Below are 144,179 nucleotides of genomic sequence, written 5' to 3'. Positions count from 1 at the left end.
TCCTACCATAGGGACAGTCTCACCTTTTTAAAGTTGTAAAGTTTTAAATGTTTAGTCTCCAGGCAGATGTGCTCAGCAGGTCCTTCCTCGTCACAGTTGTGTCATGTGAGCTCTTTTGGCCAACTTTCAGATGGTGGTGCCCTAGTTTTCTGCTGCATTATCTTTCCTCGGCGCTCCTCCCCCGTCTAGCCTGTATTGCTCTTTAACTGTGCTTTGCTGTGAGCTGCATTAACACAGTAGTATATATACAGTGTGAGGTGTACAGCAGGTTTTCCACCATGTGGAATTTACAGCATCTGGGCTTTAATGATCCATCTGATAATAAGAAGTGATAGCTCACAGTGCGTTCTTGATACATGACAGAAAAAGGAATTATATGTTGTGCTATGACAGGTTCATTGCATTATAATTCAATCAGCGAGACGGTAACACTTTACAATAAGGGTCACTAAGTTAAGGGTTAGTTAATTCTTAATAAGGGTTAGTTAATACTTAATAAGCATTAACTAACCCTTAATTAACAGTTAACTAATGTGTAATTTACTAATGGTGTTCATGTTAACTAAGGTATTAATTTATACATTATTTAATAGTTTATAAAGATGACTATTAAATAATGTATAAATTTATACCTTAGTTAACATGAACACCATTAGTAAATGATTACCAGACACATTAGTTAACTGTTAATTAAGGGTTAGTTAATGCTTATTAAGCATTAACTAACCCTTAACTTAGTGACCCTTATTGTAAAGTGTTACCAGCGAGACTATGGGAAAAACAGTATCTTCTACACCCCAGCCTATTATTTCTCAGTGGAATCAGGAAAATATTGGCGGGCTATCGGTCCAACTAGATTGTGATAGTTGTGGGGTTCTGTGGATCAGATCAGGTTTTGACGGAGGGAATACTTTCTCAATCTCTCTGTCCATTTCTCTCTCTCACACACATCATTGATGGTTCAAAGTCACATGACGACCCTCTTGCTATAAATAAGTTAATTGGCATGAGTACAGCAACAAAGCAGAAGCATAGAGTCATTACAAATAAGCTGGACAATTAGGGACACAGGATTGCCAGCCACTGTATAGAAGGGCTCAGATGCTTTGTATGAAATTCTGTCAGCATTGTACAAATACAACAAAACAAGTTATGTGGTGCAGTTGAGCCATCTAATTGTGTTCTCCAGTCTTACAATCCCTTGGACATTACAACTGCTTCATGAGTTGGCCGACGACTCAAACACCACCCACTGATACACATTAGTCACAAATCATGTTGTTATGACTCGAGGTGCTGCTGAGTGTTTGGCATGTGAAGGCTATTTGTGATGAATATAATCTTTCATACAGCTTCATCTCTGATCCACTTGACGTCAGCGAGTTGATTGGGAAAAGATTGTTGTTATGACTAAGATATTAACATGAACAAATTTGAAAATCAATTTGGTAATATAATTTTGGGAGCAATGTAAACCCGCCTAAGATCAGTTTACTAACCTTGTTATTGGTGAAATGAGTTTGCTGATTATTTTGAGCGAGAGATCATTATGGTATAAATTCATAACATGTATCATATTGTGTCTGCTGATGTAAGTTACATAACAAATAGGTTCTTTTCAAGGAAACAAACCAGATCAAAAATATTACTATTGTGAAATGATTGTTGTTGTTGTTGTTGTTGTTGTTGTTGTTGTTGTTGTTGTTGTTGGGATGTTGGAACAACCCCAAGTCTCTGCCTGCCCCAGGATCTCTGGCTATTGTCCATATGGGGATAAATAGTCAGGATCTAGACAGATGCCAGGCCCAGTCTATCTATTTTGGGGATGGTGTTTAAAACAAAGAGTCGTACAGTAATATCACAACCACTGATAAACTTTGGACTGACTTCTCCCCTTCTCTAATATGGTGGAGTTGAGTTACAGCTCATTAATTACTTGAAGATATTCAGTCAGAGACCTTTCACTGAACATGGTTAGAAAGATAAGACCAATAATATATCCTATCCAAATACTAAGCACAAGGCTTCATGCAGCTTGGTGTCTGTGAGCACAGTGATGTCGGCCTAACAAATTTACAGGAAATAATTTGTTTCGACTGAGTTACTACAGACTGAGCTACTAAAGAAAATAGTGCAAGTCCTTCTTAAATAATGAAATGCTCATCTGGTATACTAATAAACACCATAATTAATGTGATTTTCATTTAACTGAAAATGGCATATTATACTTAAAATATCAATTGCAGCCAGATTATTTGTGAATCTATGCTGGAACAATTTTTTTTTTTACATTGTATATCTAATCATGAAGTATAAACTTCAATTGTGTGTACATGATCTATGCTTATCTGTTATGGTATTCAGAAAGTTGTTCAATGTGTTTGCTAGATGTATGCAAGTGTGTGTTTGTATGTATGTGTGTGTGTGTGTGTGTGTGTGGGGGGGGGGGGGGTGTCAACATCTGCTGCTGAGTGGTAGCTTAAATAATTGCAAGGTGTGAAAGCTGAAATGAGTTTCTGGCTGATGATAGTTTGACACATTAAGAATAATATGCCCAGAAATAAAAAGGCTCTTTATTTTCTGAGTCTTAAGAAGAAGAAAAAGAAAAAAAAAAGAAAGTGCTATCTAGTTACTGACAACTTAGAGAGGATATTTTCTCCTGCCGCATTTCTTTTTTTGATAAAACTGACAGCGTCAGTACTCCTGCCTGCACAGTGATGGCAGAGGAGTGTGTGAACGACACTCAAATCCAGATTAGTCTGAGTTTGCACCATGAACACTTTTCATTCATCCTACTATTGATATGTGGAGCCGAGGTATTGCTTGTTGGTGTTTCTTTGTGAGGGTTAATCGCAAAGTAAGTGGAAAAGAATACAGAACAGAAATTGAGTGTGTGTGTGTGTGTGTGTGTACATGCTGGTCTGTGCTGTTTTTGAACTAAGCTGCTGGAGATGGCATTTTAGCATGCACGGCAGAGCAGTTTGCCTGTCTATGCATTTCTTCATCTTTTTTTTTCCCTTTCTCCCTGCATCCTTCGCTCTGGTCCTGTCATGCCTCACTGCCCTGTCTCTCTCACTACACCCTCCCAATGTGTGTGTATGCGTGCCTTGGTGCATGCTCAGCTTGTAAATGTGTGTGTGTGTGTGTGTGTGTGCTGTGAAAAGTGGAGGTAAGCTCGACTGGGCTGTGGTTGTGCTGGCTAGATAACCCCGCTCCTGATAAGACCAGCAGGACGGTGACAGAACCGCCCACAGCAGTACTCCTAGGGCATTTTCAAAGATTTTTTTCTCCTCTGTGCTTGCTTGTCTTGTCAGATCAAATGAGTGATTCATCCCTTGTTTTCGACTCTTTTCAGATAAAGTACTCCCCACACCTCCCCCCTCGTCCCTGTCTCCAGTGGCGACAACGGGGAACAGAGAGGAAGGCGGCCCCCGAGGCAAAAGCTCCAGTGTTGTGGCAGGCGGTCTGCTGCAATCGGTGCTGGCCCAAAAGGACCGACTCCTCTCTCAGACAGGGGAGATCCTCCCCTCCGCTCTGCCCCAGAATCTGCTGCCTCTTCTGGGCAGAGGACTGAGCGTGGGCTCGCTCCCTGGGAGTCATTCCCTGGAGCATCAAGGTGGGGGGTTACTGAGGAGGATAAAACCCCCAGTGCCAGCTTCAGTCTCAGGCAGTGTTCCCCCTGAGCCTGTACCTACCGACACCCACTCCCAGACCCCCAGCCCCGGGCCCCGGCCCATGACACACAGCCCCGAGCATGGAGGTGACATCACCACCGTCGCCACAACGCTGGAGATGGAAACAGAGACAGACACACCTTCAACAGGTACGGGTGGTAATCACTTTAAACAATATCCACACTGTACCTCTTTTGTTTCTAGGCACAATCATGCCCTTGCTCCATCACATTTCACTGAGATCTTTAGAATAGAATTTGATTATTTATTTCAAATGAATGCTAGCAACCAGGAGTACTTGCTGTGTGCCTTATAGTTTATGTGCTGTGCTATGATCCCTATAAAAGACATCATTAATTATACACAGCAGGGATTTAGAATGATTTCTTAGTCAGGCAGACATTAAAGGGATTATTTGGACCTTAGCAAATACACCCCTCTGCTCTTTCCTCAGCTGTGCCAGGGTGCATGGTGAATTTCTCTGACCCGGAAGGATACATCGACTCCTCCGACGACCCGCCACTGCCCGATGGCACGTTCTTACACTGCACCTACACAGTGACTGTGTATACCGGCTATGGAGTGGAGCTGCAGGTATACGCTTCACAAAGACACACACAACTGTCACTAACTCGCTGTTAACTAACTCGCTTGTAAGTGTGCATCAGCTGCAGTAAGATGGTGCTGAGTCTGTGTCTGTTGCTGTGTTGTAACTATGGAAATGCCCTGATCTCGGGACTAACTCTGCCTCCTAGTGGCGGCTTCTGGTGTGGCAGCTATTATGCTGCTATCCTCCACATGCTGTGCTGTCGCTGCTGCTACTGCTGCTGCTGCTCTCTCTCCCTCTCTCTCTCTCTCTCTCTCTCTCTCTCTCTCTCTCTCTGCTCTTTCTCTCTGTCTTTGCTCTTTCTCTCTGTCTTTGCTCACTGCTCTCTATCTCTCTGTGTCTCTCCCTCTCTCTCTCTGCCTTTGCTCACTGCTCTCTCTCTCTCTCTCTCTCTCTCTGTTCTTTCTCTCTGTCTTTGCTCACTGCTCTCTATCTCTCTCTGTCTCTCCCTCTCTCTCTCTGCCTTTGCTCACTGCTCTCTCTCTCTCTCTCTCTCTCTCTCTCTCTCTCTCTGCTCTTTCTCTCTGTCTTTGCTCACTGCTCTCTGTCTCTCTCTCTCTCTCTCTCCCTCTCCCTCTCTCTCTCTGCTCTTTCTCTCTGTCTTTGCTCACTGCTCTCTGTCTCTCTTGCTCTCTCTTTCTCTGTCTCTGTTGTCGCTCTCTCTCTCTGTCTTCATTCTCTCTTCCCTCTGCTCTTTCTCTCTGTGTTCCTCCCTGCTCTCTCTCTCTCCTCTCTCTCTCTCTCCTCTCTCTGTCTTCGCTCTCTCTCCTCCCTCTCTGCTCTTTCTCTCTGTGTTGCTCCCTGCTCTCTCCCTCTCTCTCTCTCTTCGCTCTCTCTCTCTTCCATCTCTCTCTCTCTCTCTCTCTCTCTCTCTCTCTCTCTCTCTCTCAATTCAATTTCAATTCAATTCACCTGCCAGTTTTATTGGTATGACACAGGGATTCCATACATTACCAAAGCTGAAGGTGTCAAAATGAATTCCGTTTCCCTTAATATCTGACAACAATCAACACATTTTGGAGCTAAAATTGCACACTGACTCTTCTGGCCACATAAATCATTCCGTCCAGGAATTTGAAATATTGTAATCACAATAATTAATACAAATTCAACCAACAAACTATGACTACCATGGTCTTATACTACAAATGACAACTCATCAGTGGAGGTTTTTAGAGGGGGGGGAAATGGAGGACTCAGATGACAGAGTTGCAGCTGAATATGGGAGATTTATTCACCCCCATTTAACCTTCATTATTATAGTTTCCATTTATAATGAGCCTTTGTTTCCATAGCCTACTGTTAGTCACACAAACTCAAAGTCGATCTCATAAATGGGCACTTTTGGAATGAAACTATGCAGTTTTATGGTCATGAAACATTCAAATGGACTGATTTTATTCGGTGCTTACTGTGCTCATGTTGACTTGAAGCTATAGGCCTTTTTATTAAGACTGGAATCCAAGCACAGTGTTTTGTGTAACTTGGAGCCTGTGTTTTTCTGTCCAGAAAATAAAAAAGACGAGCACTTAAAGGCATACTGAGCAGAATTTCCCCCCTTGAAATGCCACAAACTCATCCAAAAATGATCCTACTCAGTCATTACTTATGGCCCATTGGTAGTGTGTGACAGTGTGTTTTCTTATTTTTGAATGTTCGGGACGTTTCTGGGTGTCAACCTTTTGGCAGCAGGTGTGTCCTGCAACCAAAACCACTGCTGAATCTTTTTATATCTAAAAGCCATGCTGGCTGGTGGTCCCGAACTCTAAAACAGAGCAACTGGTCAGAACTAGTGTGTGTGGTGACCTGGCAGCTAGCTACCGTTAGCGTAGCTTCGTTGTAGTAGAAAAGCTGATAGCTAAGCTAACCGGCACCTAACTGTCCAACAGAAAACAGGCCAACTCCGCATCACTCTTCATCCCCATCCTCTCCTTCAATATTCTCCAACGGGTGAAAGCCAACAGATTCACTCTCGTTTTGGAACGAGCCTTGTTTGCTTGGCGTTTTGCCTCGCTCTACTTTTTTACTGGTTTTTACCGTTCTGGCAACCGCAGGGAGGAGGGGTCAACTTTGAAAGTTGTGTTTACAAGCCACAAGCAGCAAAATCCTACTCAGTTTGCTGTTAAGTATTATTATATCAAGTAATTATAAAAACCCCATTTTGGTATCTCTTGAGTGCAACTTTAGTACCATTTTCCTTGACTTGACAATCCCACAGTCATACTGAAAAAACAGCCAAAACCCATGCATCATAATAAATAAATAAATAAATAAAAATGAAGCACTTTTGATCACAATAATCACAAAAAACTGCATAATCCTGGAGGGACTGATCAATAGGGAACTTTCTGAAGACTGGGGAGAGGTTATATTTTACTTATTTCTTCATTATCTCTCTCTATGGCCAGGTGAAGAGTGTGAACCTGTCCGAGGGAGAGCAGCTGTCCATCAGAGGTGTAGATGAGGGCGGGACCCTGTTGGTCCTGGCCAACCAGACGCTGCTGGTCGAAGGCCAGGTGATCCGCAGTCCCACCAACACTCTGTCTGTGTACTACCGCTCTGCTCCGGAGGGAACCATGGGCATCTTCCAGCTCCACTATCAGAGTGAGTCCACACACACACATACATACACGTACACACATACGCACACATGTGTACACACACACTCGGATATTCATATACGTACATATAAACAAGCTGTACAAATTTGGTACATTTGAATTCTTCATTAGGGCCTAAGGGGCTGTTTGTACTCTGTATACATGGTAATTGCATAATCAGAAATCTTCTCATCTAATCACTTAGCATGGTGATTGGATCTGTCGTGTGAATTAGCTGATTAGAGCTCTGATTAATTGGTTCTCATCTCATTAGGAGGCTGAGGATATGGGAGTTTGTATAGTGTGTGTACTTTTCTATGTGCGTGTGTGTGTGTTCATGTGCTCATGCAGGTGTGAGTGTGCATCCATGTGTGAGTGCCTTCAATGTGACACTTAGTTGGATCGATTTTCTGTGCCGTGTGTGCGTGTGTGTGTGTGTGTGTGTGTGTGTGTGTGTGTGTGCGTGTGTGTGTGTGGCTGTACCTGGCCATAGTGGATGTGACAGGGACTGGAAAGGAGGAAGTAGACCCACCTGGCCCATTAATCTCACCCATCTAGTCCCTTTACATCACCACTGGGGAGGAAGATAGAATAGAATAGAATAGAATAGAATAGAATAGAATAGAATAGAATAGAATAGAATAACCTGTTTTTTATAGATTTGTTTTCATGGCATGTCTTTTATACTATTATTTTTACAGTTATTTTTACCCTCCATTCCTATCCTTTTAAGCTGTGATGCCTTTTAATTGATTTTATGCTTTGATACCTATTTGCAGCCATAATGTATACACACATAACATATACACACCCAGCCTGATTTTTCTGTGTGTGTAGTTTTCAGACTGAGCTGCGCCCTGCCCAGGAGGCCTCACTTTGGGGAGGTGTCGGTGCTGGACCTGCTGCCTGGAGGCACGGCCCGCTTCCACTGCCACATGGGCTACCACCTGCAGGGGGAGCCGCTGCTCACCTGCCGCAACGCCTCCCTGCCGGTGTGGGACGGCAAGGAGCCCAGCTGCAGGGGTGAGCATCATCATGTATATCGTGCCTAGTGTCTTTCATTTTTGACATATGTGATTGATTTTCGATTAAAGTTAAATATATAAGTTGATGACAGTGACTGACTGACGTCCTGGTCCTCCACTCCGCAGCTCTTTGTGGGGGTTCAGTGAAGAATGCCACAGTAGGGAGGGTGCTGTCCCCCTCTCCCCACCACGGGCCTAATGCCACCCTGGACCGCTCCTGCTCCTGGTCCCTGGAGGCGCCCAAGGGCCAGAGGCTGCACCTCCACCTGGAGAGATTGGCCTTGGGACCCACTGACAGGTAAGCGTGTCCGTGTTTGTGCGGTGTCCGGTCCTGGGCCATGGAAGAGTCTGCAGGTTTTCATTCGAACCGAACACTATAGCACTCTTCCCGTCCCTGCAGGCTGGTGCTGTGGAGCGGTCTGGACATCGGCTCTGTGGTGCTGTTCGACTCGGGGCGGGGCGGACAGATACCGTTTGAGGGAGTGATCAGCGAGGGTCCAGCTGTGAGGGTCCAGTTCATCACCGATCAGCCCAACCACAACATGGGCTTCAACATCCGCTACGAAGGTACAAAGGCTGGATATCATCGCGTTCAAAAGTAAAATATGTGTTTCTGGCAATGGCAGATGGTGGAAGGAGTGAAAGGCCGATGGAGGAATCCCTGACAACGTGTTCATCCTAAGTAAAAGTAAAGTAAAAACCAAAGCCAAAGTAAAAACCTTTGTGCAAACAACCAAAGATCAACCAAAGAGGATTCCATTCATGTTGACCATGGTCTCGTTTGTTTACAGTAATTATACAGAGGTATCGCAATGAATTTGACAATGAAATATTGAGAAGACATGGTTTACTATTAGTTCGATGTGATTTGAGTCCTCTGTCCTCATTCCCTCCTGCAGCTTTTGAACGTGGCCACTGCTACGAGCCGTACCTCCAGAACGGAAACTTCAGCACCTCGGACCCGTCCTATGGAGTCGGAGCTGTGGTCCAGTTCAGCTGCGACCCGGGCCACTCTCTGGAGCAAGGCCCCCCTGTTATTGAGTGCATTAACGCCAGGGATCCATACTGGAATGACACAGAGCCACTATGCAAAGGTACGATCATACGCTGAGGGCAGAAAGCAGAAGCAAAGCTATTTTCTAGAACGCTACCCCAGATATAAGGCCTGTGGGAAAAATTGTACAACTTAATCCTCCCCATGTCTGTCTTTCACTCATCCCTCTTTCCTTCTTCCTCTCTCTCTCTCCTCTCTCTCTTCTTCTCTCTCCTCTTTCTTTCTCCCTCCAGCACAGTGTGGAGGCGACCTGGCTGGTCCAGGAGGGGTGATTCTGTCTCCAAACTGGCCGGAGTGGTACGGAGAGGGAGAGGACTGCAGCTGGAGGATACATGTAGGGGAGGACAAACGGGTGCTGCTCGACGTGCAGCTGTGAGAAAAACACACACACACACACACACACACACACGCACACACACACACACACAAACAAACATATTCTCTTGGCTTTCCCATTGATGTAATTAGATGTCAGAAATTCTTAAAATTAGCTAGATGAAGGGAATTGGTTGAGGACTTTTTATGGACATTTTATTCATTAAGTGCTTTTCACCCTCTGTTTCAGCTTCAGAGCTTTAAAAGACACAGTTTGTAAGTATTTAGGAAAGTGTCACCTCTTATTTATTGGGCATGTTGTCTCTCATATTGTCAGTAGCTGCCCTCTGATATTCTTCAAGATAGACAACATAGCTACACACAAATTACATGACTACAATTAGCCACATCCCTCTAGGAGAGAGATTTATTAGCTTCATGCTGCATTTTGTCTGCTGTCCAATCTAAACAGCAGGTTTTGAATGCGCTGTAGCAATGTGTTATGATGAGCTTTTAACAAAGGAGCTTAATGGAAAGAGATTAGTGCCAGCAGAGATTGTATTTGAATTGCATGAATGCTCATACCGAAGCGTTGAATTTTCAAACAAATACTTTTTTGAATAAATCATTTTACTTGAATGTTACTTGCAAGGCACAATTAGAAATTGAATGCAAAGGCTGGAAACGAAATGTGATTATTATTGAACTGAACTTTTAACTATATTTTCAAATTCAGTTTTCTCGTTTCAAATTTGATTTTCTCAATTCAGATTAAAGCTGTCAACACATGATCACTGGTAAAACTGCTTGGCGCGAGCTGACCCGTTGTTTTTTCTATGGAGAGCGCAGTGATGCGGAACCAAATTCCAAAATCCAAATTATTTGAACTTGCACCGCTGACCTTTCAAAACGCGTCCAATCAGATTACAGCTTTGCGTGATGTACAAAGAGCTGAAACATGGAGGAGAAGTCAATACTGTGTGTGTCCGAGTTTCAAGAGTTGTGCAATCCAACATTAAAATGTTACCACAACCTCAGGGAAAAATACATTTTTGCTTTTTGATTTTAGTAATAGCAGAGACGATTTGTATGTCCCACCTTCTTGATATGAACACTTCCATGATGACATATTGGCAAGCCTTCCTGCGTCCTACTTAGCGGTGCATGCAGCTCATTCTTATCATGTTTTGACAGTCTGAGCTCTCTGAGACGCACATCTGGGGAAAAGCAAACAAGCAAAGATTTAATCCAACAACATCAGAGAATGTACTGGTACTCCTACTACTTGTTTTCACCAGCTTGAAATCTTTCTTCTCTTCTTGTTTCTGTACTTCCAACTAGCTACATCTGGAATTGGCCACAGTGGCTAGTGAAAACTAGTAGTAGTAGTACCAGTTCACTCTCTGACACTGTTGGATTCAATCTTTGATCGTTTGCTTTTCTTTAGACCCTGGATGTGTGTCTCAGAGAGATCAGCCTGAATTGAGAATGCTGAATTTTAATTGAGAAAACTGCATTTGAAATTATAGTTAAAAGTTCTATTCAGTAATAATCACATTCACCTTCAAGCCTCTGCCTTCAATTTCTAATTATGCCTTAAAAATTCAATTTTGGATTCATTTATTTAAAAAAATTCAATCGTTTAAGATGAGCATGACAAATTCCAATTCATGCAATTCAAATACAATATCTGCTGGCACTAATCTCTTTTCCCACTTAAGTAACATAAATATTTCATATTACAGTTAGAGATATTTCAATGTTCAAAATCTTTCAAACTGCATCTTTAAGAAGCCTCTGTGGTGGGATGATAGAATGTCTCCAGGGCAATAAAAACATGTTGGTGTTTACAGACTGTTAAACACCAGGCCTGTAGATGCATACAGCATTTAGCGTCTCAGGTCATCCCGTCTCCCACACAGTCGGCTGTCAACAGGACCGCGCGCTGAGTCATCACAATCTGTCCTGAACTAACACCACTGGCTGTACTCTTCTTCTCTCTCTCTCTCTCTCTCTCTCTGTCTCTATCTCTTTGTCTTTCTCCCTCTCTTCTTCTGTCCTCAGACTGAACATCAGTGACAGTGATATGCTGACTATTATTGACGGTGACGAGGTGACCACGCGCATCCTTGGACAGTACGTCGGAGGGAGCGGCCCCTTCAAGCTCTCCTCCACAACCCCTGACCTGACAGTCACCTTCCACTCCGACCCCGCGGGCCTCGTCTTCGGCAAGGGAGAGGGCTTCATCATCAACTACATGGGTGAGAGCTGAAGGCAGAGGATTGGGATTAGGATTGAGTTTAATTATGACTTATAATTATAAATCAAAGTATGACTCTAGGGATACTCTAGTTTGGTCTGGAGACGTGCGTAAACAGAGAAACATGGGGAGAAAACCCGAAACTGTGAATGAAATAGATGTGGAAAGGTTAATTTTCGTACAATTTTCCCATTTGTTATTGTTTTGCTTTCCTCCTCGAGCTACCCACTCCATTTTTCATCTTCCCATTTCTTCTCTCCTCTCATCTCTCTCCCTTGCCTTGTCTTTCCCGTTCCTTTTATTTCCTTTCCCTTTGCCCTTATTCAATCACATCGTATTTGTTTCACCATCTCACAAGGGCCCTTGTCTACACACGCACACACTCGCAGTTTCCCAAACAACCACACACACACACACACACTCTACACAGTAATTTGCAATGCTTTCCAGATCCAACACCTGACACCAATTTATAATAGCATTGAAATATACACTGTCCAATTCACTACTCACCCTCTCAACACGCGCGCACACACACACACGCACACACACACACACACACACACACACACACACACTCATGCATGTATCCCCAGGGGTTAAATCAGGTAGATGCAGCATGAATACACACTCTCTTTGATTATGTGTGTATGTGCAGGAGTGTGTGTGTGTGTGCAAGCACAGCACATGTGTGTTTGTGCTCAGAATAAATTACCCACCCCACACATTCAGTCCCCATTCAGTCTGCATGGAGGAAGAGAACCAAGTCAATAGAGAATGAATCATTGATTCAGGAACAAATCCCTGTGGGCCTATTACCAAGTACAGTGTATTGCGATACTGTATGTTCCATGATCAATCATCACAGTACAGAACATCACCAATACACGTGTGTATGCATGCACACACACACACACACATTAGTCCCTTTCTCCAAGTCCCAGTAGGAGACTGTGTATTCATATTTCTGCCTACGCTGTAATGGATTTTTTTTCTGTCTTTGTGCTGGGTCATTTTTATTTACGTAATGTCTGGCATTCTCTTTAAGACACTGGTGGACACAGGAGGTTGACTAAGGCATTTGTTTTGTTCTTTCTCTGAGACATGAGAATCCACCGTGCAACAACATGTGTTTGGAAATGTATGACCATAAAAGTAGGAAAAGCAAATGCATTAACCTTTTGTCAGGGCACAGACAAAATCAGACTGATCTTACTATAAGCTGACTTACTTACTTAATGTTACTGATATGAATTTGCTTGACAGTGATTTTGTTACATTCAAACAAAATCAATCTGTGCACTTGTTCCATGGCAAAACAGTTGAGATCCACTGGGATAAAGAGCATCAAATAAACAAAATTAAATTAAAAGAAAATGCATTACGACACAGTTATCTGTTAAATAATTCCACTAACGTCACTTACATACCACAGCTAATAACGTTACCTAACGTTAAAGTTTATAGGGCAACAGAAGACATGGATGTATGTAAATTAACGGCAGAGAGTGGAGCTCAGTGTGGAGCAATGCTCGGCTAGCGTGACGCGTTTATCGGTTAAATTACCTATTCCACCAACGTCACATACCACAGGTAATAAAGGTTACCTACCGTTACAGTTTGCAGGACAAAAGAAGATGTGGATGTCTGTAAATTGACGGCGAAGAGTGTGGCTCTGTGTGGGATCCAATATGGCATTATCAATGTATGGGACTCAATGTGGCATTTAGCCCATAGGCGAGAGGCCATCTGTTAGTCAAAGACGCCCTCTAGAGGCCATCTCACTAAGTGTTATCTGACTGCCTGACTGCCTGACTGCCTGACTGCCTGACTGCCTGACTGACTGACTGCATGACCTGAATTTGCCTTGTGATGTATTCCATGGGGAAAAAAAAACATTCATGTGGCAGATTCACATATGGGCCGAACTGTGAGAAGCGAATAACAGATTGTAATGATTTTCTCGAAGGGTGGAGGGGTTAAAATTGGCCAACTTTACCACAATTTCAATGGCAAACTGTCCTTGTCAGGTTATCTAACAGGATATACACTGTAGAGGTGATATTTGAAGACTGTTCAACACAGATGAAATCTGTCACTCTCTATCACATGAACAAGTATTCAGACAACCAATCCATCAATCTTCCATGCTGAGATGGATTCCTCCTTGTAGATGGCTCTTAAAAGTACTCTGTCAAAATCAAATGTTTGGTTATTTGTCTTGTTGCTTGCTGCTGAACGCTCTTCTTCCCAGGTAATTGTTGTGAAAGAGAAAATGCCTTCAGTCTCCTTGTAGGCTACATGAAGCTCTGTAGACCTGCACATCTGTCTGGGCCTCTAGCAGTGGCACCACCGTAATGGAGCCATTAATCAAACTCCTTTGATTTCTCCTCTCTGTGCAAACAGAAGTGTCCCGTAATGACTCTTGCCCAGACCTGCCTGAGATCCAGAATGGCTGGAAGACAACATCCCACGCTGCGCTGGTGCGAGGGGCGCGCATCACCTACCAGTGTGATCCTGGTTATGATCTGGTGGGACGAGAGACCCTGACCTGTCAGTTAGACCTGTCCTGGAGCACACAACCCCCCTTTTGTGAAAAGAGTGAGTTCCAGTCTACACACATACATTGACTTTGTGTTTGTGTGTTTGTGCTTTCCTCTCACATATTTCCCCTCTGTGTCGTCTGGTTTCAGTAATGTACTGTTCAGATCCCGGCCATGTGGAGCACTCCACCAGGTCTCTGTCAGACCCAAAGCTCCTGGTGGGGACGACCATCCAGTACAGCTGCAACCCTGGCTTCATCTTGCAGGGCGGCGCCACTCTCACCTGCTACGGCCGCGAGCCAGGGACTCCTGTGTGGACGTCCCGACTCCCTCACTGTGTCTGTGAGTAGAATCATATTTGTCAAATGGGCGGATCGGGAATGAACATTTTGTCTATCGATTTGTACGAGAACAAGGTTTAAAGCCTCTTACATACAACAACTGGAGTGGTGTATGAGCAACAAAGCATGATACGTCAACTGCTTTTACATAACAAGAAATGGCTGCAGTTATTAACAACAACATCGTGGGCTGAAAGCGTCCTATGGTTTAGTCGTTAATTTTCCAGCCCCTATGATTTCAGAAACCTGCCATGAGGATAGACAATTTCACACAGCAGTAAACTGGAGATGAGAAGCTCTTGTCAGTGTCAATTCCCGTTGCGGTGCAATCTGACATGAGTGGGTTTGTGTGATTTCTCGCAAAGAGGACTTAACAGGGCCTGGCACCCTCTTTCTTCTGCTGACACCGATCCCAGTGTCTGTGCATGCGAGAGACGATGCTGCCTCCCCTGCATTCTCGTCTCGGGACGGTGGATGTATGTGTGCACGTGCGTGCGTGCGTGCGTACATGCGTGCGCTTTCGGGGTTATTAATGTTTATGTGAAGTGTTTGATATGTAAATGAGATGCTAATACACCGTACCAATCAGCCCTCAGCCACCTGGAGGAGGGGGCGGAGATTATCCATGAGTCATGTCACCTCAGCCCGAGCCTGTCAAATCTGTCAGGCGTGCTCTGACGCAAAACCCTCTTATTCACTTGGGAGAAACTCAACTGGATCCTTCCATCCTTTCCTTTTTCTTCCCTCCTGTCTAGCCGAGGAGTCGGTTTCCTGCGAGAACCCCGGTCTCCCTGACAACGGCTACCAGATCCTGTCCAAGCGGCTTTACCTGCCTGGCGAGTCGCTCACCTTCGTCTGTTACCAAGGTTATGAGCTCATTGGAGAGGTTGCAATTAAATGCATCCTCGGGAACCCGTCCTTTTGGAGCGGGCCGCTCCCACTCTGCAGGGGTGAGATTTTTGCAACATTTGGTGCTTAAACTGTACGTGTGGAATGGAACACTCCCCGTTTCTGCACAGCCTTGGATTTATGCATGTAGACAGTGTTATTCAAGGTATATTTTGCTCCATGCTTCTTGATACAGATCGAACGTGCCCAATGCATGCAATTCCAGGCAGCCATGTTTGGGTATTAATAGAAACTCCGCAGGAAGTGTGATGTAAATTTTCATATGCACTGACTGACAGAATGATGTCTTGCAGCCAACCATGACTGCTTTGGCAACCATGCTTTGGAAGGTGAGTCTGTGTATGTTGGTATGAGTCCTCTGCTCTGGTGCTGTGGGGTTAAAGGCCACACCATGTGTCTTCTAGTCTCACCAAACCCCAACAAACCATCACACAGGCTAGGAATAAAAAAAAAAAGCACTTCACCTCTCTCTGTCTGCTCTGCCTGCATCAGCATACATCTGCCTGTTAGACTGTTCCCACTGTGGATATTTGTCCATTCATGTGTGTTTTGACTCATTTGTTTTCATGTAGCATCCTTCAAACTTAGCTAAGCCACCCACTGTGTCCTTTACCAGCTTTTTCTTTGTGTTCCCTTGATAATATTCTGACTTTAATTAGCCTTGCTTCCATTTATGTATCGTCAGTTGCAGAGGCCACTGCAGGCTCAAGGCTGGATGGAGGGAACATTGCTCTGGCCATCTTCATCCTGGTCCTTTTGCTGTCTGTGCTGCTGGGAGGGGCTTATGTCTACGTCACACGGTAAGCCCTCAATACTCATGATAACTAAACTGCAACATTTTGCTTGAGCAGCGTAAAGGCCTTTATCACCAGGGGACATCGTCATCATCCACCCATCGTGGTTCACCTTAAAAAATATTTAGGTTTAAATAAACGTTTATACAGATATGTTACATGTTCAGAAAGAAAGAATACACCTCTTAGGATAGTACCCATATGACTTCAATACACCAAGATAACAGCACATCAAGTGCCACAGAAGCATCCATTGATTAAAGTCCCGCTCTTTTTAGCTGTACTCATCTTTATTATAGAGGAAAAAAATACGAGGCCATCTTATACAAATACAAATTCTAATTACCTCTGCAAATTGGGTCACTGTGAATTGTCTGTTTTTTTTTTGTTTGTTTGTTTTCTGCACCCCCTCATCCTGCCCCCTAGGTGCCGATATCACTCGAACTTAAGGCTGCCTCTTATCTACCCCCACCCTTACCGACAGATCACTGTGGAGACCGAATTTGACAACCCACTCTATGAGACAGGAGGGGTGAGTGTCCGGTACCTGTGCTGCACTGAAAGAACAGCTGCCTATTGTACAGATCCTTAAAGTAATAATCTGGGAAAATTGATATAACACAATAGTGATCCAACCTATATCCAGTTCATGAAAGCTTTTACATTTGCTGTTCTAAACACGCAGTGTCTGGTAGGTCTTTACCAGGAAAAATCCTCTGGCACATAGGAAGTGATGCGCTTTACGTTTCCAGCAGCTGAACAGCAGTTTGTTTGGAATAAATAGAAGAAGAACTGGGTAGAAGAAAATAACTACATCAACAGAAAATCCAAGGAAAAATGCGTCAAACTTCAATTTATAGAAATCACAGTTCATTATACAGTATATCAAAATTCATTATATAATAAATATCATAGTTCAATGTATATTTATCAAAGATCAATAAATATTTTCGGGGTTAGGGCTTTCATTGTAATTATGACAGTCATCAGTACTGATATCTTTTAAATCTCTCTCTCTCCCTCTCTCTCTCTCTCTCTCTCTCTCCCCCTCTCCCTCTCCCTCTCTCTCTCTCTCTCTCCCCCTCTCCCTCTCCCTCTCTCTCTCTCTCTCCCCCTCTCCCTCTCCCTCTCCCTGTTTCTCTCTGTCTCTCCCTCTCCCTCTCTCTCTCCCTCTCTCTCCCTCTCCCTCTCCCTCTCCCTCTCCCTCTTTCTCTTTCTCTCTCTCTCCCTCTCTCTCTCTCTCTCTCTCTCTCTCTCCCTCTCCCTCTCCCTCTCTCTCTCTCTCTCTCTCTCTCTCTCTCTCTCTCAGCAGGACACTCGTGAATATGAGGTATCGATATGAGAAGTCTCACGCCAAGACATCTTTGAACTGAGACCGACCCCCCCTGACCGCCCGTCCCAACTCTTCATCCTCTCCTCCCTCCCGCTCCTCCCAGGAGGAGGTGATGTAAATACAAACAGATGATGTCCAGCCCCCTTCTGCCACGCGAGCGCTGATGGGAAACAGGAGAGGAGATGCGGAGCGGAGAGGAAGGGAGGAGAGAAGAGAATATAGGCGGAGAGGTCGGCGATGAGTAGATCAGATGTCGCCGTGGCTGGAGGGATAGCGCAGATAAGACGGGAGGATAGAGGGGAAGACAGACGAAGAGAGGACATGTTGCTAGGGGTGAGGAAAGAAGAGAAGCGGACTGGGACAGACAGAAAGGAGGGGAGGAGGGGAGGAGGGGAAGGAGTTGGACTGGGGGACAGGGCATAGGATGAGCGATGTGGGATGGGGGGGGAATTGATGCACTTGTTACTTTTTTGTCAAATCTCTCACTTGCCAGCCATTTAGTGAAAAAACAATATTGGGAAGAAAGAAAGTTGAGGACAAGAGAGGAAGCGAGAGAAGGGAAAGGATGCTGAGGTCATTGTTTTGGGGATAAATTGGCAGGTAGAGAGGTGGATATTGTTTTCTTTTTTTTTTTACATCCACACTCTTGTACCAGCCGGAGTCACCCTCTCATGTCACTAAACGGTAATTACAGGGAGAACATAGGGGGTCAATGGTTTACTTCATTCTTTTCCTTGTCAGTCAGACACAGGGATGTGAGCTGTCCCATGTCCCCCCTCCCCCTCCTGCCTGCAGATCATTTTCAAGGCTTTGTACTCCAGCCGGTCCAGTTCTGGTTTTAGCCGTAGTCCAGTGGTATTCAAATCCATGACTTAGGGGTCAGTGCACTGCTGTTTTCTTATTTCTCATGTGTAGTTAGATTGATGGCCGTCACAGAGACACAGGTCCGGAGCAGGAGAAATGAAAACGAGCGCCGGTGCAGTCCCGGAGGTTGCGATATTTGAATAGCGTAGCTGTAGTAACTGACCTACCTTCAAGTGCAAGCTCAATCAACCCACCAGATGATGTATTTATTTTGAGGTATATGTGATGTTTTATGCAGATTGATAAATGTACATTTTCATTATGAGAAGAGAAGAAAAATGTTACAAATTTCCCTAAATAAATGGCAAAACTTGAATAAAAAGTATAAAAGAATCTTTCTAAATATGTGTGTGTGCTGGTTACTTCTTTTGCAACGTATTTTCTTGTTATGGGTCACATGCAGAGTGATGCTGATGATGCATGTGCCTTCAATTTTTCAACTTTTTTTTTTTTATTCTTTCATTCATTCCTCCTGTCCTAATTATCCTTCCAACATTCAAATGTAATTATATAAGTTATAAGTTAAATTTGCATGTATTTACATTAGATTAAATTCTAATCATATAATTACATTTTGCAATTATATTAATGCTTTACTGAAATAGAAAATTAATAGTTTTGTCCAAATTGTTCATAAAAATAACCATAACAAAATATAAAGTCAAATCATTCACACCTTATTTTAGCCGAAATTTCAGTGTTTCACCAAATTTAGACAAATATTGCTGAGTGAGCACTCCTCACAACACTTCAATTGTCCTCTTTAACATGATTGTGTTTTAAAACTCTCTTGTCCTTTAGACCATCACCATAAGTCACTATCACTCTAAATATACATGATTCTCATAATAAACAATACAGTAATGGTGGTTCGCTTATAGATGGCACCAGAGTCCAGTTTGTATAGTTTCAAAGGAAAAGTAAATCATCATCTTGCTGCCAATATTATGTGAAAATACATATAATGAACAGAGAACTCTCTTGATGTGCGTGACTTAACTTTCATCCAAGCATCTATTTTTGGTTAGCGTTCAACTTGGCAAGCAGCCTTTTTGGACAGTATGCTGTTGTCGTCCAAATATGCCCTGATGGGATGGGTGGGAGGCAAATCCGGCCCCGCAGCGTTTCCCTACCCTCAACCCATTTTGATGTCCTAATGATTCCCTCCATTGCCATCCTGAATGCTAATAAGCAGATTATGCACCCCGCCACCATAGCAATTTCCAGAGGCTTTCCTGCTGCAGTTAAATCCACTGGTGATAAGCATTTAACCAGATGCTGGATGATATTTGACACTGAAGAAATTCAATGCTACCCCACAGCTACTGAACCAAAGGCATTTCCAGGTCCAGAAATACACTACATTTATGTCTACATTTTAGACATTTAGTACTACTCTTATCCGGAGTGACTCACAATAAGGAGCTTAAAATCCATATCCTACATCATCAACATTACAAGCAACCAACAGAAAGTTTGAAAACCACGCCACCTATAGATGTCACAAATATGTCCCAAGGATATTAATATATAATAGAGGCTAAAGAAATATGAGCCAGGCAGGAAAGTCGTTTGCTTGTAATAGGCCTGTATGCACTCATGGTGCCTTACAGCACCATGAGTGCATACATTTTTACCACAGGTAAAAGGGAATTATATTGCTAGTATGTGTTTTGTATTTTAAACACATACTAGCAAGTAATGTGATTGCAACACCTAAGCTAGCAGCAGTATGCAGAAATCAAGAACTGTGCTTGTGTACTGATAATTGAAGATAATTGATATTGATTGATAATTGACTCAACTATTTTCACCAGTTGGACATCAGAGCACTATAAATGTATTTCATCCCATCTCATCATCATACTGAAAATAAAATCTGAGTACAATTAATGTATATTGTTATTATGATTCTGAGTAGCAGCTTGTAGACATTACTTAGTGTTGATTGTGGTGCAACAGTATACTTTAAAGCTTACTTTGTAAATACAAGTCAGGACTTCGACTGCCTGGTTTGATCCACAGATCTGCCTATGTGGAACAACTGAACTGTCTGACTCGATCCATGTTATGGGAGAGTGGTGTCACACACACACACACACACACACACATTCATACGCTAAGAATACACCCTGTCAAAACTTGAATGTATTCAAAAAACACACTTCAACAAAGAGCCAGACGGGTAGTAGTCAGTAAAACAACTGAAAACAAAGACTTTTTACATACACACATTTTGCATTATACATATTTCAAGTTTAATACAACTTTACACCTTACAGTGAATAATTCATTACAACATATCATCCTTTGGCCTTAGGGTCCTTCCTTTACTCTCCCCAAGCTCCTACAAACCTATTACAAACCCCATGCATGGGTTGCTGCATTACCAATATATTTGCTGGCTGCAAAGATATGAAGGTACATCAGTCATGTAAAATAAGTTTCATCTTGTATTTAGGAATTTGTGTCGTATATCTAAGTGTATAAGTATCTGTAAACCTGTGTTTTTAACCTGAACCCAAAGAGGAGATACACAAATCTGCAGAAGTGTTTTGAACATGTTTTGAAAATCACAAACAAACACTGAAGTGGGAGTTACTGTGCCAAACAAAACAGCCGTACTTCTACCAACAGTGGGGATGAAATATAGAACCTCCTTGGGGAAGAGGGGTGGAGGACAAAGACAACTTAAACTCTTCCTGGACCGCGGTATTCCTCTGGGAGTGGAGGCATCAAGGAGATGACTGGGGAACGAGCCTGGTCAGCAGGGTGAGACACACTAGGTGATGTGTTGCTCTTCTGTTTCGTTTTGTTCTGTGTTCTGTTCTGTTCTGTTCTGTTCTGTTCTGTTCTGTTCTGTTCTCTACTCTGTTCTGTTCTTTCCTGTTCTACTCTGTTCTGTTCTACTCTGTTCTGTTCAGTTGTACTGATCTGTTCTTCTCTGTTTTATTTTGTTTTGGTTTTTTTCTGCTCTACTGGGTTTACTGTTCTGCTCTACTCTGTTTTGTTCTGTCCTACTGTTCTGTTCTTCTGTTTTTTTTGTTCTGTTCTACTGTTCAGCTCTATTCTGTTGTGTTGCATTCTGCTCGGCTCAGCTCTTCTGTCCTTTTCTGTTCTGTTGACTGGTTGGCAAGTCTGCTCCTTCACCTGAAAGCTCTGCCACACTTCTCTGTTGCAACCGGCTATTTGAAAGGAAGACAGGAGCAGATTTTAATAGCTGATATGGCAAGTACTGTCCATCAACTCAGTTCTTAGAAGAAACAGGCGCTCTCCATGGTTCTGAATCTGCTAGGAGCGCCCACTCAACTATTACACATACTTACACATACTGCAAGCATTTGACACAATATTTTTCCATGTGCAATTTTGCACTTCAATACATTTTTTTTATAACATAATCATTACTTTTCAAATCTGCGATTGCAACATCACGTAATGTTGAATCTGCACTTAGTGGTCTTAGTGCAAATTGAAGCAGGAAGACAATCCCTTTCACTTTCTCACTCTCTCTCTTTGCACACAGGTCTCTGGCTCACAATTATTCTCATCCAATGAACTCTCCTGGTTATCAGCTCAGCCTTTCTGTCAGCCAATGATCTTGCTTGGTGGATGATACTTAAACTTGCCTACCTGTCTCCTTGCTTTCAGTGTGTGTGCACCGCGTCGCCCCTCCACCACCTCACCACCACCAGTGTCAAGTCCCAGTCCAGGAGGATCTTTGGAATTGCATTTATTTACAGGATTTTAATCCCCATAAATTATTTCCTATGACAGTGTCAACACCAAAGCTCATGTCTTATATTGTAATAAACAGTCTTTTGTGCATCACTTCTGTCTTCCCTGATTGAACAGATTTTTGACACTCTTCTTGCAAATCAATTTGTAAACTAAATATGTCTGGAAGTAGCCTCAAATTAAAGGTGACAATCAGCAGATTAATCGTATAGTCTTAGCAGTAAAAATATTAGATTGTCACTGTCCAGATGTCCATTTACTTAAATATTTATTTTTCTTCAGTGGAGTAGCTATATTGAATTTACTTTCAGATTGCTTTGAAGAACAGATTAGAGCCCTGGCAGAAGAACCTGCTATATGGCCAATATTTTGTTTTGTCCCCATGTGAAATGAAAACAAATTCAGAAATTACTTTAAGGCAAGAATCAATGACAGCAACACAGCTCAACATGTTTCATACTATACTGGTTCCCAAAATGGTATTCCATGGTTTGAACACAGGGTGGCAGTAATGCACACTGACCTCTTTACCAGACCAGACCAGTGTTTTAGACTGTTTGAAGATGGCCTCTATATTTTCTTGTCTGGAGCAAAATTTGTGTGTGTGTGTGTGTGTGTGTGTGTGTGTGTGTGCGTATTTGTATGGGTATGTGTGAATGCGCACACACTGTAACGTAGAAATTAGAATTGTGGGTTTGCATACCGTGCTGTGAAGAAATGAACACAATGTATTGTGTGTGAATTGATTAAGCACTGTTGTAAATGATTGTGTTAACCAAGGATAAGTGAACAGCTTGTATTGCCTGAAGCAAAGAGTGTGCCAGAGGGTTTGGGTGCAGAGGACATAGGAGGGTAGGGTGCAGAGGACATAGGAGGGCAGGGTGCAGAGGACATAGGAGGGCAGGGTGCAGAGGACTGTAATGGTGAAATGCCCATGTGTTCTTGGGAGGTTAAGCTGTCAGTCAAGTTCTGAGGGTTAAATTTGACCTTTGACCTCGCACTGGTAGAATTCTTGACTGCATATCCGCATATCTCTGCACAAGACACACGTGACACTTTTCCTTCTCCGTGTGCTGATCATATAGTGATGATGTGAACAGATGATAATGCACTGACATTTCTCTGTACATATGCTAGAGCAGCTGGTAATGCACATAATCATTCATATCCTTCGTACATTATTATCTACGCCTGTTAAGTGAATATACACTAGTCAGCAAGTCACAACACTTATATGTATGGCCTTCTGTAGACTCGTTAATGTGAATACAATGTTTCATTCTTTTACGGTTTTAAATCTATTTTTCTATTGCTTTTTTCTATTGCTTATATTCTATTTGTCTTTTCCCTCGCTGAATTGTATTCCTTTTAGTACTGCAACAATGCAGTTTCCCCACGGGAGTCAGAAAAGTCATTTCATATCATATTTCATGTTATCATTGTTTTATTTCACTCTTTTGTTAAATACTCCATTCTGATTGGCCAATGAAGGCCATAAAAGTTTCACATAACAGACTGCTGTTGCACATCTAATCATATCACTCTGCCCTCTCTCCATATTGTTGATTTCCAATCAAAGTAACTAGCAGCACCTTGTGGCACAAACACGTTACTGCAGACAAACACGAGGCTAAGTGAGGTTACAAAGTTGCCAATGTCACTTTTCATTTGTTCAGAGAGCTCAAAAGTTTTGAATGGTTGTAGGCTGCAAGGTTTAGTGAATAACACACAACAAGACATTACAGTTAATGAATAATAATAATCGAATAAATGGATAAGTCATTTTAGGTCTTCCATATTTGAAGAGACGGAGAGGAAAATCAGGACACTCTTCACTGCTATAACTGAATATATGAAATGGTGTCTGTGTGCATATGCATGTGTGCATGTGTGTGTGTGTGTGTGTGTGTGTGTGTGTGTGTGTGTGTGTGTGTTTATTTTAGAGCAGATGGTTGATCTCTTCTGTAGTGGTGTCAATAGATGACTCTAAAGGCAAACACTAGGGCTGATATTGACAATAAAATTGAATAGTGATTATATGACTATATGAATATTGCAATTGCGGCCTCTTCGATTTGGAAATTGCAGAAGCTCATATTGCGATTTCAATTTTTTTTTTTTATTAATTGTTCAGCTCAAACAGACACAGTGTCAAACATACTACCATTTGATTACAATTAGGGTTGATGAATCACATCCCACACTGCAATATCTCTCCATATCTTTCTTTTCTGCTCATTTAAATATCAAAACCACACCAACAATTGATAGTTTAGTTATGCAGTGGAACTTACAATTCTCTACAGAAAAAAAATATATATATATCTAATTAGCCAGTACATAATTTTAGACATAGGCCTAATTTTATTGAGGAAAGGTAGGGAAAGGGTTTGTGGGAATTTGATGGTGATTGGGAGGTGTCAGGGGTGAGCACAGGTGAAATGTACTCAGGTTCTTCGCCCGAAGAACTGGAGGAATTTGTTGGAGTCCTTGTTGGAAGTGGACTCCATGTTCTTCTCCTTCTTCTTCTTCTACTTCTCCTTTTGGGTTGGGGTCAAGGCATCGATGACTCTTTTCAGCCAGCTGCGCTTCTTGGACCCTTTCTCCTTAACCCCACGGATCTCACGCTCCAGATCAGCAATCTTGTCCATCATGCTGGCCTCTGTCTTGGTCCACTCCAGCTCCTTCTCCTCCAGGGCCTGCTGGCTCTTGTTTATATCCCTGACAAGACAGGTCCGCTCCTCCTGCCACTGGAGGAGGTGGCTCTCCAGCTGCTGCTCAGCCAGCTTCAGAGAGTCTGTGATCCTGGTTTTTTCATCACATCGCTCCCTCTGCTGAGCCATTTGGGAGGCCAGGCGCTTCTCCAGCACCTTCTGGGCCTCCTCTTTCTCCTTTTGGAGAGTCTCCTTCAACTCCTCTGTTGTGAAGAGAGCCTCCTTCTCAATAATGTTCAACTCCATGAGTTGCAGCTGCAGGCCAGAGATGCTAGTCTCATTCTTCTGTGCAGCCTGGATGTTAAGACACTTCTCTTGGTGGAGCATTTCTTTTAGCTCCTCAATTCCACAGAGAAGAGCCTCCTTTTCCTTGGCCTGGTCCCGAGTCTGGTCTTTGGCCTGAGTCTGGGCCTTGGGCTGGTCCTGAGTCTGGTCTTTGGCCTGAGTCTGGACCTTGCCCTGGGGCTGAGCCTGAGTCTGGGCCTGGTACTTGGCCTTGGGCTGAGTCTGGGCCTGGTTCTTGGCCCGGGGCTGAGCCTGGGCCTTGGCCTGAGTCTGGGCCTGAGACTGGGCCTTGGCCTGGTCTCGAGCCTGGGTCTGGGGCTTCATGATGGCTGGGGCCTTGGCTTTAGCCAGGGGCTGAGCTTGGGCCTGGGGTCTGGGCCTGGGCCTGGGCCTTGGCCCGAGTCTGGGTCTTGGCCTGGTCCTGAGTCTGGTCCTTGGCCTGAGTCTGGGTCTTGGGCTGGTCCTGGGTCTGGTCCTGGGTCTGATTCTCAGCCTGGGGCTTCACGTTGGCCGGGGCCTTGGCTGCGGCCAACAGGGGCCAATCCTTGATCTGTTGAGCGGACTGTCTCAAATCAGCAGTCAGCCGTCCCTGTAGCCTTTAATTGCAATACAATTTGGTTTCTGATATGCTACTGCATATACTGTAAATGGTAAGTAAGTTAGTTTTATTTTCATAGCACCTTTCAAAACAAGAAGTTACAAAGTGCTTAATTGAAAAAAGAATAAGAAAAGGAAAAAGAAAAAATGATAGTGATAAGATTGTAGTTGTAAATAAGGTTTTAGAGTTATGTATCATAATAGTAGCCTATAGATATGGTAGCCAGAGTGAGTTGTGATACACTGTTCTCAGGTTTTGGTATAATTGTTTGTCGATACAATCTGGTTTCTGATCTGCTGAGCGGACTGTCTCAAGCCAGAAGAGTCAGCCGTCCCTGTAGCCTGTTGATATAGTTCGGTTTCTGATCTACTGAGAGGGCTGTTCCAGTGCAGCACAGTACCTGTACAGCACTCACTAGCTTATCTGCGCCCAGGTGAAACGATGAATTAATGCTGCCTTCATATGCGGTCGGATATATCTGATATGGATATGTAATCATGAGTTAAGCGTAGACAACCGATCCAACAAAGTGGGAAAGTGGGAATTTTCTATGATTTTACCGTAGTTGGCGAGACTTGACATATAGAGGGGCAGAGAGCATAAAGCTTAGTAACTGACGGTGAAAGTGACATACCGGTATGTATTACTATGTTATTGTTTGGCATCTACGGAAGTAATTAATATTGTTGTATTTTTCTATTTTCACTCACTGTTTAACTCATCACACATTTTTGTGCACACCTATAAGTTTAAACTTTGGGCTAAAAAAATAATTAAAACAACAATTACATGCCTAGTGCACATTTTCTCACTGTGCCACTTGACAACTGCCAACAAAACACATTTTTCGTAGCCTATGGGGTATGTTTTTGTAACAAGTTGTATTTATTTTTTAAACTCAGAGGTAGGAGCTTACAACGACCACTTGAGGGCAGCATTAGATTCATTATAGGGTCTAATAGTGACTGATTTAGAACTGGGACGCCAGGTGATGCAATTCACTACCTGGTAGGATAAAAAAACAAGCAGTACTCTACTTGCTCTGTCTCATCATTGCTGCATCGTTGTGTCCTGTCAGGAGAAGGAGAATGCAGAGCTGAAGAGGAGGAGGGAGCTCAACACTGAGGTGCTGAGGAAGGAGAAGGCCGATCAGAGTGCCGAGGAGTGGGTCCAGAAGATTGAGGAGCACCTACCCAAGCTGGAGGTAAGACTTGGACCACTCACATCTATAGCAACAGGAATAGAATGCATTTTAAATGTCATTTCTCATTATACTGTACATGTTAAATCACAATAGTTGTATAAGGGTTTAGATATTTTAAATGCTAAATATTTCAGCTCTTGTTCCTCATTAGATAAGGAAGGAAATGCAGACAGTGAACTTATGTGCGTTCACGTATTGATGTGTTTCAGGAGCTGGCCACACTCAGCTGCATCCTTCAGAGGAAGCTTCAGTTGACTGCTTCAAGTTATTCAGCCATGACACGGGGTCAGAAAACCAAGATGAACTACTGGACTGTGGCAACAACAGGACTAACACAGATAGACAATCACAGTCACACTTCACACCTATGGGTGATTCAGAGTCTCTCATGAGGCTTAATTTTAATCAAGACTGATTATCAGAAATCCATACTGTGCTTATTATAGACATAAGAATTGGACAGATAATTATTTCAATACATCTGGCCTGATAACTACATTTCACCATACTCTTTATTGAAAACAAAACATGGATTTGACTCACCTCATTAGTTCTCTAGGCAGCTTATATTGACAGATTTTCATTGTGCATATGAGACAAGAACTAATCTTTATAATTCTGTTGCTTTAACAAGGGAACTGGAATAAAAACCATTATCATACAAACAGTATCAGTAGTCCTCAGTGGCTTTCAAGTAGCCTATACCGCTGCAAACACACAGAGACAGTTGCTTATAGAGGCAAATTTGAAAAAATAAAAATAAAAAACATACACCCTCATTATCAATATTTACCGTGGACTAAAACAATTTAGTGGAACATGTTAAATGGCCTTCATTTATTAACATGAAAAACTGCATGTGTGCTCGGTGAGCCTACCCTGGATAAATAAAGTTTAAATTTACAAAAAAAACAGCAAGCAGGGTAATCATAGATTACCTAGAGGATAAGGGTTTGAAATCTGGAATGTCCTTGGCAAGCATGGCTGCACATTGAGTTGATTCTGGGTCGAGCTTTTCACTCACAGCTTGCTTGCCTCTTGATGTTTAAGTGATTTTACAGGATTTTCTGTCTCAATACTCTCTAAATAGGTAATGCTACTTGTTTTCCTTTAGCACAGGCTAGATAGTAAATTAACAAATTACTTTCTGTTACTGTGTCTGCTTATTGTGGCAGTACTGAAAGTGAAAAATACAGTTGTGGTTTACCAAAGCACATAGCCTGCTCTTACAAAAAATTAAATCATGCCCCATACCTTGTGAGAAGTCCATTTTAGGATGGTGGCCCACATCAAAACTCCCATAGGGCTCCTTACTACACCCAGGTTTCAAAATGTTAGGCCTATTTCTTATTAATTTGAGATATTTTCCTGTAATTCACAGCCAATAGAAAAAACACTGTTCTATAACACAGAGCCTTATTTTTGAGTGGAACTCAAACTCTGATGACTTTCATAGCCATCTATTAATGTTCATATTGTTCATGTGTTTAATATTACAAGCAAAGTTACTTTTTGAAATGTAAAACACAGAAAACACAAAACATCTGGCTCCTATTAAAAGTATGTTTAAGGGTTTGCTTTTTAGACTACATTTTCAAAATGACACACCTACTGTTTGACTAGGTGGGAGCCAGCAGAGAAGATGCTAAATGCACTCAGACGACACACACACACACACACACACTCTCTCTCTCTCTCTCTCTCTCTCTCTCTCTCTCTCTCTCTCTCTCTCTCTCTCCTCCCACCACACTTTTACTTCCCTGTGATTTATTTTTCTTCATTGGGCTACAGCTATTTTAATATATTCCCCTTTAGTTTTCATATCTAGAAGGTATTTGAAAGTGGATGCTGATTCTGCTAAAGGATGCTAGCCTTGGCCATGGTCCATGGAGGGCCATGAGTCTGCAGGTTTTCCTTCCACCCAAATACTACAGCAGTTGATTTCATTGATTAGTGCCTCCTCTCTGGTTGAAATTGTGATAATCAGTCCAATCAGCTGCTGTAGTATTTGGCTAGCAGATTTATTGGCCTTTTATTTTGTGATGCCTTCTTGTTTTACTTGCTTTGATTTATTTTATAAACTTGATGTTTGATTTTATTTGTACACTAGTTTGTATGATGATGATGATAATGATAATCATCACGCACCACCTACCAACTATTATTTGATGTATACCTATTGAGTCTGTTTTTAATTGTGCTATCAGTAGATGGTGAGTCCTATATCAGGTCCTTCACAGGTTCATTGCACACACATTAGCCCAACTCAGCTGATAGATGACTTTATGCTTTTTGCCCAAGCAAGGTTTCACATCATTTTCACATCTACATCCGCGTCGGCCGGGAACCCTCACTTGTCCTCCCTAAAGTAATTTGTGCAAAGTAATACATATTAATCAGTTGTCTTGAATATATGCAATATTTTTCATATATGGTTTTGTTTATGGGCTGTTTGTTGATATCCGCATTTTATAGTTCCATAGGATGTAGCAGCGGAATGATATGGGCGTTGTTGGGTAGTTATAAAACCCACTGCTCTTTGTTTGTGAAAACAGACTCACTTTTTCCTGAAGACAGGATATCGACGCAATTGTAGTTACAAACCGGCGGAGAAAATTTGTGTGTAAGTACAGCTTTTGAAAGAGCAGTCATCAGAAGACACGATTTCATTTCTATTTATGATTAATCAATCTTAATATTGCTGTTTGTAATGTACGAACGTAGCTGTTAGGTCCTTTGTTTTGGTAACAACGGCAGCATCGATAACGTTAGCTAACGTCAGTTAGCTAGCTAGCGTCTGCCTACATTTGGATTTCAAAGGCTAAACCAGTTAACTTGGTAAAGGAAAACTAAAAAGCCAACGCTAACTAGCTAAACTGGACATAGTTGTAGTTATTTCCAACGTAGCGAACGATAACCCAGATAGTCAACGCTAAGGTAACGTTACCATTAGACAGGCAAACCCAACATTTCTTGCGCAGTTGGTTAGGTTAACGACGTTAGCTTCGTTGGCAATTGGCCAACACGAATGTGAAACGTACGCCTAATGTTGAAAAACTAGACAGCTAACGGTTTGTACACTAACTCTGTCAGTAATAGTTGGATTAACATTCCCCCCGGCTCCAACAAGGTTTGTTGTATTTAATGTGATGTTACGCTTGGTTAAAGATTAGTCGGCGATGATGATCAAATTAAACCGTAACTATCAAGCGATGTCGGTGCTAACGTTACTTAGCTAAATTAGATAACTGGGCGATAGTTAGTACAATAACCTACCTAGCTTACTTCAAAACGTTATAGGAATACGGAATGTGAAGCCCGCTAGGTTAAATGATTGAGACTGACATAATGGAGATTGTTTGTCCAGCTAAACCAGCAGTTTTGGACGTCAGCAAACCACTGCCCTTTCTAGGAGGAGCTCTATGTTGTCACGAACCTTGGCATAATGATAAGTTGCCAAAAATATATGTGCTAGCTTATATTACCGTTGACTGCCACTACTAGAGTGTGAGGTATATGCAATTTCAATATAGTAAGACAATTCTGGTTATTTGAGTTTCAAAAAGGAGCGTTTTATGTTTCCACCCCATTCATTTTGGTTTCATCCCACAGCGTCACTATGCAGATCTTTGTAAAGACCCTGACTGGCAAGACCATTACTTTGGAGGTTGAGCCGAGTGACACTATTGAAAATGTCAAGGCCAAGATCCAGGACAAGGAAGGCATCCCCCCTGACCAGCAGCGTCTGATCTTCGCCGGTAAGCAGCTGGAAGATGGCCGCACCCTCTCCGACTACAACATCCAGAAGGAGTCCACCCTTCACCTTGTGCTCCGTCTGAGGGGAGGCATGCAGATCTTCGTGAAGACCCTGACTGGCAAGACCATCACCCTCGAGGTCGAGCCAAGTGACACTATTGAAAATGTCAAGGCCAAGATCCAGGACAAGGAAGGCATCCCTCCTGACCAGCAGCGTCTGATCTTCGCCGGTAAGCAGCTGGAAGATGGCCGCACCCTCTCCGACTACAACATCCAGAAGGAGTCCACACTCCATCTTGTGCTCCGTCTGAGGGGAGGCATGCAGATCTTCGTGAAGACTCTGACTGGCAAGACCATCACTCTGGAGGTTGAGCCAAGTGACACCATTGAGAACGTCAAGGCCAAGATCCAGGACAAGGAAGGCATCCCTCCCGACCAGCAGCGTCTGATCTTCGCCGGTAAGCAGCTTGAAGATGGCCGCACCCTCTCCGACTACAACATCCAGAAGGAGTCCACCCTCCACCTGGTTCTGCGTCTCCGCGGTGGAAACTAGGCAGCTTCTGCCTTCTGCTCATAACCATGTCTCATTTTCCCACAGCGTTCTCTTCCAACTTTTAATTCCCTCCTCCCTTACCCTGCTTTCACTCATTCCTTTAAGTTTCAATAAAAGTTGAGCATTCCTGATGATGATTTTGTCTCTCTTTCATTGGGTTTTAGTCATTTCACTTTACCCAAAACTTTATCTGACATTTAATATAATTTTGGATAACTAGTGTCATGGTAGTGCATTCTGTATCTGAGGAGGTTCACCAACTACAGCATGAGGTTTGGTTAGATCCTAAAGTTGTAAAATCTATTGAGAAAAACATGATGACTTTCAAAGCAGACCTATGAAAATATTGCAGTTAAATAGTTATAACCTATAAAAGGGCTTTTTGCTGTCACCCAGTTAATGTTGATCAGTAACAAGGTTGTGGATCAGTCAATCCCAGTTTTCAATAGTTGGTTCCATGGCATTTGTGACATGATGGGTACAAATGTTTGTGCTCTTAAAATTTTGTATTTTTCTCAACAGTCAATCTCTTTGATGTACAATATAGGAAAGACCCACATATGATTTTTAGTCCAAAGATTTTCTTCTGCTGTTCCATGTCAAATTGGTTTAATCACTTACTAGTAAACGGCACAACGGGATGGCTTATGTTTCGCCTTGTTGTAAAATTGTGGGTGCCTCAGATCAATGTGACACTTTTATGTTCAACCACAAGTTGTCACTATAGACCAGCTTTGCTGTTCTCTGCCCCGGACCTGCTACATGGATGTGAATGAAATGCAGCTGCTACAACTAATAACCATAGTTGTTTAGCACCTTTCTTAACACATTTAGAAGGAACAAAATCAAACATTTACAATAAGCTATAAAGAGTCTTTCACTGATGCCCTCAGTAAGGTCACTCAGCAGAGCAGAAAAAGTTCTAGATTTGCAACAGTAATGCTCAGAACAATACAAATAGCTTAAACATTTGATCTTGTAATGACACTTAGCCTTACTTTAAATATAATCAATTTGTGATTATCTTGGCGTTGTATTTAACAGACAGACCACACAGCTGTTGAGTATGCTCAAGTGAGGAAAAAAGAATAATTCAAATGGATTTTCAATGCTATTTTATTAAATTTCAGAGGTTCACACCCATGTTTAATGTACATAAACCATGATGTAAATCACCTCTACCATTCTTTAGATGTTCACACACATGCAAGATGCACAAGAAATAAGCAAAGATATCCAATAAATGTAATAAACAAATCATGATCAGCAATACTGATGCCTTGTCCTAAAACATGTACACAGTAGGTTAATGCATTTAGTAACATGTTTTGGTTGTTTCTTTGTAACTATCATTATTATTACTACAAGAGGCTTGGGTTTCTCAAAGCACCTCAGTACCCAGAGCTAAGATACTTTTAGGTAACTATGCCCAGGTTAAGTGGGGAACTGTATAGTATATTAACAATTCATGTGATTAAATGCCAATTTTCAAAAAATCAAATATAAGAGACCACTCTTATTTGTATGCTATTCAGGCTGTGGTTCAGGCTCTCAAATATTTAATTAAACTGACATATGGAGATACCAAGAGCAGAGTAAGAGTAATAACCATTATGCTTCTACACTATGCACCTGCCGCATGTCTGTGTGTGTGTGTGCTCTAAGTTCACAGTAGTAAATCTCTCCTGTCTGCCTACAGAATAGTCTCACCACATGCGTTACCAAACCGAGCACGTGCTCTTTTCCGATGGAAGTCTCTGTGTATCTCAGGTGGCAGGACACATGGGGGGTAAAGGCTATGTTGCTTGGAGTAGAAACCAGACTCGTCACAGTCTGACTCCACCTGGATGATGACCTGGGGCACGGGCTGGCGCGGCGGCAGGTGTGATGCGGACTCCCCAGGGGCAAGGCTCATCTGGGAGTGGGCAGGTGAGGGGGGGCAGGAGATCTTCAGGTGCAGAGTGATGCTGAGGAACAGTGGTGGAACCGCCCAGGTTACACTTTCTCTCCATCACACATACACACACACATACACACACACACACAAGCTCAAACATATGCAGGGGAGCAGAGTGACACGGTGGGAGGAGTGAAGCTTTGAGATGCCTTCTTCCATAAGAGCCATTCATTCATTTTGAGACATTAGTATAATTATTGTAAACAATGAGACCATCACCAAGAAGATTGTCAGCCTCTACCAGCCTCTACACTGCATTTTACATTGTGTGCCACGGGAAAGGTTTCACTGAAAGTTTCTGGTAATGGTAGATGGAATGAAAAGAGTGAAAAGCTGATAATGACTTCCAACATGTTTATCCATAAGTAAAATGAAAGAGAAAACAAATATAAAGGGAGCAACTCCAAGGGAGGGAGTAATAGCAAATAGCAACAATCTCCTTGCAGTATGGGAAATGCGGTCTTCATTTTGAGAAACACTAGCACAACAATACCAGTGGCATGAGATAGAGGCTACCAGTCGTCTCCACCATGGTCTCATTTGTTTACAGTAATTATACCAGTTCATTAGACAATAATATATGTCTAAAATGTAATGTGTATCACATTTAATAATATATATTTTTTTAAATCCCTTCATACATCCTTTCATAATACTTTCTGAATAAATTCAATCACCTTAATTATATCATGACTGAAATTATACGACAAATTTTGTTATTACAAATAAATTATTTAGCCACTTTATTATTCCAAATAGAGATACAAAGGTTATTTGTAAGTCAAACGCTATACTCCTGAATGTAATTTCTGAATACTTTATAAACTGGGTGGGCTTATTTGTGGGGCTGACTGTATATACAGTATATGCATCTTACTGTCACACATCTCAACCACTCTCTGAAAAGGAATGCAGGAGAATGTGCTGGTTGCTGTAAGCAGGAAAGTGGGATCACACTTTATAACAGGGAGACAACAGCCATGCAGGATCACAACGACATGCCACCTCATGACACACGCAAGAAAACGGACAAATGCTATGTGATATCGGAGTGTTCTCCAATAAGTGGTTTCACACTTTAGCGTTAAGAGGAATCTGTGATTATAAACACTTGAGAAGACAGAACCAGAGCCAGTTGAAAGGAAACTTGGTATTTTGAAAAGAAACAACCAAAATCCTATCATGGTAAACAACCTAGGACATTATATTTGGTAGAATGATGGGCAGAAGTTGAGACTGAAAACACAGAAAACAGTGAAATGAACCGAACAACATGAAAGCAAAGACACTGCCCTCAGTGACCAGTGACCAATAAACTAAGCTGATCAGATTTGGAGGGAAGAGAAGACCTCGATTGCTTGTCTATAAAGCGTTAAATGGCTTAGCTCCAAAATACATTTCTGACCTGCTCCTAGGATATGAGCCACCCAGACCTCTGAGGTCATCTGGGACCGGTCTGTTAGTTGTTCCCAGGGTGAAAACTAAATCAGGTGAAGCTGCTTTTAGTAATTATGCTCCCAATTACTGGAATAAACTTCCAGAAGCACGGAGATGTGCTCCCACTGTCAGCTCTTTTAAAAGTCGGCTCAAAACATTCCTTTTCTCTGTGGCCTTCTGCTAAATCATCTGTATGTAGATGTAACAGGTGTTATCTTTATTTATTTCTTTTATTTCTTTTATTTATGTTTTACCTATTTTATACAAAATTATTCATCAATTGGCGTCACGAACAGGATCCCAACAGGAGTCTAGAGGAACTCTGGTGAGTAGTTTCTCTGCTCTGACGGGATCCTCAAACCTGTATTGAGAATTGAAGGATTTCTTGAAGTTTATAATTGTAATTGTTTAGATGATCTGTGTATTGTTCTACAGGAACATTTACAAGTCCTATAGGGGCTGTGGGGCCTGCCTACAGGGTGGGGTAAGACCACTGGAAAGACTCTAGGCTCCTTCGAAGAATCCTTCAAGATCTCATCTAAATTGATTTCCTTTTGAGAAGAAAAATTGAGGGAGTCACTCTCAGAGAAGTTACACTGGCTGACCAGAGGTGTCACCAGTGTGAGAGTGACTGCTCAATATCCTTCTTTCTTTCGTTTTTAATGTCATTTTATGTATTTTTTCTGTTTTATGTGAAGCACATTGTATTTGCCTTGTGTATGAAATGTGCTATATAAATAAAGTTTGCCTTGCCTTGCCTTGCCTCGCCATGTTTACCATAGCTCCCTGAAGAGAAACAGCTATAGGACTTTCAAAGGCAAAAAGTCACAAGAATCTTTAAACAGACATCAGAATAGGGTTTAGTCTCTCTCTTCTAATTGTGGTGCTGACAATGCCAGAGATGACAATTTACATTTCAGAAAATTTCCAGTAATGCCTCAGAGTGAAAACAATCACACAACTAAAAGGTGAATAAAAAGCACAGAAGAAATTAGAGATAGTCAAACAAGCAAAACCAGAAATCTGCATTTCTTTCAGGTGCACACTAAGGGTGGAGTCTTAAAATCCAAACTAAGTTCTGAGTTATTGCTTCTCTGACACACAGTCCATATCAATGGCAGATCAGAGTGGCCATCAGGATGGTCATACAAACACAGAACATGAAACATTTTCGACTAGAGAGAAGTGTGCAATTATAATATTCTGTCTAGATATGCCATAATCTACAAAGATTAAAATACATAAACAGTAGGTGACTACAAGAGGTGGTACTGGATGAAAGGACAGACCTAACTATTACATAGCAGCTGTGTTGAAAAGTATATGTACAACTTATGGAATATTCAAATGACAACTGGCACTAAATTATCCTCAGCTATATGCATACAATGTAAAAACAATGTCAGCAAATCAAATAATCTACAAATATCTAAAACCATGTCCAACATAAATGTAAATGTGTGATGATCCAGCAGCTGAAAACTTGTGCAAAATGAGTTAAGTATTTCAGAAAGGCATTCGGTCTCTCCCTGCCCCTCGCTGTGTTTTTGCGCTGTAACTGTGTGTGTTTAGCTGGAGGTGTCGCCTGGTAGCGGTAGTGTTTTCCCAGGGAGTGTGTGCATCAGGTGGGTGCATCAGATCGCTGTAGGGCACGTGCAGTTTTAGCACACAGTACCTGCGGTCTAGCTCGTCATCGTCGGACGTGACTGTCGAGTACGGGTTCATCTCCTGTAAGAAAACACACGCATACAGATACACACATAGAAACACATACATAAAAACAAACAAGCGTACATAGGCATATAAAGACAAGCACAAATCGACGCAAACGCAAACACAGACACAGAAAAGATAATAAAACCTTCAGATACACAGAAGCATCATCAAAAATATATTCTCCATCTGTTGCACCATCATGACAGAGGCCAGTCAAGATTACAGGTTGCTTCACTTTTACATTTAACTGGTAGCCATCTTTGATATGGTTATGCTGTAACAGTGGCTACATTTACATCCACATGAAAAATGCGATTATAATGCGAGTCAGGCAGAGCCCACGTAAAAACCGTAGAAATGTGATTATGCTCTTAGGGAAGTGTAGACTGTACAAGACTAGACCAAGATGATGGGTGGCAGCAGTCAACACATTTCGAGGCGTACACACCATAATGGTGACACTAGATAAATGTGTCAGAAAAACTTCAGACGACTGGATTTGTCAGAACAACTGAACAAGTTTGCGTCCATTGGAAGCAGTGAAGGCATACTACACAGCTAAAAAGCAAAACTCTACCAGTGGCACTAATCCACACCTTGACCTCCTTCATGAAGGTTTAGGACAATGAGTCCTTCCTAAAACCAGCAGATACAGGCTGGACATGGGGTTTGAATTGGAGCCCAAGGCACCTGATGATGATGATGATGATGATGATGATGATGATGATGATGATGATGATGATGATGAGCATGGTAACCTAAGCTATCTATGGTACAGCTAGCGTTTAGCAAATAAACCTGGAGTGGGACAATTGCCTTACTCGCAGTATTGCCAATACTCTAATTGTTGTGCGCATGTAAAAGTAGCCAGTGAAATATGCAGATAGTCAATCCATGGTCATGATCCTCTACCAAAAGCTCTATCAACTGTCACACTCAGTAAACGGTATAAAAGAACAGGGTGGCTTGAACTGACACAATGCACCACATAGAGCAGTAGGGGAACGGGTTGTTATACTCACAGTCAGAGGTTTGGGTTTGGGTGGGGGGGTTAACAGAGGTGGGGTCTGGTTCTGAGACTGGCTTTACGGCCTCCATGGGAATCTTCACTGGAGGAGGGAGGGAACTGTTGGGCTGAGTGACAAAGAAAGGAACCAGTCGGCATGCAGGATGAACGCTTCAGTGTGAAGTTGCCTCTGGCTGCTTTGGGATCGGATTCTAACACTGTCCTCAAATCAGCGCCTATAGGAGCAACTTCACTTTTTGTCCTTTAGGTGAGGACTGAAGCGAGGACATAATCCGGCACACAGATGTGGTTGAACACGCATGCGACATCTAACGGAGTGAACATGGCTTTCTACAGTGTAGGAACACATATTGAAAGGAGGATGGACAGACAGATAGACAAAAAGACTGTAGTAAGCGTTATACAGTGCCTTTTCAGCAACACTGTGGGACAGAGAGGAGAAACGTATTAGTCAGCGATAACAAACCCAGGAATGACACACCCAGAACAGATGGAGTGACACACATATGCCGACACAGTTAATAGCAAGATCAGAAATCCACACACACTGTGTCTGTGTGTGTGTGTGTGTGTGTGTGTGTGTGTGTGTGTGTGCGGCAACGCATGTTTCATGTCACGCGCGTCTACTTTTTCCTCCCACCTCCTCGTCGCTCTCTGGCTCCGCCGCCTTCTTCTCTTTCTTCTTCTTCTTCTCGTCCTCCTTCTTCTTCTTGTCTTTATCTGGCAGGATGTCGTCCAGCCAGGCCAAGTCGTGTTGCGAGAACATCAGATCCAGTATCTTCCGCACCACCATCAGACCCAGAATCTACACATAGTGAACAGATAGAAATGTATCATCCGTCGCAGGTGTGAGAGATGTGAGAGATACAAGAAATCATATATCGCTGCCTGATATGTTGATAAATACCTCAGTCAGAGGGACGGTGTCCAAGATACACACTAACACTCACACATACACACACTCACTGACCATGACTGGAAAGACGATGGCCAGGAAGGTGGACTTGAGGATCCAGAGGACGGCCAGGCAGACGATCTGGACGAGGGTGAAGAGGTGGACGCGTCTCAGAGGAACGTGACGCAGGAAGGAGAAGTCTGGCTGGTGTTTGGCTGGCATCAGGTACAGTTTGATACGCTCCCAGAACTGGAATAGAAAGACACACACACACACACACACACGTAAACCAGAGTTGGGTAGTGATGCATGTCTCAGTAACAGGTTGCAGCAATAGTATTACTTTTTCCAGTAATGAGTAGTGTAATGAATTATTCTTTTATTTTCAGCAATGATATTACCATTACTTTTGTTATCACCCCCTATAAATATCGAATTAAGATGAATTATTCAAAACCAATGATTATCCCCATCTCCTAGTTTCTTTTTCTCATGAACATTTGTCTCCTCCTTTCAGTTCATGCAGACAAACACTGACAGCTAGATGGAAAAATGACAAATTTACTTTCTGCAGGTGGAAGCACTCCTACTATTTTGATTTTATAGTAGTACTGGATGACAAGAACACTGGATACCAAAACGATTTGGTTTCCCCGATTATTCAAAGGAGATGGAATTGAGTTACTAAGATGTTTGAAGGTAAGAGAGGACAATTTGACCAAAAAAAGCAATGTCAAGAGTAGTGCAACAAATTACAGCTATCAATTATTTAACAATTTTTGACACACACATGAATAACAACTCATCTACCTGGATGCCACTCAGTGAGGCCACTCCCATGTAGAGGAACACTCCATAGAGGACAGGCATGGGGATGTACTGAATAAAACAATACAGCAGTTAAAATACATCACTGCAACTTCACACTTTGCAGCAGAAGTGTAAAGTGAAAGTAACTGATCAAGTGAAACATCCCACTGTCTTCCCTGTCCAGTAACTAACCTGAAGGATAGGTGCCAAGAAGACGGAGACTCCAGTCAGAACAAACACCAGAATGCCCGTCAATCTCTGCTCCCTAGTTATGAAGAACAATATATCATTAATGCAAAACACATTCACACAAACACACGCGTGCGCACACACACACGCTGTCTCAGGATAGTCTTACCGGACGCCTAGGAACTGGGGCTGCTCTCCGGGGGCGCTGGACTCGCTCTCCATCTTCAGAGAGTCGATGTGGGCGATGGAGATGACAGTGGCTGCTACGTACCAGGGCAGGCCCATGAAGGAACACACTGCCATCAGTATCCCCACCCAGAACAGGTCCAGGTGGTAGCCACAGCCTTTCTGCAGTCGGGTAGGGAGGTAAGGAGACATTGGAGAGAAAATGAATGCAAATCTAGCCACGACTGTCAAAATCTCATTATGGCTGAACCATGTTGAAGCACCATTTCAGTCGTGTTTCTTAACAATTCTTTGATATGTGACCAAATGCAAAATTTTTGTAGATTATTCATCTTTGCCTTCATATATGGCAGTGGTTCTCAACGTGGGGTTCGGGGACCACCAGGGGTCCTTGAGGGGGTTCCAGGGGGTCCCCAGCTAATTGATGAATTGTTAAACTTCACCATTATTTAATTTACAATAAGTGAACACAATTAGAGAATGTAGAAGAATGACTGTTTTGATCATAGTTTCACTGTTATCTCTCTACCTACAATACAGACAGTCATGGAATTCTGGACAAAATCATATCTAACAATAAAAATATTCTCAGATTTGGGTCAGAGAGACAAAATCTCATCAAACTGGGGTCTGCGGCCCTAATGTGGACTAGATTAGGGTCCTTGATATGAAAAAGGTTGAGAACCACTGAGCTATTGAATCAAAAAGTGGATGTTGATCAAACTTTTTCTGAATGCAAATGGGTCTCCTGTAAAGTTAAATGAGCTTGCGTTCATGACATTCATCATTCGTCATATATGGCAGTGGTTCTCAACGTGGGGTCCGGAGACCACCAGGGGTCCTTGAGGGGGTTCCAGGGGGTCCCCAGCAAACTGATGAATTGTTAAACTTCAGCATTATTTAATTTACAAGAAGTTAACACATTAGAGAATGTAGAAGAATGACTGTTTTGATCATAGTGTTACTGTTATCTCTCTACCTACAATACAGATAGTCATGGGATTCTGGACAAAATCATATCTGACAATAAAAATATTGTCAGATTTGGGTCCGAGAGACAAAATCTCATCAAATGGGGGTCTGTGGCTCTAATGTGGACTAAATTAGGGTCCTTGATATGAAAAAGGTTGAGAATCACTGATATATGGTATAGAGCAAAGGATTTTGTGTGTGACTGTTTATCATGTATGGTTTGTGTAAATTCATATCCACAACAGTGTTGGAAAGAGGCCGTGTCTGCAGACCTTAAGTTTATTTTCCTTGCGGTTGACGATGACAGCGCTAATCTGCTGGTCCATGAAGATGAGGATGGTGACGAGGAGAGCCGGGACGAAGCTGGCCAGACACATCCACCACGGGTTCTTACCGAACGGCATCATCAGCCAGCCGCGGTCTAGACGCGTGGGCTGCATCACACACACACACACACGATGATAAGTCTACATGTTTGCAGACAAATACACATCCACACAAAGTAGTACACATGCTTACCATCTACATTGGCAGTAATGCAGATAATGCATATAAAAACATGCACCTGGTATAAACACACACACAAAACACACACATTCACATGCAGAAGGGCAATAATCATATGCTATATCAGAATCTAAGATCACACATGCATCTTGCACTTGAAAAGAAATGCACACATACGCCAACACATAATTTAGTAAAAATCAAATACCTTGAACTCTGTTGGAACGATTAGTTTGGGAGTGTCTAACCCCATCAATATATCCAGACCCACAAAGGACATGATTGACATGAAGATGGCAAAATCACTGATTAGCTTCCTCAGCTAATTGGCCCACCGACAAACAATAGACAAAGACAGATGAACAATTACAAACAAGTGTAGTGTGACAGGGAGGGAGAGAGACATACATCCAAATACACAGTTACAGACAGAGGTTGAGATAAACAGAGACAAGAGAAAGGTGAATACACGAGGAAATGAAGACAGGAGAAAAGACAAGTAAAGATATACTCCGTAAAATAATCAATGCAATGTTAAAGCTATGTTAGAGTAAATGATTATGTGGAAATGAGTGTAGAAAATACGTTCTTGTGGAAAGAGATGCCTCCATGCACGGTAAATAACGGGAAGGAGGAAAGAGGTATTGAGGGAGGAGTGGACCTTGATCTCAGTAGGCACGTGCAGTTTGGGGGTGTCCAGCTCCAGCAGGCAGTCCAACCCACAGAAGACCAGGATAGAAATGATGATGGCAAAATCAGCAATCAGGGTGCGGAACTGGAGCGCATACAGGGAGAGACGGAGAGGAGACGGAGGAGAGAGTGTGGGAGAGGATGTTCAAGAGAAGGGAGAACGTTGGAGAAATGGGAGGATGAGATCAGGAGGGCGGTTGGGGCTTTTCTGCCTAAAGCTGTCTTACTTTGGTTGGGAAGTAGCGGCTGGACTTGAACTTCTTGAGAGAGACGGTCATGGAGTAGGTGCCGAAGAAGAGGATGAAGGACATGAGGGCCAGATCAGGAACATACTTACAGGAGTTCCCCAGCAGGGCGCCACCGTACTTCACACACTCTTTCTTACTCAGCTGACTCCAGTCCAGGTCTGTCAAGTTAAACTACATACAGACAGAACAGGTGGAGAAAGACGAGAGAGGGAGAAGAGAGGGGAAAGGTGTGGGGGATTGAGATTTGAAGACATGGGGCGGGGAGGTTGAGAGGCAGGAGCCAGAGAAGAGGTGGGGGAGAAGTAGCACAAACGAGAGAGAAGAAGACAAGCGATAACAAAAGAAGAGAGAATACAGAATAGCATAGAAATGGGAGCCACAGTGCTTTACAATGGTCTACAAACCCAAAACTGTTACTGAGAACTCCTAATTTCAGCAGGTCACTCTTCAACCTTTCTTTAGTGGGATCACAACATAGACAAAACTCATGAGTTGCAACTCAGTTCAATCATTTACCGTCCCGCTGATGAATAGCTATGACTCATGTAAGTTATATGTAGTGTAAAGACATTCATGATGAGCGTCTCTGTCTGCAGTCACTTACCAACAGAGTCATGTTATCATCCCCTAGTGGAGCTGAAACATTCAAGCCCAGCGCAGATGCTAGAAAGCAAAAACAAGTGGAGAATAGAGGAAAAATAAATGATTGATGGTTAACATGACAAGCAAAACCCAATGCAGTGTTGCATATGAATTAACCAGAAGTAGAGAGTGAACAAGTAAAAGATTCTGGAAAATTCATAAGCAGCAGGCCATTACAGAATGACCATAATGGTCATAACTGCAAATTCTCAGTTCTCAATATATTGCTGACCAGCGTTGTGTGGTAAGGTGTAACTCAGCAAAGTATTACAGTAATGTATTACTTTTCCCAGGAACAAGTAATTCCAATTATCAATTTCAGTAAAAAATATTACAATTTCCATTAAAAAATAAGCTGTTTCTTGTGTTATTACCCTCTGTAAATATCAAAATGAAGTTGAATTATCCAAAGCTATTACTATTAGCTCATTTACTTAATCGACACTGTCATACACTAAGATAGTTTAGATGAGAAACTGCAGTAAAGTTGACTTTCCCTGGGCGGAAGTATTCCCACTACTTTGATTTTATCAAACAAAAGACACCAGTCTACCAGGCTAGATACTCACTTGGTCAGACAGCATCCAGAGGGAAAGAGGCAGAAACAGACAGGACACACACATCATCACAGAGTAAAGACCAAATATTTGGTACCACAGACTCACACATGTAATCCAGAAAAAATATTGAATTGAATTATCTCTTTCAAGCCAGTTATTCCATGGCCATTTACGATTTTCTTTTAGGTGAGGAACCATTTCCATCCACTAATAAGACGCCCTTGAACATTTAATTAAAACAATGTCTTTGAATCACTCAGAGAACAAAAAAAAGGAAAGAAAACAAAAGAAAGTTTGAAGACTGACCTTGGTCCGGAGCGATGCATTCACACTTGTAGGCCGTGATGTAATCAGGCTTGAAGCCACGGTTGATTGGGTAGTACTTGAAGGTTCCAACCTGCGGAAACCAGGTTTAGGATAGCTTTGACTTAGGATAGTCATTGTTCAGTTGGCAATGTTAAGCTGTCTGTCTATTTTTTTGTGGTCATGTACTATTTGAATCAGTTTGTATGTGCGTGTGTTTGTGTGAGAGTCTGTATGTGAGAGAGAGAGAGTCTTTGTGTTCATCCACATCACATGACAGTATACCCACCATCTTCTTCAGGGCATCAGAGATGAATATAAAGGAGATGAGGCTGGAGAAGCCCTCCTCGGTGAAGCGGGTCATGTACTTGATGATGTAGCTGGCGTCTGTGACCACCAGCAGCAGACACTGCAGACACGAGTGCAGCCCAATCCACAGACGCAGCTCCATGTAGTCTAAATCGTTGTTCCTGCAAAGGACAGAGCAGTAGAAAAACAGGGTGTGTTGAAGTTGTAAAATGTAAAACGGTCATGCTATGCACTCGTGTGCATCTTACTTGCTGAATTCGTAAAGCAGCTTTTCAAAGACGAGAATGGGTCCGGTAGAGCTGAGAATGATGAGCGGTTGGCCACCAAACAGACAGAAGACAGTCCCTGCTAAAGCGGTGCCTAGGAAGCTCTCCATCACACCCTGAGAGAGAGAAGAGGAGGGGATGGACAGAGAGATATTAACGACCCTGTGATGACTGCATTGGTTCCTGCATTATCATTCTTTCAGCATTGTTTATCCTGAGACCGGTGGAGTTCTGGTGTTACCTGGTAATTGTCAGTAGCGTCCCCTAACAGTCCGCCGAAGGTAATGGCGTTGGTGATGCAGCCTAGGTAGATGAAGAGCACGGCAGAGATGGACTGGATATGGAAGCCGTCGTAGATATCACTACAAAACCAGGGGATCTTCCTTTTGATGTCCAGCCATAATCCGCCACAGAACCTATCAAAGCAAGTTGAGCACATTTGTGAGATGAGCGAGCCTGGAGATAGTGGGACCCTAGACATATGGTTCATCAAACACTATAGTCTCACGCCAAGTTCCCCCCCATACCTCCCAGTGAATGCCAGCTCCTCTCCCAGCTCGTGGGGAGCTGGAAACTCCTCATCCTCTCCTCCGCCCGCCCCCCCGGCCGAGCCATTCATCTGCCCCAGCTCATTCAGGTTCAGCACCGACTTCCTGCGGGAGAGATGAAAAGGGAGTAAGGGGTCAGAGGTCAGAGATGGGACAGGATTTACTCAAAGGTATACTCGCCGAGAGAAAGTCCAGTGGCATACTGTACGTCGGTCAAGCGTACCTCATTTCCGCCGACGGAACTTTCTTGGGAGGTTCGATGCGTATTTTGGGGTCCCATTCCCCTGGAGGGAGGACGATGACCTCATCCAGGAACTCGTCAACACCTGCGATCAGGTCCTCGCGAACCCTTGCTTTATATGCTACGTCACTGAACAACTAAAAGGGTATGAATGAATAAATAGATAAACAAACAAATTAAATACTAATAATACTATCAAACAAAGACATGATGTATAAATGGATGAATAAATAGATCATGTTTGTGTGTGTGTGTGTGTGTGTGTGTGTGCATGTACATTTAGAGAGTGGGGTGGTAAGGTGTAAATAACTTACATCATCCACCATGAGCGTAGCGATCGCTCTGCCAATCTCATTGTAGGACTTGGTTTTACCATGGGGACCCAGCAAGATAAAGAGAAACCTGTCGAGACACCAGATTAACAGGTTAACAGATGCAAGCACACACACACACACACACACACACACACAAGAGAGAGAGAGAGAGAGAGAGCGGAGACACCCACCTGGTTGGGACAGGGACCTCGGTGAGGCCTCCCAGAGTCGTGGCTTGAGCCAAACGTACGAAGGAAACGAACGGTTTGTCCAGAAAATCCACCTCACCGATTAAGACGTTGGACGCCTCGGCGTCACGGGGAATCTTCTTCATGAACTTGTTCTTCAGCTGGCAGGGAAGATGGAAGTAGAGAGGGACAGAGGGAGGGAGAGTGTCAGTAGAAATCACAACTGTGGCTGACCTTGTGAGTTGTGATGGGAGACGTGAGTACAAAAAACGACATAACATGGGATTTTAGACAACAACTACAACAACAAAATGTTTAAACCACAACAACTCTGGACTTTTAATATGGACTTTTAACTGTGATATGAACAATCAATGATCTATAGATAATCAATGACATGATGCTCTCGCTCACACACACACACACACACACACACACACACACACAACCCAATTATCGCTGCTTGATTCCTCTGTGTACACCCACATGTAAGCAAACACATATACACACATTCACTAAATCCAACTGAAAGCTTAGAGTAAACAATTTGCATGTAAAATCTTAATCTTAATCTTAATAAAAACACACAACACCATGCTGAAGCTCTTTTGGTCCCCCCCCCCTAACCAAGAAGCACGTGGGAGTGGAGTGGCTGGTGCTTAATTTAAAATCTCTCCATAATCTGTTAATGCTGCTTTCAGAGTCAATTCCCCAACTGGTCCACATTCACTCTCCTCTAACTTACTCGTCCTAAAACAACCATAAACAACACATTTGAATCTCATGTACTGTAAACAAATTTGGGAATAAACTGCACTCTCTGTTCCATGCATTTTAGTTCTTACTAAGGTTTCTACTCTTCATTTAGACATTAGATTTAATTTTCATCTGGGACACCAAAATGGCGCAAGGTGGCTAACAGGTGTCTGTTAATTAGCAAATAAAGTCTTCTTCATTTAAAAATTGAAGTCTTTATTTACATGAAAGCTTCATTGAGAGATGTGACAGAGCAAAAGTCAGACTTACACTATAAGAAATTGACCACATTTTTCTCATGAAGCTGCCCAAGACATATGAGTCAGCAATTTACACCCAGTGGATGTTGAGAAGTTAAGCAGTTAAGACAGCATGTTTGAGTGAGGCGCAGAAATGAATTAGCATTTGCATATTGGCACACATCAAAAGGAAAAGCAAGTGACTCATATTGGAGCTGTAATATTCTGTATTCTCTTATTGTTTGAGGACGGCAGAAATTCAAACAATTAAGCTGAGGCAAACAACAGAAGCTTAGAAATCTGCACACAAGCGCACGACGATGAATGCATGCACATACACACATGCACGTACATTCGTGCAGGCGCACGCACGCACACACAATTTAGTAAATTCCCACCTCAGCTAGTAGGCCTCATGGATTAGAGGGATTAAGTGGTTCTGAAGCCTCTGTATAACCTCACATTAAACAAGGCTCGACTTCTTCTCGCACAGCACAGACACCCAGACACAGTAAGACACAAAAAACAACAGTACACATAGGCACACACAAGTTCACACACACACATACACACACACACACACACACACACACACACACTTCTGAAGGGACAACTTACGCCACCTGCTGATTACATGGAAAACTATACTTATACAGCACCCTCCTGTTTTGTGCTGTAAACAAATATCTATTGGCGCGGTAAAGCACAGAGATATCCAGCAGATTTCCTGCCAAATCTGACCCAGCGGCACACAATGTAAAATTCAGTGTAGAAGCCTATCAGTCTTCTCAGCGATGGTCTCATTTGTTTACGGAAATTACACTCATATTTCAAAATTAATGAGGTAATGATTTATTAAAATGCTGCACATAACACCTGTAATGTTATCACTTTGGAGATTGTCCTTATTGTTACATTTCATGCTTGAGTAGAGAGGCTGTTGAGACCGCAGTGGTTATTGATTAACGGTTTGTTAAATGGTTTGTGCTTTATAATGTTGCTAGGTGTATTCGCATGCAACATATTTTAGTCATGTTGAAACTGAATGGACTTGCTATATTAAAATGACAGCTTTCCCCAAACTTTTATTGTTAGGACAACGCGTTAATCGTCTGTCACTTGAAATGTGGATGAATGTGTTGCCAACGGGGCAACATGATGATTTTCCTCCCGATTTTAAAAAGACAAAGCTTGTTGACCAATGTTTTTTTTGTCAAGAATTACTATGATGAGAAGAAATTCTGTGCCATGACAATATTAGAAATGACTTCATTTCATTCTATTATTAACAAAGATATGATGAAACAAAAAACATTAGGAGAGACAATAATCATTAGTACTCGTGAAAAATAAGTTACTGTTTTGTTAAAAGAAAGCTAATGTGCACTCACAGTTATGCATTACTGTATAGATGTGAATGTTTGCGGCTCCCAGATCAACAGATAAATTGGGAAATGTCTAAATGTTTCAAAAGTAATTTGCACTAATGCCAATGATGTTAATTTGTCTAATCTAATTTTCTTTTTTTTTCTAAACAGTTATATACCTGCTTCAGTAGATGGAAATTGGATCAATATCACATAACAAAAATCCATCATAACTCTCCTTTGTTTGTAGGGAATTACATGAAAAGAAGTGCACCTTTGTGAACCCTGTATCATGGGTATGGGTAGAGGTGCATGTCTATCATGAGTATGTGCACACATCCATGCACACACACACACACACACACACACACACACACATAAAACCAACTCATGCATACACACAAATCAAATAATGAACTTGAGAGTTACCTGGTCTGTGCTCGGTGTGTCTGAAATATCATTCATGCTTCGGCTCTGGGCATTATCTGTAAATAAAACATAGATTTATTTTGATATCTTGAAACGCACAGTCTAATTTCACTGTTTGAGTTGTGTTTCACAGAATTTTACTCAATAAGTGAGTACAAATTGTGTCCAATTAAGGGTTTGTAAGAGTAAGAGTGTGGGTTCAGAGCGTGTGCGCAAAAAGTACACCGTGACCATTTGTTTCCGTGGAGGATTACATTATAATTAGTCATTTCCCTTTTTTTCCCCAAAGCAGATTTGGGGACAAACAAAATCGGAATGGAGGGAGAGAACAAGAACATACCACACAGGGACCAAAAATCCTCTCATACTGTAATCCCCTTCACTTACATTCACAAAAAACACTGAAGGCACACACAAAAGGACCAAATCTCTAAAATAAACATACCGGTACTTTATGTCCAACACATCATACTCACAGTGAGCATATACACACAAAGCCATGGCAAGTATTGAAATCATGCACAGTCAGTAGATGTTAGCTGGGATTAAAATGTAGAATAAATAGAATAAAGCAGATAAGTAAAGAGCAAGGGAGGCTTGTGTTTAATTGTTGGCAAATAGATGCATGTATGTTATGACTGTGGGCATGCATTGTGTGCGTGTATGTGTGTGTGTGTGTGTGTGTGTGTGTGTGTGTGTGTGTGTGTGTGTGTGCGGACTCACGCAGGCGGCCAAGGCTGCTTGACTGCCGAGAGCGTAGGTCTTCTGTGGAGCGGTGGATCCCGGAGGCTGAACTAGTGCTACGACTCAGATTAACCTGAGGACTACGGTCTGACGGGGCGGGAGGAGGGGAGGAAAAGGTGTAAAGAGGAGAGGAGGAGAGGTGAAGAGAGGTGAAGAGGACGGGTGATCACCACGGCAGAAAACAAAGGAATCGTTAGGATGGAGTAAAAAGGATAGATGAATTTGGCAAAATGAGGAAAAATCAGAAAGCAGAGTGATGGATTTGTGGTGATTGTTCGCATAGTGGTGAAAATTCATTGACAGACAGAATTAAAATGCGAAAGACCAACTATGTGACAGTGTTCAGATAATCTCAACACACACACATGCACACACACACTTACTGGAAGCGGTGTTGGAGGATTTCCCCATGTCTGCCAGGGAGCGGTGGATCGGTTTCTTGGTCTGGTGGCGATGTTTCCTGAGCAGCACAAAGCTGATCTTCTCCTTCACCTCCGGACCAATGAGACCGTCTGCGATCTGGCGATCCACAATCTCATCTGGGGGTCAGAGGTTATGGGCCGAGTGAATTCGAACAAAGAGGTATTTGATTTATTCGAGAGGCTTGATTTTGGTGTGTAGCTGCTGGACTCACCCACTATCTGTGGCAGGGAGTAGCCCTCCAGGTCCAGCAGAATGCTTCCCGTCTGCAGGCAGGTCCTGAGCTCAAACAGGCTGTGCAGGGTCAGCGTGGAGACGTGAGGCTTGCTCCATCTCTCTCCTCCCTCCTCCACTTTCTCCTCAAACTTCACCCACCTGCAGAGAGACAAAATTGAGCAGGCTTGACCGAGGAATTCAGTTATGAGGCGGTGCTCTTTGACTTTAGGGCGAGAGAGGGGTTGATTGATTTTTTCCAAGTTCATTTTAGCGACCTGAATGATCTCGAGGACCCGTGCGGGCCTACCGCCCAGCAGGATGCTGTTCGTTTAATGAAAACTAAGTCTGCAGGTCTATAGTCGGGTCACCCAGCACCCGTAACATCTCAGATGTGACCCTCAACCCCTAAATCCCATCTAAAGTGACCCCAAATCCTAAACTAATGAAGGCTCAGACACACTTATGCCAGTGCATATGTGCCTCCGTGTGTGTACCTCCATATGCATGTGTGTGTGTGTGTGTACCTTGCAGACTCTTTCCACTCCAGTTCATCCCCCTCATGTTGTAGTGTGTCCATCTCGGTGAATATGGTGGGTGTCGGGGTGCTGTCATCTTCCCCCAGGATGTGGCGCAACCTTTCCGCTGCGGGGGACACTAAGGGAACGGAGACAGAGTCAGCTTCAGTTTATATTAAGATCTCTATTAAAGTGACCCTGAGTGAAAATCTCTATCAGTTTATATTAAGATTTCTATTAAAACCAGCTGTCTAGTCTAGATTTAATCCATGTATAACCAGGCGGACATGGTCATAGTCCAAGATAAAATCCACAAAACAATCATAGCATTATGTGAAAAACAGTGTGGGCATTTTAGATTCAGAAATCTCTTTTAATCGGCCAGGCTTTGGAGACAGCCATCTCTAATTTACATGATCCCCTTTATAACCCTGCTTTAACTAGGAAACAAGAGTCAGGTCCTCTAATGACTCTCTGATAATGGTGTGTGTCTCTATCAGCCTGCACCTTTTTCTAATTTTACTCTGACCAGATCAATCTCCATTAACAATGTCCAAGCCTGGAGGCGTTATTCACTTATATCACACCACTGGGTGTGTGTGTGTGTGTGTGTGTGTCTGTGTCTGTGTCTGTGTGTGTGTATGCATGTATCAGCATATGTGTGACTTGTCTCCCGGTGCCTTTAGTTTCCTACAGTTTGTATAGCTCCTTATGATCCAGACGCTAAAGTCCATCCATCTCTCTCTGTGTAAGTAAACATCAATATCACATGAACTCATGGCTCTGAAAGGTTCCAGTGGACAAAACATCAATGTGGAACGGAAGTGCCACAAGCAATATGTGATGTTCACAATCTCAATCTACACTTCCACGTAGAAAGGGCAATTATGCAATGCATGTTGACTATATAATTAGAATACAATACAATGTTCCACATAGTCTTAGATGTCCTATGCTAGAACAATGTGGTACAGTGTACTTTACAAAGCATCAGGAGGGAGCAGCAAGTAGAGGCACTTGACACACATCAGCAAAAGTGACTGGTCCCATTCATGATCTCAGTACTGTCACATTTGCGGTCTGTTCATTTTCATAGTTGTATCTGATCTCTGACAAGGCATGGTAAACCCACAGAGGGAGGTCACGGCATTTTATGTATGCAATGTTTCAGATCATTTATGGACCAATGGGTAAAGCACAAACACAAACTGACATCCAATGCTTTAACTGACATCCATGTGGTCTTCCACCACATGGGAGACTAAAGAGTGATAACGAAAGAAGGAAATCATTATCAAGTTCCCTTTAAAAAGCCCTTTAAAATATATCACTCCATACCGCATGTGGATAAAAAAAAAATCTATCTCTAAAACAATATCTGAAAATATTGTGACCATCAAATACCCAAAACTAATCATACAAGAATTAAATTATATATGTAAAAGAGCTAGGGTTCCCAAACTTTTCATGTCAATGTCCCCCATATAGACAACAGAACCCCATTTAATAGAGGTTTTGTCCCAGGGACCCATCTGAGAAGATTTCTACTCATTACCTTGTGCTAATTTAAATTAAGTTGAAGTGAATGCAATGATATTGAATTTATACTAATTCACATTTTGCTGGGGACCCCTGGACCCCAGTTTGGCAACCACTGGACTAGAATACAGTCTCCATTCTCCTCTTCCAGACTTATGCAATCTTTACCTATGTGAGAGCCAGGTAGGGTCCAGCGGGAGGCCATATTAGAGGCAAGAGAGGACCCAGAGTCCTGCATGCTCACTGGATCCTCCAACCAGAGACAGCAAAACCCAAAGATACAGGGAGAGAGATCCTCAGGTCCGCTTTGGGCCTCTGGTTTCCCGTCCTCTTGCTGAGGTCGAGAGTCCTTAGCTCACCACTCCTCGCTCTCCACCGCGAGTGGGGAGAAGTGACACACTCATTGGTTCTCACATACGTCCTTCTCTGCCTCTCTCGTTGATGTTGTCTTCTTTGAGTATTGCTTCGCAGTCAACTTTCAGTTAGCCATGTACGGTTCGGTGTGTTGTCAGTCAAAATGATCAGACCGACACCATTCAATCAGTCGGAAAAAAAAAAGGTCTTCTCTAAGCTGTGGCAGAAATCCACTGAAATCTCCAGGGCAGCAAAGAGCCAGAGGCTTTAAGAGGGTTGACACACACCACAGGCCCCTCTAGTACTCTCCTCCCACAGGCTTGTGCACACACACAAATACACACACACACACACACACATGAAAGACATACACACACACAAGGAAAGCAAGAACGTCCTCACTAATATGGCCATTACTTTCTCACTAATTTCTGCTCAGATCATCCCTACATTCCTGCATCTCTGCATCTGACTCCGTCTCCTCTGTATCGGCCTCATATTTAATAGTATGTATGGTATGAATTTGGGGCAGTAGGCTGGAACAAGCAAAAACACAAGGCATACCACACACAAAACACTCACAGTCACCCCAAATAACACACACACGCACACAGACTCACACAAACACACACGGCTTGGAGTTCCTTAGCTATAATCAGCTTACAGGCTTCAGACTGCATGGCCCCATGGGAACAGGGGCCATGCTACAAAATATTCATCAGACACATGCATGCACCAGCGACTTCTCCCTAATCACACAATGTTCCACTACTAATACATCAATCAATTCTTTGGCCTAATAGCATAGGTCAGGTCTGGTCATATGCCTTCACTGGTGTGTGCACATTTACTGCTGCTGTAAAAATGCTGCAATTCCAATTACTTTTGGTGTATTTCATTTTTGACTTGAACTGAAAATTAATTTGGTCCTTAAAGGTCCCATATTTTACACTTCCCAGTGTTTTATTTTATGTCTTGAGGTCCATTCAAAGCTGTGTGTGTGGTGTCATGTACCAAAAACACTCTCAATCCATTTTTACACGTTCATTTTCCAGCATCTCTCTGAGCCTTACCAAGAACAGGCTGTTTCTGTTGCTGTGTCTTTAAGGCTCATTAATATTAACGACCCCTCTGTTCTGATTGGCTAACCGTTTCAAGAGTGAAACGTGAGACACCGCGGCCCGGCAACTACAGGTAGGGAAAACTCTGCGGTAATAAACAATGACAACCGCTCAACCGCTTTGAAAAAAACACTTTGTTAGTCTTAGGGCTGACCCAAATGATTCGAAGCTTCGAAGCTTCTACCGTTGCCATGGTAATCGACGTCCAAATCAGTATTCGAATGCTGCGTTTTTTGGGGTTTTTTTTGTTTTGTTTTGTTTTTTTTATTCATTGGACGAAAAGTTACATTTCCATCCTGTACATCTCTGTACACGCGTACGGAAACGCACTGTATCCGGACATGTCTGGCGACGTGCCAGGAGATATTCGGGCCGCCACACGTCCGTAATTCCCCGAGAACGCACAACTTTTGTGTACCAGAGATTTCTGTCACTGTACACGCCTCGTTAAATATCAGCTCACTCCTGTATACTGTCGCAAATTACCAGATATCACTGTACACTCACCGGGAATCTCCGTGCACCTGCACACATGGTCCAAATACGTCCAGAAAAGTCAGTTTTCCACCTTAACACACGTCCAAACACGTCCGGAAAAGGCCGATTATCTCCGCCCACATCAATGTGTATTTGCCAGAAAAGTCAGTGGAACACAGGGCTTTCCTATGCTGCCCCCCCCCCCCCCCGGTCGAAGCTTCGAATGTTCGCGGGTAATTCTCACTGATGCTTCGAAGCCCCAAACATGGTATTCGGGACAGCCCTAGTTAGTCTATTATTTCTTACAAAAATGATAATGAGTGAACCTTTGTGACGCCACAAAGTTACGGAAGTCCAAACGGCTCGTTTAGAGGTTTTCTAATATGGATTGTGTGGATTTAGTTGGCGACCGTGCGTTTTGATACTTCCACAATGTTTAGATAGCACATCCAACTCCTTTATAATCAAAGAGGCAAGGGGAATCCTGTTTTGGACCTTTAAAGCTGCACTAGACAAACTTAAGAGAACTGCCTCCCAAAACAGCAGCAGGCGAATGCTCGGTCAAGAGACTCACCAACGATGGCTGATCTCTTCACCATCTGCACCCCCACCAGCCACTCAGAGGAAGAAGAAGAAGAAGTGTGTAGTTTACTGACATCACATTCCAAGATTCCTGGGTAATGAAGTCCTTCAAACTTTCAAAAATTCACACAGTTTTCTCTCACTGCCACTTGGGGCCGCCAAAGTGTGAGGTGTTATCTTTTGGAGACATGGTATTTTCACTCAATGTGTGTGTGTGTGTGTCTGTGTGTGTGTGTGTGTGTGTGTGTGTGTGTGTGTGTGTGTGTGTGTGTGTGTGTATCTTGGCACTAACCTGTGGGGTCAGAGTGCTCGTGATGCTCTGCACTTCCCTCCTCATCCTCATAGTGCTCGTCTCTGTCATGGTAATAGCCCCGGTGCGAGTGCTCACGGTGTGTGTGGTGATCATAGTGCGTGCGTCGTCTGTCACGGTCAGTGTCACTACTGTTGGAATGATGTCTGCGCCGTTTCCGTCTATGGGAAACTGGAACGCCAATGTAGACTGGTTGGGGCTCTGAGAGAGAGAGAGAGCAAATCCTTCATTAACAAGGTAGTGCAGCACACACACACAAACCCATGCACACACACACATACAAACACACAAACACATGCAGATGTTTATTGTTACGTGCCGGCTATTTATTTTTTATCATTCATATTTATTTGTATTAAGATGCTTTAGCAAAACTGTTCATCTACATTTGTACCAATAAAGCAGTTTGAATTGAATTGAACTGAAATTAAAGCTGCAATAAGCGATTTTCCTGACCACTAGAGGGCGACAGAAACCGCAACACATTTGTAAATAACACACAGCAAAGCAGCTGCACTACGGAGGCCTACAAAGGACAAATGAAAGGATAAATGCTAATAGCTAAGCTAACCGTACCTGCTGAGAAGTGTCACCGGTTAACAGTCTCGCTTTGGCAGATTTTTCTCCTGCTGAAGGTTACATGTCCCACAATGACAAGTGAAGAGGCAGGTAGCAAGTTTACTAGTTTAACAAGTTTACTCGCTCGCTTCATCGATTCTGCCATTATGAAATTTTTTTTCAGGAATGGGAGAGGGAGAGCGCCGCTTTTAAACAGCGAGGGAGGAGACAAGCTAGTTTTAAAAAACACTGAATGGAGCGGGAGGAGCGTAGATATTGATTTATATCATTATGTCTCAATGAAATCTCCACATAGCACACATTAGTTTCAGGATTGGTTATAAGGTCTGATATCACTTATTGCAGGTTTAAATGAAATTGAATTGAAAGAGAGACTTTGAGATAGATACAGATAGATAGATAGATAGATAGATAGATAGATAGATAGATAGATAGTAACTATTATCAATCCAAGTCAACCATCAATCCAAGATTGTATCCATTCGAGATCCATCAAGAACAGAATAGCTTGTCACTTTCAGACTATAGAGAAATATAGAGAATGTTTTCCTCCATGTTTCTGTAGATCCTCCATGCAACAGCGCAGGGTTGTTTTTTCTCACCGTCATCATCGTCATAGCGCCGGTGACCCCTACTTCTACCTCGCTGCCAGTCATGATGGTCCATCCTGCAACAGAGATGGGGAGACATGGAGGCAGAGGGTTACTAAGAACATGTGGGTGCTGCTGAGAGGGAGAGAGAGAGAGAGAGAGAGAGGATCACAACTCACAGACACCTTTATCTGAAGCTAAACCATCACACTCCCATCGAATGTGAGTTATCTTTTCCTAGATATGTCTTTGGTCGGGGAATCCTCCCGGTCTTCCAGTGACTCTTGCTTTGCCATGTGAGCCACATGGCAACACATGTGCCACTGCAACCTCAACAGATCAATGGGTGGTAAGAGGAAAACTCAATGGAAAACCCCCAGCAGCCCTGCAGGCTGCAGCACAGGCCACAGAGAGAAAGGGAGACAGCTATGGATACACATGAAGGAATTCCCCAAATATAATGATAACAACAATAACAATAATAATAACTGTAGCACTTGTGTAAATTGCTTTACAAAAAAGAATAAAATCAAGGATTAGTACAATATTAAAACAGAAACAAATTGGGAAACATTTAAAAGAGAAGTGGTTACAAACAAAAACATAATAAAATACTAAAACATAAACATAAATAAAAGTATAAACAATACAAGCTTTGCACACTTTTTTTTTTTTTATTGAAGATTCCCTGCTGTTGGATTTTACACTAATAATAATTTTGTAAAAATAGCGTTCACTTTTTTTCATATGTTTGATATCGTATTTTGGAAAGAAATGTTTCATATATTCCCTTAAATAAGTAAAAGACAAAAATGGGAGCTGTTGCATCAATTTGAAAATCACCTTTTTCATACCATGTATAAACAGTATTAAATTCATACACACCAACCTAGAGGACATGTCACTGCAACCTTATTGTATAGCATTTTCTACAACAAACAATAACACAGAAACAATAAACAAGAACAGGACAGTAGGATCATTTGTCTGCAGCAAGCTTAGACAAAAAATTTATATTATGTATATAATGTATGACCTATCCATTAGCAATTTTTCTAGGTCTGAGCGATCACATTATAAACTTTGGTTGTGTGCCTTTTTCCAGATTTCCCCCATGGAGGAATTAAGTATGTATGAATGTCATGTTGTAGCCTAACTGCCGTAATACACACTTGCTCATGTATAAGATTACAATGCAAGTTGTCTATACAGTATGTATCTTTCCCTGCACCAATGCCACCAAGGCAAATTCTTGTGAATGTTATTGTAGTTGGTGAACTGAGCATGTGTGTTCTCTGTGCGCTCAAGTGGACGTTTGTTTCTCTCTCTAACACTCTGATTTGGGGGAGTTTTCTAGGCTGATCAATAGATGTCATTTCTGATCGCCGGCTAGTCCCTGAACCCTGATCACTGAGTGTGAAGGGCAGCCGCATGCACACGGTCATGCACACACACATCTGTTCCCACTAATGAGAAGCAGTCTTAGAGTATAGGGTTATACTGAGCACATTTATAACCAGCTAATAGTAATAAGAAAATAAGGTTCAGGATGGAAACTCAATCCGTTCTGTCATCTTTATTGACCAACTGGGCACCCTTCAGTAGTCCTTTACAATGTTTTTACAGCATGGTTGAAGCACCAGCACCTCACTACAACAGACATTTATAACCTATAGCCTCAATAGTCTACTTTAATATCTCCCATTCATCCAAGTAAAACTTTCCAATTCACAATACGATTAATAATGACCTGAAAACGGAAACAAGGCATAACTATAAAACCAGTTCAATAAGATAATACAATACATACTGACAACAAATATGGCAAACAAACTTTTAGGTGTCTGCACTCTATAAACTGCCCATCTTGATTGCAGACCGTCTCTACAACATACAACTGAGACTATTGGTCTTTTGCAGACGGACAGAAATGTAGAAAAACGCAAATATGTAAATCAGAGTTTCCCTAGACGTTTTTTCAGCCGGGACACCAGGAGCCCCTGAGATGAAACAATATTTTCCCCAGCCTCTGCAAACTATACTTGCAAACTTTGACTTCTAAAATTAAGTGTGATTTTCCAGCACAATATGTCCCCACCCAAACACATAAAAACATATACTACTCTTAATAATAACCTACTTTGTTGCACTGTTTTGTCTTTTTGTGGCTGCACTGGTATTGCTTCATGTTTAATTAATGTTTGGATATAGATTACTATGAAGAACATTATTTACCGACAATATTTTCTGCATGTATTCCTTTGCCATATTGCTCATTTAGTTTTCACATGTAATTTGATGGAAGAGCGTTTACCCAGCAACATTTTCTACATTATTTGGCTCAGGAGTGATAGGAGAAACACTTGGAAATGTTCATGGTTTTACATGAAACATTACAGATATCAGAACCCTCTAAATAAGTGAGAACATTCATTCTGCTCAATCAATCCCTACAGCTTTTCTAAACATGATTAAAAATGTGTCTAGCAACCTCTAATGAAGCTCATTTTACATTCCAATGGATTCAGCGCCTCAAATGAATGGAATACTAAACGTGAGGGAAAATACACGTTCAATCTCATTCTCATTTGTGAGAATATATTTAACCAAACAACCAGATCAAATCTGACAAGTGCAATTATTCAGACTGTGTAGTAGTAACAATAATAAAAAAAAATATTTGAGATAAAAACATCATACCAAATCAAGATCAATACATACTTTCAAATATCAAACAAAAGCAGAGGGCCCATGTCAAACTCATATTGTAATTAATAGTGATGTAAACTTTTATCTCTTACCTGATGTGAGAGATGAGCTTGAGCTGAACAAAATAAAGTATGAAGAAGTATTTTTATAGAGTAGAATACTGCAACGAACCACAAACAGCTCTGAATGACACAGATCTCAATATTGTTAATACTGTTCGGTATATAATATATAGTGAATAATGCAACTAAATAACCACAAACAGCTCTCAATGACCATGTGAGATGATCTGAATGAAGCTGATGGACCATGGAAAGATAGTATTGAATTTTGAGTGTGTGTATGTGTTTGAGGGGGGGGGGGGGGGGGGGGCGGGGGGGGGAGAGAGAGGTTGGATCAATACAGTAACAGTGCGCGGCGTGTGATCAGTTCATTCTGTTGGGTATCAGTCATGTTTCCCATGTCCCTAACTTCGCTCTGTGATAGATATAGATAGATAGATAGATAGATAGATAGATAGATAGATAGATAGATAGATAGATAGATGACATTGTACACACTGACCATACTGACATATTGCACGGCATAATGCTTTGTCCCAGAAAATATGTATAGGTCTATACCACCAATTTCATCTCCATATTTCTATATGAATATTTAGCAAATAAATTACATAGAAAAACAGGATGCCTGCATGATTGATGAGGCTTAGAAAGCACTAGTTAGCACAACTTGGACTCCATAACTGACCACACTGTGCAGCCATAACAAAGATGCATGAGCCAAGCATCGAGAAGACCACTCATTTGATTCTTTTCCTTCCGTCTCACCTGCGGCAGCATTAGTCACCACTAGATGGCTCTGGAAATCTAGTTTCTGTTGGCAGAGGAGTAGATGGTAAATGACTGAGGGTGCTCCCTGTTGTGTGGATCCCAGAGTGATCAGCTGTTGTTAGTAATCCACAACAGAAGGAATCAGATGTATGAATCACGATGTGAGTCATGATGTGGTAACTTACCATGAAAAATGTCCCCAACTTGCTACGGCAGGGCTGCCTTACCTAGGTGAAAGATTAGGTGTTAAAGTTAGGAGTGATTTTGAGTTAAGAGCAGCTGTGTAAAAATATCTACAAAATATACATATACACATACAGTGGATATAAAAAGTATTTGTCCCTGTTGAGCTTTTTCATATTTTGTTGGTTTACAACGTGGGATCACACTGGGTTTAATTCAGCTTTTGTCACTGACCAGATAGACATCACACAGAAAATCACTTTTATATAGATAGATAATGTGATTATGATTGGATGACCAATAAATAGAGGTAGATAGATAGACACACTCATAAAAATGGATCACATAAGCCAATAGGCTACATGACCGTTGACCAGCCTTGGCCCAGTACTCCAGGTTCAAGGTTCAGTCCCATCTCAGCTGATTTCCCCAGACACTGCAACATGCCCAAGCATCCTCTATTTCAGGATAATACATGAGAGGTCCTGACACAGTGAAAAGCACTTAAACTTTTAACTCTCAGGGGTTGGAGGTCAAGTTTGGAACCCCGGAGAGCGTATGGCACCTGGGGCGCAATATTGGAGCCAGATGCTGAGTGCAAAGAGTGAGGATAAGGAGTAAGATACATATCTCTTTTTTATGGTGAGACATGATGTATTTAGGCTGAATGAATATGTGTGTTCTACGATGAGACCAACCAATGTTATGAATCAGAAAGCCTGATTCAAGCCTGCCTTTCTTTTGTTTTAACTGATGGTTAATTAAAGGTAAACGGCTCATGGCCAGACTACGATGAAGAGAATTAGAAAGCCTCCCTAGGGTGTCAAAATAAAAGGTCTGCTAATAAATAGCTCATCAGCCAGCCTTCTCCCACTTCTAAACCAATTGATAACATACATGCTGATATTATTGATTATATCATACATGGGCCAGAAGACAAATATAGATCTAGGGATTCTAAATCAAAGATGTAGCTGGGCAATATGCGTTCTAAAGAGCACCGTTTATTAGACAGCTCTTCCTCACTTTCTTCTCTCCAAGGTATAGATGCATCCCCTCTGTGTCTGTCGTCATCTCCCTCTCATCTCAGCTCCTTCACATGTATTAACTCCTGACATCAGCTCTTGCTGCATCGCTTAATTAATCACCCCATCTGCATATCTCTTCATATCTCTTATCAGTTAGATGAGGCACTATCATTTGTTTAGAAGACTCCGCTATAGGATAATCTAGTGTGACCATGTGAATCACACACACATACATAGGCACACACACATACAGTTTTTCATATCTGATGTTATGTGGAGATATGGTGAGAATAGAGACCTTAGGGCGAAGTAAACAGATTATACGCAGTTCTCTCCTCTTTCTGTTCCTGCTGTTGCATATGGTCCTGACACACATATACACACACAAACACACACATGCATATGCAAACACACACACACACACACACACACACACACACACACACACACACACACACACACACAATGAATATGTACCAATTGAAAAAAGTACAATAGTGTAAACAGGGAATAAAAGCTATTTTTCTTGCCTTCATTGTGTGACAGAATTATTCCTATTTAAGTTAGAAATTGATGTTTTATATATTGCCATAGCCAACTCACAGAGGATGTTGAACCATACTGCACCCACCCTGTGTTGAGCGTCAACAGTGCAGTAAATGAACCATGAAGAAATTCCTGCAGCACACTCTAATTTCAAGAGAACAAAACAATAACCTCACTGGGTCTTCTTTCCCCTTATCCATATCTCAAATATGGTACAGACATAAATACAGGGTCAGTGATTATGGTGTGTGACTGAGAGAGGCTGTTTGTGCTGCTGGTGCCAATGCAGGTCTGTGTGCAAAAATTCTAAATTTTGATTTAGTGACCAAAAAAAAAGCACAAAAATAAAGGAGTAAGTTAATCAAATTACTCCCTCCATTTGATTTACTAAGCCAGAAAGCACTTATCTTGCATGCTTGCTATTTAACACAAAAAAGAGAAAAAAAGAGAAAAACCTCATCATATTTATCTTTTTCTCAACAGAGAAAAGGCCAAATCTCTTAACATGTTCCACACAGATATTTCAGTAACTATGTTGCCCATTTTTCATTAAAGTAGACCAACAGTACAGCACAGTCATCCTGATGGTGAAGCCACATCTGCAAGTGATGCATTTGCATAGCATCACCATCACCCTGTCTATTCTGTCGCATGTGGGCGTTTCCGTAGTGAACTAACCAGCAGCAAACAAGTTTGGCTGTGCTTTCTTCAACTCATCAAGTTTGTTTATGCAACACGGAGTTTCACTCACAGAACTTGAATGGAACAGTCCTTCCACTGTTGTATATACTATGGTATTAATTTGGCTAGTACACCATAAAGAAGTCTGTCGCACTTGCTTGAGAACTATGCAGATGTCTCTGTTGCACAAGTGCTTAGCAAACTGCCAAAACTCAGCTGAAAGTTGACGTTGGCGACAAGGTTAACGTAGCATTATCAAAGATTGTGCTTTTCTTGCTAGCTCTTCTACTCAACATCTGCATATTAGCAAACTTAGCTGGTAAGCATCATCAAACAGGTAACTTTAACATAATCTAAATGGACATCGTCTGGAACTGAGATTACCTCAACTATAACCACTACTAACTGCACAGATGTCAAAACTTTTCTACTTAAAAAGACAGCAGCAACTTGTAAAAGACCACCACCTAGTAGTGCCATGACAACTTAATTCAGCTACAAGTAGCCTCCGCCAGTTTTCCACTGCTTTGGTCCTTGCTGCAAAACCTCTCACCTCAGCGACTAAGTCGGTTTATACGGAAGCTAGACCAACGGTACACATAAACATGGCCGCCAGTCCGACCATCCTGGAACGTTGATTTGAATGGGAACGGCCGTTCTATCCATCAAGTTCTGTGGTTTCACTCCTTTTCAATTATTTTTTTGGGCCATTTTTGCCTTTATTTGAATGTTGACAGTACAGATTGACCGGCAAGATTGGGTGAGAGAGAGGGGGATGACATTCAACAAAGGTCCCAGGCTGGTTTCGAACCCAGGATGTTGCGGTTACATGGTATGCACCTTAGACCACTGAGTCACCAGGACGCCCCCAGTCCTTTTCATTTCACTGTAATGTAGCCTTTTAGCTGATTTTTATGCAACTGTTTACATTTATCCCAGCACACGATTGTTTATGGAAATGTCATTGTGAAATAATGTTCGGCCTTTGCTAATGTTAACATCATTGGCTCTGTACCTGGGCTTGGTATTTTGACAGGACAGAAAGGACAGAACAGAGGACAGACAGGACAGAAACTTCTAATTTTCTCCTCAACCATGACGATTCAGATACTATCCATCTAGCCTAGTTCCGCTGACTGGCTGTGCTGCTTCTATCCCCCAAATTTGATTAGCTGCGAATATCGCGCTCATTTGCATTTTATGGACTTCAGCTTAACGTTTTCACCACCTCGCAAGCTCAGTTCGCATCTCGAACCAATGTGCAGTGGGCAGCGACTGAACGCTTCGCACAGAAAATAAATGGAGGTTAATTGGTCGTTTAGTGAATCGCTTGCAGGTGTGGCTTCACCGTTTGCCAACCATGAATTAGAGTGTATTCACATGTGTTGCCTAAAGTGTGTATGTATTGTATAACCGTATTTACTGTTCTGTATACAACACACTTTCATCTATTACCTTGTATAAATGTATAAACGGCTTTTTCCCCGCGGTGCAGCCGAGGGCATCAAGAGGCGTATTCAGGTCAGGCAGAGAGGTCAGACAGGTCAGTCAGTCAGTCATCAACACTTTGTGAGATGGCCTACTGAGGGCGTCCAAGGCTATGAGATGGCCTCTCGCCTATACGCTAAATGCCACACTGACTCCCACACACTGAGCCCACTCTCTGCCATTAATTTCCAAACATCCACGTCTTCTGCTGCCCTACAAACTTTACCGGTAGGTAACGTTGTTACCTTGTGGTATTTAAATAACGTTTGTGAAATTAGGTAATTTAACTCTCTATCTGAGTGTTGAGCAGATTTACACGTCTCCAATTAAAAGGTGTTACCGTTTACAAATACCGTTACTAATACATGCGAGTTTGGAGCAAATTGTAGAAGTTTCCTTTTCACAACGGGAGGCTCTGTCGGATAACAGTGCAACTGGTCTACTGGTCTGTGTGCCAAATAACAGACATGATGTGATGTGTATAGGTGCAGCGTTAGAGATCGATTTAGATCTTTTCTATACACTGACCAACTTTTGATTTTGTGGCAGCCGTGGTGGTGGTGGATATATGGGAAATACTGCGGAATATGATGCTCAGCTAGCGATGCTTCAATGCATTGAATTGAATTGAATTGAAGAGACGCTGTGGGTCTGTACAGGATCTGTGCTTGTTTGCATTAGAAGTGGTTCCCCTCTCCTTATGGTTCTAATATTTTGGCCCCTTGAGAACTCTTTACGTTAATGTACTCACTATGTAGTATCATTCATCTTACAGATTGAGCAGTAAGCCATCTTCATCATTGATGCGCAGGCCTCCAAAACAGTAGAGCTGCAACTAACGATTATTTTGGTAATCGATTAAACTGTCGACTATTTTTTTGATTAATCGATTAATCTAATGATTATTTTCTTAGTAACATTAGTCATAACAAAATAAAAACTGAATTAAGCAGCTAAAAATTCAATGCTTTTTTGAGCTCTCACGTCTTTGAGGAGCAGGTGGAGGAAACTTACTGTCAAGACTTCAGCTGAGGAGAAAACCATCTTTACACCTGTTAGTAGGAAGACAGGAAGAAAAAAATAGTATACTTCATTGCATTAAGTTTGTAAAGTATCACAACTGTATGTTAGAATAATATTGCCTTAGGTGTTGATAATACAGAAATGTATTGATGAATTTTATTCAGTAATTTCATGCCTGCAAAAGCCATGGAGTCTCTGTGTACAAGTAGAGGTGAGAGACCACATGAATTTACTACTTTAACTGTGGGCTTGTACATTTTAACACTTTAACATTGTGTAATTGTTATTTGAGCGCCTTTCTTTAATTCAAAATTATAAAAGAGTTACTTTAGTTCTCGTTTTTTTCAATAAAAGCAGATATGGCACACAGCACATTCGATATAAATGTAGTTTTTAATTGAATTTGGCCAAAGAATATTCAACAAAATAGCTATAAGCCTAATACAAGTGACCACAAGGCAATGACAAAAACGTCTTTCACGTGCAAAGGTGAAAGACTTCAGCACCAGACAGTCCACACACACACACACACACACGTCATCGGGTACACGCGCGGCACGAGCACGCAGCCAGGGATCGGATTGGGAACAGAATTGCTGGTTATTAACTTTTACATATTTCTTTATTTAAAAATAAAAAAATACTAAAATGCTTGAGGGGCTTAACTGGGGCTACGCAGATTTGTGACATGGCTATAGCACCCCCTAGCCCCGGTGTAGCGCCGTGCCTGGGTGAGAGAGAGAGACAGAGATCATCTTCTTTTATTGAGACTTATTTCATATTGGACTAACACTACTCAATTCACACAACACCCTGAAACTTTGTGGAAAGGTTGGTCATGGGGCAAGGAAGAACTGATTAACTTTTCACACTGATTGGCCAAAGGGGGCGTGGTGGCGGGCGTGGCTTCTCATAAAAAGTCATATAACTTTGGATTCACATAACACCATCAGACTTTGTGGCCAATCAGCAGACAGAAGAAGAGGCAGACCCTCCATTATTGGCCCAATCAAACAACATGGGGGCACTGGAGAGCTCATTTCCAGTTTAGACATAACCGCCCTGACAATTTTCCCAAAACATGGTCCAGTGGTAGAAGGGCAGCACTAATGGAAACTGAACAGATGTAGAGCTGATTGGTCATGTGGTGTTGTGATAATCAGCTAAAATGCTTAAAAGTGGCTAGAATGTGAACAGGCAGATCTCATGTCCCAAATCAGGTCCAGTCGTGAAAGTGTGTGCAGCTCCTGATGTGAAACAAGTTGGTAATGTTGCATGGAAGAAATTATTAACTTTTGGTGAAAATCTGACATGGGGAACTGGCACATACTGAGAATTGCATAACGTTGGCATGGTACACGCTCTACTGAGTGCCATCTAGTTTCATTTCTTTTATCTTTGATTTTATTGTCAGTCTTGTCGATATTTCTTCATTTCTATTACATTTCTTCCATATTTCTGTTGTTCTTTTTGTTGTGAAGCACTTTGTATCCCTGGTTTTGAAAGGGGCTATATAAGTAAAGATTGACATACTAAGTTAGTGAGAAGGGGAGATCCTTTATTTAACATTTTTGTCTCTGAAGGTTTGGAAAACTCTCTGCCCCTCTGCACCGGAGTCTTCTTGCCTGGAAAACAAAAGTCCACAGCTTCTGGGTAAGACATGAAGTTATCCATCCAGGTAGCTCATGGAACATCAGCTTGTCAGGCACTGAGAGAGATAAAGTTTCTCATTGGAAAGATTATGTTGTTAAACTGCAAGCATCAGATAATTTTAGATACCAAATGATACAAATGGATATATACTGCATCATCAGAGTGTGTAAACACACTGTTTTCAGTCAGTCTCTGCCTAGTACACAATTTTGACAGATGCTAAAGTTTAAGCCCATAGAGAACAGCATAATGATTTTCTGCGCCTATAGAAGCCAATGCAAAAAATTAAAAATATTGAACTTAATAGAGGATTAATGCCATTCACTATATAGAAGGCATACCATGTTTGCAGTTCAAAAAATGTGATTTAGTGCTGATTTGCACTTAAAAATGTTGATTAGGCCACAGAATCTGTTTTAGAAGAATTCTGTATATGATTTTTTAAACCTGCCTGCTGCTTCAACCATTCTTCGTGAATACATAATTTTTGTCATCTACCTTAGGTCCATAGGGAAGGAAATTAAACAACAAAAACAAGCATACTAACAATGCATGAGCAACAGTAAAGCAGTTATTTATTTTTTACTAAAACCCCACATGACATTATACTACCATACATAGGAATTAATATAGTCATAGACCAATCTAAAGAGTATTTACTGTGATACAAAGCTGCCCTCAAATTTGTCTACAAAAAATTAGTCGCATATTAACATTTGCACATTTATACAGCTGTTATTAGACATTCTCATACGTGCTCTTGGACATAATGATTATTTATTCAATAAGTTGATGGTGCTGAATTGATCGTGGAGAATACAAAATAAATTCATGTTGAGCTCCAATGATATTTGCATTGTTGTATGGAATGTGGAGCCAAAAACTGGGAAAATAAAAAGCTATGCCTGTAAACTGCTGTGTCTAGAACATTTAGAGTGATGGTGTTCAGCTGTGTCTATGTGTGTTTTAGTTAAAAAAAAAAAAATGATTCTGTCTGTTTATTTATGTTTTTGTATCCATTAAATATCTCATAACAAATAGATAACCTATTGATGGCACTTTGGTGTGAGCTGCTTGATTGTATTGTTTAAATTAATTAACATACAAATTGTGGTGGCTAATAATATTTCTGAGTCATCTTCTTCCCATCTTTGACTTCTCACTTAATGATTTGAGTGTATTTTCAAACCAGGTGTTCAGGCACTGACATTATGGAAAACTGAGGAATCCTACCTGTCATCCTCTGGTGAATTCTGCCTCTGTTTTTTGTCACATCTTTTCCTCCTCACTTGTTCAGACTTGAGGTTTCAGTACCTGTGTTCTCGATGTGGACACAGCAGCTGTGTGGGTAGCAGGTGGCAAATGAAACTGAATTCCTATCTCCCTGCTGTCGATTCTAATATCTCCAATCTGGTGCGGGAGAGAGAGAGAGATGGAGTTATCGAGCTAGTGAGAGAAAGAGAGACTATTAATGTGTAGTGTCACTGGGTTGCACATATCTATTTTTCCATCTACCCCCAACTTTGCTTTCCTTTGGCAAGCTCCATCCTCTAATGACTTCTCACTCTGTTTGGGAGAAATCTGGGAGAGACCAGAGACAAGATCAATACTTGATCTCACTGATCTCTTAAGCGGAACAAAACCCTTTCACCGTTTCACCCTTTAGTTTTTGAATTATGTGCGCTAAGGCCATGACTGATACATCTACTTGTCTAGATTGGAGCATTTGTTGCAGTATGAGATCCATGAACACAAGACAACGAGCCACTTTCCAAACTAATTGACTATCTGAAAACCCAAATCGATCTGGTGGAACATTTGTGTGCAGGATATAAATGCTTTTTTTTATTATTTTTTTTTACATAAACGTCCATCACATTGTATAAGCTAACGTCACCAGAATGATTCAGTCCTGCTGATATTGTAATAGGGCTCCAAATGTATAGGCTGCATCTCAGGGTCATACCAAGTGATTTCCAATAGACAGTAGGTGATTGCCAGACCAATCATCTGGGGTGTGTGTGTGTGTGGGGGGGGGGGGGACCACAAGCAGAATGTGAATGGGTGACTGGACAGCTGCGACTTCACGTTTCGGTGGTGTCCTGAAGAGCGCAGCAGGTCTTTAAACGCACCGGAGTCTCTATTGACGCTGGAGCCGTGGAGAGCAAAGAGCGCGCAAAGACAACTTCCATTATCAAGACATTTTCAACCGCGCTTTTTCCATTTGGCACGATCCTGCTCCTTTTTTAGGACGGATTTCATTCCATTGCATCTGAAGTAATAGGACACTAAAGCTATTTTTAACGTCCAACTCCCCAAACAGGCTGCAGAAGATGGACCCTCTCTTCAACACCACAGATTTCCGTGCCTCTAACGGGACAAACGGTTCCACCAATTGCACTGACGACTTCAACCAGTTTATCCAGCCAGTGTGGCAGATCACACTGTGGGCAATTGCCTATTGCAGCATCGTTGCAGTGTCCGTGGTCGGTAACGTCGTGGTCATCTGGATTATTCTGGCACATAAGCGCATGAGGACCGTCACCAATTACTTTCTGGTAAATGTAAATTTCCTCTTAAATCTCATATGAGAAAGAGAGAAAAGGCAGATAGAACAGGGCTAGTGAGTCAACCAGAGGTGGGAGTTTGTAAATTAATAATTATAGCTTGCATCTGCAAATATCCACTATTACTGAAATTCTGGGTTATTTGATTACTTTCAGTTACTTCTGGATGAGCTTGTCTTGCCTCTGAAATTCACAGAATTTAACTGACAATTTATTCAATTTTACAGACTGCAGTTTAAAAGTTTGGTTCCAACATTTGGACATTTGGACACCTAATCTTACCAAATGACATTAAAACTAATTTTGTTACTTTTTAATGTTAGCAGGTAACACAAGAGGGTGGGTGACTAAATGATAAGACTTTTATATACATTTTCCCCTATCTTTTATTGAAAAATGAGCTTCAGGTAATGGTTTTCCCTCCCAAGATGGATATAGCGTTTTGGAATGAAAACATATAATTTAAAGTGTTTATATTAGGCTATCATCTGGAAAAATCTACTCTATCAAGACATGTAAAATGCCCTTTTCCATTCAAAAATATTTCTGATCTATGTACAATTCAAGGTTCAAGGGTCAGCTTTATTGGTCCCAGATGGGCAACTGGTTTTGCAGCATAGCTCAATTAAGACAAAAATAGACATCAAAATACAAAAATACTAAACCACTAAAAATGCTTTGCAATGACCCAGTGGATAGCCTACAACCAAGTTTAAGAAGCATCAACATAAGCATCAAAAATAAATATCATCAGCCATCAGACAGCATCACTGTCACCATTGTCAACCCATCATCTCTTCATCCCTAAAGCTGGATTCCCATGATCTTGCTGCTAATGTCATGACTATTTTGGCAAGAGAATCTTTTGATTTGACGCCAAGATGACCAAACCAGCAGATAAACGTTATAACGTTATAACCCAAAAACATTATAAGACACAATGTAAAACAAGGTCATCAAAGTCCTGTCCACCTGAAACCTTTTTTTTTACAGATTAGATCTTTATTGCTTTCAAAATTCAACTTATTATCTATCATACTTGTAGTTATCCATAATCTCCACGGCCTGCACCTTGGATGATGGCTCTTTGAGGGGCAGGTGGATGATATCTGAAATCAATAGGACCGTGACACATTTCATTCACGTATAGAAGACTGACAATGACCAAATCATAAGCAGACTAAAATGATATGTTTATCATGCTGGCTGTAGCAGTCACCAGCATACAAAATGTAAAGGAGTGGAGAGAGACCATGACGCCTGAGGGGAGCCAGTAGTTGAAGTCGGCTCACCTGGCAGGTGCCCATTAATCCTCTGGGTGCTGTTGGTGAGGAAGACAAGGATCCAGCCAAGTACACAAGAAACAATGCCAGAGTTTTTACAAAGCTTGTTAACCAGCAGATGGGGCTGAATTGTGTTGAAGGCGGATGAAAGATCAACAAACAATAGTCTGGCATGGTGTTTACTTGTGTCTGGCAAAATATTGGCAAAAATGTTCTTCAAAGACTCCAAAGTATCTAAAAAATATATCTGAATATCAATATAAAGAGGATGTGAATGAAATATGATAATTTGATTCACATAATTGCCTCAACTATTAGCCTGAGTTACAATTTACTAATCTTGTCTGCTAACATGAAACACAACATTTAACTTTGGAGGACACTGATGACATCACAAAACATGGCATCTCTGAAATGTATATTACATTCAACAAGTAACACAAATATAGTTTCACTGCAAAATCACAGAGCTGTTTTCATATGAGCTGCATGAGAAGTTGATCAAAGGAATGCGAGATACAATTAATTTGTTCCGCTTCTTAATCCCCTTTTCTTGTTTCTTTCATATGAAAGTGGCGGATTTATTACTTCCCCCTCCATAATAAGTGCATTTATTCAGCTGAGATTGACAGAGCGACTGACATTTACAGTGGAATATTAGTGAGAAACATACATCAGTGTAGGATTATCTTTTATAAAGACAGCGGGAGAGTATTTTATTTACCCTTCTATAAATGTACACACGTGAATTTACTACCTCAGAAAATTATTAATGCATTAAATATATCCAATAAAAATGCTAGGCCAACAGCATCCTTATGTTAGGGTAGGCCTTTTAAGTCAGGATGAGTAAAAAAAAATGACTGATCCTCATTATCAAAGGAAAGTATTCCTGTTATTGTGTGACTTCATTTCAGTTATGAGATCGCATAATATTGCAGTTGTGAGATCGAAGAAAACAACACTACAGGGAGGGGGCAGCCTTGTTGTAAGGATGTCTGGGTGCAGCTCATGGGAACTTGTTTGTGTGCATTTTTGTAAGACCAAAGAGACCAGTTCATTCTGTCACCGCTGCATTGTATTCCAGGTGAACCTGGCCTTTGCCGAGGCCTCCATGTCAGCGTTCAACACAGCCATCAACTTCGCCTACGCTGTTCATAACGAGTGGTACTTTGGTCTGGTCTACTGCCGCTTCCACAACTTCTTCCCCATTGCAGCCGTATTTGCCAGCATCTACTCCATGACTGCCATTGCACTGGACAGGTGAGTAGTGTGTGTGTGTGTGTGTGTGTGTACATATATCTCAAATCCCACACAGCCCAGAAGTCTTCACAGCTGACTTCAGTCCAGCACAGGATTACTCTCAAAATGAGAGTGCAGATTACAGCACCTTTAGGCTATACAGTATATGCACTATAGCAGATCCCTTATACTGTTAGTGCAATATAGTGGAACCTTTATTTAATATGGAGCGTTTTTTCAAAGGTCTCACTTGCATGGCTCTATGCACGGTGTATGAACAGGAAAAAAATAATAAAATCAGTTGAACTGAAATTGTATATTCAGAGCCCAGAAGTATTGAGAGACCATAAGACATCACCATAGTGCTTCTGCCAACAGGACTGTGGCACAGGATGTTTTTGGCTACTAAATTATCCTACAGATGCTAGAGCAGAGGTGATAGCGCTATGTTTTGATAATTATGTAGTGTAAAGACTACATTATCATAATCATAATTTAAAATAAAAAGACAATGAACGGCGATCAAATTAATACATTCCTTTGGAGGGGGGCAGGGGGAGAGGAGGGTATTGATAGCTGACAGTGAAGAGACAGGAATGATTGGGAGAGAGAGGGGATGGCGTTCGAGTTCAAAGAGGTAGAAGGGGAGAGAAAGAGAGAAAGAGGGAAAGAGAGTGGGGGCCGGGATAAGGAGATGTGAACAGGCGAAAACACTCAAGAGGAGAGAAGATATGAGAGACGCTGCTGTCTTCATTTCCACCATGTTCTCTGCTATATTAGAAAGCTATATCAACACGTCTCCTGTGTGTGATTGTATTCACGCCGGTGCACACACACACACACACACACACACATGCACAAACACACACAAGCAGTCACTGGCGGTACACACTCCAAATGCACTCCAAATGTACGCCTATTTCTAACTGCCATGTTAAAGTTAAAGAGGCTGAACACAGTAACTGTGAATTAACTGAATAGACATTTTCCCAGCTGTGTCCCTGACATTTCCTCTGTGTGTGTGTGTGTGTGTGTGTGTGCCAGGTACATGGCCATTATCCATCCCCTGCAGCAAAGGCTTTCTTCAACAGAGACTCGAGCGGTGATCGGTGTGATCTGGCTGCTGGCTCTGCTGCTGGCCTTCCCTCAGTACTACTACTCCTCCACCGCTCTGCTGCCGGGCCGCACCGTCTGCTACATTGACTGGCCCGAGTACACCGCCGTCGACTTCAAGAAGATGTGAGTATGGTACCTGAGAAGAAGAAACAAGAACACTATTCTATTCGGTTCTATTAACCGGAATAACCAGAATACAAAGATCTCATCAAGTAGTTCACTGACAATACTTTTTACATTATTCTCTACTTAATTTGTCCAGTATGGAGAACAGTTATGGTTGTCTGATTATTAGTATTAGTGTGAGGTTTTGACATGAGAATTTGGCCATTTTCCCTTTTGGCCGGGCTTGCCATTTCTTAGTTCATCTCGAATCCCTATTAGACTTGTCATTTCAATGCAGTTTCTGAGATCTGATGAAAAATGTATGCTATGAGTCCACATTGCTGTGTGCCCACATTTGGCTTGAAAATATTCATTATGCATCTCATGTGGCTGTATTTACTGAATCCCTGATAACCGTAGAGGGGAAAAAAACTCGCAATTTTCTCCAGAGGTTTTCATGTTGAGGTCCTTGCTTTTCAAAAATGACACTTTTGAGCGTTATTTTTCCACACTATGAATAATTATGATCATAACACAAGTATGCCCACTTTCAAATCAGGCCATGGAGATCCAGTGCCAATGTGAGCAAAATCCAGTTCTGTATGTCAAGACATCTCAGTTAATATGCCCTGGTATAATCAGATTACAAGAACTCTCATTCTTTAATGTTTTATCTCAAAAGGTAATAGAAGGAAATGGTCCAGACGTGTAAATGGGAGTAGTAAAAAGACTAAAACAAAGAAATGTTGTGATAATTGGCAGGCTCTTGACAAAATTGACTGACTGCCATATATTCATGAGTTTGGAATGATAAAGCTCTATCTGACTTTGATGCTCAAAGATTTGAGCATCAAAGCTTTGACCTCACTAACCACTGGGACAGCCTAGTCGTAAGTGAGGTCTTCCCCCAGGTTGGATTCCCTGTGAGGCTGAACAAGATACTACACCTGTACCTGCTGCAGTCTGGCTGAGGATTTGCCCTGAACAATCCCTCGGGGGATGAATAAAGGATAACTACGGAACATCTAGCTAAAATTACTCCTGTTGCTCATCAAGTGATGGGCTTTATCCCTTATGTCTGATTGATTCCAGCAGGAAATATGCATATCTCTCCGGGTAAAAAAAAAGAAAAAGGGCATCTGATAAATTCACTTCTAAGATTAATGCTTTATTATCTTGCCTCTCTGCCTCCTTAACACACCTTCTCAACCTCAAATTGATTTCATGCATCTTTAAGCGAGTAATCCTGATCCTCGAGGCTGGGCTCCTTGCAGCGACACAGATGAAGAATCACCACTGTGTGTGTGTGTGTGTGTGTGTGTGTGTGTGTGTGTGTGTGCTTGTTTGAGCATACACCAAAAATACTGCTGATTCAAACTGTGTGTGTTAGGTCGTTTTGTTGGGTTATAATGTACTGCTGCCAGATTGTTTCATTTCCCTTGAAATCATTTCTGCTGGGTTGTTTTATGGTTGAACCCAATGCAGGCAGGAGAGACTCAGCAAGACCACACTAACCAATGTTATGAACTATTCACCAACAGTTCTGCAACTGGATATCAATCATATAAATGAGCCTGCCAGTGGCTCTCTGGAAGATTAATAATTAATGCCAGTAATTCCAGTGCAAAACATTGACATTTCTCCTTTCCTTCCTTGCTCGCTATGTCTCACTTTTAATCTCTACCCCACACCGCCTTGCTGCAGATACTACGTTTGCGTGACACTGCTGATCTACTTCCTGCCCCTTTGCATCATGGGATGCGCGTACATGGCGGTGGGCGTTACCCTCTGGGCAAGCGAGATCCCTGGAGATTCCTCTGACCATTACAGAGAGCAGCTTATTGCTAAACGCAAGGTGATGTGTGCATGCTCACAGAAACACACGCACACACACACACACACACACCACTACCAATTTTGTCTTCCCCCCATAGGCTACTAAGTATAGTAATGCACTATCACAAAACACTATCATTTAATTTAATGGCTTTTTAATCCCCGCATGAAAAACAAAAACAAAATGTTATTATAAAACCACTGTGCCTCCTCCTCTCCCTTCCCTCCGTGTATTCCCTGTGCCAGGTGGTGAAGATGATGATTGTGGTGGTGTGTACGTTCGCTGTGTGCTGGCTGCCCTACCACGTCTACTTCTTGCTGCACCAGTTCTTCCCCGACTTGTTCGAGCAGCGCTACATCCAGCAGGTCTACCTGGCCGTCATGTGGCTGGCCATGAGCTCCACCATGTACAACCCCATCATCTACTGCTGCCTCAACAGCAGGTAGGGGATATATGGCTGTGGGCCCGCCTGTCAGTCTACCTTCGTGCTGATCTGTCAAAACACTGGCTGGCGTGCATGTTTATCTGTTGCTCTATCATCTGTGTATCTACTCATGTGTAATCTGTATTTGTGTCTGTGATGCCTTTAATCCATCCTCCTCTGACATATCCATCCTCCTCTCTGCAGATTCAGAGCCGGTTTCCAGCAGGTGTTTTGCTGCTGCGCTTGTGCTCCCGCCGGCCCGACTGAGGGACTAGAGCTCAAGTCACCCCGCTACCTCCAAACCCAGGTGTGGGCAGTGTGTGAGCGTGTGTGAGAGAGAGTACGTCTTCTCTTGCCTTATGAATTTAACCTCTCTTCATCTGTCCCAGGCGAGTATGTACCGAGCCAGTCGGATGGAGACCAGCGTCTCCACCGTCGTCCATCCCGCAGGAGTGGAGCAGGACAGGGCAAAGCTACCCGCCTGCCCCCCTCTCAGCCCGCCTCCCTCGGACCTCGCATCCAATGGCTCAATAGCAAAGACGATCACCAAGAGCCCTGACAGTCACTCATGCTAGAGCATCAAGAATGATGTGATTGTAAAACACTCACAAAGTGGAGCACTAGCCCACTTAGAGCACTGGCTGAAAACCTGGCATTGGCCCGCTCTGACTGTACTACAGAAGCAGTGCATGCACAGCCTTGCTGCGATGGCTACCTATCTAGACTGTATTGGTCAAGTGCATTATTCAGCCGTGTTATTTTGTTTTAACAAGTGCATTAATATCCAGTGAATGCCTATAGTGCTCTGATTTGCCCAAACAATACAGGGTGCACTTCAGTGGAGAGGACACGCCTGGCCTTGGCTTGAACATAACAGGCCAGACGGAAGCAAACCCAGCAGTAGAGACCTCATACTGGTTCTCTTCATCATTCAGCAGAACATATGCGCTGCGTCACCACTTGACCCCCAGCATTCCCGAGCCGGTTTTGGAAAACTTGACCCACCGCTTCCCTTGGCAACGGTGCCACTTCATGTTAAGGTTGTGACGGTGTGTTTGTGTTGTGTGGACATGGGGGGACAGGTTGCAGTGTGTTTGTGTGTGTGTGTGTGTGTGTGTGTGTGCGTGTGTTGAGCTAGCACCTGTTGCGCAGGATTAGACCCTTGTTTTGACAATGTGTAGAGCAGGGTTCAGTCTGTAGGGCCAGGCCACAGGCCAACTAAATATAGAGGAGGAGACAGGGAGGGAGAGAGAAACTGGGAGTCAAATATAGAGGGATTGATAAAGCGGTGGAGGAGAGAAGCGGATGAGACAACAGTCAAGGGAAGCTTTGCCCCTGCCAGCTCCCCTTCTTGGGTGCTGGGGCTGCTCGATGCATCTCTCCATACAAGCTGTGGATGGAAGAAGGGTGTGTGTCATTGGCCAGGAGAGATGCTATTTCAGACTCGCAGACAACAGCTGCACGGAACTAGGCAAAGAATGTCCACATACAGGAACTGTACTTTGCGAGTTTACTGGTCTGTTTTATCTGTTTAGCTGCTCTATTTCCCCACTGTGTGAGTGAAGTATAGAGAGTGTGTGTGGACCAAATATTACGTTGTCATGTGGTGACACACTGGAAGGACGTCTTGTCACTCAGCAGTTCTGTATATTTTCAGGAACTATTCTAGAAATGACTCAACTGTTACTGTGATGTGAATCTCCACCAGCACAATGCATCAGCTTACGTCTGAACTACACAGCATGCGTAACATTTGCGTATCCAAACTTATTTTTAGCAATTGTAGCATATCTAGGCATATGTAGGTCATATTGGTTTATGTATGCTTACTGACATGGTGATAAATGACTGCCACTAGCAGCACTTACTCCTGGTACAAAGGGAATGTGGTACACCTAACACATGTGTGCGCACACACACACACACACACACACACACACACACACACACACACACACAGAGAGAGAGAGAGAAAAATGACATTCTGGTCACTTGTGAGGGGAATTGGACTGGATAAGATAGGAAATACATATCACACACACACACACACACACACATACACATACACACTCGAGTGTCCCTTGTTTACGCTAATGAGGACTGTAACCCCAAGAATGACAGTTTAACATGCATGTGCACACATTATCATATGTTTGAGAAACAATGAATGTAAATTACCTCCAGTCGTCATGCCAGTTTCAAACTATTATCTATTTAAATGTCAGCGTTTACATACAAAAACAATACTGTTAGTGTTGCTGTTGTTGATGACTTCTTATATGTATCGCATTGTAAGATGCTGCTTTATTTAATGCGTCAAAATGGTCTGTATGATAGTTTTACTGTGCTCAGATGATCATTTTTTGTGTTATCATTGAACTGTATTTCAGTGTTAAATATTGTAATAAATATAATTGTTGATCATTGTGCATAACAACTTGAGGATAACAGTATATAGCCGACATGATTGGAATATCAGAAGCTGGACTCTTTTTTTATGGGCCTGTTTTATAGAGGTTAGTCCACTAACTTATTTCTTAAAGAACTCCACTGTAAACTGAGTAGGTTTACTTCATGCATCCTGTGATGGCACAGTAAGCAGGAATGAACTGCCAAATGAAACACCCAATAAATGTAGATCAGCAAAGGCTATTGTTTCTGTTTACTCCAACTCAGACTGCGTGAAAAAAGGTAGATCACAATTCAATGTTGGGTTGCTAAGACAAAATCTGAATTTTTAGGAATTTAAACCACTCAATCACCACATTACAAAAAGTATAACTAGACATTTTTTTGTGTATTCTTCTCAGATACACGTACTTATTTGGCTGAACAGACAAAGAAAAGAGCGCCACCTACAGAAACTCAACAGAAAATCCAAGGAAAACGACAGTACTGGACACACTGTTTGATTGACAGGTGATCTCTGGGAAGTGCAGTGCAGGAACACCACAGAAATGAGCGCTGAGCACCAAAGATGGAGACTAAATTAAAAAAAAAAAGATCTTGCAGATTACCTCATGGTCTCTCAGGACGGACTCATACTGACAAGCCCGGTTTAGTTTGGACTGATACTTTATAGCAAAGGGTTCAACTTCAGACTTTGGTTGAACTTTGGCGTGACAGCTGGTGTCAGATATCAGCAGAACTGTCTTTGTGTTTTCATTTCATTTTTCCCCATAAACGATCTCCTGAGCCCAGACAAACTGTCAGGCTGATCCACTGTCATCTACACAGAACGCACCAGCGATTCAATCCAATCTGTTGACTCTGATGCACAAGGGTCGTTTCTGTGGTTCATTTAACAAGGTAGCGCCCTTGATTGAGCAATACATATTATTTATTTGTGTCACTACAGACAAAGAATGGAATGAAGCCGCTGTCCAACAGGCTGCCCAAGCCATCTGGGTCTTTGAATTAAGCCAGCCAGCTCTCTCTCTCACACACACACACACACACACACACACACACCCCACAATGACCTGGCTCCTGACTGATTACGAACAAGCTAAAGCTGATAGTTTCCCTTCAATCCTGTTGCTATTTATCAAAGGCTCCACCAGCCTTTTTGTCTGTAGTTAGAACATGACACCTCTCCTCTCCTGACAGCCTCGTTTCTGACTGTACTGCTGCCAGTGAGAGGGAAGAGGATAGAGGGAGGGGTGGAGACAGGACAGGGAGACATGGAGAGGGTGAATGTCTTCACGGAGAAAATGAAACAATCAAGAACAGTACTCTGACAAAATGGAGGAAAGGAGTCAGAAAAATGTGTGAAATGGGTGAAAAAGAGGTAAAGGCCAGTATATATTGCTAGAGTCAGCTTCATTTATTTTTCACAAGCACAGTTAAGTGAGATGCCGACACTCATAAAAAAATATTTATACTTATTTATAACTCAATTCCTTTAATAATTCATTGTATACCCTGTATTTTATCCCATGAATGATCAAACCCATATGTGTGCACAGCATAAAAACAAGCCCACTACAAACTTATAGATATTGTCCTAATGCCATTTGGCTTGAATTATGATATTGTGCACATAAAAGATGATGATGCATCAATATAGTTTGTGTATGCAAACATTTCTGTTCTGGGTTGTTTATCACGGGACTAAAGGGGAAACTCAGCTACATTTTTTGTCTTTGTCTTTAATGAGAGATTTCTGTATGCCAGTTTATGTATCCACCTTATCCTCCATCTATCACATATCCATTACCAAACACCTCTTCACTGACACAAAAGCACATGTGTATTCACTTCTATCCCCACCTAGCTTTCAAATTCCAAACTGCAGTGACTAACAGGACAGGCACATTTGAATACTGACACACACACAAATCACACCACATGGTAAACCTGTTGGAGAAATGAGGGGAAACAAATATGAAAGATGAAGCTCAGGTAATGGGACATATCAGAGTGGAATCAGAAAGTCTATTATTACACACACTTGTATTTTTAGATTGTCATTAAACCAAAAATCTGTGTGGACCCCAAACATTACTGTCTCCCTCTGGAGGAGTGGAGGGCTTAATTCAACAAAACATTCCCACTTGACCCCAGTGACGTACCTGCTGCTCTCACCCAACTCCTAACATCAAGCTAACACTGATCACCTGAGAAGCTATAAGCTGAAGGACATTTGACCCGCAGTATTTCCACTATATGTAGGCGATTCAAACCTGGTGAACATGCCTTTTCTCTCTTTAAGAACTTAAGCATTTACAGCCACGTGAATGTTTTCATCCTTTCCCTTCCTCCTGCAGATAAAAAGTTTGGCATCTCTCACAAACCTGTGAGAGATGCCAAACCGCATTGAGAAGCAGCTGTTAGGGCTAACTAACTTGTAAATTCAGTTTTAAACCTGGGCCAACATCTATTTCTCTTGTCTAATTTACACTCTGTTAAATGTGTGATTACTTCTGGTCTGATTTTGGGTCATATTTTTGAACTTGTGGAAGAAGATGAACATTTCAATTACTGAAGGCCAATGATAGATATTTTGTATAAACTGAGAGACAATCTAGAAAGACTAATACTGGTTAAGTGCTTTCTTATCTTGTATGGAAACATAGTTTTTCTTAGTTTCTGCAAGGAAAATGGAAATGCAAAGTATCTTGTTAAACAAAGAAACAGCTTAGATAGGGTCCTATTATTTCAAAGTTGTTCAATTTCATATTGCATTTCATTTTATTCCTGTATTTTTTAGATTGGATTACATATTAATCTCAGTGAGAGGTCAGAAATGCAAGTATATTGCATTTTCTCAGTATATGGGTATATACACGCATTGTACAAAACTCCCCAGAAATGAGTTTTTAATAGAATTAGTTTTTAATTTCACAACCAACATCACTTCACAAACCATTACCAACATACAGCATGGAATTATTTGAACAAGCTGAAAGTCGTGGTGTGTGTATCTTTACTATCCTCTATTTACACTGACTGTTTTTGTCCCTCATTAACTTATGGGAAAATTCATGCTATATAGGCTATTATTTACACCAATATCTGCTGACATTAGTCATGACTACAGGATGACATGTACAGTATAAACTGGGAGGCTGCCAGAATGATTTTAATGGTTCTGTCACAATAATCACAATTGTACTAATAACTGGGGTTGTACCCATAGGAAACACACCCTTAGTGTTGTCGTTCAGCAACACTGTCTGCTCATCAATGTCCCTTGAGCAACGTTTACAGTGATAATCCTCCTGCTAGAAAAGGACACAAAATAAATCCTCTATTACTCTGTCTGACCTCTGGAGAAAGGGCCTTCCTCTACAGCCCATGGCAGATGAATCCTTATGTTCCCAGCCTACTGAGGACAACGTAACAATGAATTCAAAGAAAAACTGAAGGTCATCCTACAGAAATGTTCTTTCACTGTTACTATTGATTGCAGAAGCTAGAACAATCCTGATTAGCTGTTCAAACTGAAATAAAAGCTTTGAAGAAACACATTTCAGGACATAGCGATGATTCCAAGAAAACGACTCTTGAAGGAACAAAAGGGATTAGTGTCTTGGACAGTATGTTCAAAAGAATTATGATTTATGTGCTGCCACGTTGCCTGATGTCCCAATTGTGGAGGAGGCGAGAGAAGCCACTCCTTAAGTTTTTTCGGTGGAGGATGCACCGGTGTTTCCTCCCCAGGAAGCCTTTGCAAATTTACGGTGGGGGTGAAGGTTTGGGGGGTGGAGGGTGTCGGGGGGTAGGGTGAGGGGGGGGGGGGGTTGACCTCAATGTGACCACACCCAGAATATGACGTCATTGAAAAAACCTGACATATACATACATAACAGGATACATAACAGGATGGCAGGCAATTACCATTTCTTTCCAAGTGTGGGGTAATTATCCCTATATAGCAGACATTTTTGGTGATGGAGCAGCAAATAAACTGTCCCAAACTGGCCTCCACTCTCTCTCGCTCCCTCCCTCCTCCGCTCCGCTCCATCCCTCCACTCGTCTCGTCCAGGTTACTTCCTGGCAGGAGAGGAGGAGGGAGGAGGAGGGGAAAAGCTGTGGGATGCGACCAGGCTATCTCCACAGCCTCAGCAACTCCTATGAAGTCAAAATCCACTTCTTGTCCCGAACAAATATGGTACCAAGAAACCCATAGCCTTTATCAGACAGAGAAGGCTTCCTCAGAATCCCCATGTAAAAATCAATAAAACTGAAATAACAAAAACTCTACTTTGCTTTGTGCCTATAACAACACCTCATAGCTGTTTTAAAATCACTATAAAACACGGCCTTGCTTGACTTTGTCTTAAAAACCAGACAGGGGACGTGAGGGGAAATATGGGCCTATGACATAATCTTATCACCAACTTGACAAGACAGATTTTTACCAGACTTTGACTTGGAAGAACTGAAAGACGTTATGACTAAAGATAAAGGCTGTATTACAGATAAAGAGTTCAAATTCCTCTTCATTAAAATCCAAGCATTACCTCATTCTATATGCTTCCCAATGCGCACAAGTCTGAAAACGGCAGGCAGACCAGTTAGAAGTGGAAACGACAGCTTAACAGAACCTATGTGTAAATGTTTGGATTACTTTGTTAGGCCATTTTGTTTTTTCTCCCTGTCAGATACAGATACAGATACAGATGTACTTTATTAATCCCCATGGGGGGGGGATTTGGGTGTCACTCAGTAGCATTACATAAAACCATATAAAATTAACAAAACAATAACAAATACACACAGTTCAACACAGCAGGAAAATGAAGATAATACATATATAAGCATATATAAAAGTCACTATCATTATCATCCAAACAGGCTACTACCTTATCCTCAGACCAAGACTCCTGCCCTCACTATTCTGTACATCGTATCTGATAAATCCATAAATATACTGTATATAAAGGGGATACATTCATCCATAAATATATACAAGCATACATGAAATTCACAATCATTATCATCCACTGGTGGCATCTGGGAATGTGAATGATATGTGATAAGTAATGATGTGTGAAACTGGCATGGATCATTTCCTCAGAACTCATTGAAATGCCTCATTCACATTGTACAGTGCGTCTGACTGAATGGATCAACAAAGTGCCATGGGATCCTGCTACAGTTCACCCTATGCTGGAGGTCAATAGGAGAAGTGTTGGAGCCATGCAAAACAAGCGTTTGGGTCATATAATCTGTGGGGAGTGCTTCTCTTAATACTTGAACAACATCAATCCTCACATTAAACTAATCCTAGAGCGCTGTAAGGACAGTATACACTTGTCGGATTTGGACAGCAGTGGGTTTTATCCCACCTCTCTTTTTAGAAAGCCTACTGTCAGTAATATTATCCTGTATGTAGATAGTTTCCAGTCATACCGAGTCAAAGAGGCAGTTATGGTGAGTTCCAAAAGATCCAGAGAATAATGTGACTGACCAGAAAAGTGTCTTCAGTCTGACAGCAGTCAAGGTGGACAACCTTCTGAACAGAGTCTATAACAGGAAGGTGATAAAGGAAGCATGCCCAAAGGCTAATCAACTGGATAGAGTTAATGAGTTGTTGCCATCCAGTGCTTATCACCAGAATCTATTGTAAAAGGACTGAGTCACCCTGGACTATGTGAAGTCCTCCCTGAGCCACCAGGTACTGCAATGATGCCCTATATGATAAAGTGATCCATCGCTAATTTGCTAGTGATTCTCATAAGACCTGGCTGGATCACACACCTAAAGGCTCATTCCACCACACTCACAATTTTTGCCTGTTACATGGCATCTTTCACTACCCCGCCCATCCATTCTCACTTTGTACCATTTTCATATTTCAACAGCCAGTTTTTGTCCGTCTGGTCACGGCTGGAACTTGAATCCTGCCACAAAATCGGCATTATCCCCCAGACAAATAAAGAGATCAGGCATTCATCAGTAGAAGTTTAACCAAAGGCACATTTATTAACTCCAAGTTTCCCATAATACAGTCTCTTAACTATAATGAGGTGGTCTTGGACACCGAAGGGCATCATTCACATCCGTTTCATGAAATACATTCAGACCCTTACAGAAGACAGTAGTATACAAGTAGGAGTGTGAGGAGCTAATGTAATGCTTCACTTGATTGATAGACTGTTTCATAGCGTGAGCCGCTCGACGCTAACAACAAATCCAATTTCAAATAGACTCCTACTAACTCAATAATCCTTAGTGCACATTTTTATATAACCGTAGTATTCATTTATATTGTACAATGTACAATTAATGCTTGAAGTACGAGGACCTGGAGGTTAGTTAGGATAAAAGGCAAGACAATGCTTCCCCTTAATGAAGGCACATTGGTAGTAATATACACCTAGCAGTCATTGTACAGAGATGAGGCATTTCTGCCTCTGGGTTCCCTTGCTTTTGATATAGAAACATTTGTTTAAAAATCACAGTAAAAATAGCCACCTTAGTAACTGTCTACAGTTTTTGTGCTCTAGTGTTTATGCGATAAAACAAACAATAACATGGTTTCGGATCAACATGGATGACCGTATAACACTGTTCTCTGCACTGCAGCACAGCTGGCTTCCTTTTCACTGTGTAGGCTAGACATAATTCATTTCCTTGCTAGAGAGTCACTGTCTTGGAAGAATTATAACATATAGATATATAGACATAGAGAGCCAGACTAGGCTACAGCAGAAGTGGAAACAACATGGAGAAAAATGAACACGCGCCCACAGTTCTCACTGTTACATGTAACTTGAGACGTACAAAGAGTGGTTTTCTTTGACAGAGCTTCACTGGCTCTGTGTGGAGACCAGCAGTCTCAACCCCGACAGCCTCGGCACAAATCTATTTAACAGATCACAGCGTTCAGTGAGGTGAACACTAGGCGTCGGCTGCGGGTTTCATAAACTATACACAGTACAGTAAATATGGCAAAACTTGACTTGGGCTTCGCAAGTCTCATTAAAAATATATTGAACAGAGCACCATGTGACAAAGTGTTGAGATGAAGATAGTTCAGTGGTATAAGCTGTTGATGAAGTCCTTTTGTAAGGAGCCGTTACACCAGTGGTGTGTGTGTGTGTGTGTGTGTGTGTGTGTGTGTGTGTGTGTGTGTGTGCGTGTGTGTGCGTGTGTGTGTGTGTCAGTCCATGTCGTCTTGTAGCAGAGGTGTTTTCTCATCTGGTGAAGTGCTCACATTGCCGTCTGATGTGGAACCGCCCTCACATCTGTTTATCTGTAGCAGGACCAGAGGAAAAGACAGCATTAGACCATATTCACAATATGAAGGACATTTTGGGGAGTATGGTTAAAAATATTCAGTATCAAGGCAGCAGTTGAGTGATATATAAAATCCATTTAATATTGTCTGTACACCCCATAATCCCTAATCTAACAGAATCATACATGAAGCACACAATACCATCCAGCATCCACCTTCACATGTAGAAAACAAACAAATTCCATATCATAGATAGATAGATAGATAGATAGATAGATAGAGAGTCTATTTCACATGAGATTTCCGTTCTCACAGGTCAACTAAGAACAATGACAGAAGTCGCCATTGTATATGCAAAACACAACCCAGCAGTTACCGGCCTATTCTTTGTCATTTCCAACTGCTGAAGAGAGAGCAACTCGTGGGATGAGGCAAAAGTGCAGCAGCAGCTCAGTGTGACCACAGTAAAAATTCTATAATGGCTCCATCTGTATGTCACCGTACACAGTCTGGGATAAATGAGTCGCTATCCAGAGCGTTATTTCCCCTGTTGGCTCCTTCTGATCACAACCCACCTTAAAAATGAAATTTGCCAATAGGAAGGTCCACTGTAAGTGAATGGGTAGTTAGATGATACAAACAAGTCTATCATGGGGGAAGACTGTACAAATTAAGTGAAAAGCACCAAACATTTATTTATCCCCTTGAGCTGAAAGAACTAAATTTTGATTACTCGTTTGCATATTCAGACATACATATATATATATATATATATATATATATATATATATATATATATATATATATATATATATATATATATATATATATATATATATATATATGTATATATATTTTGACTGCAAGCACAGGATCTTTTCTTTCTTTCAATCAGTGTGTGCTGCAGTGGATTATGTGCATTCTGCATGTCATGGTATGACCCTGAAACTGCTATTTTGCATGCAATATCTAAACACCCAGAGAACCTATGGCTTGTATGATGTGAGACATTACCTTGAAAAAAATATCATATTCTTAATAAATCCACATAAATCCACCCACTACCGCAAGACCTCTTCCTAAACCCAACTGGAAGCCATTTATTTTATCTCTGCAATTATTACTATTATTTTTATTTTTACTATTATACATACAGTGTATATCGGCCTATCAAATAGAAAAACAACAGGGTATATTACTAGTTTTGTGCCACACACAGCTCATGGCTGCCTGTGGAGCCTAAACCAGAACACAGAGTGATAATCAAAAGCTACAATGTATTATCATCTCTCAAAATCTATCACATTTCCCCTGCTAAAATCTGTTAGGACCCATGAGATGCAGAGTAATCCTCGCAATTAAGCAGATATCTATCTAATCTGACGTTTATCTTATGCATTTTGTTTTAAAGTTAATAAAACTTGCATTAAGAAAGTTATTTTAGGCATCAATTTCCATTATTCTGAATTCAGTTCAAGAGGTTAAACACGGATGAACAAAACAATGAACAAACTCTGTGCGTGTGTGTGTGTGTGTGTTTTTGTGTGCGCACCCACCTGAATTACTCATGATAAATTTCTCCTGTGTGTCATGGGTGTGCGAGTCTTTTACCGGCTCTTTATCGGATGCCTAAAAGATGACCAAATTATCTTTACACTTCATCCAAATCAGAAAATACATGGCAAATTAACAGGTGGTCTGATTCGATTGGCTGTCACTTAACCGACTGTGAAATCAGCCATAAGAAGTGCAGTATGAGGTTAGATTTTAGATTGTGGATGTGCATAGACATTGTGGATGCATATTCATGCAGTGTCTGCATTCTGGTGGTAATGGTTATGGTCATGCAGTTAATACAGGGTACATGTGATTGGTGAAGGATTCCTTAACACATTCAAATACAATCAAATGTGGCAGCATTAGTCTTGTTTGACTGGTTAACATGCAACTGAACTTAATATACTGGGAACCAAGAGCGTCAACACCTATGAATCTGTACTAGATTCATCTGTGATTACTATTGAGATTCATCTACTCCAGCATGGGATAAGGAAGAGCAATATTCTCAAATCAACTGGGCGATTCTGACCCAAAAGTAGATCAAAGTATCATTTCTAACATGGCTGAAAGCAGAAGAAATAAAGCAAAGCAACCATTCTCATTTCATTGATTAGCCTAAAAGAAAAAGCTCAAAGAACTCAATTCCACACTTTTCTGCAGAATTCAAGTTGGTACCCACAGTCTGCGGATATGGATCAGCTTTCAAAAATCAACAAAGATCGCAATTTTGGCAAAGTAAATCACATCCATATCCACTCTGATTGTGATCACCGAGACCAAATAGTTTAGGAACATGGTAGTTTCACAAACCCCAGGGTTCTGTAACACTGCAGAAGCCAACATAACATCTGTGTGAGACCTCTGCAAACATAACACACCAGAAATCATACACTATATTAGTTTGTAAAACCATGTGGTGCAGGTCTAACCCACTTAATTGACCTCATTACCTACTGTACAGTCTGGCACTGATATGTCAGATACAGGACTATAAAACCATCCTGATAGCGGGATGTAAACAGATTACAGCCTAAAAATGCACATGTACTTATTAACTTTAACTGTTTCATTTATGGTATCCCACATTACCAAGCACAGTGTGTTATATAATCGCTAACACACTCACACACACACACACCTCCCTTCCTCCATGCCCTACCCCTTTGATTACTCTACACCTCCAATTGATGATACTAACATGAATGATATGCTTGTGAACTTAACTGACTCCCTGTCTCCAACAGCTTCCCTAATTGGTTTGAGATATTCACTAAACAATATACCATATGACAACTTTGATGTATGAAGCCACACATATAAGAAGAATACCCAGTTTGCCCAATTTCCCCATGGGGACCATGGACGTTTCATCTTATTTTAAAGTGTGTGGTAAGAATTTTCACTATGAAGCAGCAAGACTACTCTAACTGTGATACTTAGATAAACACCCAGGAGGAGCACGAGGAGCATTTTGAGGAGCTCACAGACCAGCTACACGTTACGGCTCTGCCTTTTAGGCCTCGATTTACCTCCAGTCTGTCAGGTGTCGTATTGTTTAGTACATACATGTCAACAGAGGAGCAGGAGTGTGCAGTCTAGAGATGCTCAGACTGAGATTTTTGGAACCGCCAATGATCAACAATCTTTTTAAAAAAATGAAAAAAATTTGCAGATACAATAGTATTTTTTTTAAGAATACCTGTATGTCTTGCATGTTGTTAACCTTTGAAATCCATCTTTTCTTTAAGGATTGATTGTGAATTAATATGTGTATGTAAATAAATTAGATCCTACACTGATGTATAGTACAGAATATCATCTTTTCCATTAATTAAAATGCTATGTAACACACATAGTTGACTATCAGAGAAGGCTAATCGATAATTTCATACTTTTTCTCTTTTCCTCCTCATTTCTTGTGGGTGAACATGCAAAATTGTGAAACATGCTACATGCAGTTAAAATAAACACATGAATACCCCTACCCCGCCACACACACACACACACACACACACACACACTAGAAGTAATATTGCAGCCTGCATGCTGTGTGGCAGTATTACCTTCAGTCGATGATGAATCAGTGCAGCTACTATTATAGTCACGGCGCCTAGGGCTATGAAGGTATACTGCATATACTCCATCACAGCAGGTAAAATAACCAGGTTTGTGTGGAACGTAGTGAGGATAGGGCCGTCTATATACCCACTCTGAGAGGGAGAGAAAAAAGAAAAAATACATTGCGGATTATGAATACAATGAAGTGTACCATAGGATATAAAACAGCAGTTATGAAAAAAATATATAATTATGGAAAACAATGACCACTGGATAAGAGGATTGTTCATTAGATCTAAGTGAACTGAAGAGAGTTAAGTAACATTAGGATGTAGTAAAAGAGTGGAATCCCCAAACCGCTACCTGCTTCAGGGGCACTATGGTATCTACAGGTTTCAAAAAGCCAAATTTAAGACTTTTTAATGTTACCCGGAATTGATGTTAAGACCAATTTGAAAACCAAAGTATTTTTTGTTAAATTTGTGATGCATAATAAGAGCATCCCCTCTGTTTTTTGTACATAAAAATAGTTAATATTCTTAAATAATAGGAAAAGCTTTTGGAAAGACAAGAAATGTTATTTTTTGTTGTTTTTCCCTATGTGTGTGTGTGTGCGTGTGTGTGTGCGCGTGGATGAGAGAGTGTGGAGTGTGTGAGAGAGTAGGGATGAGGATTATGGATATGCATGGCTATAGAGTAAAATGTATTGTCTGAACTGAACTGATTGTAACTGATTTCCTGACTTTTCCAAATAAAAAGATAATAAAAATTTTATTTTTTAAAAATCTGGCAAAACCGAACTATTTCCGATTGAACACAGCTATGGGGCGTTTGGAAACTGGAAATGGGCGGTATGAGAAAAAAGACACCAGGAAATTAATTGGGACATGATGTCCAATTGTTTTCAGTAATGCAGATACAAGGACAAAAGAAACAAAACATGTTTTTTTTTATATTATTAGAATATATTATTATAAGAGTGGACATGCAGCGCAAAGAAACCATTGCATGGTGAAAAAATAAGACCTAATAATTGCACTGAAGACATTTTAGTACTTTACATTAAATTTAGATATTATTTAAGACTATTTGAGACTTTTTAAGGACTGATACCTGATATGATGATATATAATATCAGAAAGCTAACTGCACTCTATATAATATAGAGACGGGGTGAGCCATAAGGAATAGTAGTAAAGGGTATGGAGCTTGTCATTGTTATATTTATCAATGGGTCAGTAGCTACTAACCTCCTCAAACCAGATCATGGGCATCACCACCTCCGAAATCTTCCCCGTCTCTCTGCAAGGACAAAGACACCACAGTTCAGAACCCGAGGTTACATCAGGTTAGCGACTAGCAACAGAAGGAGGAAACGTTGACGATATCCTCTCATACGGTGTGATGAACATAAACACAATACGTGAGAAACAATAACGACACAATTCGCGGTTTAGGGCAAGGTTTCCTTACGTAATTCCTGACACCCTCTTCATGTAGAGGTTGAGCTGCAGACGGATTGACACGTTCAGGGGGACGCCCGTTTGCTGGTGAGGCAGACAGACAAAGTGCACAAGACAATAAGGAAATCTCACAGGGGTAAATAACGGAAACATCAAAGGCTTAATTGTCCATTATTTCTACTTTTAAAACAGGTGACAATTACGTTTCGACCGCAGTATTGGAACATGGAAATCTCCAGCCAACCATGAAAAATATGCTTCCATGTAACCCAACAAAAGAAGGATATCCGCATCTCTCATAATTTAAACAGCGTGGTCCTTTTGGGGGCCATCTCATGACAGTCTTAATTGTCGGCATTGTTTTAGCGGAATGCAACGCACTTCTAGCATCTTAGTGCGTCTAAGTGATCTTCACATCCACTCCGGTTAGTTTGCCAAACCAGCGTGGCGGACGACTAACGTGACCAAACCTGCCCGTTCTCACAAGCCAGATGCAAATGTGGAAATAACACTGTCACAACATCTTCCTGTCTTTGTTATATTTGCCTGGCCCCGTAAAATAGGTAGGAATGGAAATGAGAGATTTTGGCCATGTACCAGTCAGGCTTTTAGCTTGAGATTTTCTCTGTGTTGCATCTTGGCCAAATAGAGCTTAACTTGACATAAAATATACTTGCAGGTTTTGAGCAAGAGAGTTAAATTTCCTTCCTTGCATATGGGGATATTTCAACTTTTCCTGATTAAGGACCATTTGCCTGAAGAATGGATAGTGTAGCCAAGCTGCAGGGGAACACACTTAAAAAAAAGCAGACAGGAGAATGGACATTTTAGGGGTAAAACAATGCACATTAAATTCAACATATCAACCAACCAATAAGTGCTTGCAATATATGTTTGTGAGTCCAAAGCCAAATCATACAGCATCATAACTGGTATGCAGGTGATGGCACTTCTCATTTGAAAAAGGTTACAGTTATTCTCGTCCAAACACTCAATTTGATCAATAAAAATGTTTCCTTAGAATTAAACTTCACTGCATGGGATTATAGAACAAAAAGATACATTTCATTATCTCTGGTCCATGTTTCAGCTCATACACTAAACAATATATTATCAAAAAAATAAAATACACACATATTTGGAGTGCATTACCATTGACCTGTGGGATTATCTACTGTATTATCTGATAAATTTGACTGCTCAGACAAATAGCCATAACCATAAGAGGATATTCTACAGCCATTACAATCCAAAGCAAGATAGGAGGAAATCTCTGACCCTGCAGATTGAAGTTATTACTAATAAGAGATGGTAGAACACATAATCCTTTGCCCCCCCACTTTGCCAACAAACTTTCGAAATTCTTCTTCTATGCAACCCCTGGTGTCGAGCCTTAAACCGTGCCGAGTAGGAAATATGTAGTCATTTCACAAACACTCCGTCAAATCTTCCTCAGGACCTGACCCTTTGGGGAATGTGGACTGAGGACAAACAGAGCCTCTCTTTGTTTTGTTCTGGTTCTGAATTTTGTTCTGGCAGAACAAGCTGTGATTTGGTACAGGCCAGACCTTCAGCTGGGACTCAGTGGACTGAGGTCACTAATTAACAGGTTCTGGATTCGCTGTGGCTCTCTCAATGTTGGTGTTTCTCAAGTTTCCGTTTACCAAGTTTCTCTGGGGTTTTCCCTCCAACCACCTACAGCCCATCAAACCCTTTGTTTCAGCCAAGCACAGCCTTTTCTTGATCTTCACCATTTCATGACTAGTGAATTCATGAGTTATGAATTCATGAGTTATGTAATGAGTGCCTGAATTATATAATTCAGGTCCTGTGTTTAGCTGAGGATGCATTAAAAGATGTTTCCAATCATAAACAACAATGAAAAGATTGAGCAGCCAACATTTAACAACCGAAATTATTTCCAGTCTCTTGTGCTGCACACACACACACACACACACACACACAACAGCGGCTGTCTTTAAGGAGCACAAATCAAAAGACCATAGACCCTATACAAAAGACTGAGAATAAGTGGCCGCAGTTTTTACGAGAATGTGATTTTTCTTCAGGCTTGCAGCAATTGTGGTTTGTGCTGCAATTTGCATGAAAAAGAAACTGAGAACACATTCAGGGTTTCTTTTTCTTTCCCGGCTTTAGCCATCGTTGTGTTTGTGTTTCATTGGCTATTGAAAATTGCCGTTAAGATTCGAGTCTTTGACGAGTTCACACCACAGGATCATGCAAAGACGAGCCCCAATAAAATCAAACATGTTTGATGTAATCGTGACATTGCCGATTGGGATCATAGGAGAGAGATTTGAGTCTTTCACTTCCACACACATTACAGGTGCGACTAAACAGCGTGACGACCCTGGACTCCCCTGGACTACTCTGGACTACTGCAGACTCTGCCCGATCTCAAATCGGGCTTCAAAAACATGTAGTTTAGCTGTCAATCTCCAATACTACAATTAGTTATTAATCATAAACATTATCTAATCTTATCTACATATCAATAACAACATAACACAAAGACAAGCACACATCACAAAAAAGAAATAGTCACTGACAACGATCCAAACTATAATCCTGCTGGACCCTCAATCGGGGGTGACCTGAGGTTAAGGTAAATAATAGAGCCAGGCAATTGACACTCTCTGTCTAGCGTGTGGAAGGAAATCAACCATAAACTATCTGAACTTGCAGGAAATATCCCCACCCGACACTTTCTAAAGCCGCCACATAAGGCATTAGTTACAGGAAAAACATCAGCGTTTTAATGACATTATCCAGAGAAGTTACAGTAATCAAAATTAATTGGTTAGGTCATTTCAATATTTCCATTCAGTCAGCAAGCGTTTGGCTGTATCAGTCTGTTAGAATCCTCTTGGTTCATTCCCCTTTTTTCTGCTCTATAACAATAAACCCCATATTTGCAAGATTTAATGTACTTTCTAATGTGCCTGAGTTTTTTATAATGTCTGTCCATGTTTTATGTCATGCTATGAAACCAGAGCATCACAGCATCAAAGGGCTTCCAATTGTAAGTTTTGTTTGTGTTTGTATGAGAGAGAGAGAGAGAGCGAGAGCGAGAGCGAGAGAGAGAGCGAGAGAGAGAGAGAGAGAGGTGTGTGTGTGCATGTGTATGTGAGAGAGGGCTAACTCCTCAATTCATATCCCCCTTTTAAAGCCCTTGCTTCCCTTCTTGCCCATGTCCATATGAATCCCATTCCTGTCCCATTGCTTCATCCTGGCTGGATTTGCAGTGCCCCACTCAACGACCCCGCTGATACAAACCATCCCAGGCTGAAACGTGACTTCTCTGATTACACTTGTTAGAGCCAACTTTCAAGAATATACTCATTGTTGAGTGCACCCACCTCAAGCTGAGTGCAAAATATTGGCTTCTTTTTCATTTTTTTTACCAATTGTTATTTTTTGCCAAGACACTGCCAAAAAAAATTTCAGTGCTGTCTGTCACATCGGTGCAACTGGGCCAGTTTGCTTGAAATAAACAAACAAATAAATCAAAAACAACAACAACAAAACAAAAAATCCGGGTCTTGAAACAAACGAGGATCAAAAGAATTTCAGTTCAATATCCTAAGATTCTTTGAAATGGAAATCAGAGCTCAGTTCGTGACATGTGGCTCTGATTAAAAGTTAATATGGGCTGGAGTTGTGGGGGATGAACAATAGGAATGCACAGTGAGCCTTTGGCAGTGCCAGCCAGATGCCCAACAGCAGCAACTGATTGCGCAATACTCACCATTGACTGACTGGGATCATATTGAAATATGCTAATTACACAACCCGGCCATTGTGGAAGAAATTAAGCTTTACTTATTGTGTATGTATTGATTTGTACTACTCTTTAATATCATAAAATGCTTCGTTATTTCTGCTGAGTCATTATACATCTTGTTTACCAGAACATTGTGTCTGTCTCCATTCGACGTTCAAGGACACTTTTAACCCTCCTCCTTGTGCTGAAATGACGTAATTTTGCCGACACTTTTGTCCAAACAAAACCATAAATACGTACCCCGTTTGCCTCACTGTTCAGAGACCTGCACGTGCCACTGCTGTGTGCTTCTCTCCATGCAGCATGAGGATTAAACTGCTCAACAGCCGTGCACAGCTAAGAGGCATCGTTAAAGGAATAGTTCACCCAAAAATAAAGATTTTGTCATCATCTACTCACCCTTATGTCAGCTGAAACACTGGTGATATATTTGACTTTTGGAGCCACGGTGCAATTGTTTGGCTTCAGAACACTTGGATCATGCCGGAGTCATTTTATGGTCGTTTTTCCCCTTCTTGGAACTCTAAAGAAACAGTCTCCATTCACTCTGGTTGTTTTGGAGAAGACTGCTACAGAGCAGCGCTTGCAAACTCACTGTGCCTGATATTGACATACAGACAGAAACTAATACAGAAACCAATGTTTCAACTGACATGTGGGTGAGTAGATAATGACAAAATCTTTATTTTTGGGTGAACGATTCCTTTAAGGCAGGACAAAGTGGAGCAGAACAACAAAGGTTTGATACCCTGACAGAAAATAGTTGAAAGCATCAAGGCTCCTGTTAATTTGAAAGCTTCCTGAGTGTAAACACACTCTGCCTCTGCCAGATATTCTAGTAAATGCACCCGGTTAACATCAGGCAGATCTTCCAGTTGGTGGCAAACTTAGAAAGCCTTGCATTGTGGTCAAAAGGGTCAGAGAGAAGATCCCACTTTTCTTTACATCACTTCCTCTACAGATCTGGCTAGCTAGCTAAGAACCATCTGGCTCTAAATGTTTAGATCGTATCTAGGCAACAGACAGGAAGTTCATATGTATGTTACTGTTGGCAGCTGGAAACTGTCTAGCGTGAAGAGGTCACACCCCACTATGGTTCCAGGAAGCTTGTCTTTACCATTTGAGATTACTCCATAAAAGATCATGCCAAATGATTTCCTACACTCACTTTATCTCAATCTAGATTTAATTCAGCTCTTGATGATATGCAACCACTTGGAACCAGCTTTCATGAGCAATAAAAAAAAAACAACTCCTGATCATAAGAGTGGGATTACATTTCACAGTGTCCCTATCAAACCTTATTTTTATTGGGGCAATAGAAAGTTCCTAGAAAACCTCAATTCACAAACACCTCAAACAATTTAGCTCCATTTCCAATTAGCTTATCTCACTGCAGATTTACAGCGACCATGATCAGCTGAAGGCGAGGCTGACAAAGCTTGGCAGAGTTGCATAAGGAATTCAGAATGTGCTGAATCATGACAACACTATCATACTTATCACTTCCTGGCATTGGTAGTTTACTGAAGCAGTGGTGCAATTTCCAATACATTCATGTTTCGCACAGCAGGAATGGATGTGATTTGGTATTTATGAGGAAACTTCTCTATGATTTTACCATAAAGAAACGAGACTTTTACACAAATGAACATCTAAAATAAAGTGGCCTCCAGAGATAACGATGTTTTGTATGCGTCTTCGCTTGTCCTTGAGCATCAATATGCAATATCAGTATCAGTTTGAGGTCACTGATATCAATATTGCATAATTGGGTTACACCTCTTGTGCACTTTTTTGCACATTTTGAAAACTGTCAACATGGTAATCTATGCCCATTGATTTTGCCGACATTCTCAGAACAAACAGTTGCACTAAAATAGTGATGGTTGAGAGGATGCAAAGGGCATATTTGAATAATAACAAATGACCTTGTTACAGTGGACAAAGGAGCGAGTATTTAGGTGGAACAAAAGCTAACTTGCCTGAAAGGAGCAAGTATTTAGGTGGAAATGTGGAAATGGCAGATACTTAGTCACTGTCTGGAAACCAGTGACCTGAAAAGTAGGTTTACCATTATGCAAATTCTAATTCCAACTGGATCGGCATTCTCATTCACCCAGAAAACAAGTGTAAAGCTCACGGGTTAAGACGAGTTTGTCAAATGTCATAGGTATGCAAGCCATTTAGATAAGAATAAGTGAAGCTTATTGTCACAGCTAACAGGGAGATAAAGAGTTACATGTGTTGGGCGGCAGAGAAAACAAGATAAGCTGGTGCCATCACTCAAGGTGAATCCTGTCCCTGTTTACTGAAAGATAAAATCTTATCAGAAATATTATCTGCAGGGTTCACTGTCACATTATAGCATTTCTACAAGTTATTATTATTATCAGTTCACCTCTGCTCCAACTCCAAAGGACTCAAGGCCACTGACACCCACCACCACTAAAACAACAAATCATGTTTTTCCCCTAAATTATCTTTCTTACTATTGCAGTTCTCTCTCAGTTATCTTAAATTATCTAATCTGAGGTAATTAACCAATTAAGATGACAGGTCAAAAGTAACCATAAGTGAGCGTACGTATTTGTCTCTGTAGTAATTTACGGAACTAGTTGTTGAGAAACCTGCTTGTCCGCAAATACAAGCCTGTGAGCCACTGCCTTGCAGCTGCAAGGCAGTGGCTGTTTCTCATACTCTCACTTGCTGTTCTTGTTCTCGTTTCCAGAGCAACATTTATTCACACACCAACACACACACACACACACACACACACACACACACACACACACACACACACACACACACACACACACACACACACACACACACACACACACACACACTCTAACACCTCAAAGATTCAGCAACTGACAAAGCGATGATGGTACAATGAACCGATATGGAACATGGAATATGCCCTCATCTTAAGGAGTTTATTTCCACAGATCAGATAAGATTTACGGGGAACTGCAACTGACATAACAGCTCTCTGTGTGTGTGTGTGTGTCTATCCTGTGCCCGTGTATGTACTCACTGGGTGAATGTCTATGAAGAGGCCATGTTCGTCCTCATTGGGACGAAGGCCCTGCACATAGTCCAGCAGCACAGGGTCAGCGTTGAAGAAGTGAGGATGAGAGATGAAGACTGGAGAATCTGTGGGACGGAGAACAAATGACAAATGACCACCGTCCCTCCCAGTATGAATGAAACATCCCCAGACTTTGACATATATACACTCCAGAAAGTGTAAGAAAATTGAGTCTAAGATAAAAAGGTACATATATACTCACTGTGTCGGCAACTGCTGACATTGAGAAGGCCGGACTGTCTACAGGGGCAGAAGCCTTCATTGGGAGCATAGTCTGACCCATTGGCAAACAGAGTCTTGGGTGCCACATATCGATAAAGAGGGATGCCCTTCATAACACCTGGGCGCTGGTAAACAAGCTCCATAGATCTGGGACAACAAAGGAAAACGGTGTTAGAGAGAGAGTGAGAGAGAGAGAGAGAGTGAGAGAGTGTATTTTTTTTACCTGCAGGCATCAGGGCTGTAGAAGGGCAAAGTGCTCTCTGGGGTCATGAAGGGTGGCCACATCTGCCCCGCCGTTCCATTGATCATGTTACACTGAGGAGTTCCCCAGTTGGTCAGCTATCGATGAAGCAGATAGAGGTGTAAATGAAGCATGAAACGGGGGATAAAGAAAAGTGAAGCAAGGTCGAGGGTAAAGAGGAAGTCCAGCACTTTTGTTTTTAACTAGGCAACAATGAGACACTTTTAACCTTTTACCAAATAGGCGTCTATCAGTCATCAGTGATCTCAGCAATGCTGACATCTCACCTTCTTCAGGCCATTCCAGGAGTCGACTTTATGGACTTTCCTGATGTCATCTTTTCCAGTGTAGATAGTGAACAGGCCGGTGTTGGAGTTGTTGAACTAAATAAAGACACACAGACGCAGCAACAGCGACCTTAGGACCAGACTCTGTCGACATTCACTTATGCGTTCTTGACTCAAACAATAGATAGAGTAGTATAGTCGGTATCTGAACATGCATTTTTTCAGTGTCATATTTTTCTACCATCTCATTCTGTCCCCTCTCCATGGCATAGAAACCATAAATTGAGTCCCCTATGAGTATTGTAAACCCTCTTGAACACTCACTTCAGCAAAGAGTCCGAACTTCCCCGTGGAGGGTAGCATGCCAGGCAGGTATTTATTGAGGAAATCTACCAGTCCGCTGTCGTAACCCCACATCAGCTCCCCTACGGTCTTGGTCAGGAAGGGCCCCTCTTTGAAAGTCTTAAAGGTGGCGCTGATCATTAAACGCACGGCGAACGGTAGGTTTTCCATCATCACAGCTGCACCCTGAAACACAAGACAGGGGTGGAGATGCAGAGAGGTTTGGAAGCAGGGGGGATGGTGTGTGTGTGTGTGTGTGTGCGTGTGTGTGCGTGTGTGTGTGTGTGTGTGTGTGTGTGTGTGTGCAGTAATGTCTTACCAGCACCAGCATGTTTGGAATTGTGACCACATCAGACTCATTTCCGGCAGACATGGTAGGCTCAAAGAAATACTTTCTGTATTCCCTATACGACACTGTGCCGTTGGAGTGAAATGTGATGTTGTCTTTCTGACAGCGTTTTCTGAAACAAAAGCAAAAAAAAAAAGTGCATTCTTACTCTTCGGCAGGCCACTTAGACTTCAGTATAGTTCAGTTCAGTGGCTGTGGTTCAAGGTGTCCTACTAATGCTAATACTAGTGATAAAGAGGATGAAGGGTAATGGGAAGATAACAGATGGAAAGAGAGAAGAGCTTATTTGTTTCCCTATCTGCTGGGAACCTAATACAGTTGTTGTGATAACAGTGTGTGCATATACAGTAGAATCAGTGGAGGGAAGTAAGTGTTTTTAGTTAGTGACAGTGCAGATTTGAGGTATGTGCACTTAACTTAGTTCAGTTTTAACAAACCTTATACTTTACAGCATTTAAAAGCAAATATTTTACTCTTTACAGCACTACATTTATCAAACAAGACATTACTAGTTACTTTGATGGAAAGGGCATCACATGTAATGTGATCAGTTAATAAAGCTTAAATCAATTTCTAATCAATGAAGAAAAATAATCAGAACAACCATATATGGACCTTTACAACTATATACTTTCACTAAGTTCAATGCAAACATCTTTCATTTCACTTCTACATTTATCCATGTACCTGCACTTACTAGCAACTTTGATGAAACATTTATCATAGGAAATATGAGGCACTTTCCAACGTTGATTAAGCTAACATGAAGAAGAAGCAATCGGAGAAAACATAACTAGACAAAAGACACCTTTGTCTTCACTAGAGATTAGTTAGCGCTTAGGAGATGGGATGTTTCATAACACCAAATATGAGGACAATAAATGGAACACATAACTGTCTGGAAGCAGTATTTGTACTTTTTTTATACTTAACTAAATATTTAAATATTAGCAAATATATTTAAGTAGGATTTTGCTGTCATCAGAGAAGTGAGGACCAGGAAAATGTTCTCATTTTGGAGGATTTCCATCTTCTTTCTATCCTTGTGAGGACATTTAATCCTCATAAGTATAAAGAGCTGAATCAATATGCACATGTATGCACACACACACACGCACACGCACACACACACACACACACACACACGGCGGCAAGCCAGCCACAGCTCCTCACACCCTCCCCCTGAACCCCTCCTCCCCGCTCAACCTAGATTTCACATATGTTTCTTATGTCACTGAGCCGCTATCCAAGCTTAACTAAATTTGTTCCCCCTTGACAAGTGTTATGCAATTGCTGGCATGAAATATTGTCTTTGAATTAGGCTTTTATGTGCAATGACTTCTAAGAGGGTCTGCCACCCTTAAACATCCCCAGACTCCTGATATCTTGTTTTCAGGTGCAGCAGTAAGGTGTGCATGACTGGGCAAAGTGACTACAGGTAAACAAGAGTCATCGTTATCAAACCCTCCTCAGCCATGTTCTTGCTACAGAGCTCCAAGATAAGACTGACCTTCTTAAACGGTTGTTTTCCATGGACAGTCAATTTTGAACTATTCTAGCTAAGAGTTTTTCGACATTCTGAGTCCAGAGTCAAGTCCTGAGTCTGAGTCTGACTCAGCCTCTTGTTTCAAGCTCAGCAGAAGTGCACGGGGTTCATCGCATTATTGATTGTATAAAAGGTATATGTGCATGGTGGTTTATTTTTACAAGCAGAGATATAACCAAAACAAGATATGAGAGAACAACGTTTAATCTTGTTGGGAGCTGTTGGCACAAAGAATGAGACCAGTAACCTTTAACTAATAGAGTCTCCATAACCATAAAGCTGCCACAAACTCACCACACAAGATCCCCAATCAGTCTTAGAAAAAAGGATAACCTCTGCTGTGACAGGCCATTTTATTATGTAATTAAATCCAGCTCTTATTACACAGGCATCTAAGGGATGATGCATGTTGCTGAAGGCTAAGATGAGCAAAATGAGTGGAAACTATAGGAGTGACTAAGACGCAGAGTCAGAAGCACCCCCACCCCTGCCTCACACATGCATAGTTATGAAACAGAGTCTAGGCAGACCCCCAGTGTAGGAGGGAAAAGAATTAATGCATCCTGACCTACATATGTTGAGTACATAGTGTTCCAAAACATGAGCCAATCTGAGAGAGCCAATGTTCCCCTGAACTAATAATCAGAACCCAGCTGTGGTTCTGATTATTCTGGGCCAAAGCTTCAAATGCATTAAATGTCTAAAATATGAATGAAGACATATAGTGTGAGCAAATTCAAATAGGTAGGTAGATAATATGGAAATGATTTTGCAAGACAAAAGAACACTATATGCAACATGTGTGATGTGGGTCCCGCCCATGTTAGGAAAGCATACTGGGTGTTCATTCAAAGTGGCTACCTGTATACATAGGGTCCTCTCTGCTCCACCATGGGCTTCTCCCCCTTCAGTATCTCCTTGGGGTTGAGGATGTTGAAGAAATAGACGGACATGTAGAACGGGACGGGGATGTCTTTCCACATGGTGTAGGACAGGTCATTCTTTGGGTCGATCACTGTGTTCTGATGGAAAAGGGGAGAAGGAGAGGAGAAAGAATAAAAAATGCATTACATCTCCCTGACCAGACACCAAAATTAGGAATTTTGTTATGTTTATATTAAACTTAAAATGGCATTTCATCTGTATTTCATACATTCCCCCCCATTGACAGGAGTGTGTTCACACCCCCGTCAATGGGGGGGAATGTATGAAATACAGATGAAATGCCATTACATTCCCCCCCCCCATTGACAGTGAGTGTGTTCACACCGGGTTACACTTGCACTCTGTAACTCACACATGCACACACATCCCTTCACAGACTTCTCTTAGTCCATATGATTCCGTGCACAGCCAATGTGTGCATAACCTTCATTCACACTGGATCATGCAGTCTCATCTCAACTACAGGTTCAATCCCTTCTACTATCAGCACATCAGTCCCCAAGTACTCTAATGAGAGTCTGCAGCCCTAAGGACACAAATGAGTCTATCCTGATTGGGTGAATGGAAATAAGCAGCAAATCCCTTATCATTATGTCTATGTTTTCATCATGCAGGCGTTGTAAAGCCCTTTGAGCCTGCAGCAGTGATTAAGGACTACACACACCTATAGCCTACTTGCCTTGTCTATTATCACACAAAAGGACATTCATAATGCTAGTAGCCTATTCAAATTCCGACGCCACTTACCTTTATTATCTGGTCGTCAATCACCAACGGTCCTACAAACACAAGCACCGTTCCAAAAAACACCGTCAGAGTCCCTGCCACTATAAACCCTATCGCTACTTTGGATCTATTCATTGTCATAGCTGCTGCTTGTCGCCTGGTGTAGTGTATTCCTCCGCAGAGCTGCCTCCGTCACTGCAGACCTGAACGGGCTAGAACTATAAAAGATAAGCCCGCAGACTATCCCGCGTACAGACTATCCCGCTGTGTTTTATCGGACAGTCCGGTCCTAATTACCTCCGCCTTTCTGATCAATTTGTTTGACCTGCTTCCAACCGTGGCCGCCGTGTTTATACTCTGCAGGCCACGCCCCTCCCGCGCGAAGGCTTCTGGGAGTTGTAGGCTAGATTTATCCCGAATCCATCACAGGAGGACACACATTACACAGGGCCATAGGCTGAATGTAGGTTACGGACCTTGCCCCATTCTATCTAATCAGTAGCTAAGTCAGTGGTTGGGGCTTTATTGTGAAAAAAAATGATATTCTGCAGTAAGAGTTAAGACAATTCATCTTTTCACTGAACTGTGAGCAAGAAACATTAGAAAAGCAATTTAATGAGATAGTTGGACAGTCCATCTGCCCAAGAAGACTGAAGACAAATACAACTCGTACGGAATGCAAAGAGCTCACATCACTCCTGTTTTAAAGTCCCTGCACTGCCTCACTTTTATAAGAGATTTTTAAGATTATTTTACTGATTTATAAATCTTTCTATGGACTTGCCTCCGATTACATAACGATATGCTGCCAAAATAGGATGTCCCTGGTAGAGTCCGATTAGATCCACAGACTGCTCCACTATTCCAAAAGCAGACAGACTCATGCTGAGGCTCATTTGATCACTTATGGACCCAAACTCCTGTTGGATCTGAGGATCATCAGTTGAAGCTTTTAAGCGCTTACTCAAAACGCCTTGCTTTTACATAGGGAATTAGTATGTGTATGTGTATTGATGTATTGATTTATTTATTGATTTCGGCTATTTATTTATTTATTTATTTATTATGGGGATTTTCAGTTTTTCTATTTTGTTTAAATTTCAATCTCTTTTTATCTCTTGCTTTAATCTCTTCTTGTGAGTTTGTCTGCTTTTAATCTTTTATCTTCATCTACTTTCCATCTGTGCACTTTTAGCCTGGGCTACGTGTTAAAGGTTACACCTGGAGGATTTATAACTCACACATCAGCACACCGCTTCACAGACTTTACACTCTCTTAGCCTACAAATTCATCAGATTCACGGCACAGCATGTCCATACAGCATTCACTGGTGCTAATCCCGCGGTCCACTATTGACACATGGTAGTCTCATTTGAACAGATTGAGATATGATATCAGTCCTGTAAGCACTAATAAGTGTAGCAATGTCCCTTGCGAAAAAGAACAATAGTAATCCTATGGTGAATTTTAGAAGTAGCCTACACTGTAGCCTACAGCAATTAATTCCCCACAGGAATAATATAGTTGCCATAGTTAACAGATTGAAAAAATAGCATGAAGTAGGCTACATATGGATCACTATTAGGCACTCTATAATTCCCTATAGGAGTATTATAGGGATTTCTTATCATGAATAAAAAGCCTATCTTGATTAGACAAAATAAGCAAAATAGCCTCCATATTATCACATAAACCATCAAATATTCAAATATCCGACGTCACTTACCTTTACTATTTGGTCGTCAATCACAAATGGTCCTACAAACACAAGCACTGTTCCAAAAAACACCGTCAGAGTACCTGCCACTATAAACCCAATCGCTACCTTGGATTTATTGATAGGCATATTTGCTATAGTGATCAATATCTGCCGCCTATAGGCTAATGGAAGAAATGTAATATTCGCCAGAGAGCTGTCAGTAAAACCTAAACAGGCTTAAGTGTGAAAGACACCGCCTCAGCATAAAGAACTGCGGTGCTATACGTTATATCCTAAAGTCCAGTCATAACATTGAAGCGGATCAATTGAGGCCGATCTGCTATCAAGCGTGCTGGCCGTGTTTATACTCTGCGGGCCACGCCTCTGACGCACTGGAGACCACTGGCACAGTAGTAAAAAATCATCCCAAATCCATGTCAATTCATACGAAGTCACATTTTAGTCAGATGACAGAAGGAATTTATTTTTAATCTAACGGGATCTTGCCCAATTTCAAGCAGAAACTCAGTGGTGCTGTAGCTACCGTACACCTAATAATGAACCTATCACTGACGCACAAGTAGGGAAAAGGGCAGATGGATGGAGCGATGATAGATATTTTGATGAAAGGGGTGGTGGGGGAAAATGGGAGTTTTTTTTTCATCCGAAAACAATCACACAATTGAAATGTTAATATTCTCACCTGAGGGCTGGGAGTCTTTCACTAGTATTCTTCTTTTTTTCCCATTTAGTAAAAGTTCCTCACCAGGTATTTCTCAGCAGGTCAATTCTTTGAAGTAGGGGTTTCTTATACAGATAATGGGCCTAATGCTAATTTTCAAATTAGAAAGTTAGTCGTTTGTGTGTATAGTTCTTGTGATCTGACACTTGAGAACTACTGACTGTAAACACAGATAATGTCAGATGAATGGGCTGTATCTCTTTAACATCACTGTCTTTAGGAGTCTTTTAAAATGATAATACACCATTTGAACCTCTATTATCAGGTCTGATCAGTGTGTGTGAAGAGGTGTGGTAAAGATGTTAAAACCCTGGGGAGATATAGCCTATAGATTGTGCCTGTCTGTAATATAATGTAATGTGTCTGTAATAAACTGTGATGAACTGGAACGATGAATTTGTGTCCACACATAACCATCCATGCAAAACAAAATAACAACAAAAAAAAATATGAGTAATACGTTTAAAAAGGATTCAATACGCAATAAACCTTTTCACTTCTCTTTAACAATGGAGATATTGAGTCTTGGGAGGAAATTACTTGTGCTTACTTCTTGTTTTACTTGCAAACTGGAGGCCAATGACTCTTGACACAAGTTTTTTTTAAAGTTAATTTACAGGCATTCTCTTCTGATTAGACTCACTGGGAAAAACACCTAGTTACATAACAGCCATTTAATATCCTCCAGTTTTGCTGCAGATTAGTCCAAGATGTAGGTCGTTCTAAATAGGAATAGCTTTTGTAGACATTTCTTAATTAAGCAGGAGGATGTTGAAGGGAATTAGTGCTGAGACAGCTGAGATAACTACGAACACAGCGATCTCCAAGGGGGCGAAGAGCAGAGGTCAGTCCTCATTTCCACAGTTGTGAGTGTGTTGTTGTTGGCAGCGTGCTGAGCTGTGCAGCACTCCGCCACTATCTTCTACATGGACTCATCATTGGTGATATTGGTGATCACACCTGGCCCAAACTATAGGGCCTGATTGAACTCTGATCAACAACCTGGATTCCAGTGAGTCTATTGAAGAGCTGGAGAAATTTATTGAGGTGAGCTATCGAAAAGCAAATGGGAATATGTCTCAGAAAGATACAAACTTTGAGAACACTGGCGAAAGAGACAAGAAGAATATCCTAAAGGATATCAATGAGGATTCCAGACCCTCCCCAGGCAAAAGAGCGCGTTCTGATAGTGATGGGAGTGAGCCAACAGTGGAGGTAGAAATTGCTCTGCTGCAATCCATTGATAAAAGGCTTGCAAAGCTTGAGATATTGGATGTCATGAGAGAGGAAGTGGGCAAGCTCAGAGTGAGCCTAGAATATAGTCAGATGCAAATTGATGATTTGATGTCTGAGAATGTGGTGCTAAAATGCTCAATGCAAACTGTGGAGAATAAGGTGGCTGCTATTGAAAAGGAGAACAAGCAGCTAAGAGAAACCTTGCTGGACCTCCAATGCCGCTCCATGAGAGACAATATTGTGTTCTCTGGAATCCCGGATTATACTAACACAGACTGTGAATCTGCTGTGCGGCAATTTATGACTGAACAGTTAAAAATGACACCAGAAACAACTAAGCGCATCACTTTCTCTCGCGTTCACAGAATGGGAAAAGTTTCTGAGGGTAGGCCGAGAGCCATTGTGGCTCGATTTGAACATTTTAAAGAAAAATAACTTGTTAAAAGCAAGGGCAGGGAACTCAGGAATGCATCCTTTGGAATGAACAATCAATTTCCTCCTGAGATAAATGCGAGAAGGAAAATTCTATATCCAATTATGAAGGAGTACCGGAGATTAAATGCACGTACCTCATTGATTGTTGACAAGTTGTACATAAACAACCAGTTGTATAGGGACTCAAAGGTTACTCCGTGGTTATTCTAGATCTGTGTATGGTCTGATGGGGTGTCTAGCCCTGGACTCATGATGGGTTTTTTGTTTTCTGTAGCATGTCAAAGCCAAGTAGGAAACAGGTACGCTCAATTGATTTGTCATTGCCGAGGAAAGGATTGCATCTAGCACATGTTAATGTTTGCAGCTTGCCTATTAAGATGCATGAGGTTTCTGATTTAATGATGGATAATAATGTGCATATTTTAGCCATAACTGAAACGCATTTAGATGACACAATTAATAATGGACAGATTCACCTTGAGGGATTCAATATGATGAGAAGAGATAGGAACAGGTATGGAGGAGGAGTGGCTTTATTTATTCAAAATCATATTTGCCTTCAAAGGAGAGACGACCTTTGTGTTGGTCAAGTAGAGGTAATATGGGTACAAATACAGTTGCCATATCAATTATCAATGCTTATTGGATGTGTTGACAGACCTCCCAAATCAAACATGTCCTATCTGGAAGATCTGTGTAGCAGTATAGATAAAGCAACAGAAGAAAAGATGGAGGTACACCTATTGGGTGATTTCAATATTAATTGGAGTGATACAAAGAATACAAATAGAATAAAATTGTCAAGGTTTGCTGAGACCTGTAACTTAAGCCAAATGGTTACAAGTACAACGAGATTTTCCACTAGAAACCATGAGAAAATTGAGACATGTATTGATTTGATTTTTAGCAGTTTACCAATGCAGTGTTCTGAAGGATATTCCATTCCTGTTGGTTGGACAGATCACAATATTGTGACGATAACTAAAAACACCAGAGTTCCCAAGAAACCACCACGTATTGTTGTTAAGAGAAGTTTTAAAAATTTGAACCAATGTGAATTTTAATAAGGATTTAGCTGCGGTTCCTTTGGAATTGGTGTATCTTGAGGATAATTTGGATCATGCCACTGAATGTTATACTCAACTCTTAACAGAGGTGATGGAGCATCATGCTCCAGTGAGGAAAAGGACTGTTAAAGCACGTCCAGCCCCCTGGATAGATGATGAGTTAAGCAAGGCTTTTATGGAACGAAAAAGGGCAAAAGTTGTTGCATCAAATTCAAAATTAGATTTAGATAGACAGAACTATAAAAAGCTCCATAATTATGCACTTAAATTAAATCGCAATAAGAAGGCTTCACTTTACAAGAATGCATTCAGAGATTGTAAAAATGATTCAAAGAATACATGGAATATTATACGAGGACTCCTTGGAACATCTGTCTCAGCTCCTCCATCTAATGTTGATGTTGATGAGCACATACGAACAAAACCAAATGTGGCAAACCATTTTGCAGATTACTTTGTTACTAAAGTGAATATGTTGAGAGAAAAGGTTAAACACTCAAGTTCTATGAAAACCATTGTGCAGTCTATTGATGATAATATCATGAAGGGTAGAACCTGCTCTATGGCTCTTTCACCAGTGTGTAAAGAGGAGGTGGTTCAATTGTTGGAGGCACTTACTGATGGAAAATCATGTATATAAGGTGGGTTCCCTGCTGTATACAGGACATCAATTGTTGTACTTTGTTTTAATGTTTAAATGTTTTGTTTTTTGTTTTGTTTTGTTTTTTGTGTGTTGCACAATGTATGGGGCTAATTATGGGTTTAAGTGTTTTAATTGTACAAATATTGTTTGTTTCAGTTTGTATCTATTAAAGTGATGGTTTTATGTTGAGGACTCTTGGAAGAATAGCCCAGTTGGGCTAAAAGAGATCCTAATAAAAAATTTTAAAAAATCAAATCAAATCACACCCACCCAGACTGGTATAATCTGCGTGCTTCAGCAGTTTGTGTCAGACATTTTCCATCACTAGAGATTCCCCAGTCCAAGTGCAATTTTAATTAGAAGAATAAACCTCATAAAAGTAAAAAAGATGATCAACAAAATATGTGATGGAGGAGTTCATGTGTTAAATTTCTCCTTTGATTTAATCAGATAATATAAACTGAAATAAAAGAATTCTCAAAGATCCAGAGGGTCGCCTTCTTGTTAAGCAAATTATCATCCAAAAAAGCTCTTACATGTTGAAATAACACTTTATTTCTTTGAAGCTGGATCACCGATAACATTTTATCAAGTAGTGTTAAGTAAGTCAACTAATTTATACACTTACAATGATTTCACACAAAAATACAATTTCCACATCAATTGACCCTAACCTTCACTCTGCAAGGAATTTGTTAACACACTTATTCCAAACAGCATCCATACACTATTGAAAAATAGATAATAACTTGGACATGTATCACAATAAATGGTCTAGATATTTTAGATTAAAAAAAAACCATTAACAACAGCCTGATCAGTGAATGAATCTGTCCCTGCTGTTTATAAATAGGCTCATAGTATAAAATGGCAACAAGCCTGGATAAATTATGCAATTACAAATAAAAGGATAGAAGTCTCATACAAAAATTTTCATCAGTGTTATCCTTGTAATAATGTAATTTCCAAGCGCATTTGTAATGTAAATATAAACTGTACTCGGACAATTTGGTAGTGTGTGCCCTCTTCATGTGTGTGTGAGGCTCCATCTCTGCCCCATAAGCTATAGTGTGAACACCTTCGGGACGACAGGACAAGCACTGACCCAAGAACTGCGACTGAGGTCAGTGACCCTGCCACGGGGAAGCAGATATGGGACTTTGCTTCTGCACAGGAATGTGAGAGGAATTTGGTGGAGGAAAGTGAGTGTGGAGTGCCCGAGAAAAGCGTTTCTTTGAGTTGGTGAAACAGTATGAGGTCCATTCCATCCCGACTCTGCTGTTTGCTTCTATAGTTTTGCTTGGCCCCTCTGCTGACCTTGCCAGTGGCTTCAAAGGGAGCCATGAACTAATTTAGAAACCTCCAGTAGGAATCCATGGACTCCCACAGTTGGATATTTCATTCATGGTTGACAGGGATTTACTCACCGTGTCAGAACGTTATGGGTCCGCTGGGTCAAACTGACCCAGGACATTATGGGGATTTTAAATTTCAATGTCTTTAACATTTCAGTTTTTTGTGATAAAGCTGTGATTTATGCAAAAAAAATCCACTATAAGGAAGACATGGGTGGCATAAATCATATTCATCTTTATCTCAGAATTGATTTCTACATTATCCTCGTTATCATCATCTTTGACACTCATGGACATCATGACATTCCTCCTCATCTTCCACATCACTATTTGTTTCTCTCTCTCTCTCTCGCCTACTCCGAGGCCCTCTGAGTAGAGATTCTTTTGATTATATTGATGGATTGTAGTGACCCACACACTGTCATGTGTGTGTGTGTGTGTGTGTGTGTGTGTGTGTGTGTGTGGGTGGGTGGGTGGAGGTGGGACTAGGCTTGGGACATTTTCTTTTGGCATTACTGTCTATAACATGGTGGAGAGGGTTGTGTGTTGAGTCTATGAAATACGCCACAAATCTGATTGAGCGAAAGACCAAAAACAATACATGTGTGCATAAGTGTGTGCATGCACGTACGTGTGTGTGTGTGTACATACACAGGTGTGAGAGCAAAAGTGGTCAGTCAGCTTTTTGTTTGATATTTACCATGCTCTGCCTGTTTTCACCTACCGTTTCTACCCTTTCATTACTGACCCGAACATGGGATCAGGGATGTAAATATGTAGGGTGGAGTATACCATGTGTACTCAGTAAAAATGTGCTCTTTCACATGTTCTTCACAGAAAATAAGCCAAGGCCATGGAGTTTGAGGTTGAAAAATAATTAATTGTATCATTTTTCCCCATTTACACCACACGACTGTTACAATCCATATGTGCATTTGTTTCTAACTTAGTGCTTTAGATTTATTTTATGAGATACAGACACAACTGGGCACTTGTGGGAAGCAGATAGTGTTTTACATGATGAATCCTTATTATTTTACAGTTTACAGTGTTGACAGTCAAATATTCAACACTATCAACACAGAAAAAAAAAAACTACCAGGGAGCACAAACACTATAGATGTTTATTTCAGGAGCTCTAACAATCTAAAAATAACCTAGTCATTCACTCAGATTAATTTCAGATGTTTTATTAAATACTCCCAGTGCTCCAGGCTCTCCTTTGGGTCCTCACCCATTAATCTAAAAAAAAAAAACCTGCTTTAGCTGGGAGTCTATGCATGTGATAGGAAATATACCCATTGAACTGTACTGTCTGATCCACGATGTGTTCAGTGGATACAGTCTATATTTTATACCATAGCATTCCAGTTAGGAACTTATATAATCATCAATTTTGAAAGTCATATTCAATAACGTCAAATGTGTGCCTGCTGGTCAAAACAGATAAAGACTTCTCATTGTGAGAAAATGGCAAAATCCCCCAACACATCATGCGTGTTAATTCCACAGACACTCGATGCGCTGTTGTGAACGGACGCAGACCTGGCTCCTGGAAATAAACATGAAAATCCATCACCGCCGATTCGCTTTTGTACCCCCCAGTCCCTCCCGTCGCTTTATTCATGGGCTTGGTGAATTTGGGTGATGAAGAGGTCCCTCTCTTACTGGCCCTGCACATGACGCCTTCAGACGCATTACAGGGACATAAGGCCACAGAGCAGCAGCCCACCACAGACCCTCATCTGACTTGGGCTGTGAAATCTCCCACCCTCAGATCATATAAAAGCAGTACTTGTGTTCCCGGTGTTACCGCAGACTGGCATGAGATCTCTCCGTCACATGCCTTCCTTCCTAAACGCTGAGGGTGGCATTCAATAAGAGGGAAGTTTCACACGTTCGGACCTTATGACGCGTGAGACTTCCCTCTTGCCCAATGGAAAACACACTCACCCTTTCACTCATGACCGGAAGTGTGTGTACCAATTTTGCGATGATGTGTAATACGATCCGGTCAAGGAAAAATTCGTATGTCTTATAATTGATAATGAAGGATAATGCATTAATACTCAGTCACTAATAGTCCGGTTTTGTCATTTGTCATTTGCTTTCACGGCACATTTCAAGGCATGGGAGTCTGTGTCGCTGACTCATGTGCTACATATGACTAATAAGAGCTGTGTTATTTATGGCATGTTTTCCATAACAGCCCAGGGCCACAAACGTTACACATCTTAACTCAAGACACATGTTCCTCACATTACATAAAACATGTACTTCAGCTATCAAGCTATTGACATATAGCACATCGTAAAGCCATATAGGCCCATTGGACATTATTTTAATAATAGTAAAGATATAGGCCTATATAAAAAAAACAAAAAAACAGTCAGAAATTGCGAAACATATCTTTATTTCAATTTATTCCAGCTTAAGATGTCCAAATAAGAGAGCTAAAATATCAATTATCTAATTGCCTTCCTTTAAAAAAATCTGTGTTCATAGGCGTTCAATGTTTTTCAAATGCAACTTTCTGTTTGATGCAAGATTTCTGCAATTTTAATTTTTTAGATATGGACATTTTTGATCAATCTATTGAGTAACTGAAGCAGACCATTTGCTTGAGCTTTGTACTGAATTACGCATTTTTACAATAACTTTTTTTTTTTTGATGACATTATTATTTATTGTGGATCCCTTTCGTGTCCTGCTCCAATTTTTGCTCCAATTCTAATCTTCATTATGTGCTGTTGATTAAATGAAGGTGCTTCCAATCTCTTGAAATTTCCCTCCATTCATGTCTGTACCCAAAGTGTAATGGAGTGATTGTGAGACTTTCCAACATCAGTTCTGTCACTGGACAAACATTATGGAATTCTGACATGAGGATTATAAAGAATAATTTGAAAAGTGGATGATCAGACATGTGAGGCAGAAGCAGGGATGTGTAAATTTGGCAGATACAATTTTATTGATAGGAAAATGCTTTATGCCTATAATCTTGGACAGTCAAATCAATATTTCTGATTTCATCCACAGCAACAATCCAGAAAACCACGACTCTGTGATCTCATCCTTGACATAACCTACAGACTCTGACAGTGAATAGGTGACTAGATCTTTAGATATACAGATTACCCATTTATTCCTATTTAGGGTCACGGGGGGCTGGAGCCTATCCCAGCATGCATTGGGTGGAAGGCAGGGAAACAGCCTGCAGATTGCCAGTCCATCACAGGGCGACACAGACAGACAAATAATCAGTCACACTCACACTGTAAAACTCTCACAGTGCAATTCAGTGAAACAACTCATCTTTAATCATTAACTCGATGTATAGAGATGAGCTCGTCAATTTCAACTTACAATTGCAAGTTGTCAGCCTCACAGTATATAATCATGAGCTCATGTCTTGTGACTCAAAATTATGAGTCGAAAGAACATCTTACCAAGCGTTCTCTAAACTGATCATATAAACATTGTTCACTTATTAGCATACTTCCCAGCATGCACTGCAGTTGAGTTAACTCTCTAGAAACCCTTCCTTCTTTGACCTTTGACCTATAACTATTCAGTAGTATTTTATTTCTATCTCTATTTTCGACTTGCAATTTCAAGGCAGTAAGAAATCCTACGTTTTAACCCTCCTATTATGTTTGGGGTCAATTTGGTCTCTAACGTCTCTAAAAACATGATTAACATTATTTTTTCAGCTTGATATTTCATGACTTTGACTAATTTCACGGGGAAAACAGGTAAACATCAAATTTAACATGATGATATCTTTTCAAGGTCCTGTATACACATCGGACCCCAAACACAATAGCCTTATAAAAGCAGAGACAATATAAATGTTTCACACATATTTTCTTCCTCTTTGTTTTGACTGATACTGAGGGGAACTTTCCCATGCAATTTTTTGATGTTTCAAAAACATTCCATATCATTAGACACACACCATTTCTCTTTGAGTTTTATCTCACCTGAAGATTTTCTGCCAATGAGGTCCTGTCACAGCTCTTTGAAAGACTATTTTGGTGACTAATTTACTTTTTATTGGTATTTTTTCATATTGACTAACTGCTTTGTGTTACTTGCTGATGTTCTGAAGTGTAAACTTGCCTTTGGACTGTGGAGGAACCCCAGGAGAACACAGGGAGAACACAGGGAGAACACAGGGAGAACACAGGGAGAACACAGGGAGAACACAGGGAGAACACAGGGAGAACATGCAAATTGCACAGAGAAACGACCGGGAATCGAACCCAGGTCCTTCTCACTCTGAGGCCGCACTGTTCAGAAATGTTCCCACTAATATAAAATAAAGCTCATTTGAATCTAAAGCCTTTGACAAACTTGTCCTGAGTTCAAAAGCCTCTTGTTCACTATCAGTGGAACAGTGTTTGTCTGAACCTGAAGGGAATGTGGGTTATTCCTGAGACCTTTCACCTTTATCAGCGGGTATTTACCACTATTTCAGATAGAGTTTGTTATGCCTCTTCTTATGTCACACCTGATATAAGGCTTCATAGAAACTGAACTGAAAAAGATCAAAAAAGGTTACAGTATCCAGAATGATTTTTTCTGAGGATCCGGATACATTTCCTGGCTTAGCAATGCTAGCAATGCTGTAATATGAGGCTCATTTGGATTTAAAGTTCAGACAAGAATTAAACTCAGTTCTTTTAATTATTAGTGTGGGCTACATAAATATGGCTATCACATATTTCAGTCTCATATCCAGTGATGTATGCCTCTCCAACCCAAAGTTGAAAGAAAATGACAATGGGTCTACAAATGAAGAGTTTAACTGCAAAATGAAACACTTAAACTTGGCTTAAACAAACTGAGTGTAAGATTGAAAGAATTTATGTCACAGTGTAAACACTGTAAAAAAAAAAAATTTTTTTAAACTCAGTGAAACAAACTCATCTTTAATCATTAATTCAAAGGATGTATGTATTTGTCAATTTCAACTTAGCTACTTATTTCGTAACTTAATCATGAGTTCATAACTTGTGACTCACCAAGCATTCACTGAACTGATCATGTTAAAGTTCATTAGAAACATTGTTAGTGTATCAGCAGACTACCCAGCATGCACTGCATTTGAGTTAAATCTCCAGAAAACCCTCCATCTTTTTGTTTGAATAAAGTTACAGGATGGAAACTTTTAAGTCTATTTCTGATAAAAACATAAAATAGAATAATAATAGTTCCCAGTTAAATCCACACCTCTGTTACGCTACAATTTTTTTTAAATATAAAATTTGACACTAAAAACCTTCAGTGAAACATAACACTGGAGTGCAGTGGATTCAACTACTTGTCAACAAAACATTTGCTGATTTAACTAATTGTCTTAAGCTTGTTCAGTCAATTTACATTATAACAACTAATAAACTTTAACCCAAATATTCACTACTATTTCAGCCAACTTGCAATTTCAAGGCAGCAGGGAAACTTTAATTGTGAAGTTGAAGTGACTAAATATATTTTTACAGTGTAGTAAATAAAAAGGTGGGCCGTGGGTGATCATCATCAGGTAAACAATCACCAATGCAAATTAAAAGCATTATTTTATGCTTTTTTTTTTCCCCTTAAAAGACTCCATCCTCATATAACTTCACTCAGCTGGATAATGTATGTAATGTAAGTAAGTTTAATATCATCAAGATGTATGTCAGCCTAAAAGTGCTAAGATGAAATAGGTGTCATTTAAGGTGGGATGTCCTATTATTTTAAAAGTAAAGAGTACATCTGCCGGATTGTCTTGGTGGTACAACAGTTTTCACCTTCTGTGCTGATGCTGTCTTCAAGGCTGTGGAAAATATTGTAATTGCGAAGACCGCACATGAACGACCTAATAAAGTGGTAATAGACTAGGAATCTTGAAATTTTCTGTGATAGTTGCTGACATGATGTTTATTGGGCAGAGAGCATGGAAGCGTGTCAACAACTGATGGTAAAAGTGACACATTATATCATTGTATGTTATTATTTGGCATTCTGTGTAAATAGTTAATGTTGTTTTATGTTTTAATTTTCACTAGTCAAACTCTTAGTTGATATTCATTTTTGTTTTTAGTAAATTAAAACATCAATAACATGCACTGTGCACATTTTCTCCTTCTCCTCTTCATTTTCCCACTGCGGTTCAAAGCAGCTGGGTGCTACTTGATTAAAAAAATTATAAAATAAATACAGCCACCAAGAGAGAACTGCTTTTGTTACAGAAGCTATCGAAATATTTTTTAATCAAAAGCACTGGAGTGGGCGACGAGTCGTTTTTATAAATTTTCAATCTCCGAAGAAAGAGTTTACGAGGGGCACGTGAAGGCAGCATGATTCTGTGTGGTGCGACGCATGACGTAGAGATCCAGCGACACACGTGTGAGAAGAAGTGGAAAGATGGCTAATGAAAGGCTACTGTTCCATGAAATGGGCTTAGACGACCGTCTTTTAAAGGTAATGAACCATTTTATACTGTCGATAAAGGCTTTATTTAGACGCCGGAACTCTAACCGATGTGTAAAAACTGCGAATATGTTCGATAACTCAGATAAATCCACGAGGACTTGCTTACCAACATGCTAGCTGTTAGCAGACTGTTACAACCACAACCAGGGATGTAGTGGAGAGTTTGCTCACCTTCTTGGGCTGACATAAACTTTCATGACATGTATTCGTAGAACGTATCATAGTTGTATCAAACCGGTGCAGGGCATATGAGGATTTGAATAGAGAAATAAACAAATATGAGGATAGCCTCTTCAAAAAGAAAAAAAAACAAGTTGTCTGTGTGAAAATATGACAGATTTTTGTTTATAATTGTGGTTGTGGTCCATATGATGGTCATAGTTTCACTTCTACATCACTGACACTGTCTGTGTGTGCTTGTGTGTTAAGCTTCACTTTATTAACGGGCCGGTCAGTGCCAGACAGTTCAGTCATGGGGATCATGTGTCCAAGACTTATGAATGTAGTTCATAAGGTCACTGTGCAGCACAGATGCAGATGTACGGCACAGATGTCTGCCAATGTGGGAAAAATCTCCGTGTACCCAACAAATTAAGAAACAGTCGCAGTTGCATTAGTCTAAATGCGATAATATTTTGTCAAAGCTATTATTGTCTGCCTGCCAATTTATAGAGCACAGCTGTGCATTTATGTACATGCTCAGCTGTAGCATTGTAATTCCCAGATTGCAAAAACGGCAGTAAAGACTCCATAACAGAGCATCATTCTCCAACCACAGACCTGTTTTGACGCGTGAGGTCTGCCCCTCTGTTGAGATAGTCTGGGATATGCTGGGCTTCATACAACACAGATAAACTGAGAGCTCTCCTCCTGTAGGCCCACTGACCTCACTCCTCCTCGGCAGTTGATTTGGACAGTTTTGGTCTGGTTGTCTGTTCACATCCCTCAACAAAAGGGGTGAAAGGTGTCAGGACAAGCAGGACAGCGGTCACCTCAGTCTCCGCTGCACACCACCTAAAGCTGCCATGACTTCACAACTCTGAACAAGGCTCAGCAAGGTGGAAAATATGTCATTTAAGAAAACAAATTCAAATTGGTAGGAATTCAGGTAGGGAAAGTGAATAAGAAATGCTGTCCCTTACCTCGACAACTACTGGACACGTGTGAATGTGTGTAGCAGTGTAAGTTTAAAGCAGGATGTTGCTGAAAAAAAACATGAACATGCCCAGTTAACCTTCCCTGGATGGAGAAATGTTTAAAAAAAGTGTTGTTGTGATGATTGAGTATAACAAGCTCATTTAACTTTGCTCTGATGTATCTGAATGAAGCTGATGTAACTTTTTTCCCGTATCTCTTCGAAAAACGTCCCAACCTTATTCTGCCCTGTTAAAATAATTGATGTTATTGTGACTTAGGCGGTTGCAGACTTAGGCTGGGCTCAGCCCACCCTGATCCAAGAGAAAGCCATCCCTTTGGCCCTGGAGGGGAAAGATCTCTTGGCTCGAGCCCGAACTGGATCTGGGAAAACAGCTGCCTACGCCGTGCCTGTCATACAGCGCATCCTGGCCTCCAAACAGGTGAGCAAACAACAGCCACAGAGGCAGTAAAGCCAGTCGTCTATGAAAGTGGATTTAAAGATGCAGCAAAGTCGTGTTTAACAGATTACATCAGTCTCATACATGCATGGCTGCCTTCATCAAAGTGCACACTAGTGAACAGTCACAGGTGTATGTAATGAGCATTAGCTTCACCAAGAATGCGCAGTGCAAGAGATTAAACTGTGTAAATAAAGATGTAGGCTACACACTGGTGCCATTATAAGCAAAATAAGAAAGAAGAGGATACACATCGGGTATGATATAGTTTCACTAAAGTGTTTAAAACTTACAAGGAAGGAAGTATGAAACATGAGGTGGAATACAGTTGCATATTGCATGATATTACCTTACTCTCTCAGAGAAATACAATAACAAAGACTTCATAAAATTAGTCTATATCCTCCTAGAAATGGAGAGATTTTGATGTCCTTCGAACCTTGTAATAATGTGACCTCCAGACCTTTTCTCTGTAAGATGAACATTTCACGTGTCTGTCCCTGTCATCCCCTTTACCACTAACCTGGGTGTTGGTTCTAATGTCTCCAGAGCGTTCGTGAGCAGAATGTGAGAGCGCTGATCCTGGTGCCGACCAAGGAGCTCGGTCAGCAGGTCCAGACCATGATCCGCCAGTTAACGGCCTACTGCTCCAGGGACGTCAGAGTGGCCGACATCTCCGGCAAGGCCGACCTGTCAGCACAGAGGTCAGTCTGCTCAGCGGTACACAATCTTTTTGGAAATGTAAACAATATTTAGCTCTCATTATCAGTCTGAGTTTATTCTCATTTATTTTGCGTAACTAAAGCTGACTGTGAGTTTGTGATTGACGCTTTATGCTGATTTGGGCAGGCCTATCTTAATGGAGAAGCCCGATGTGGTGGTGGGGACCCCGTCTCGTGTGCTGGCCCACCTGAACGCCCAGAACCTGGTCCTGCATTCGTCGCTCGAGACCCTGGTGGTGGACGAGGCTGACCTGCTCTTCTCGTTCGGCTTTGAGGCAGACCTGAAAAGCCTGTTGTGGTGAGAGAACGCACATACTGTAGGGTTCATGACTACTGATTTTTACTCATTTCTTTAAAGAAGTTTTCACTAGTCTTTTTTTTTTTTTTTTACCAGAATATCACAGGGTCCCGTTCAGTGTAGGATAAACTGCATAGGTTAGTTACAACTCAGTGGGGAAAGCAATATAGTCATTTGTATAGTTTTCAATAGCTTTATGCAAATAAGACAGACACTGATAATAATCTGACTGGACAAGATGCTGACACTTGAAACATGTTATATCATAACAACAAATGCTAAGAGAAACAACCATAACAATCCCAAAAGCCATCCACTACATTGTTGGGCATTAAGAAATGCAACAAACGTTTTGATTATTTTAAGTGCATTGGTCCAATGTACAGAGGTGTATTATTTGCAGGAATTAATAGAACTGCTGATTTCATCTAATATCTCGATTTAATACATCTGACACAAGCACAATGTCTTGTAGAAGGTAATTGGAAAACCAAAACACATCCATATTCAACAGTATTCATCATCAAAATTTCTTTTCACTTTAACTTAATCTATTCTGTGGAAATCTGTTCTGTTTGGTGTTGTAACAGCCATTTGCCGAAGATCTACCAGTCTTTCTTGATGTCGGCTACTTTCACTGAGGACGTCCAGGCCCTGAAGGAGCTGCTGCTGCACAACCCTGTAAGGTCATATTCAAACTCTCACATTCACATTCCCACAAAGGTTTGTCTGTTACAACAAGGTCTGGACATGTGAAATATCGTGCATCCTTCAGACAGCAGTCAGCTATCGAAAAAATCAATTGCATTGTGTCTGCATTTCAGTAGGGAGTTGAGCATCATAGCGACTATAATAGCACGTTTATAGATGGTGTGTAAGTGTGTTTGGTGTTTCTCATTAGTCCTGAATGTGGTTTCTCAGGTGACTCTGAAGCTTCAGGGCTCGCAGCTCCCAGACAGCGGTCAGCTGCAGCAGTACAGTCTTAAATGCGAGGAGGAGGACAAGTTCCTGCTCATGTACACGCTGCTGAAGCTGCGGCTGGTTCAGGGCAAGACGCTGGTGTTCGTGGGAGCGGTCGACAGATGCTACAGACTCAAACTGTTCCTGGAGCAGTTTGGCATTCCCGCTTGTGTGCTCAACTCCGAGTTGCCCGTCCAGTCCAGGTGAGAGGAGAGGGGAGGGGAGGGGAGATGATGCCATTAAAGGATTAGGGCTGGGTTAAAAAATTGCTAAACTGAAGAATTTCAATACTTGTAGCCCTCGGCGTTTTACAGAGGAACAGGTTTAGTTTTTCACTTAGACTGTAGGTGTTCAATAATAATGTTTGTTTTTATAGTTATTTTAGCACACTACAGCACATAGAAGTGTGCATTTAGATTTAATTTGCCTATTAAGAGGAATAGAAATATAAAAAATTAGTTTTTGGCTCAGTTTGTCCCCATGTCACATAATCATGTAACAAAATACTAAAAAGATATACTGTATAGTTTGTATCAATTCACTTGAATTGTAAATTCAGTCATATATACCGTATATTATATCCACAATACCCAACTCTCTAAAGCATAAGCATCTTTAGATTCATGCTGTAAGTCCGTTCCCATTCCCCTGTTCAAGCCTGTGTCTCCCCCTCACCAGGTGTCACATCATCACCCAGTTCAACCAGGGGTTCTACGACTACATCATCGCCACAGACGAACAGAGTTTGGCCGACCCCACCGCTGCACCATCGACGACGGCAGGGAAGGGAAAGAAGAAAAAGGCCGCAGCAAAAGGGGGAAGGTGAGTTCAACGAGTCGGTGCCTCTCAAGCCCATTTCCCATCTGTTTGCATGCGTTTATCCTTTGTCTTTGTGTGATATTTCAAATTTCAATTGACTCTGATGTCTGAATGATGTATTCACAGGGTCAAGGACAAGGAGTACGGAGTCTCCCGAGGCGTGGACTTCCAAAATGTCGCCAATGTCATCAACTTTGACTTTCCCACAACTGTAGAATCCTACATTCATCGAGTTGGAAGGTCGGTGTCTGCGTCATTTAACTGCTGCACTTCAGAATCAGACTGATGATTCACATCATCGCTGGCTGCATCAGATGTCATATTCGCCTTGTTTCAGAAACCCTGATCTTCACCTTTTTGCTTTTGTAGAACGGCAAGAGCAGACAACCCAGGCACGGCTCTCTCCTTCATCTCTCACACTGAGCTTCTGTTGCTGTCAGAGGTGGAGGATGCCCTCATAGGAGGTAAATAGCCTGCTGTGACCTCATTTCCTCCTGTCTGTCTGTCTTTAGAGTCAGACAGACAAGGAAAGATATGGCCAAGGGTTTGCCAGTTTGAACCCCAAAACCAGCAGGGAAATCTGGCCATTGAGGTGCCCTTGAGCAACGCCCTCAACCCCCAACTAGTGTCATTTCCCAGCAGCCAACAGTAGAAAATGGCAGCTCCCATGTCTGTGTCTAATCCTTCCTCTAGCGAGTTGGTAGGAAATAAGAATGCTTTTTTTTTTTTACGGCTTACAGATTTTCTCTATTTGTTTCTCAGATAATGCTGACTGTGCGCTGAAACCTTATGAGTTTAAGATGGAAGAGATCGAGGGCTTCAGGTACAGGTGCAGGGTAAGTGTCCTCGTCATATGGTCCCCACCCAGCAAGAGTTCAACCCGCTACAGCACACCAAGACATGTTTGGTTCATAAACTGTCTAAGGGTGCGATCACACCTACAGTTCATTTTCTTTGGTCCGAACCATAGTGGAAAAATGTGCTTTGTGGCATTTTTGTATTTGGTTTGTTTAGGCTGTAAACAAAAGTCACATGGACTCACATTTAATGGACAGAGGTTTGTTGTCTGTGGTGTTCATACCAGTGAAGAACACATAAAGAAATAGTAGAATATGAGCATCTCGGTTCATTTTGTTACGCTAGGCTTTCCAAGCATGAGTGATCGCTGGCTGTCAGATGTTACTATCCGCCTCCTTCTACCCATAAAACCTTGTGTTTTGGGGTCGTTTCCTGTAGTTGGTTCAGATTACGTTCTCACTCCTGACAAACCGCACCGCAGTTTGCTTGGAAGAGGACTGAGACTCGCATTTTCAGGCATCCTGGTACCTCATTATTTGGTGCCACCCATATTGTAATGGCATGTTCTCACCTGCCCAAATGAACCAAATTAAATCAATTTGAATAAACCGCTCCAGACATGATTGGTGTGAACGTGCCCCAGTAATGGCTGATTTAGGTTTAAATGATGAATGTTTATTTTGTCTGTATGTAGGATGCCATGCGTTCAGTGACAAAGCAGGCAGTGAAGGAGGCCAGGCTGAAAGAGATCAAGCAGGAGCTGCTCAATTCAGAAAAGCTTAAGGTGAGCGGTCTTCACTCCTGTGCAGAGACATAAATGGATTCAACATTCAACAAGATCGTGGTTAGCGTATGTGCGGAAGATAGACCTTTTCTGATTGGTTGTTTCCGCTGTCACTCAGACATATTTTGAGGATAACCCCAGAGACCTGCAGCTGCTGAGACACGACAAAGACCTGCACCCCGCCGTCATCAAACCCCACCTGAAGAACGTACCGGAATACCTGAGTAAGACGCACTCGCACACACACACACACAGCTTGAGTTGAACTTCTTCATGTAAAAGCTATGTGATTACGAAGAGGTCCAATACTGTTTCCGTTGATTTCATACAGTTCCCGAGACACTGAAAGGAGTGGTCAATCCCCTATCGAGCAGGAGGAGACGGAGGAAGAGAGAGAAGACAAAACCACAGGGTGTTGTCAAGTCCAACTTCAAGGTGAGACGCAGGGAAAAAGAACCAGGAAAGGGATTGATAAGCATAGTCAGCAAATCTCACACTGTTTCATGTGTGGGCATCAAAACTATGAGCTTCTTCTCCTCATGTGGCATATGTTTTACAAATACTAACATTTAAAAATGCAGTTACAATTCATAGAAAAATGCACAAACAATGAATAGTTTTAAAGGAAAGTCCTTCCGTCACATCTTTGCTAGAATAATCGATTAAATGATTGCTTCTCTCCCTTGTAGAACATCCCAGGCAAGAACCCACTGAAGAGTTTCCGCTACACTGGAGGGAGAAACAGAAAAGACAAGGCTGGCCAGTCCTAGCTATTGTTCCAATACACATGAATACATATCCATGTCATGGATGCTATAAGGTGAGGAGTGACATCACCCCAGGAGGAAGGCCTGGTCTCCAGTCTCTGTCCAGCCCAGACAACTATGAACTATGGACTTTGGACATAATGGGCTGAGGAGGCTATATGGACCACGGACAAAATGGGCTATGAATGTTATACGAGTTATATGGACTTTGAAACCTAAATTGCATTTTGTCATTTAGAAGGACGGTCAATTTTGAACCTGGATTCTTCAATGATGATAGAGGTCAGCAGATATTGAGAGGAATAGAGGGACTGTATTATTTTGGTGTTTCTCTTGTAATACGTCAGTTCTGAAAATATTAAAAATTATTATTAAAATAATTTGCTCTCAACGGTTGAGTTTTTGTATCATAGTGCGAGTAGTTCAATGATCTCTGGTTGATATAATTAAGCAGGACTCTATGCAACGCTACCATTATGGCACGTTTACACTTTTAGCATACTCTCCTAAAATGTATTCATGCTGCCTAGAAAATTGGAAGAGCAGCATGTCTATAATATGAGATTCAAGCAGGTAAAGGAATGTGAAAATCCTGTTATTTTCAGCGGTCATTCTCCAAAATGTCCTTCCTGCGCTGCTACATTTTCAGTGTAGAAATAGAAGGGCTTCATGGAAAAACCATGGAGTTAATTGCCTATACAAGTCAGAAGAGACCATTAACCATATAATATATAGAGCACTTAAACCAATCAGTCAAATATGATGCACTACAAACTTACACACGTTTCCTGAGAACTATGGATAAGGATTTCTACAGGCCAGGAAATATGTAATCAAGTGAAATTTTAGTTAAATGTTTGCATTTGCAATAACGACCTGTACAAAAAAGAATAAATGGTGCTGTGGTTAAGTAAATCGTATGCAGACACACATGTATGTGATGCACTTTGGCAAATTTGAAATTGGTGTAATTTGGAGTCAGGGGCAAACTGAACAACGACTAAATGCCAACTACACAGGTAGCGATGCTACCGTCAAGTTTTCATCTATTCTATGTTTCAGGCTAACAGTTTGTATAAAAGATGAGCTTGACAAGAATATACTCCCAAGTAAATGATTAAAGGCTGCTGACAGTTAAAGGGCTGCCCATGTGCTTTGTATTTAGCCGCTGTATTCTAAAGTAGCTGCAGGTGAGAGAGAACTTCAAGATAGAGGCATGAATAATTTTACCCAAGGTAGAAATCATGCTTGATATTTCTCAACTGGTAAAAACAACATTGAACAACCTTTTGGACTTAATTCTCATCATTTTGACTAGAATCAAAAGGATTCCCAAATTCCTGGCAGTTTGCTGTATTATGATTTTTAAAAGCTGAATTTGATGGGACAGTTTTGAGACAGTTTTGAGACTACTAGAGAATCTTTGGATATCAAGGCTGGATTTTGTCTACAAAATCTGTGATCAAGTGGAAGCACATCGAGAAAAAACTAGGACCCAGAATGGAACCTGGAATCTGTTTTTTTTTTTTAATCTCTAATTTTGCTCTGTAACAACCTTCAAGTTAGTTTCAGTGTACTTTCCATCGACTCAAATATAATCTGCTGAGGAGGATATACTACCAAGGCCATAGAGAATTGCTTTTTAAGGGGAGCTGTCCACTCGGCCAGGGATAGTAATCATTCATGGGAGTTGTCATCTTTGGAACATGGCAACTCAAGAGTGGACGAGGGTCCCTACCGGGTCGAGGAATGTGGAAGCTCATAATGAGGGGAGGAGGAGGAGGAATCTGGCTCCTTTGAAGAATAGGAGGCAAGTCCGCACATTTCTGGGAGGAGAGAAATCCGAGCATTTCTCAGCAGGAGTGAGAAAAGGGCCGTGATCTCTCTCTGAGGGAGGTGAAAAATGCTGTTGTCTTCTCAGACCTTGAGGGGTCTGCAGACGGGTCCTGGCATCTCCAGAAGAGGAGGATCAAAGGAAGATCCTCAGAGATGGAAGTGGAGAAGCCCTCTAGAAGAATGGCGTGGCATGATCTTTTTGACCCTAATCTTTGGTAAATCAGTGGTAAATCTTTCGTCAGTGCCTTGTCAAGGAGGTTAGTGCTATGTTCATTTAACATGGTACTAAGGTATGGTATTTGTTCTTGCACATCATCCTTCACATTAGGAATCCCAATATTCTTGTGGATTAAGATGGAGATAATATGAAGAGGAACATCCTGATATGGAGGCAAACTGGAGATGGTGATTCTTGCTTTTCAGCTTTCTCAGGCATGACAGCTAACATTACCGGGACCACAAGTCCATTTTTGACTTTTCATCATCATCATCATCAACAGAGTTTTGGTAATTTGTCATCCTGCAAGATTAGAGATTTTGGCAGCAGGGGGAGTCAAAGCAAATCTGATTCCAGTCGCTGCAGCTTTAGCTGAGCATGATGGGCTGGTCTGCACTCATAATTTACCTTCTCAGGTGTTCATATGAGTTAACAACACGTGAAGAAAAAGCTGAATATGAGCCTCAGTCCAGAACTTATCCCATTTGTCTCTGATTGTTGGTACAATGCATTTTGAGAACAGGCTGTTTCAAAGAAGCTGTTCGGTTGTCCCATTGGCCTATTGTTGGGGAAATTGATGGTCAGATTGAAAATGATTGAGTGCGATGTTGTGGTCTGAGAGTAAGGTGTGGTGTCAGTGTAGTGTGGGGGAGAATATGTCTGATCAGTGCTGAGAGCCGGTATAAAGGACTTCTGAAGGTGTTGTGGGTTCAAACCAATGTGTGATGAGAGGAGCCTTCTAGATAACCACCTACCTTTTTCCTCTAATATGGTTCTTTGTTGGTGTTCACTGTAGTTCAATAGCACGAAGGATAGTTAGATCAGATCCTCTGTAATGGTTCATGTCTGACCTACAAAAAGCTGCAAGATGATAGATTGTAGGCAGCTTGAAGCAGTTGGACTCAGTAGCCCCATTCAGGCTGCAGAGTCAGCATCTTAGTATCAGTATAATCATAGGATACAAAAACAAAACAGTTCAATTATGTAATCTTAGCCACGTCCCAAAAACTGTGAACAGTCTTGGAAAATGTCTTTTGTGTTCATTAGAATTATTGACGTTTTTTTTTTTCCTGCAAGCCGCCATGTAATCTGGGGACAATTAAATGGTGTGGATGAAAAAATAGCATGAGCCAGGGAGAGATATTTTAAGTGTGGTTAGTTTTCAAGTTAATGTTTGTATAGTGATGTAACCATAATCACAGTAAAATGCCTTTTAGGGTGTTATTACTCTGATAAACATGCTTCATAGTTTAGAGTTGGACTGTAGAGCTTTTAGTACACCAATCATTCATTTCATTTGATTTATAATTATATAAAACTAACTTTTGTTTTCTTTGTTTCTTCTTTTTCTTTCTGTATTTTTTCTTCTAATTCTGCTTTCCGTCTTTTTTTTTTGTTGTCTTTTTGTAAGTATGCTATCATAATCGTGATTTCTTATCAACAAGTATTAAATGCATCAAATCTCTGGGCCTTTTCCACATAATGAACCTTACTTGAACCCAAATCCAAACTCAAATGCATTCAGCAATACATTATACCAGTTTAATTGAGGCCAGCAATTACATTCTCAAGCCATTTGAGAAACATATACATAGACTTCTTGAGGAGTAATGCCTAATCTTATCCTTTTTATATTGTGGCACATATAGTTTTATTGAACGTAGAGCCAATTACATTTGTCCCGTATTGTCTCTGCTCAGCAGAGGCCTTTCTCCAGATCAATTCTCTGTGTAGACATTACAAAAAGAATTCTAAAAAAGATTTATCGAATGGACATACCCATAAAATCATATTCTTCTCCATTTAAACTGATGGAAATGAAAAACAATGTAAATAACTAACAAGTTAAGTATTTGGATTTGTGTGATTTATCATAGCTGTGATGTTGCATCATTCTGAATTGGCTAGTAATGTGTTTGTGTAACATAGATGAAGGGTAATGGAGTTTAGTAATCATCGATTTTATATTCAAAAGGATAGTCCTGTGTGGGCACTGACTCGAAGATGACGCCCTCGAATGGGCTCTCAGTTGACCAACTGTCCACGGGAAACCAGGAGTCATACCAGGAGGTTGTGCTCTCGGTTTCAGGTTTTGTTGTGGGGGCTGCTGTCGTGGTTGTTGTTGTTGTTGTTGTTGGAGCAGGAGTTGTGGTAAGGTTGGCTCGTAATCTCTGAAGACGCAGCTTGCGCAGACGCATCAGCCGCAGCCGCCTGATCCGCTCTGCGTTCTGAGAGTTGGAGTTAATCGGCGTCTCTCCTGCGGTGCCGCTGGCTCCCACGCTGGTGGCTTTGGTAGCGCTGACTCCACTTGTTTTGGGGACGAGCCGTATGGGCCTCTTGCCGCTGAGTGCCATGATTTGTTTGATGCGATCCCAGTTGGACTTGGCTAAGGTAAAGCTGCATGAAGTAGCCCCGGAGTCATAGCCCACCATGCACAGCCTGGTCTGGGGCGTGTGGCCGTCAGCCTTGGCCGTCACCCGGTACTCTCCAGGGTTCAGCAGCCGCCAGTAATCACCGCCTGCAGCTGGAGACAGAGGGCCAGAGAAGAGGGGCAGAGAAATGAGTGACATAGGCTTTGGGAGGTCAGTAGTTTATATCTTGGCTGGGTCTAACTGACATCATAAAAAATGATCATGCACACTATCTCTGCCATGGTGTCGAACATACTGGTTTTGACATCATGCTTTATTCCCTCCACAGATATGGTGGCATTAGGTAGCGGATTTCCCTCCACATCTCTCACCAGGCCCTTTATCCCACGATGTACCTGGCACAAGAAACAGTGCGTCATGGATCAAAGCTCAAACAGTGGGTTCCAACCACAATAGCAAGCCTTGAGAGGCCAGCAATGGTTTCATGAGTCTAGTTCTCACTTGTTCTATAAAAGACAACAGGGACTCGCGGTTATTCTCCCACTCCAGAGGCAGTTCACTTTCATGGGGAAACTTGTCGCAGCCCAAGAAGATGGAGAGCTCAAAGCAGTTGGTGTGCAGGTAGCTGAAGTCATTCATACCTATGGAAGAGGGGGACAGAGGACTGCAAGTTATTTCAAGACTCTGAGTATACGTCTTTCTTCTTTCATTCTCTATTCATGCCTCTCCTCCTCAAGCTTCTTCATATCCCTCACTTTCTACTCTTCTATTTCTTTGTTCCCCACCTCCCTCTTTTCCCCTCACTGTGTCCACACTTACTGCCCACCACAGGTTTCCAGCTGGCTCTGTTGATGATGCCCTGTCCCCCAGTGATGTCATCCGTATGGCAGGAGCCTCGGTAGGTCTCCGTCATAGTGAGGTGGCTGTGGGCGTACGACATCGCCAGCCACCGAAACATGGTGTCGTCGGCCGTCTCCCTCAGAGCTCCCTCGTTCTGCCGCTGGATGCGGGCCCACGTCTCCTCGTTCATCTCGTGCTCAACACCGGGTCTCCTGCCGTGCCGCAACGCATCGGTAACCTTGGGCAACATCAAGGAAAATGCAAATAGGGTTATGTGATGGGCTGGTGTGGGACTGATGAAGCATCGATCCAGAGGTAACGGTTGTATATCCTTACAGATGTGGGCGGTCGCTGCATGTCGAAAGGGTACGCCACCACTTTCTCTCCTCCTTGCAAATTCGCTCCCAGCACAAACGGGTTGCGCTCCATCCAGGAAATGATGGCTTTCGTCTCAGTAGCAATCTGGAATGGATAAAATTGTCATTACTTTGTAACACTATTCTGATACTAGTTTTGAAGTGGGGGAAAAATGGATCTTCCGCCAAATCAAATTCTCCCTCCTAATATAAAACAAACTCACAGAGCCATTGAGAACGTTTTCTGGGAGGGGGATGTGATGGTTGGGCACTATGCGTGGGACCCAGCCTCTGTCCTCTGCTCCCCACAAGATGCTGTTGAGGTCTGGGAAATTCTGGAAGATGTCGTAGCCCTCTTCAGTCCAGTGGCCCAGCGCCCAGTTCCCCATCTCCGAGCCCTGGAGGACAGAGAGGAGATGTGGGCCATGTTAGGCCTCAGAGAATATTTTAACTGGAGTTGTGCAAGTTATTCTTTCAGCAGTCACTTTTAGTTGTTTTTGTTTTCATCATGATTGAGTGGCAGCAGTCCCACCTTACCATTTCATAGGCCAGTTCATATGCATCAGGGTTGAGTGAGGGCACCAGGTGTATTCTCACTCCGTCCACCAGGCGGCGCACCCTGGGGTTGTCGTCATTGTACTCCTTGCACAGAAACTGCATCAGCAGAAGAAGAAGCTCTCGGCCCAGTGCCTCGTTACCATGGAGACCGGCTGTGTAACGGAATTCCGGTTCACCTAGTGAGGATGGAACAAAGGTAGAGGTGGAAATTTAGCAACATCTAGACAGGTGTCATTTTGAGTCTGATGAAATCATCTGAAGGATTAAATAAGACATAAACCTTTTCATAGCTCTATATGGATCGAAATATTGAGCCTAGGAAGGAAATTGCTTAATTACTGGCGTTGTTTTAGTCTCAAACTGTACACCTATGACTTGACTGTGAGCCAACAGCTCAGCAGGACACTTGTCACAAGCTTTTTTGTCATTAATTTGCAGACACATTCTTCTGTACAACCACATCCTTCAATCTTACCTCAAATTAGAGCACAGAGCACAAAATGTACAAATTCTGTATTACGATATCACATTTGTTCCACTTGAGAGAGATAGATACTGAAGTAAAAGCAGTGTAGTGCGCTCTCTTGTCTCAGCACCAGAATATTTAGTCCCCACACAAAGTACCAATGGTGTTGCATTGATGCACAAAGTCTATTCTTCTGTTTGCTCTGTGTCTTGTACCTGTCTCATGCTCCCCTGGGTTGTCAGAGATTTCCATGGCGTACATCTTCAGGCCCTGGGAGCTTTTGCCGACGTTGTAGATCCTGGTGATGTTGGGACACTCCTCGTTTATCACCTTCATCATCTGAGAGAGAGAGAGAGAGAGAGAGAGAGAGAGAGAATGGAAGGAGAAAGACACATTGAGAAAACAAATCTGAAATTCCCTTGTTTGTAGAATTATCAATCTATGAGGTGCAGTATTTTACAAGACTTGTTTGTTTTTATACTGAAATTGTAAACTGACCAATAAAATCAATAAAGTGCCATCTTATCTTATCTTACCTGTCTCATCTCCTTGTAGTTGTGGTGTCTAAAGTCCAGGTCATCTGATGTGTTGACCTCATTCTCACTGCGGTAGCTGTCTGCAGGGAGCAACATGGGGACAGTGTACTAATGACTTTCATAGATAACAACATGTTTGTGTTACTATTATGTGTGTGTTTCTCTTGATGGCTGTGGAGGGACCAAGATGCTGACTCTCTGGAATATGTAATACAGTTTTTAATATTGTGATTATTAGATTCTTTCACAGACATGCAGTGAAACGGACTATAAACAGTGTTTTCTGTGCTACTGACTGGGTAGCTGACAGGCCAGGATCTCGGCTCTGAGGCACAGACTGCCGTTCCAGCTCTGAGGCAGGATGCGGATGTAGCGTGCCACCACAGGCATATCAAACTGGGCCATCACTGGTGTGTCCTTATCCACATTCCCATAGAACAGCTACAAGGGAGATAAAATTACACCGAGAATTATCATTAAAAAAAAAAATGTGTGTATCTGTAATCATCAGATGTCTGCTGTTAATGAATGTCACTTATTTGCATTGCAAATACAATATTATATTTGGTTTCCACTCACCCATTCAGCATAGCCATCATGAAGTGTAGTCCAATCACGACTGTCGTTACTGAAGGCCACAAAGAAGGAGGACACAAAATCCTCACTGGGAAGGAAAGGAGATGAATCAGTGCAAACAGAGCTGCCATATTTGTGCTGGCTTGAGAAAACATTACCAAGAATAGTGACAGCATTGTCATGCACTCCTACACAGTTGTCAACTCATCTTAAAGCAATATTCCACTTAGTTTTAACATGGGGGTTATTTGCCTCTTGACCACCATGAAAACCAGAATATAAACTACTCACCAAGATCAGATGCAGCTGGACGAGTTTGTAGCATTAAGATTTTTACTTCCCATTCATTTGAATGAGGCACGAAAATAGACTGAAAACTGACATTTAACACGTTGGTGAACAGATTCAACAACAGATCCTGCTTTTAAGACAATAAAGCAATCTTGGATCCCTCGTCATTTTGCATTTCTATTCTTGCTTTAGACTAAAATTAGTATTTAAAGATAAAAGTAGATCCGGTCTCCCAAACAGGAACTATCTCTCCTAAATGGTATCCCACCGCTATGTTCTCTTCTATCAATAAAAATGCTATTTGGCAAAATTATGTTCTAAAACGTTGGACCAACAGTCAGTTGAAAATCAGAGCAGCAGGATCTGTTGTTGAATCTGTTCACCAACGTGTTAAATGTCAGTTTTTAGTCTATTTTCATGGCCTCATTCAAATGAATGGGAAGTAAAAATCCTAACACTACAAACTCGTCCAGCTGCATCTGATCTTGGTGATTAGTTTATTTTCATGGCGGTCAAGAGCCAAATAACCCCCATGTTAAAACTAAGTGGAATATTGCTTTAAGTCAACTTTTTGCAACCACATCAGTGCATCCGTTTTAGGAGGTGAGCCTTTTAGCGGGACTCACTGCTGGTCCGAGTTCCTTCCCTGGGTGATGAGCCCCGTGAACTCCACCTCTCTGCGGGCATCGACCTCAAACCAGTGGTTCTTCTCCTCTGGCTCCGCACACCACCCGCCGCCGTACACGTCCTCCTCATCGCCGGAGCCCTGCACGCAAAACCAGAGCCTCAATTAGGCCCAGTACAGTGTCTGAGCGGTGAGCTGGCGAGCTGTATATTTCTCTTAAGATAACCTGCATGTTGAGGCGTCCCCTCTGAGCAGAGTAGCCATGGTGGGACTGAGAGGAGGCCAGCAGCTGGTCGTCCTCCACCCGGTGAGACTCCAAGCCTAGAGGAGGGCACTCTGAGAGGATAAAACAAACACATTCAGACACAAACACGCAGTCTGGTTGGCAAATGTTCCCGCAAGGCTGCTAATTCAAAGCATTCGCGAGAGCCGGTCAAAAGCATTCTTTCTTTTAATGAAGACACGGGCTGTAAAATCCATCCTAAAAGGCGATCTAACAGTTAAGTCAGCTCAGCGGATTAACAGATGAAGACGTTTAGTCTGTGGCGATACGTGGGATGTTGTATCGTGAGGGAAATCCCAACTGTACCCAGCCTCAGCCAAACCTCAGGCAGAGCTGAACTACGCTCAAAGCCTATAGTAAACACCAAATGTGATGCCAGAAGAAATACAGACTACAAACACACCACTAAATCCCCCATCTTTCTGCAAAACTCTTTTTTTTTTTTTTAAATAATGAGGGAAAAAAAACCCTAATACTTAAGGCCAGTTGATTCACTTACTTTTTGGTTCAACGTGCACGGACATCTGCTTCAGCCTCTCCTCCTCCTCCTCCTCCCACTTCTTCCTCAGCCGCTCAGCTTTGGAGCGTAATGGGAAAACAATATGTGACGAAGCATGTTTTCACATGGACCCGGCTCTCCGGCCAGCCCACCGCATAAAATATTTCCATATGTGCTTGTAGGGTGCGCATTCATCTCCACTCACACAATGTGGGTCAGTTGTAGCCGGGGTTATATTTTGGATTCCAGACCACATCATTTGACATCCATAACCTTTAATTTCTAGTCTGTCTTTGAGAATAACTAGACCCAAAATGGTGTTTAAGACTTTAAAATTTGATTGGATATTCTCATATCATCCCCAAGTCTGTCCCTCACTCCATTATGAATTATATAACGATTCACCACATGACGCAGAGCAGAGCAGCTGTGTTGATGAACCCTGATCTGAAGTTCCTTCCTATCTCCCTGTCCTCTCTCCTCACTCTCATTAACAACAAACCAAAGGACCAATGAATTCATCACAGGAATGTAAAAACTTGTATTTCCCCCACAGGGCCGTAGCTCAAAGTTCTGGGCTCTGCTAACAAAATGTGACACTGAACCCTCCCACCCCCACCCCCCACCATGATGAGTCTAACTTGAACTCCTGCACACCCCACCGCCCGCACCCCCCCCCCACTCAAGTGCCCGTGTTTTCCCCAAAGAAAGATAAAGACTGAGACCTTTTTCCGCCTTTTCCTTGCGAGCTCTCTCGGCCTCTTCCTCTAGTTTCTTCGCTGCCACTGAGAAGGAAGAAACCAGACGTTAGAGAGGGCTTCAACTTCTCAGATCGTCGCCATGCTTAAACATAAAGCTCATCGACTCGTGGGTAGAAAGAGATGGTAGACGTACAGTCGCCATAATCGTATTCCTCATACCAGGGGCCTATGAATGGAGTGGTGGTGGTTTCCTCTGGAAAGGAAACAAACGGGTCATTACATGTGAATTTTGTTTACAGACAGCTGTAAGTACACCAGTAAATCCTTACAGTGCAGTGCAGAGGGTTACCTGGTATGTACATGATGACCTCAGTAGTTGTGACCTCTTTCTTAACAGGATAACCACCAGGCACCTCATCTGTTAAAGACATGGGACAAAAAAAAAAAAAAAAAAAAAACAGTTGCCAATCTAAATAAAATAACACGCAAACATGATCATACAAAGATTTTGTCGCATATCAGAGGGAAACTCAACACACAGCAGGTAATTGTCATTATGGGAAAAGACTGGGCCTGCAGGAAAGACTCAAGTTTATTTTAATGAGGAAAGTCTAGAGAGGGGAGACATATTTGAACCGTCTGTGTATTCACTTTTTGCATTTCTTTATTATGTAACCCATAGTCTATCTATTGGCATTTTTTTCTGTTTCATTTTGAAGACAATTAATTAAAGAATCAGTTTAATGGAGAAAACCACTATCTGGCTTCCATTTTGCCTCCACGTGCTTCTTAAGTGACATTTCCCATTTTCACAGTCTGGCCCGGTGGAATAAATGATAATAAAAGGCTTCATAAAAACTTTGGCTCTGAATGAAAACATGGTGATGAAACCTACGTCTGGCATCCCAGTAGTCAGCGTCATGCTCAGTTTTTGTTGGAGCTGATGGCTTTTTGGAGATGTCAACTGCACAGAGAGAAAAGACAAGGCAATATTAGTTTTAATTGAATTAGCTAAACAGGTGTTCCAAACTGTTTTCTAGTTTGTGTAGTGGTGTTTAAGTTTGGTGTATGTACTGAGCCCATTTGACCGGCCCATGATGTCTTACCCAGGTCTGGTTCCACTGGCTCTTCCCTTCCAGGCCCCTTTGGGGTCACAGGTGGAATCACTGTGAAGATAACAGAGTTATATGACTGAAATACAATCCCCACATCAGGCCACAGTGGACACTTAAAGGCTTACTAGCTGTGTGATGTCTACAATTCAGTGCCAAAGGATGATGTAGTGTTAAAAGCTCTAGGAGGAAATTTGAACCTCTGAAGCATAAAACAAGTTAAGACAGTTAAGATAGATTTGAACTGTTTTGCTGTGTTGCTCCTATCTTCTAATTTAATTTCCAGTCATTTATAATAATCCACAAGCGGTTCACTTTGCTTGAAAAGATTATTAGATTTGTGACAAACAGAGAGGCAAGTTCTAATCAATTCCAGGAATTTATTCCATGCGTCATTTCTTTCTTTCCTAAAACTAGAGCAGTGGTTCTCAACGTGGGATCCGGGGACCACCAGAGGTCCTTGAGGGGGTTCCAGGGGGTCCCCAGCAAATTGATGCATTATTAAACTTCAGCATTATTTCATTTACAAGAAGTGAACACAATTAGAGAATGTAGAAGAATGACTGTTTTGATCATAGTTTGACTGTTATCTCTCTACCTACAATACAGATAGTCATGGAATTCTGGACAAAATCATATCTGACAATAAAAATATTCTCAGATTTGGGCCCGAGAGACAAAATCTCATCAAATGTGGGTCCGTGGCTCTAATGTGGACTAATGGTCCTTGATATGAAAAAGGTTGAGAAGCACTGAATCTAGAGCATACATACATCTGTCCCAGCCCAGTTCAATCAGCAGCCTCTCCTCCTCCTCCTCCAGAGTGGGACGCCTGATGTCTGGCTGCACTCCCTCCTCCGTCGCCCCAGTGGTCTTTGCCTTTGGTTTCTTGGTGGGTTTGGGTGCTTTCGGCTTCTTCGTGGGTTTTGGTGCTTTGGGTTTCTTAGTGGGTTTTGGGGGCTTTGGCTTTTTGGTGGGCTTGGGCGCTTTCTGCTTCTTCGCTTTGGCCTCCTTCTCTGCAGCTTTCTTTGCCCTGGCTTAGGAGGGATGGGTTAAAAGAGAAAAATAATCAACATGTTAGTTGAAGCCAAAGTAAACCTTGTTGGCTTGAGTGAGTGCAACATGTAGAACTATATTGTAGGGCACAAAATGCACCTGTTTAAACATTTGATCACGTTTTTATACAAATTGTTATTACCAGATGTTTCTCTTTCATTTTCGAGAGAGACAGACAGACAGACAGGCAGACAGACAGAGAGAGAGAGAGAGAGAGAGAGAGAGAGAGAGAGAGAGAGAGAGAGACAGACAGACAGACAGACAGACAGAGAGAGAGAGAGAGAGAGAGAGAGAGAGAGACAGGCAGACAGACAGACAGACAGACAGACAGAGAGAGAGAGAGAGAGAGAGAGAGACCGGCAGACAGACAGACAGAGAGAGAGAGAGAGAGAGAGAGAGAGACAGACAGACAGACAGACAGACAGAGAGAGAGAGAGAGAGAGAAACAGGCAGACAGACAGACAGACAGAGAGAGAGAGAGAGAGAGAGACAGACAGACAGACAGACAGAGAGAGAGAGAGAGAGAGAGAGAGAGACAGGCAGACAGACCGACAGACAGACAGACAGACAGAGAGAGAGAGAGAGAGAGAGAGAGAGAGAGACAGACAGACAGACAGACAGACAGACAGACAGAGAGAGAGAGAGAGAGAGAGAGAGAGAGAGAGAGAGAGAGAGAGAGACAGGCAGACAGACAGGCAGACAGACAGACAGACAGACAGAGAGAGAGAGAGAGAGAGAGAGAGAGAGAGAGAGACAGACAGACAGACAGACAGAGAGAGAGAGAGAGAGAGAGAGAGAGACAGGCAGACAGACCGACAGACAGACAGACAGACAGAGAGAGAGAGAGAGAGAGAGAGACAGGCAGACAGACAGGCAGACAGACAGACAGACCAGGCCATCAGTTTGTTTTGGTTTCAGACCAAGCTATCCTCCAAACTCAAACAAAGTGTGTTGATCTTCAATCAACTCCGCATGTTAACAGACACCAGGCTGTGTCTTGGTCCTGTAGGTTACACCCTCTTGAGCGCCTGATTAGAAACTGCGTATAAACATTATAAAATCATTGGTTTTACGTGGAGTTGCATGCAATATTACAGGGAGGAGATGTTCAAAGGGATTCGGGGCCCATGCAGTGTTTTCAGTCCACCCTTGTTATACAACCATCATCAACAACTCCAACGCAGACACAGAGGAGCGCTTGTTTTCTCCTGCTGGACCTGTTTCCTGATGTTCCACTGGTCATAAAACACAACATCCCCTCATAGCCAATCCATTACTCACCCTTGATGTAGAGGGTGGCCACTTTTAATTACCGTCATTTCTGTGACTAACACATTTTACAGTATGGGGTTAGAGTCAACAATGAGTTTCTTAAGTCCCTGTGTTCCAGATCCACAGCTGGGATCAGACCTTAAAGCTTTTGCCTTTCCTGTATTCTCCAGGTTTTGACACAGTTATTCCAGCAAATGTCATCTATGGTTTCTTGGCTAAATTTTGTGTCTACCACTCAGCCCCCAGTGCATGTGTGTAGAAAGATCATGCACGCTCAGCAAAACCCTCCCTGGATAAACAAAGGTTAAGAAACGAGAAACGTTTTGGGGTCTCAGGTTTTGCCAATTATGGCTTTTTATGTAACTGAAATCAACCACACATGAATAGCTCGGGATACAACTGGTAGGTTTGTGGTTTTGCTTCATGCAGCGGAAAGTTTGCAGAACGCAGAACGCCGGTGCCACTGCATCCATGCCGCTGCAACTCGTAAATCCCGTCTCCTAACTTACGGAAAGCCGTAGTGGAAATATTTCTGCTGTTGGTTTTGTTTTTTTCACAGATGTTCCTCTCTTGTAGGGCCTAATTGTTGGCAGAGCCATTCAACAACCACCACTTTCACAATAAAAGCTCATTTTCTGACTCAACTTCTTGGCAAGATTTACAATGTGTGTACACAAGCGGCATTACTGGTAGAGAAACCAGGTCATGTAAGCAGCGTTGTGGTCGGGCTGCCAAGAAAATGTCAGACCACCAACTGAATCGCTGCAAGTGTCGGCCCCAGCATCTCTGAATCGCTGTGTGATATTCTCATTAAAAACCAAGCGCCGACTTTTTTATGTTGGATCGCTTCAAAACAACACATATAGGACACGCATAAAACCTTTAAAGCTGTAATAAAGCAAAAACCGTGGGAATCAATGCAAATTGTTGTTGAGAAGAAGAACTCAACCTAACAGTTACTCCTTCGGGGAGAAAGCTGGAGGCAGAAGACAGATAACAGCGGGTTGCTCAATTCAAACCAAATGTTCTCCTGCCTCGAAGACTGATTGCAGCCTTTCCTGTCTGTGCATCCTTAACTCTCTTGGCTGCAAGCTGCGGCTGAGAGGAAAGAAAGTAGAGGCAAGAGAAGTCTTATTGGAACTTGCACACAGTCTTTCTCACATACAGTACATGCAAAGACACGCACAAGTACACACTAATTTACACACAAATGTGCTGATTAACATGCAAATGCACCCACTGGGAGAACATCAGACTCTGTGATGTCATCTTAAGTCACTGATCCACATGTGTGTTCAGTGACGACATCCAGCTGTGCATCTTTAGTTCATTATTTCCTCTTACTTAGCTGCCTGCAAGTGATTCATCTCTGTTCATACCAGAAGTGGCTAGAAGTGGGACGAAAAGAAGCTTCCACTTACCTGCCTCTATTTCCTCAGGTGTCTTCTTCTTCTTCGGTTTCGCCTTCTCTTCTTCCGCCGCTTCGACAGGCTCGTCGGCCATCGCAGCATCCTCTTCCTCCCTCCTGTGCTCGTCCGGCCCTCTGACCTCTCTCACCGGAGCCTGGTGGCCTCTGGAGACTTTGCTTTCCTTTGCATCTTCGCCGGCGCAGGCCAGCGCACAGCACAGGGCCAGGCCGACCCACAGGACCAGCACATCGCCCCTCATTTCCCCCAGCGTCAACACAGCACTGATGAGGATGAAACAGACCCCGACTTAGTCCAGGAGGATCCTAAATATGAAACTAGGCCTTCTGGCAGTGTCTGGAACCAGGGACTTGGCTGTTACAGAGCACACACACAATAACTAACATATGACCCGCACATGCAGAGATCCAGCTGTCTCGGGATACCAGACTTTGTGGTCGTTAAAGAGTCTTCAAAGGCGTGGAAGTGATGTGTTCCGGTTGTTTCTCTGCAGTGAGAAGAACTGCAGGAGGAGATCAGTGGAGTCGCGGAGAGCCTTGTCCTGTTGTCCTGGATGGAGAGAGGAAGAAAGTGTCGAGGGGCTGGAGACTTTGAAAGCAGCTTCCTGGCCGCGCCGGAGGAAAGGAAATGCAGCTGTCTGGAGTGGGGCTTTTCAGCAGCAGCACACCTCCCTGCCTTGTCCTCCTCCCTCCCACCCTCCTCCTCCTCCTCTCTCGCATACTCCCTCGGTCACATCTCTCCTTCATGGCCCTTCACCCCCTTTCCTTCACTCGTCTCCGCGCGAGGGGGAGGAGCGTCTGCCAAACGTCACATTCCTGGGAGGGAGGGAGGGACGGAGGGAAGAAAGACAAAAAGAGAGACAAAAAGAAAGGAGAGAAAGAAAGAAAGAAAGAAAGAAAGAAAGAAAGAAGGAAAGAGAGAAGGAAAGAAAGAAAGAAAGAAAGAAAGAAAGAAAGAAAGAAAGAAAGAAAGATTCACCCTTAGTTTTACCTAGAGACTGCTTAACCAGGGTGTAATTCCCGTTGATTATAGTGAGGAAATCAAATTATAGGAACGATAACGTGAATATATAAAGATGTTCCAAGTCTCACGTTGAGAATGAACTTTTAAGCAGACTTGAACACACACATACACACACTTTTAAAACACACACACACACACAGAGAGAGAGAGAGAGCGAGAGAGAGAGAGAGAGAGAGAGAGAGAAATTCACTGATTTGGAGATACATACACATTTCTACATTACAGAGATGTCAGGACTTCTCCTTTACTCTTATTAGACACCACTAGAAAAAGGTGGATAAAATGAATGGAGACTTAAAGCTTGGGCCCATGTAAAAAAAAAAAATTAAGTTTAAATACTATAATTTTAAAAAGATTTGGACATAAATGACATGCCTTGAGTGATTTTGTGTTAATATCTAGAATAATGCATTATGTATTACAAAACAGCTTTTGACTGTGGTTTGCCCGTTGGTCACCAATGGGTTACACAGCATTACTTCAATCACATTAATTATGACCAGATGTGAGGATCTAAGGATTTTATTTCTGGGTGAGCATATTGAATAAGGTTGTAGAGTCAGACGGACATTCCATTCTGCTTCATCATCTTGCCTTCATCAGTTGATGGACAGCTGAAGTTCACAGACTCAGGATGTGTTTGTCTACAGTACATCCTAGTCTACAATATATAAAAAAAACATTGAGCATGCCTGTTGTTTCTGGTGTACCTGGATGGAAAAGCCGTGTCATTGCTGCAACATGTCACCTGTCAGCCAGACACATCAGTCGTGTGTTCCATCATGGAAAATTCTGTCATTTATTTCCATTACATGTTGACTCACTTTCCCGCTGAGCCTCACAATTTTGGCAGATATGGTGTGTGTGTGTGTGTGTGTGGGGGGGGGGGGGGGGGGGAGTCTTCTCAATCTTTCATTTTGCCCACTCATCTACATTGTTTTCCTTTCCCTCCATCTGTTTCTAATACTTCATTGATGGTGGGAGCTCCAGGGTGTTTCAAAGATCTTTCACACTAAACGGCCTGCCATGGACTATTCCTTACATAAAACAGCAGCAGATAATAACAACTACATATTTCATGCCTTAACCATTTATATATATAACGGATTCTACATTTAGACTCAATTATCATGGATTTCTAGCACTTGAATAAAAGGGGGTAGCGCAATTTTTTTTTCCTGAAATCATAATATTGTTTTGGCTACTAGCATAGCTTCTTTTAGAATAATTATATTTATATTTAACCTAAATACTGCATTTATTTGTCTCCTTGGTGATAATGGATGGACCATGGGGAATTCATGGAGTTCATACCCAATGGCCCTTTCTGACATCTGAGGATAAGAGTATGTGCTAAATTGCACACAGATGTGCTCAGGCGTGTGCTGTGCTGTGCTGTGTGTGTGTGTGTGTGTGTGTGTGTGTGTGTGCATGTGTGTCAAACAGATGGTCTGGAGTGGATATCTTAAATAATTGGCAGACTCCTTCCAACACTTTCTTGGCCAAGTTGTGAAGTTCATGCTGTGTTAAGCGCACATAAAAGAACTATCTTTACTTTAATCTTTTTTCTCTCATTCTCTTCTACACATAGACACATACTCACACACACACACACACACACACACACACACACAACCCCAATCTTAGAAAACCTTCTACTTTATCTACTCTGGAGCCATTAGAAGGAGTTTCAGGAATGTGACCCGAAGTCTAACCCTCTAATGTTCAAGTTAATGTTCAAAACATTCAACTTATCATCATTGAAATGTTTTAGTATCAAGTCAGTGTATTTCAAGAAGCAAAGAACAAACGGGAACCGTTTCAAAAAATGTGTATCAAAATAATTTATCCGCATAATTCCATAAGAAAATATTTAACATTATTCATTTTCACTTTTAACACAGCCTCCATTTGGCACATCGGCTCTTATAAATAAGTATTAATAACAGTACCAACAGTTTCTGGGAATATTGGCACATGTTCAGTCACTTCGGTCAGAGTTGCGCATCATCTATAATAATGATGATACGGCGCCAGTGATAGCGGCGCAACCAGCTGAACCGGTGTGCGCTGCTGGCAGTAAAACGGACTGTAGGCTAGGGATGATGAATAGATGGCTGGATGTGTGAAGCCGTGCTGCTCCTCCTCGGGCTCCTTCCCCTGCCGCTCCTTCTTCCACTTGGTGCGTCTGTTCTGAAACCAGATCTTGACCTGAGTCTCGGAGAGGCGCAGGGCCGAGGCGATGGCGTGCCGCTCCAACACCGACAGGTAGTGGCAGCCCTGGAAACTGAGCTCCAGGATGCGGAGCTGCTCGAGTGAGAAAGCCGTGCGGATCCGTCGACTTTTTCCCTTCGAGCTCTGAGAGTCCCGACAGTCGGAGGAGACCTGACCCGGGCACACGGCTGCCTCCTCCGGGCCGCAGCATTCACCTGCTGCCGGGTGCTGTTTCTCTCTTGGCTCATCTCTCATAGTAGAAGCTCCTGAAAGTAAATACAGAAGTTGATATATAAGTCAAAAAGGCCAACATCAACACAAGACAAAGACATGCAGCAGCAAGTTCACCTCAACATGCTTATTATTTAATATCCCATGATAATAAGGCAAGCTATTAACATTGCAATTTAGTCATCTACCCCAGCCAGATTTAAATCCATAAGTTTCTCATAAAAAATGATGGTATTAGAGTATGAACCTTACCTGTCTCCCTGTGTGTAAATTTTTTGGGGTCCAAAATATCATCCACAGAAAAAGGTGTTCTGTGGATATGCGGTAACTTGTCTGGTTGCATGTCAACGTGTAGCCTGTATACTCCCCGAGGACCAAAAAGGACACAGTGTCGCTGCTCGTGCTCCTCTGGGCCAGCGGGCTTATATATACACGTCCAGCACACGCCACTTCAGCATCAAATTTACATTTCATTCAAAAAGCTACCCAAATGAACCGATGCGTCTTGCAGGACAATTGCAGGCTCACGTCTTCCTGTGCAGACGCGCAGACACGCTCCAGCCCCCCGTGCGGCCACTTCAACATGTTAATGCCCGCGCTCAGCTGGGGGGGCATCTACCCTGTTATTTATTGCCGGGCATCTGGTTAAAATGTGCCCCTTTCTTTGCGGGCCGTGTTCCTTTTTGTCGTCTTCCTTGTCATTATTTGCAAATGTGAGATTTTACGCCGGTAGGACACGTGAACACGGGTTGTGATGCTAATTGATCGACTCCTCAAAGGGAAAGTTGCGCCTCTGTCTCCCTTGTGTCCCAATTTCAATAGTGCCATTTGTCCTGTTAAGTGTAGCGTCCTCACAAAGCACTTAGGTTTAATTAGAAGCCCACTAACAAGTTTACGAGTGCAATTGCCCATCTGATCATTGGCATTAGGCTACATGCCTCAGTCCCACTGAGTGAGAATTTGAGATATGACGCTTCAAGCAGAATTAATTAAAGATTGTTGTTATCACTGTTTACATTATTCATATACACCCAGCCAATCATCACATTACAAGCAACCAAAAATAATAAGGTCAGGGCCTCGGTGTCCTTACAATATTGTAAGAGCAAGTGCTAAGAAAGGAAATACAATAAGAGCTAAAGAAGAGAGAACAGACTTTTGGGGGTTTTTTGTACATAAAGGGATTTTCCTTACAAAAGCAGCAAACATCATTTGATGACTTTGGATGATTCATGAAACAGTAAATAACCCCAGTGATACAGCACTAAATGACTGAGAGCAAATGAGATTGATCAGAGTCAGGGTATGAATCAGGATGACTGTGAGTTCAAACTAATCTTTGCCATGACAATCCATAGAGGGGTTTAAAGTATACTTGTAATAGTCTGATCTTTAGATCCACATTACAGGCTATGGATTAGTTCTCAAGGGGGGGCAGTATAGATATAGGGGGTAAATGACCCTGTGGAGGTAAGCCATAAAGGTGGTGTACAGTGGCAGCTGCCAGCGTGCTCCCAGCTACAGACACCTACAGAGCGACTGGTATTGAAAGGACAAGAGAGGCCGGCCCATCAGGACAATTAGCAGATGTCACCAGTAGGCTTGACCCTCTGCGACCCTGGCCTTTGTTCAGCAGCACCCAGGGGGAAATGGACAAACTCAGGGAGGAAAGTAGAGGGGTGAAGAGGGAAAAGATGAGGGGATGAAGACGATGGGGGACTATGATGAGGCAAAGGGGCGAAGAGACACAGAGAATATACGGCAGTCAACTAATTTAAACTAATTTCTCTCACAGCTGGCAAAGAAGGCTCAAGGAACAGAGCCTACATCCCATTTCATATACTGTAACATATTGTAACTTGTGGTGATTCCAGATCATATAGCCTAAACAGAAAGTAATGAATCCCAGTCCTTGCAGCAAGAATGTTCCAGTGATCTCAGTCCTGGAGGCAAGGATGTTAGAAAGAGTGTGCAGCAGACAACAAGAGGAATGCTAAAGAGCCAGTTAGAACCATTTACAAGGTCACATGAAGGCAGAAACAAAGATCTCACTCCTTCACCTATTCATAACTACCTCACAGTATCCCAGCATCACAGATGTGTCTCCATTGCAATGAGAATGGGGAGGAGACAACACAACTATTATCTCCTTAACAATGGTTTTAAAAGGCATTTATAGCAGCACCCAGGGGTGCTCTTAGCATTCCTAACTTGTAGTGCTCTTTTGTGAGCTTTCATGCTGCTACTTTAACACACGTCTCTCGGCCTTTGTGCACGGTGCGTCTTTGCTGGAGGCAGAGTGGGCCACAAACTTCTAAATAGTGTTTGAATGGAAGATAGTAATTGGGTGCTTTGGCGTCATCACAGTTTTGTATTAATCTAAACTAAATGGGGAAGTTTAGATTAAAAAGAAAAGAAGAAGTGTATGCACATCCAAACTTGATCAGGTGCTTATCCCCATGTGAAGCACATGGGCATTAAATATATAAAATGACAAAAAGAAAGACACCAGAAATTCGCGTAGATAAACAGCTATTCACAAAATGTATTTCTTGTGTCTTGGCATTTTTAGTGACCTAAGCATGATCATGAAAAGAAGCCGTCCTCCAGTGTGGTTTAACAGAGCATCTGAATCATGGTATTATGTCAGAAGTACATAGTAAAGACAGTAGAAATCTAGTTGGAAAAAAACAAAAAAAAAACATGAAAATATACCAGCCCTAAATCTCATCATAAAACCTACCCTGGAGTTTCAGTCAAGTTTCAGTCAAAACTTTTGCCTACTAACGTGCATTTACTTTTTCAAGCATGGGATCTCTGAACACTCTAATTCAATGGTACTCAACATGTGGTCCGAGAACCACCAGGGGTCCTTGAGGGGGTTCCAGGGGGTCCCCAACAAATTGATGAATTGTTAAACTTCAGCATTATTTCATTTACAAGAAGTTAACACATTAGAGAATGTAGAAGAATGACTGTTTTGATCATAGTTTCACTGTTTTCTCTCTACCTACAATACAGATAGTTATGGAATTCTGGACAAAATCATATCTACCAATAAAAATATTCTCAGATTTGGGTCTGAGAGACAAAATCTCATCAAATGGGGGTCCATGGCCCTAATGTGGACTAAATTAGGGGTCCTTGATATGAAAAAGATTGAGAATCACTGCTCTAATTTACATTCAATGATAACATAAAAAGTTGCTTTGGAAATGGGCAAAGATTTAATATATTCAAAGAGTAATATGAATGTGGAATTTTGCTGCAAAGCCTCACACAGCTACAGTATCTCATGCTGCCATTCCTATGTCAGCGGGTCTTAGTCATGAGATGGATGTTCATTCTTTGGACTCTGCTGTGTTTCCAGCTCAGCTCAACTCTTTCTGGCTGCTTCAGAGGCTGCAAAAAAAAACAAAAAAACCCTGACCACAATTCCCTGACTCCGTGATTAAACTATAGTGGATGTGGCTACAAATCCACAGCACCCAACTTCCACAAAGGGCGCCGAGGCTTCCACCATTGCACATAAACATAATAATTTTGTCAAACCAAAACAAACCAAGTCCCATCTCCAGTTGATCCTAATCCAACTGAAAAAAATCCATAGTATGCAAGGTTTCCACAAAAATAAACACACATTAAATAAATGAAATAAAATTCAGACTTTTAAAAAAGAATTAACTGTCACCTTGAACTAAATTAGTATAAATAGCCTTAAAAGCACCATGCTGGATCTTTTTTTAGAGCCTTTGTTATCAGTTCATTCTTTTATGTTAAGGTTTTACATTAAAACATCAAATATACTTAACCCTCCTATTGTGTTCTGGTCGAATTGGACCGATTTACAAGTTTTCTCTCTGAAAAATGTAGTTTATTTAATCTGATTGTCATAAGGTTCCATGACTTTGTCCACACAGGGCATCTGAACACACAAAATAAATTTTGATAATTTTCATTAAATTTTGGGTGTTTTATTTAACTTTTGTACACCTGTGGTGTTCCCATCATTAGAAATGAATGGGTGAGACTACAATTAGTGTATAAAATTGAGTTCAGGCACATGCCCATTCATCATGCCCCACATGTATGTGTGTTTGAGCACACACACACACACACACACACACACACTTCACTCCCCTTCTTGGCTTCCATGGCAACCCCCACAGGAACCTTTCCCCATTAGAATCTTTCCCTCACGGGAACCACACCTGTTGGCATTCTCACAAACAATCGCAACATTGTTTCAATAATAGAACTTTTCTTGCAGCTCTGGTATATAAAGCTTTTTTGAGGCCTTGCTCACAATTCATTCTGTGGCAGCACAATGACCAAACAATATACTGTATGTGAGGCTCTTGATCTTATCTTTGATCATGACACTGGTGAGGAGGAGAGAGGCCAGGAAACTGACAGTGAAGATGCAGTAAAGTTTTCATGTGTAGTTTTGGGCCTATGTCCTTTCTTTACTAATAAAACCATACCGGTCAGTTTTGACTGGGAACACAACAGATGTTATTTTGTGCCTCTATTTAAAAATCTGAAATGGTTTCAAAACAAATGTCCTTGTTAAACTTTGACACAAAGTAGTCTGTGATAAATAGCGCAATATGTTTCATCTGAGTGTTTGTTATAGTCAAAATAATCCATACATTATGCTTTTTTTACTCAAAAACGAGTTGTATGAGCTCAGGTCAATGAGGCCTACAGGCCATAAATAGCAAATAGAAGTTCAAAACTTGTAATGTTCACAAGAACTTAAGTTGATAAAAAGATCTAACACAACATTAGGTGATAATATATGTATTATTATGGATTTATAATCAGCTA

At 41.7% G+C, this 144,179-nt stretch overlaps 8 protein-coding genes across 13 annotated transcripts in view; 4 read left to right on the top strand and 4 right to left on the bottom strand.

The window, feature by feature from the left end:
• The window catches only part of sez6l (seizure related 6 homolog (mouse)-like), a 32,066-nt gene extending 14,602 nt beyond the window's left edge, over positions 1-17,464 (top strand). The window contains exons 2-17 of the mRNA XM_071898314.2: positions 3,362-3,823; positions 4,129-4,268; positions 6,690-6,885; positions 7,719-7,904; positions 8,033-8,204; positions 8,307-8,473; positions 8,806-9,000; positions 9,194-9,332; positions 11,340-11,536; positions 13,942-14,136; positions 14,229-14,420; positions 15,175-15,369; positions 15,622-15,657; positions 16,014-16,128; positions 16,549-16,654; positions 17,435-17,464. Of these exons, the coding sequence (XP_071754415.2) occupies positions 3,362-3,823; positions 4,129-4,268; positions 6,690-6,885; positions 7,719-7,904; positions 8,033-8,204; positions 8,307-8,473; positions 8,806-9,000; positions 9,194-9,332; positions 11,340-11,536; positions 13,942-14,136; positions 14,229-14,420; positions 15,175-15,369; positions 15,622-15,657; positions 16,014-16,128; positions 16,549-16,654; positions 17,435-17,464 (2,723 nt within the window). The remainder of the gene's footprint in view (positions 1-3,361; positions 3,824-4,128; positions 4,269-6,689; positions 6,886-7,718; positions 7,905-8,032; positions 8,205-8,306; positions 8,474-8,805; positions 9,001-9,193; positions 9,333-11,339; positions 11,537-13,941; positions 14,137-14,228; positions 14,421-15,174; positions 15,370-15,621; positions 15,658-16,013; positions 16,129-16,548; positions 16,655-17,434) is intronic.
• An 11,913-nt stretch (positions 17,465-29,377) lies between these two features.
• On the top strand, positions 29,378-31,304 carry ubc (ubiquitin C). The gene is made up of 2 exons (XM_071897966.2): positions 29,378-29,481; positions 30,471-31,304. The coding sequence occupies exon 2, from the start codon at positions 30,478-30,480 to the stop codon at positions 31,165-31,167; it is 690 nt and encodes a 229-aa protein (XP_071754067.1). The 5' UTR covers positions 29,378-29,481; positions 30,471-30,477; the 3' UTR covers positions 31,168-31,304.
• A 1,556-nt stretch (positions 31,305-32,860) lies between these two features.
• Positions 32,861-55,486, bottom strand: slc4a5b (solute carrier family 4 member 5b). The gene is made up of 27 exons (XM_071899089.2): positions 55,423-55,486; positions 54,224-54,442; positions 49,868-49,997; positions 49,342-49,502; positions 49,091-49,246; positions 48,687-48,794; positions 47,964-48,019; positions 45,176-45,333; positions 44,985-45,072; positions 44,653-44,807; positions 44,409-44,534; positions 44,123-44,297; positions 43,864-43,997; positions 43,596-43,776; positions 43,310-43,400; positions 42,406-42,464; positions 41,781-41,972; positions 41,525-41,638; positions 41,072-41,185; positions 40,629-40,790; positions 39,368-39,546; positions 39,202-39,274; positions 39,010-39,078; positions 38,275-38,448; positions 37,945-38,109; positions 36,237-36,289; positions 32,861-33,134 (listed from the first exon to the last, which is right to left on the bottom strand). The coding sequence occupies exons 1-27, from the start codon at positions 55,484-55,486 to the stop codon at positions 32,861-32,863; spliced, it is 3,630 nt and encodes a 1,209-aa protein (XP_071755190.1).
• A 12,584-nt stretch (positions 55,487-68,070) lies between these two features.
• On the top strand, positions 68,071-74,150 carry tacr1b (tachykinin receptor 1b). The gene is made up of 5 exons (XM_071898370.2): positions 68,071-68,112; positions 70,492-70,667; positions 71,691-71,885; positions 73,572-73,722; positions 73,950-74,150. The coding sequence occupies exons 1-5, from the start codon at positions 68,086-68,088 to the stop codon at positions 74,148-74,150; spliced, it is 750 nt and encodes a 249-aa protein (XP_071754471.1). The 5' UTR covers positions 68,071-68,085.
• Positions 74,151-82,535: 8,385 nt separating this feature from the next.
• On the bottom strand, positions 82,536-102,331 carry scarb1 (scavenger receptor class B, member 1). 6 transcript variants are annotated; one of them, XM_071897915.2, is made up of 14 exons: positions 102,185-102,331; positions 99,648-99,808; positions 97,211-97,352; positions 96,874-97,077; positions 96,550-96,645; positions 96,245-96,360; positions 96,002-96,168; positions 95,746-95,864; positions 88,911-88,984; positions 88,688-88,739; positions 87,443-87,589; positions 86,190-86,240; positions 85,376-85,448; positions 82,536-83,834 (listed from the first exon to the last, which is right to left on the bottom strand). In XM_071897915.2, exons 1-14 carry the CDS (start codon positions 102,302-102,304, stop codon positions 83,821-83,823), a joined length of 1,536 nt encoding a protein of 511 aa, XP_071754016.2. In that variant the 5' UTR covers positions 102,305-102,331; the 3' UTR covers positions 82,536-83,820. The 6 variants fall into 6 exon arrangements, with proteins under 6 accessions (XP_071754016.2, XP_071754022.2, XP_071754044.2 ...); XM_071897921.2 differs by lacking the exon at positions 102,185-102,331 and adding an exon at positions 100,479-100,649; XM_071897943.2 differs by lacking the exon at positions 86,190-86,240.
• An 11,649-nt stretch (positions 102,332-113,980) lies between these two features.
• On the top strand, positions 113,981-121,217 carry ddx56 (DEAD (Asp-Glu-Ala-Asp) box helicase 56). Its single transcript, XM_071898821.2, has 14 exons — positions 113,981-114,103; positions 115,531-115,692; positions 116,260-116,414; positions 116,560-116,730; positions 117,321-117,411; positions 117,652-117,893; positions 118,369-118,512; positions 118,636-118,749; positions 118,879-118,973; positions 119,272-119,345; positions 120,002-120,091; positions 120,210-120,315; positions 120,423-120,526; positions 120,781-121,217. Exons 1-14 carry the CDS (start codon positions 114,047-114,049, stop codon positions 120,859-120,861), a joined length of 1,686 nt encoding a protein of 561 aa, XP_071754922.1. The 5' UTR covers positions 113,981-114,046; the 3' UTR covers positions 120,862-121,217.
• A 3,222-nt stretch (positions 121,218-124,439) lies between these two features.
• Positions 124,440-136,122, bottom strand: aebp1a (AE binding protein 1a). Its single transcript, XM_071897995.2, has 21 exons — positions 135,876-136,122; positions 132,900-133,163; positions 132,121-132,180; positions 131,910-131,978; positions 131,364-131,432; positions 131,208-131,267; positions 131,039-131,098; positions 130,314-130,391; positions 129,758-129,867; positions 129,533-129,672; positions 128,619-128,703; positions 128,336-128,480; positions 128,040-128,119; positions 127,719-127,842; positions 127,017-127,213; positions 126,704-126,877; positions 126,460-126,585; positions 126,103-126,361; positions 125,785-125,924; positions 125,579-125,678; positions 124,440-125,435 (listed from the first exon to the last, which is right to left on the bottom strand). Exons 1-21 carry the CDS (start codon positions 136,120-136,122, stop codon positions 124,858-124,860), a joined length of 3,165 nt encoding a protein of 1,054 aa, XP_071754096.2. The 3' UTR covers positions 124,440-124,857.
• A 210-nt stretch (positions 136,123-136,332) lies between these two features.
• pnx (posterior neuron-specific homeobox) lies at positions 136,333-139,739 on the bottom strand. The gene is made up of 3 exons (XM_071899097.1): positions 139,602-139,739; positions 138,995-139,384; positions 136,333-136,430 (listed from the first exon to the last, which is right to left on the bottom strand). The coding sequence occupies exons 1-3, from the start codon at positions 139,690-139,692 to the stop codon at positions 136,333-136,335; spliced, it is 579 nt and encodes a 192-aa protein (XP_071755198.1). The 5' UTR covers positions 139,693-139,739.
• Between the last annotated feature and the right edge of the window lie 4,440 nt (positions 139,740-144,179).

Source organism: Centroberyx gerrardi, chromosome 2 (genome assembly GCF_048128805.1).
Source record: "Centroberyx gerrardi isolate f3 chromosome 2, fCenGer3.hap1.cur.20231027, whole genome shotgun sequence".
NCBI lineage: Eukaryota > Metazoa > Chordata > Actinopteri > Beryciformes > Berycidae > Centroberyx > Centroberyx gerrardi.
This window is presented reverse-complemented; position numbering and strand designations above follow the sequence as displayed.

What these genes read in the sequence shown, in the direction of transcription:
- scarb1 (XM_071897915.2), bottom strand. Translation starts at nt 102,304, where the DNA reads ATGCCTATCAATAAATCCAAGGTAGCGATTGGGTTTATAGTGGCAGGT. An exon ending in TTCCAAACATGCTGGTGCTG is followed by an intron (nt 97,078 to 97,210) that starts GTAAGACATTAC and finishes CTTGTGTTTCAG; the next exon opens with GGTGCAGCTGTGATGATGGA. An exon ending in CCTGGAATGGCCTGAAGAAG is followed by an intron (nt 96,361 to 96,549) that starts GTGAGATGTCAG and finishes CTTCATCGATAG; the next exon opens with CTGACCAACTGGGGAACTCC.
- tacr1b (XM_071898370.2), top strand. Translation starts at nt 68,086, where the DNA reads ATGAGGACCGTCACCAATTACTTTCTG. An exon ending in CCGTCACCAATTACTTTCTG is followed by an intron (nt 68,113 to 70,491) that starts GTAAATGTAAAT and finishes ATTGTATTCCAG; the next exon opens with GTGAACCTGGCCTTTGCCGA. An exon ending in GCCGTCGACTTCAAGAAGAT is followed by an intron (nt 71,886 to 73,571) that starts GTGAGTATGGTA and finishes GCCTTGCTGCAG; the next exon opens with ATACTACGTTTGCGTGACAC.
- pnx (XM_071899097.1), bottom strand. Translation starts at nt 139,692, where the DNA reads ATGCAACCAGACAAGTTACCGCATATCCACAGAACACCTTTTTCTGTG. An exon ending in ATTTACACACAGGGAGACAG is followed by an intron (nt 139,385 to 139,601) that starts GTAAGGTTCATA and finishes ATTTACTTTCAG; the next exon opens with GAGCTTCTACTATGAGAGAT. An exon ending in TTCATCATCCCTAGCCTACA is followed by an intron (nt 136,431 to 138,994) that starts GTCCGTTTTACT and finishes CTCTCCATCCAG; the next exon opens with GACAACAGGACAAGGCTCTC.
- ubc (XM_071897966.2), top strand. Translation starts at nt 30,478, where the DNA reads ATGCAGATCTTTGTAAAGACCCTGACTGGCAAGACCATTACTTTGGAG.
- slc4a5b (XM_071899089.2), bottom strand. Translation starts at nt 55,486, where the DNA reads ATGGACCATCATGACTGGCAGCGAGGTAGAAGTAGGGGTCACCGGCGC. An exon ending in ATCCTCCAACACCGCTTCCA is followed by an intron (nt 48,795 to 49,090) that starts GTAAGTGTGTGT and finishes CCGCCCCGTCAG; the next exon opens with ACCGTAGTCCTCAGGTTAAT. An exon ending in GAGGTCCCTGTCCCAACCAG is followed by an intron (nt 45,073 to 45,175) that starts GTGGGTGTCTCC and finishes GTGTCTCGACAG; the next exon opens with GTTTCTCTTTATCTTGCTGG.
- ddx56 (XM_071898821.2), top strand. Translation starts at nt 114,047, where the DNA reads ATGGCTAATGAAAGGCTACTGTTCCATGAAATGGGCTTAGACGACCGT. An exon ending in GACCTGAAAAGCCTGTTGTG is followed by an intron (nt 116,731 to 117,320) that starts GTGAGAGAACGC and finishes GTGTTGTAACAG; the next exon opens with CCATTTGCCGAAGATCTACC. An exon ending in GCTTCAGGTACAGGTGCAGG is followed by an intron (nt 119,346 to 120,001) that starts GTAAGTGTCCTC and finishes GTCTGTATGTAG; the next exon opens with GATGCCATGCGTTCAGTGAC.
- aebp1a (XM_071897995.2), bottom strand. Translation starts at nt 136,122, where the DNA reads ATGAGGGGCGATGTGCTGGTCCTGTGGGTCGGCCTGGCCCTGTGCTGT. An exon ending in ACCTGAGGAAATAGAGGCAG is followed by an intron (nt 133,164 to 135,875) that starts GTAAGTGGAAGC and finishes ATCCCTCCTAAG; the next exon opens with CCAGGGCAAAGAAAGCTGCA. An exon ending in GGGGACGCCTCAACATGCAG is followed by an intron (nt 129,673 to 129,757) that starts GTTATCTTAAGA and finishes TTTTGCGTGCAG; the next exon opens with GGCTCCGGCGATGAGGAGGA.